The 144179-nt window shown below is 43.4% G+C and overlaps 2 protein-coding genes across 3 annotated transcripts in view; both read left to right on the plus strand.

Moving 5' to 3' along the window:
* The first annotated feature begins 27796 nt into the window (after positions 1-27796).
* Positions 27797-95923, plus strand: LOC139424002 (alpha-1,6-mannosylglycoprotein 6-beta-N-acetylglucosaminyltransferase B-like). Its single transcript, XM_071175676.1, has 17 exons — positions 27797-28227; positions 29917-30029; positions 46133-46280; positions 48781-48890; positions 51043-51116; positions 51439-51606; positions 52654-52818; positions 58904-59073; positions 72345-72476; positions 80309-80442; positions 83950-84080; positions 86170-86325; positions 86430-86576; positions 86758-86874; positions 91163-91237; positions 94560-94831; positions 95137-95923. Exons 1-17 carry the CDS (start codon positions 28160-28162, stop codon positions 95333-95335), a joined length of 2379 nt encoding a protein of 792 aa, XP_071031777.1. The 5' UTR covers positions 27797-28159; the 3' UTR covers positions 95336-95923.
* Positions 95924-126225: 30302 nt separating this feature from the next.
* LOC139364933 (SEC14-like protein 1) overlaps positions 126226-144179 on the plus strand; it is a 22787-nt gene continuing 4833 nt past the window's right edge. The window contains exons 1-8 of one of the 2 annotated variants that reach the window (XM_071102181.1): positions 126226-126397; positions 127261-127352; positions 137316-137465; positions 137669-137800; positions 139327-139455; positions 139841-139973; positions 140173-140282; positions 140444-140633. In XM_071102181.1, the coding sequence (XP_070958282.1) occupies positions 127290-127352; positions 137316-137465; positions 137669-137800; positions 139327-139455; positions 139841-139973; positions 140173-140282; positions 140444-140633 (907 nt within the window). In that variant the 5' untranslated portion in view covers positions 126226-126397; positions 127261-127289. The remainder of the gene's footprint in view (positions 126398-127260; positions 127353-137315; positions 137466-137668; positions 137801-139326; positions 139456-139840; positions 139974-140172; positions 140283-140443; positions 140634-144179) is intronic. The other variant, XM_071102182.1, reaches the window with a different exon arrangement.

Below are 144179 nucleotides of genomic sequence, written 5' to 3' on the forward strand. Positions count from 1 at the left end.
CCAATACAGTACCGCCGAGGAAGTTAATGTGTGTCTGTTAAATACGTTGCAGTCAATCAGTTGACGTTTGTCTGTGCCTGTTCAATTACAGAATAATAATGTAAATCAGTGTGCGCTGGGGAAAGACTGAATAGAGCATTATACAACAAAGGCAGACTTGATGAGGCCACTCCAGTCACGGAGTAATAAGGGATCATTTCAGCAGGACAATAAATCCATAGGGCACATCTCCTGCTTTTCTACCCCACTTGTCATTTTGCTCTGCAACAAACCACAAGTCTTCTTGTACTGTATATCTCTCTACCCAGGTACTGTCTCTGTTAGAGATTGCAAGATGGAGAAACATCAGCACACACGTAACTGATCCTGAGGAACATAATGTCTTTTTTTCCTCCATCGGCTAATTAGTGTGCATTTAGAGAGAAAGAAACACTCCTGCTAATCACCTGTAAAAAAAGAAAAACAGAGAGAGAGAGAGTCCAGCCTGCTGCCTCTTTGCAGTGTGAGGCATCGGCAGCTTCACTTCACCATGGCAACAGGCTTCCCATCCAACAGCTGCCTGTATCAAGGAGGGCAGAAAGCATCGCCCCAGTCCAGCTCTTATCTTGGGCCAAGATATCAGTGATCCAGACCTCACAGATAGACCATCCTCAGAGAAACCCACAAAACCCCAAGGTCCTCCATTCTAACCCACAAGAATTCCCTCTATTTACCTTATGTCAAGAGGTGGGGAACTTACAGTCAAGAGTCGTGAGTTGGGTCAAAAATGCACCCATATGTCAGATACTTTGCCTTCGTATTACAGAGATGCTGCCCAAGAGGTTTGATAGGCTAGTTTATTCTCTCATAGTACAATACGTTTTAAGGGTTTGGACTGGAACATTGTCTCCATACAGAAGACAGATTCAATACATAACTTACAGTGATGCTCTGTGCATGACTCTGTGTATGAAGTGTTGTGTAGCACTATGGATGCTATGGAGTACTATCATCAAACACAGACTTGTCTTTTAATGCTTTGGCTTTATTCAATTATTATGGAAAAGAGATACAACTTCCCCACATTAATTACCATAACTAAGAGAGCTATCTGATGAGAATCAGCAAATCCAAATGAACTTTCCCAAGCCCAGCTAGACTTAGATAATCCCTTAAAAACCAGTCCTATCAAAGCCTCTCTTTTTCCAGCCTTCAGCAGGACTGGTTTATTTGGATTTGCTGATTCTCATCAGATAGCTCTCTTAGTTATGGTAATTAATGTGGGGAAGTTTTATCTCTTCTATAATAATTGAATAAAGCCAAAGCATTAAAAGACAAGTCTGTGTAGCAAACAGATGTTGTTGTTGAAATGATGAGAGCTGAAGAACACAATAGTTTCCGTTAAATAGCAGAACACTGCAAGTCATTGAACCAATAAAAAATACACAACAGGAACTTTCCCTCATTAGCTAATTTAAAAGAAGAGAGTAAGGGCACAATGAAATGATCTACCATATTTTAATTCTAATCTTTTATTTTCACATGAACACTTATAAACTACATATAAAATACATTTGTAAATATACAGAGAAGCTTTGGTGTGTGCAGTGAATATTCTACATTATGTAGTGTGTGTGTTCTGCATTCTGTGTTCCTATACATGTGACAAATATGTACAAGGAAGCATATCATGTATCCCTCAACCACACACCAATTACTTGCAATTACTTCCATATTCCCAGCCAGTGACGCGCATTGGTTTGTAGCTAGCCATTGTCAATCATGCCAGCCCCAGCACATGGGAGCTGACTTCTGACCCATACGCCAGGCCAGAAATAGACTCTTGTCTTCCTTAGACTTGCAGTCTAACACCCCACTCCACCACCCCTCAACACACACATCTGTCCTTACACTCATGCTTAGTGACCCAGAGTCTTCGCTCCTCTCTCTCTTATTGATCCAGTGTCTGATTGGGTGGTGGCTCTGCTGGAGCGTGTTGTTTTTGGCCTATTGAGCCGACTCAATAGCCGTTCACTCACCATGCACCCGTATGTCTGTGTGTATTTTACAGTGAAACTCTATGAACTACATCACAAACAGGAATTTGTCTCCCAGTCAAGTCAAGTTAAACAGAGATGTGGTTCTCTTAACCGCTGTGTTGCGTTAAATCTATACAGACTAGGCTACAACTAAAGCCCCTTGTGGACCTTTGTACACCTTGGAGCAGGTTTGCCAAAAGGCGGCCAATGACCATCATCTCCTTTCTAGGTAATGTTTGATCTGATTGAAACAAACTGTCAGTAGATTGAAAACACTAACTATATTTCTGATCATGCCCCGTTTGGGACAACAGGACTCATCATATTGATGAGTGTTTGATAATGACGACAGGACTCATCATAGTGTTTGATAATGACATCCCACTTTGCAGGAATCCTCACAATTGTCGGGGAAATGTATCTATTTATCCGAAAAAATGCAGCATCTGTTGTTATACTGTGTACTCAACAGGTACTTTTACCATCTCTCACAGCAGCCCACACAACATGTGCAACAAGGTCAGTCCATCTAAAACACTTTACATATCCTCACACCTGGATAATGCATTAGAGATGTGAGTTTGACACCACAGAAGTCATGTGGATTGATTTGAGTGTTTTATAATGACAGACATTGGACCCTCCACTCCTTCACTTTGCAGGAGACCCCACATTGGCGTAGAGGAAATTGATAGGAAATGTGTCACATCAAAGTGTTGATTTATACAGAACAGTTGGATTGGAATTCACACAGCATGAGTGTGTGTGTTTGTATGCAGAGGGAGAAGAGTTGTGTATGATTGGTTTGACAGTCCTCTCTGGTGGGATGACTCTGCCCCCTTGTGGTACACTGAGATGGAACTAGAAATGCAATTTGAATGACCATGAGTCCTCATTCTTTTACTGTCAATGTCATGAGTACCCTCAGTGGTCTGGTTCGTTTTTACATTGAGAAATAGTACAGAAAACAACAAGGGTGACTATATTTGCTATGGCATAATACAACTTATATTTTAGAATCCAGAACACACAGTAACATGTCCTTCTAGCCATGTTTTGACATTGCATTGATCAGTCTAATCAGTACTGACTGGAAACAGTATAATCAGTCTAATCAGTACTGACACAGCAACAAGATATGACAGACTTAATAAGCAAGATCAGTCAATTCAACAATACAATTTAGAACAGCTTTATTACTCATCTAACAGCAATACTATTTCCATCAGTAAACACTTTCACCACCAGGAAGCAGTATTCTACTACTGTAATAAGCAATGCAATTTAAGCAAGTGTATAACGTTGAAGACAAACGATGAACAAGATGAGAACAGATGAATAGTTCTTACAGTATTCTCAAATCCCAATGTACAATGATTTTCAGTTTAAAATTCAATTGTAATTTCTTTGATATTTTGCTTCCCAGTATAAAAAGTGAAAACATATATCCACTTGGACATGGCAGTCCAGGTTTGCTTTCTCTTCACTCAGTAAGAGAAAGGCCCTGATCCATCCTGTGTAGATGGGCTTTCCTGGTCAGGGCACTTTTCCCTACTGTAGCATTTCTAGCATTTCAATCGGTGACGTCACTTGCTCTGAGACCTTGAAGTAGTGGTTCCCCTTGCTCTGCAAGGGCAGCGGCTTTTGTGGAGCGATGGATAACGATGCTTCGTGGGTGACTGTTGTTGATGTGTGCAGAGGGTCCCTGGTTCGCGCCCGGGCATGGGCGAGGGGACGGTCTAAAGTTATACTGTTACACGCTCAACACAATTTTAAAAAAGGAGCGCAAGCCTTTATCGTTCTTTGGCTTTTCTACAGAAATATTTGTTGATCGACTAGGAATGCCTTGAAGATCGACCAGTTGGCGACCACTGATACAGAGCATCCCAAACATGCTCAATGGGTGACATGTCTGGTAAGTATGCAGGCCATGGAAGAACAGGGGCATTTTCAGCTTCCAGGAATTGTGTACAGATCCTTGTGACATGGGGCTGTGCATTATCATGCTGAAACATGAGGTGATAGCGGCGGATTAATGGCACGACAATGGGCCTCAGGATCTCGTCACGGTATCTCTGGGGATTCAAATTGCCATTGATTAAATGCAATTGTGTTCATTGTAAGTAGCTTATGCCTTCCCATACCATAACCCCACCGTGAGGCACTCTGTTCACAATGTTGGCATCAGCAAACTGCTCGCCCAAACAACCACATTCTGCTGTCTGCCCGATCAGCAGTTGAAACCGGATTAATCCGTGGAGAGCCCACTTCTCCAGCGTGCCAGTGGTTATCAAAGGTGGGCATTTGCCCACTGAAGTTGGTTACGACGCCGAACTGCAGTCAGGTCAAGACCCTGGTGAAGACGACAAGCACGCAGATGAGCTTCCCTGACATGGTTTCTGACAGTTTGTGCAAAAATTATTTGGTTATGCAAACCCGCAGTTTCATCAGCCGTCCGAGTGGCTGGTCTCAGACAATCCCACAGGTGAAGAAGCCAGATGTGGAGGTCCTGGTCTGGCGTGTTTACACATGGTCTGCGGTTGTGAGGCCGGTTGGACTTACTGCCAAAATCTCTAAAACAACATTGCACTCGATTTGGTAGAGAAATTAACATTAAATTATCTGGCAACAGCTATGGTGGACATTCCTGCAGTCAGCATGCCAATTGCACACTCCCTCAAAACTTGGCTTGAGGTGTGGTACAAAACTGCACATTTTAGAGTGGCATTTGATTGTCCCCAGCACAAGGTGCACCTGTGTAATGATCATGCTGTTTAATCAGCTTCTTGATATGACACACCTGTCAGATGGATGGATTATCTTGGCAAAGGAGAAATGCTCACTAACAGGGATGTAAACTAATTTGTGCACAGATTTTGAGAGAAATAAGCTATTTGTGCGTATGGAACATTTCTGGGATCTTTAATTTCGTCTCTTGAAACATGGGATCAACACACATGTTGTGTTTATATTTTTGTTAAGTGCATATTGTGGCCATAGCCAGTTAAGATAGGAAAGAAGGAGTTGTGAGAACTTGAAGAAAGTTTGTTTCTGTAGAAAGCAGATCATTTTTACTCAGGTCTTCTCAAGTTAATACTACAGATGCCATCTTTCTCTTTATCAAGGTCCTAGCCAGACAACATGGATCCTTTGAACCAAAAATGTTTTGTACTTTTATAGCAGAATCTTACCCCAAATGATTTGAAATATGCCTGTACTTTCTATATTTGCTGGATGTGACACATCCTTACTAAAAGACAAAAGATTGTTACCTCAAGCAGCTTTTTTTGCCTGGTAAAAAACAGCCAAAATATGTTTTTGTGCAATGTCTCACAATGTTAATCATTTACTTTCACTGTTGACAACTGAAGAGAGCCAGATGGCTAAGACCCAGACAAAAATTACCTCTGTTTTTCTCTGTTTCATCTGCATTTAAATTGACATGAGTTACTTTTGACGGCACGGATCACAGCTCAAACACGTCTCTAAAGAGAGAGCATCCAATCCAAAGCAGTGTTACTTTCTGATATGTATTATAGCAGTACTACTCACCATCTTGTTAAAGCTCTTAAAATCACAGTCTTCTCTGTTTATGTCTGTTTACAGTCTTCCTGCCTCTCTTTTCCTGTGAGTCGTTTACTCATACAGATTTAAAGCACTTGAACTAACCTCAAGTTGTGTTTAGGTCTTGCACATTTCTAAGCCAGAGGAGTGTCTCACATCTCAATTGTGAGACTCCTGACCCCTCCTGTCTCAGCCTCCAGTATTTATGCTGCAGTAGTTTATGTGTCGGGGGGCTAGGGTCAGTTTGTTATATCTGGAGTACTTCTCCTGTCCTATTCGGTGTCCTGTGTGAATCTAAGTGTGCGTTCTCTAATTCTCTCCTTCTCTCTTTCTCTCTCTCGGAGGACCTGAGCCCTAGGACCATGCCCCAGGACTACCTGACATGATGACTCCTTGCTGTCCCCAGTCCACCTGGCTGTGCTGCTGCTCCAGTTTCAACTGACCTGAGCCATAGGACCATGCCCCAGGAATACCTGACATGATGACTCCTTGCTGTCCCCAGTCCACCTGACTGTGCTGCTGCTCCAGTTTCAACTATTCTGCCTTATTATAATTCGACCATGCTGGTCATTTATGAACATTTGAACATCTTGACCATGTTTTGTTATAATCTCCACCCGGCACAGCCAGAAGAAGACTGGCCACCCCACATAGCCTGGTTCCTCTCTAGGTTTCTTCCTAGGTTTTGGCCTTTCTAGGGAGTTTTTCCTAGCCACCGTGCTTCTACACCTGCATTGCTTGCTGTTTGGGGTTTTAGGCTGGGTTTCTGTACAGCACTTTGAGATATCAGCTGATGTACGAAGGGCTATATAAATAAATTTGATTTGATTTGATTTGATTTGATTATGATAACATGAACATTCCTCTGGGTTTGTTTTCATGCTTAACGTCATGTAGTGTCAGGTTTGCACTAGAACATGTGCAGACGGGCCTTTTTGCTCTGGTTCGAGTGAGGAACTATGCTGATGGTTCGGGCAAATGCAAGCAGCTTCAGATGACTTTTCAGTTTCACTTTTGTCAGTCATCTGGAAAGGCCTCTAGTTATTTTTTATAAACTCCATGTTTGATTTATTCCCTTATATGGAAATTATGTTCTATTTCTTGTTTATTTCAGTTAACAGGGACAATAATTAGTACTGCATTCCCCCCTTCTTCTCAAACTAATCATGACATAAAGGGAAGCTTATTGTAAAATGTTGCCCTTGAATTCCATACATTTCATACTTTTGTGTGTTTTATGACCTTGCTTCCACTATCTTCCATCTCTTGAATATTTCTTGAGACTTTCCTTTCGTCCAAGAATAACATCTGGAGTGAGATGCAAGAACACCCACGTATCCTCAAGCTTGCCTTTTATTTCCCTGTAAACATTTTCCTCAAATTCACCTTGAATCCTCATATAGAATGATAGGATACTGAGTTTGGACCAGACAAAAACAATGTTAGTTGAAGTCTTGAAGGTCAAAGTTGCTTAACGCTCACTTATCCATCATTTCTTCTTGTCTCTGGCTTTTCTGTCACTATGCAATACACCCCTTCTCAGAGAAATAGACTCTATAGCATCTGTCCACCCACTTGTATTGAAAATAGATTGAAATGTAGTTCCTCCGACACATCTTGACAAACTAAGGGTATTTTAATTGTCCTTGACTCACTGAAAGACATGCTATTGTCTGAGGGAAGAGCGATTGAGTAACAATCTATTCCTACAGTTGAATTACATACTGTATCCCTCTCAGATTGAGAGTTTTACGTCTTCTGGAGTCTCAAGTTTGCCTTCACATTGAATTATTTCACAGCTATTATTCACCTATCACACTTCCTTTTGATTCATGAAACTCGAAAAAAAAATCTGAAAGAAAACCCAACAGCCATATTTATTTGATTTTCAAGCACTTTGCTGTTTAATGACACAGATATAATCTAATGTCTCCTGGGTCTTGCCAGAGAACGCATCGACCTCCAACACTCATAGGCTTTCAGCGGTAATTATAGACTATGTCAAATCCTCGCAGCATTACAATTGGCCTGCTGGTGTATGAAAGGCAGAAAGTCAACTTCCACTTGGTGGTTGCATTCAAATCTTTAACTTCATTGATAGCAGCACCAATACAAGTATTACCCTTCAAAAAAGATGGGCCAAAATCGTCATGATGGCCCTTTAGTGATTTGGGAGGGAATTAGAACATGGCCTTCCTCATAAATGTTATTGACTGTGGTAGTGACTCTGTCAATCAGAATCCCTATGGGGAAGATAATCATTAATGTGCTCAGATTTCATAGTGATCATCACAGGTCAGGGTTGTGAAACACTGTCCTCTTTCCTACCTGTGTGAGGAGGGAACTAGGGCCTTAATCGTAATAAGGAGGGCTTGTAGAGCCTTGTCAGTGCCCTGGGGGAGATTCACATGGCCCACCCCTTAATTACCCACTCCCTGACTCATTCATATGGGAGTTACACATGACACCTTGACCATGCGACATCAGTGGTAGTAGTTATCCGTTGTTATCCGTCAAAATGAGTGGACATCAATATGGAGAAATGTATACATTAAATTAAAACTCACTTATATGTAATTGCAACAGGAGTCTACCAGTAAACCGTCTGCAGTGTCATAACTTGCCCAAGACTGTACTACGATTGTCAAATAAAATTCTAGTACTGATGATTGCTTAAGACCACAGCTACCTGGGCATATTCTCATACTTGCCAACTGGATACAGATGGGATATTATATAACACATCTGTCAACATCTGAATGAACATAATGGGCAGTGGGTTGCAGCATGTCTTGGATTTTGGAGTTTTAACACCACAGCAACCTTTAACAAATATATTTTGGCAGTGTCTGTACACAGCCAGCATATCTCATCTGCCTTTTAAGTTGTCTTGTGAAACAGACAATGTTTGTCAGTCAGGGTACTGTGAAGTTGGTTCTGAATTCTAGCTAAGATAACAGACAAACAGAATCTGTCCTAACCCTTGTTGTCTTAAGGGTCAAAAATAACCCACCACTATGTTTAACAGCAGAGAAAACCCCATAAATTATATTTTTTCAACTTGAAATTTTAAATTTCCTAGAGTGACCTCAACATTAGAAAAAGTGAAACATTGCCTTTGTTCATATTTCCATGAAAGCTGTACACCACCAGGATACAAAGATTATCTTAGGGTCATTTTTGACGCGGCAGTTATAAAATCATTTTCACACCACACAAACCACAGACATACACACACAATGAGAAATTGAGATGATATGTGTTACTGGTTGAACTCAGCCAGCAGCTCCTGAAGAGGAATATCACCATGGTTGGCACAATTAGTAAGAACAAGCCTGAGCTCCCCCCTGCACTCCTCGCAACAAGGGGGAGACAGGCCTTCTCATCAACGTTTGCCTTCACCCCCACCACCACTCTAGTTTCTTACCTCCCAAAGAGGAACAAGAATGTGGTCCTCCTGAGCACACTGCACAAAACAGCTGAGATCAGTGATCGTGAGGACAGGAAGCCAGCCACCATCCTGGACTACAACCCCAACAAAGGAGGTGTGGACAACCTGGACAAGGTGATTGGAACTTACAGCTGCAGAAAGATGACTGCCCGCTGGCCCCTGGTCATCTTCCATAACATCATTGATGTGTCCTCATACAATGCCTTCGTGATATAGAACAAGACCAACCCTACCTGGATTCCTGATAAGCAGAACAAGAGGAGGGTGTTCCTGGAGCAGCTGGGAAAGGCATTTGTAACCCCACACCCCACACATTCAAAGAAGGGAGCGCCTTCCCCGCACAGCAGCCTCTACAGCACTTGTGAAAGCTGTTCAGGGGGCTGAATCTTGTCCTGATCCACCTGAGACTCCAGCTGGGGCAGGCAAGAGGAGGATATGTCAATTCTGCCCCCCAAAGGAGGACAAATACTATGTGCTGCACGTGTGAGAAAGACATTTGCCAAGTCCATGCACACACACTTGCATATTGTTCTACATGTGCTAATTAGAGTTGATTGATTAATGTTCTTCATGTTTTTGTTTTGTATCTATTATCTTATTTTATTTGTATTTGTTGTTGTTTATACACCTTGTGGGTGGGGGCAATGGTTTAAAAAAAGAGGAGAAGACTAGTCTTTTGTAGTTGAATTCCTAATTGTACAGTATATAAGAATATATATATATATATCAATGACTGTTATTGTTTCCCTTCAATAAAATGCATTCAAAACTACTATCTTCACATTTCTGCTACTTTCTTAGGCTATACAAGTGCTATCTCTTGCTAAAAAAATGTATGTTTACACCTATGCAGTATCTTTAGCAATAATAATAATAAACCTCTACTTTAAAAGAAAACAGTTATGACAGGTGTGTTATAATAAAAAACGAGTGGGGTCCACTGATTAAATGCAATATTTCTGCATTGTGAAGAGGGAAAACCCACATATTCGCAAAGTTTGAGATGAATGACAGGTTGTTTCTTCATGCAAAATAGATTTAGGGTTTAAAATTAAATTGAGCTTCTTTATTTTAGGGGTTTAGTGAAGGCGGGTCATTTTTTTACCCTTAGGACAAAGGGAGTATACAGCATGTTAAGACTAGACTAGACTAGGGTTAACATCTTGGTCCTGGCACAGGCTCTATCACAGCATGTTAAGACTAGACTAGACTAGACTAGGGTTAACAGCTTGGTCCTGGCACAGGCTCTATCACAGCATGTTAAGACTAGACTAGGGTTAACAGCTTGGTCCTGGCACAGGCTCTATCACAGCATGTTAAGACTAGACTAGGGTTAACAGCTTGGTCCTGGCACAGGCTCTATCACAGCATGTTAAGACTAGACTAGACTAGACTAGGGTTAACAGCTTGGTCCTGGCACAGGCTCTATCACAGCATGTTAAGACTAGACTAGGGTTAACAGCTTGGTCCTGGCACAGGCTCTATCACAGCATGTTAAGACTAGACTAGGGTTAACAGCTTGGTCCTGGCACAGGCTCTATCACAGCATGTTAAGACTAGACTAGGGTTAACAGCTTGGTCCTGGCACAGGCTCTATCACAGCATGTTAAGACTAGACTAGGGTTAACAGCTTGGTCCTGGCACAGGCTCTATCACAGCATGTTAAGACTAGACTAGACTAGACTAGGGTTAACAGCTTGGTCCTGGCACAGGCTCTATCACAGCATGTTAAGACTAGACTAGGGTTAACAGCTTGGTCCTGGCACAGGCTCTATCACAGCATGTTAAGACTAGACTAGGGTTAACAGCTTGGTCCTGGCACAGGCTCTATCACAGCAAACTGACATCTCTAGACTGGTGTGAATCAATGCAACATAGCCACACCAGAGGAACCAGAACCAGGTGCAAATGAGGACAAGTGCGTATTGGTTGAATATTGAGGAAGCTTACACTTGGAGGAGTGTTTTTGGTGAGGAGGAGGGGAGAGGTTCAGATAGCGATGTCACATTTCCATCCAGTCGTACACTCTCTTGAGAGACAAGTTGGTGTGAATAAAGAAGATCGCTTGTGTTAAAGTAATGCTGTCAGATCTCAGAAATTTCTGTTTTTCAATATACGTGACAGAGTTACAGCACAGCGCTTTTTATTCAGTGTAGTCTATACAGACGCCAGCACCGCATTCAGCAGGTATTCTTCTGGGGTATAAACCAGCCTGTTCCTCACAGGTGGAATACAAAGGAAAAAGAGGAAGGAAAGAGACTCCAAACCTTCAGAGCCATTTCCCTTTCATGTGTCACTGTGCCGAGCAGTGTACAGATGTAGGATCTTCATTTGATCACTTTTTTGTTGCTGAGAATTTGTAAACTTGTAGTGTGTTTGAGTTTTAAAAATGTTTCTAAATTTCATATTTCCACTTTAAAATGTCAGACTTGATTTGCCCTAATGAACAATGTATCAACCCCTACAAAAATGTCCATATAATCCACATAACAATTCACATAACTGTTGCTGCAGGATTATTTTCCTTCTCTAGCTAACTGGCTCAAATTAAGATCCGACATCTGTACCTGAGTAGTGAACAAATCCCCATCCACCAGCCATAGTCCAAAGCATGACAGATGAAGCAGAAGCCTGGCTGATTGATCTGCATTACCTTTATACAGGAATTCCTATATAGCACAGTACAATATATTCTAGGAAGGCAGAAGTATGATACTTACAGTATGACCTAGGAATAACATGATCATTATGTTTTGGTCAGAAATGTATTGTAATGCCAATAACCATTGAGTAATTTGATCAACAACATAAAGAATACTCATACCATATTGCATGCTAATATTTTTGGTGCAGTAAATCACAGCACCATCATACTATTACGGAATGAAGAAGCAACCTTTCCTCCTTGGTTTGAATTATGATTCATAACTATAGAATTGAGATCAAACTTGTAAATGAGGGTTGGCATTTTGAGTACACAGTTCAGTGAGTTTCTTCTCTCCCTGCCTGCAGGTATTATCGCGGATGGGTAGAAGTGTTCCCGGGTCCCCTTAACCTGGTCTAAGGGGAGGAAGAGCATTCCATCTCTGGAAACGGCTTTGTTCATCTTCCCCTCACCGCCTGGAGCGGCAAACAGTGCTGAGGTGCAGAAAGATGCCCTTTTCTTATCAGTGGGGAGGCTTGACAAAAGAAACCCTCAGGCCAAACGTGTGTATATATATATATATATATATATATATATATATACACACAGTTGAAGTCGGAAGTTTACATACACCTTAGTCAAATACATTTAAACTCAGTTTTTCACATTTCATGACATTTATTCAGAGTAAAAATTCCCTGTCTTAGGTCAGTTAGGATCACCACTTTATTTTAACAATGTGAAATGTCAGAATAATGGTAGAGAGTGATTTATTTCAGCTTTTATTTATTTCATCACATTCCCAGTGGGTCAGACATTTACATACACTCAATTAGTATTTGGTAGCATTGCCTTGAAATTATTTAACTTGGGTCAAATGTTTCGGGTAGCCTTCCACAAGCTTCCCACAATAAGTTGGGTAAATTTTGGTCCATTCCTCCTGACAGAGCTGGTGAAACTGAGTCAGGTTTGTAGGCCTCCTTGCTCGCACACACTTTTTCAGCTGTGCTCACACATTTTCTATAGGATTGAGGTCAGGGCTTTGTGATGGCCACTCCAATACCTTGACTTTGTTGTCCTTAAGCCATTTTGCCACCACTTTTGAAGTATGCTTGGGGTCATTGTCAATTTGGAAGACCCATTTGCGACCAAGCTTTAACTTCCTGACTGATGTCTTGAGATGTTGCTTCAATATATCCACATAATTTTACTACCTCATGATGCCATCTATTTTGTGAAGTGCACCAGTCCCTCCTGCAGCAAAACACCCCCACAACATGATGCTGCCACCCCGGTGCTTCACTGTTGGGATGGTGTTCTTCGGCTTGCAATCCTCCCCCTTTTTCCTCCAAACATAACGATGGTCATTATGCCCAAACAGTTATATTTTTGTTTCATCAGACCAGAGGACATTTCTCCCAAAAAAGTATGATCTTTGTCCCCACGTGCAGTTGCAAACCGTAGTCTGGCTTTTTTATGCCAGTTTTGGAGCAGTGGCTTCTTCCTTGCTGAGCGGCTTTTTAGGTTATGTCGATATAGGACTCGTTTTTACTGTGGATATAGATACATTTGTACCTGTTTCCTCCAGCATCTTCACAAGGTCTTTTGCTGTTGTTCTGGGATTGATTTGCACTTTTCGCATCAAAGTACATTCATATCTAGGAGACATAACGCATCTCCTTCCTGAGTGGTATGAAGGCTGTGTGGTCCCGTGGTGTTTATACTTGCGTACTATTGTTTGTACAGATGAACGTGGTACTTTCAGGCGTTTGGAAATTGTTCCCAAGGATGAACCAGACTTGTGGTGGTCTACAATTTTCTTTCTGAGATCTTGGCTGATTTCTTTTGATTTTCCCATGATGTCAAGTAAAGAATCACTGGGTTTGAAGGTAGGCTTTGAAATACATCCACAGGTACATCTCCAACTGACTCAAATGATGTCAATTAGCCTATCAGAAGCTTGTAAAGCCATGAAATCATTTTCTGGAATTTTCCAAGCTGTTTAAAGGCACAGTCAACTTAGTGTATGTAAACATCTGACCCACTGGAATTGTGATACAGTGAATTATAAGTGAAATAGTCTGTCTGTAAACAATTGTAGGAAAAATTACTTGTGTCATGCACAAAGTAGATGTCCTAACCGACTTGCCAAAACTATAATTTGTTAACAAGAAATGTGTGGAGTGGTTGAAAAACAAGTTTTAATGATTCCAACCTAAGTGTATGTAAACTTCTGACTTCATCTCTCTCTCTCTCTCTCTCTCTCTCTCTCTCTCTCTCTCTCTCTCTCTCTCTCTCTCTCTCTCTCTCTCTCTCTCTCTCTCTCTCTCTCTCTCTCTCTCTCTCTCTCTCTCTCTCTCTCTCTCTCTCTCTCTCTCTCTCTCTCTCTCTCTCTCTCTCTCTCTCTCTCTCTCTCTCTCTCTCTCTCTCTCTCTCTCTCTCTCTCTCTCTCTCTCTCTCTCTCTCTCTCTCTCTCTGAGGCGGCGCTTCTAGTGGCCAGGGACCTTAATGCAGGGAAACTTAAATCTGTTTTAGCAAATTTCTATCAGCATGTTAAATGTGCAACCAGAGGAACAACAAAATCTGGACCACCTTTACTCAACACACAGAAACGCATTCAAAGCTCTTCCTCGCACTCCATTTGGCAAATCTGACCATAACTCTATCCTCCTGATTCCTGCTTACAAGCTAAAATTCAACCAGGATGCACCAGTGACTAGATAAATATGAAGCAGATGCTAACCGACAGGACTGTTTTGCATACTGGAATATGTTCCTGGATTCCTCCGATGGCATTGAGGACTACACCACATCAGTCAGTGACTTCATCAATAAGTGCATCGATGACATCATCCCCACAGTGACTGTACGTACATACCTCAACCAGAAGCCATGGATTACAGGCAGCATCCGCACTGAGCTAAAGGATAGAGCTGCCGCTTTCAAGGAGCAGGACTCTAACCCGGAAGCTTATAAGAAATCCTGCTATGCCCTCAGACAAACCATTAAACAGGCAAAGAATCAATACAGGACTAAGATCGAACTGTACTACACCGGCTCTGACGCTCGTCGGATGTGGCAAGGCTTGCAAACTGGATCCTGGACTTCCTAACGGGCCGCCCCCAGGTGGCAAGGGCAGGTAGCAACACATCGGCCACACTGATCCTCAACACGGGGGTCCCTCAGGGGTGCATGCTCAGTCCCCTCCTGTACTCCCTGTTCACTCATGACTACAGGGCCAGGCACGACTTCAACACCATCATTAAGTTTGCCGTTGACACAACAGTGGTATGCCTGATCACTGACAACAACGAGACAGCCTATAGGGAGGAGGTCAGAGACCTGGCCGTGTGGTTCCAGAACAACAACCTCTCCCTCAACGTTATCAAGACAAAGGAGATGATTGTGGACTACAGGAAAAAGAGGACCGAGCACGCTCCCATTCTCATCGATGGGGCTGCAGTGGAGCAGGTTGAGAGCTTCAAGTTCCTTGGTGCCCACATCACCAACCAACTAACATGGTCCAAGCACACCAAGACAGTCGTGAAGAGGGCACAACAAAACCTATTCCCCCTCAGGAGACTGAAAATATTTGGCATGGGTCTTCAGATCCTCAAAAGGTTCTACAGCTGTACCATCGAGGGCATCACTGCCTGGGATGGCAACTGCTCGGCCTCTGACCGCAAGGCACTACAGAGGGTAGTGTGAACATTCCAGTACATCACTGGGGCCAAGCCTCCTGCCATCCAGGACCTCTATACCAGGCGGTGTCAGAGGAAGGCCCTAAAAATTGTCAACGACTTCAGCCACACTAGTCATAGACTGTTCTCTCTGCTACTACACGGCACACTGTACCAGAGTGCCAAGTCTAGTTCCAAGAGGCTTCTAAACAGCTTCTACCCCCAAGCCATAAGACTCCTGAACACCTCATCAAATGGCTACCCAGACTATTTGCATTGCCCCCCCCCCCTTTTACACCGCTGCTACTCTCTGTTGTCATCTATGCATAGTCACTTTAATAACTCTACCTACTGCACATGTACATATTACCTCAACTAACCGGTGCCCCCGCACATTGACTCTGTACCGGTACCCCCCTGTGTATAGTCTCGCTATTGTTATTTTATTGCTACTCTTGAATTACTTGTTACTTTTATTTCCTATCCGTATCTTTTTAAACTACGTTCTTGGTTAGGGGCTTGTAAGTAAGCATTTCACTGTAAGGTTTACACCTGTTGTATTCGGCGCATGTGACTAATACAATTTGATTTGATTATTTCAACAAATTTGTCGGTGGGGTGTAATGTGGAATCTATGTGGAAAATACGTTGGATGAATTTTTTTAAATCAACGTAAACTGTTTTGAGGGTGAAATTTCAACCACAGGATTATGTTATCATGGTAACCAAATTTAAACAAACATACCATGTATAAAAAAAAATTGAATTTGTACCTGGGCAGGTAGGCTGGGCAGCACCTCCTGCTGGAGAATGAATGTATCTACAGCTACCTTTAGGTCTACCATCCAAGGTTATACCCAAGCCCAGCTATGATATGTTTCACAGACTATTATCAATGAGCTACCGTGAGAATGATTATTAAGAGATCTCTACTTAAAAACTAAATAGATTCACTATTGTTGCTATTGAAGTTATTCCACAGGGAAGGTTTAACAGAGAAAATGAAACGTGACCATACTCAATCAATCATCAAGGATGCTATTTACGCCTATATTGCATTTGCAAAGTCATCAAAAACAATTGTTTGAATTCAACCCAGAATTCAACTAAAAATAGACAATACAATAAGCCTAGGGTTTCAAGCTCTGGTTGATTTGAAATGTAATGATAGTGATATTGAAATGTGTTTTGTTGTCAATGCAACCAAATATCAACATTTGAAGGAGATGTATCTTCTGCTTGGATAGTTCCATCTCTGCCACTGGCTTTAATTCCAGTTTGTCTACAAATAAAAAATATATATTTTCAACCAAAAGTCAGAGTTAAAGAATATGACTAAATCAAATGAATCTTGACATAAAATGCATTTAATGTTTCATTTAATTTGATTTAGTCCTATTCTATAACTTTGATTGTTGGTTGAAATGCAGACGTGAAAACAACATATCAATGATTATTTTGTAGACAAAGTGGAATTAAATAACTTTAGAAATACAATGAAATGCATATTAACTAGTTGACAAGTTAAAACCTTGGGGGTCTAAGCTGACATATGGAATTGTTCTGTACTACAGCCCATAGAAACACATTGAATAAATGGAAAAGACTTGGCAAAGACAGTCAAAAAATAAATCATAAAGAATAAGGTTTTGAAATGTCTGTCCTACTTGTATATCTAGGTGATATAAGGAAACTCAGGAAATATATATATTTATTGTTTATTTTTTGTTTATATATATATATACCTCCTTACTTGCATTAATGTTTTTAACCGCTACTGGTTACCTACAGATGAGTCCTGTGACACTTGTGGATGTCATAGAGCAAAACCGAGAACACCATCATGTTCGTGGGAATCTCCCTTTTCCACAGTGGGGTCACATTAGTTTGTTGCCCAAATGGTTCGGACGCTACAAACAGAAGTTGGCACATTGACGGTATCGACTTTGTAGAGAAAAACAAAGACCACCATCGTGAGAGTCTCATCTTTCCATATTAGCTCTTAGGCCAGACCGTTCGGATGCTACAGACGTTTTCGCGAGAAGACCACCATCGTGAGAGTCTCATCTTTCCATATTAGCTTGTAGGCCGGACCGTTCGGATGCTACAGACGTTTTCGCGAGAAGACCACCATCGTGAGAGTCTCATCTTTCCATATTAGCTTGTATGCCGGACCGTTTGGATGCTACAGACGTTTTCGCGAGAAGACCACCATCGTGAGAGTCTCATCTTTCCATATTAGCTTGTAGGCCGGACCGTTCGGATGCTACAGACGTTTTCGCGAGAAGACCACCATCGTGAGAGTCTCATCTTTCCATATTAGCTTGTATGCCGGACCGTTCGGATGCTACAGACGTTTTCGCGAGAAGACCACCATCGTGAGAGTCTCATCTTTCCATATTAGCTTGTAGGCCGGACCGTTCGGATGCTACAGACGTTTTCGCGAGAAGACCACCATCGTGAGAGTCTCATCTTTCCATATTAGCTTGTAGGCCGGACCGTTCGGATGCTACAGACGTTTTCGCGAGAAGACCACCATCGTGAGAGTCTCATCTTTCCATATTAGCTTGTATGCCGGACCGTTCGGATGCTACAGACGTTTTCGCGAGAAGACCACCATCGTGAGAGTCTCATCTTTCCATATTAGCTTGTAGGCCGGACCGTTCGGATGCTACAGACGTTTTCGCGAGAAGACCACCATCGTGAGAGTCTCATCTTTCCATATTAGCTTGTAGGCCGGACCGTTCGGATGCTACAGACGTTTTCGCGAGAAGACCACCATCGTGAGAGTCTCATCTTTCCATATTAGCTTGTATGCCGGACCGTTCGGATGCTACAGACGTTTTCGCGAGAAGACCACCATCGTGAGAGTCTCATCTTTCCATATTAGCTTGTAGGCCGGACCGTTCGGATGCTACAGACGTTTTCGCGAGAAGACCACCATCGTGAGAGTCTTGCAATGAATCTCTACCTTAAATTTGACGTATTTTGATGGGGATTTTTTTATTATGTTACTTAGATGGACGCACTGGTGCGTCAATAAACTCTAGGGGGTTAACAAATGATATGTTGGATTCATGTCTCCAACTCAACCAAAAATAAAAAAGTGACAAGAATGGGATTAAGCCAGTGGCTCACTCTCGAAGCAGTAGATAAATCTACTGTAAATGTTGATATTTGGGTGAATTGTCAACCAAATAAAATATTACTTTCGTATTACAGCAAATAGCCTAAAGTTAAGGCTATTTTAGAAACTAATTTAACATTCACCCTTAAAATTAGTAACACATCCATGGCCACATTTTGAATTTACTGTAACTGTTCATTTCTTATGTAATCACATAAAGCGTGCATGTTCAAGATAGGTCATTGCAGGTATGTGGAGATCTTCACAGTTGCTGTAATAATCTGTAAAGAATCTCAACCGGCATTGATCACTTGTACCATGTACTTTTAATGTAATCTCAACTGCAATCCAGGGCCTGGTTTCCCGATAGCGATGGAATTTAGGCTTACGAGTGTTTTAACTATACATATTTCTTACAATGGCCGAAGATGTACACTGAAAAAAATATGGGGTTGAGGTCAGGGCTCTGTGCAGGCCAGTCAAGTTCTTCCACAACAATCTTGACAAACCATTTGTATGGACCACGCTTTGTGCGCAGGGGCATTGTCATGCTGAAACAGGAAAGGGCCATCCCTGAACCGTTGCCACAAAGTTGGAAGCACAAAATCGTCTAGAATGTCATTGTATCCTGTTGAGTTGTGATTTCCCTTCACTGGAACAAAGGGGCCTAGCCCAAACCATTAACAGCCCCAGACCATTATTTCTCCTCCACCAAACTTGGCATTTGGCACTATGCATTGGGGCAGGTAACGTTCCCAGATTTGTTTGTCTGATTGCCAGATGCTGAAATGTGATTCATCACTCCAGAGAACCCATTTCCACTGCTCCAGAGTCCAATGGCAGTGAGCTTTACACCACTCCAGCTCATGCTTGGCTTTGCGCATGGTGAGCTTAGGCTTGTGTGCGGCTGCTCGGTCATAGAAGCTCCTGACGCATAGTTATTGTGCTGATGTTGCTTCCAGAGGCATTTTGGAACTCTTTAGTGAGTGTTGCATCCAAGGAGGGGTGATTTTTTTTACGAGCTACATGCTTCAGCGGTCCCATTCTGTGCGCTTGTGTGTCCTACCACTTCGCGGCTGAGCCGTTGTTGCTCCTAGACTTTTCCACTTCACAATAACAGCACTTAAAGCTGACCGGGGCAGCTCTAGCAGGGCAGACATTTTATGAATTGACTTGTTGGAAAGATGGCACGCTGAAAGTCACTGAGCTCTTCAGTAATGTTACGTGGAGTGGAACAGGGAAACCCAAAAGCAGACTCAGACGAGGAGACTGGGATGAAGTAACCAAGGTATTTATTGAAACACGGGGAAGATGGAGTGCAGGCCAGGGGAAGCTCAGGCGGGTTGCAGGAAACCAGGTGCGGCGGCTGAGGCTGGAGTGAGAGGGGTTGGGATAAGCAGGTCCGGAGGGGAGGAGGGGTTGGGATAAGCAGGGTAAGCAGGTCCAGAGGGGAATCCAAGGGAGCAGTAGAGTGGGGAATCCAGGACAGAGTACCAGGATGAGGAGACAGGAACCAGAGTCCGAGCAGGCAGAACTGTAGCGCAGAGGAAAAACCAGGTCAGGCAAGGAAACCAGGCACAACAGGATCTAACTACAAACATCTAGAACCGTAGACAGACCGAGCAGAGATTAAGATCTAGCAGTGTGGAAGTGGCAGGACTGAGTATTTGTAGAGGTCTTGATTATGGAACAGGTTGCAGCTGGTGGGGATCTGCTCTGATTCCAGCACACCTGTCTCCGCACACACAATCACACGCACACACAGAGGGAGAGGGAGAGAGAGGGCACTGGGGGAGTGGTGGCAGGTCAAGGAGACACAGGATGAGCAATAGAGGGTGTGGCAGGAGCAGATGTAACAAGTAAGGCCATTGTACTGCCAATGTTAGTGTATAGAGATTGCATGGCTGTGTACTTCATTTTATGCACCTGTCAGCAACATGTGTGGCTGAAATAGCTGAATCCACTCATTTGAAGGGGTGTACTTATGTATGCAACTCTACTTGCTTGCTAGCCTAACTTCCTTTCATGGGCAGTGATACACCATGCCTGCTTGTTAACACTAGCAATCTACATCTAGCTTCATATTGAACTTCCATCCTCTCAGGCCAGGGGCACAAGGTTTAAATTTAAGGTTAGATCAGAATCGCCGTTCTAATCATTGGTCAGTACGGATAATTAAATAAAACCACAAGTCCATATCTCCATCGATGGCTAATTTAGGAAAGGGACGATTTTAGCTAGCAAGCTAGCTAGCCACCAGAGGAAAACAACACAACCATACGTTTTTTTTCTGTCAATAATGAAGTTTGGATTGGGCAAATCCAAACTGGCTTCCCTTGACACGCCAGCACCACACACAGCTGAGCTCACTCAGTTTAGCTCAATGCTGATTGGTTATTATTTTATTTGTTTTTTATCAAGGGATGACAAATGCTCGCTGGCTTCCCTTGCATTCAATGCTACTGGCGGCAACAATGTCATACCCTTTTTGACCAGACAGCAGATAGATACCCTACACATACTGAGACAGAGGGGTGCTGTTTTGTTCGTTTGGATGCTTTCTCCAGTGAAATATGTACAGCCTCTTGCGAATTGAAGGAAATGTATGAATTATAGATAGACAAAATACGTTTTTGTGTTGTTGTAAATGTTTGGGGGAAGCCTGGCTTTCCTTGGCATCCATGAATACACGTCCCTGGGTCTATGTAGCCTACAGTAAGTAGGCTGTTTTTATTTTAATGCAGTCATCTCGGCTTTCATTTTAAGCTGATTTTTATCCTTCCCTTGTTTGTAACAAACAAGCGTTTTCAATTGAAACTTTAGTAACGATGGTATTGGGACGATGCTCCTACGAAAGGTTCTAACTATGAACTTAGCCTTAAGATGCTTTTGGGAAACTGGGCCCAGGTCATTTGGTTCTGCTATTAGATAAATAAACAAAATATCCGACATTGTATTCCCATTTGAACTTTGCTGTGCTTTAAGATGGTTGAAAGCATAGTGATAACACATTGGAAATTCAAATAACTTTTGTTTGTCTTTTTTTAGTTGGTGAAAATAGTTTGTAATCTCATTTATCAACGTCTCAACCAAATAGGACCCAATTAGTTATCCACGTTGAAATGACGTAGTGTGCTCAGTGGGATGTTACTACACTGAAACATATTGTCTTCATTGAGCCACTGCAGACAGAGTGCTGTCTGTCCAGTTGCGTATGGCCATATCGACCACTGTGTACATGATGAATCAGCCCATAGAGGTGATGGAGGCGATAGAGCCCCTGAGAATAAAGGCCTCCCTCTGACTGTCAGCATGAGTCATCATGCCACTGGCAGCACATCACTGTGTTGGCTGTCTATCAGTGTCATTAGCCTGTATGAGTAACTTCACCTAATAAGCAATCAACCCCAGAATGAATTACAGTAGATCAATGTGTTGACTCTTCATTTCATCTCATAATTTCTACTTATTTTCCCACTTTAATGGAAGTACGTCACAACCATTCGCTGTGATGGTCTTTCTATAGCCTAATTGATATTGGTGAAATTGTATATTTGGTGTTGACTATTTGTTGACAGGAGATGTAATTTTCATCATATGCCCTCACCAGCTAGGTTAGTCATCATTATGAAGCCATTAGGACATCAGAGGTATTTTTCTTCCAATCTGTCTGTCAGTTGAATTAGCTTCAGCCTATCCCAGGGTGTTTATACCATATTCAAATGTCTGACTGCCACTTCTGTTGTCATCGCACCTAGAACATCATAGTTCCTTGTCACGCTCTGTTACTCTCAACTCTCCCACTGAGGATATTTAATTGTCTGAGACATCAAGTCAGGGGGTGTAATTTGACTTTAAAAGTATAGAATCGCCAGGAAATGGAAAACCCTGAGGATGGCACTTGAGAACCAGAGTGATGATTTGCAGGCCCATTTCAGAAGTGCTTCAGCAGTTTTGTCATTTCAATCAATTGGTTTTAGTGTAGGTCACAAAGAAAGTTAAGTTGAATAGCTTTTGAGACAAGTGGAAATATGTAAGTGTTTGGAAAATGATTATTGAATGATGTCTCATACCATACCAGACATTTATCCGAGAATTATTCACAGCGGATGGTTGAAATGAACTAGACTCCAGTCAAACAACAAATCTTGTATAAAAGATCCAGCCTTTCTCAATAAGAAATTCTACTCATAATAAGGCTGAGTCTGTTGAGGTTTGGTTCCCTCTTGTGTCACAGTGGTTAGTCACAACTTTTGTTTCCCTATAGGATCGGATGCCCTGCAACTCTCCAATCTTGCTCCCCTCTTCTCCCAGATGTCTGACAGAAGAGCTGTGGGGGAAAATGCTGGATGGAGGCCAGATAATGTGTATCTAGGCCACCACTAAACTGTGTTTTATTCCATTCTGATCAGAACTACAGTCTGTATGTAGGCCACTCACCACTAAACAGTGTTTTATTCCATTCTGATCAGAGCTGCAGTCTGTATGTAGGCCACTCACCACTAAACTGTGTTTTATTCCATTCTGATCAGAGCTACAGTCTGTATGTAGGCCACTCACCACTAAACTGTGTTTTATTCCATTCTGATCAGAGCTACAGTCTGTATGTAGGCCACTCACCACTAAACTGTGTTTAATCCATTCTGATCAGAGCTACAGTCTGTATGTAGGCCACTCACCACTAAACAGTGTTTTATTCCATTCTGATCAGAGCTACAGTCTGTATGTAGGCCACTCACCACTAAACTGTGTTTTATTCCATTCTGATCAGAGCTACAGTCTGTATGTAGGCCACTCACCACTAAACTGTGTTTTATTCCATTCTGATCAGAGCTACAGTCTGTATGTAGGCCACTCACCACTAAACTGTGTTTTATTCCATTCTGATCAGAGCTACAGTCTGTATGTAGGCCACTCACCACTAAACTGTGTTTATTCCATTCTGATCAGAGCTACAGTCTGTATGTAGGCCACTCACCACTAAACTATGTTTTATTCCATTCTGATCAGAGCTACAGTCTGTATGTAGGCCACTCACCACTAAACTGTGTTTTATTCCATTCTGATCAGAGCTACAGTCTGTATGTAGGCCACTCACCACTAAACTGTGTTTTAATCCATTCTGATCAGAGCTACAGTCTGTATGTAGGCCACTCACCACTAAACTGTGTTTTATTCCATTCTGATCAGAACTACAGTCTGTATGTAGGCCACTCACAACTAAACTGTGTTTTATTCCATTCTGATCAGAGCTACAGTCTGTATGTAGGCCACTCACCACTAAACTGTGTTTAATCCATTCTGATCAGAGCTACAGTGTGTATGTAGGCCACTCACCACTAAACTGTGTTTTATTCCATTCTGATCAGAGCTACAGTCTGTATGTAGGCCACTCACCACTAAACTGTGTTTAATCCATTCTGATCAGAGCTACAGTCTGTATGTAGGCCACTCACCACTAAACTGTGTTTATTCCATTCTGATCAGAGCTACAGTCTGTATGTAGGCCACTCACCACTAAACTGTGTTTTATTCCATTCTGATCAGAGCTACAGTCTGTATGTAGGCCACTCACCACTAAACTGTGTTTTATTCCATTCTGATCAGAGCTACAGTCTGTATGTAGGCCACTCACCACTAAACTGTGTTTAATCCATTCTGATCAGAGCTACAGTCTGTATGTAGGCCACTCACCACTAAACTGTGTTTTATTCCATTCTGATCAGAGCTACAGTCTGTATGTAGGCCACTCACCACTAAACTTTGTTTTATTCCATTCTGATCAGAGCTACAGTCTGTATGTAGGCCACTCACCACTAAACTGTGTTTAATTCCATTCTGATCAGAGCTAGAAAGTCTCAGTAAAATAGAGCTATTGATTTTTCATCTTTGTTAATGACAGTGAAACTAAGGAGTTTGATGATACATGATCGGGGAGTGTGAAACAACACAAACATAGGGGGTATCTTTTCTAGTTAACACAGTCACAGCTCAACATAAAGTCATCACTTTTAAGGGTTCTATTGCCCTTCCAGAGGGGTTTTGAACTCGCATGAAAAGCAGACTGAGATAAAACTAGCGACAGCAGCAGATAGAACAAAGAGAGTAGCTAGGGCTCTATTGTTTCTACTATATGGTTTGTGCTGAGCGCTGTGACTGAGCACACCAGGTCCTGAAGGTTGTGCAGTACTAACATGTTATGCCTTAAAGCCAATTTTGATGCATGCACACATGCACACACACACCACATACACACACACACACACACACACAAACACAGCATCTCGTCCTGACATATCTTGCTACAAATGTGTGTCTGCTCTGCAATGAGTTTCCTTCCTGTCCAAACAACTAATGTGAAGGTCATCAAAAAGAAAGGAGGACCAAGGCACTGCTCATGGAATGAATTAAAATGCCTATATTTGTATGGCATGTTCAATGAAAACAAAGATGAAAAACTCTGACATGTTTTGGCTGCCTGGCCTTCGTCAGGGAGTTCAAAAATATGATAATGCAATATCCTCTTTTGAACAGCTTTTTCCAATAAACCCTTATTTGAAGAGGGAGTGGTTACAGAATTCATGGGACAACACCTAGTAAGCAATACTATACACATTAAAAAGTGAAGTACTGTAGTACTGTAGGTATGTTATCAAAATGCAAATCACAGCTAGAAGCATTACAACCTCTAGAAAAGTAGTTCTAACCTTGAATTTGACTGGGCAGAGTGGTAAGAATAGGAGAGACATCTATTTTATAGTACACTAGATCACAGCAGACATGGACCACCGCAATCTAAACATAGCCGAGGGAAATAGAGCAATATGTCCACTAGATGACAGCAAAGGGACCTCCTACGACCCTACCGGAAAGGTGAGAAATCCATATCTTAATTTAAACCAGGGTACTTAATGGCCTGTAGTTGTAAATCCAAAGACTTTCCCTTTGGTTTAGCTGTTTAAGATGGTCCCATTTTCTAATTGAGGCCGGAACAGGATCAATACCTGTAGCTTGTAAGGAGGCAGGGTTGTCATGGTGTAGGGACTTGTAGTGCCTTGCCATGGGGTAGTCTTCATTACCTACCCGTATGGCGCACTTGTGTTCCGCTAGGTGGTTTTGAAGGCGTCTCTTTGTTCATCCAATGTAGAATACCTTGTGATGGACATTCAAATCTGTAGATGACACGAGTAGTATTGCAGTTAATGAAATGCTTGACTTGATACTCTGTTTTAGAAGCTGTGTCATCAAAATTATTTTTCTGTGCATTATTTCTGCGATGTTTGCAGTGGTTGCGTTTAAAAGAGCTGCCGGGTTTGTGGTCTAGACAAGTCTTTTGAGAGTTACCAGGAAGACTAATTTGTCATTTAGTGTAGGACATCTCTTAAAGCTTATGACTGGTGGCTCCTAGAAGACTTTGCATAGTAGCGTATCGCTTTGGATGATTCCCCAATTATTTTTTATGTTTCTTTTAATGTTCTCTGCTTCAGTGCTGTATGTACTTTGTACCAAAGTACACTCTCTCTGATGTATCACGAGGCACTCCCCTTCGCAACAAGTTCTCTCTATCAAGTCGTCCGGCCATTAAACCTGGATCTTTCAGGACCTGAGCGCTGTAGCCCTGGTTCAAGAAGCAATTCTCCAATTCAGCTGTAGTCTTTTTCCTGATTCTGCGGACTCTTTGGAATTGGCCATATGGAATGTTCTCTTTTAGCCTTTTGGGGTGGTAGCTGTCTCCGCTCAGAATGTTATTTCCATCGGTAGGCTTCCTTAAGATTGATGTGTGCAAACAAACATTGTCATTTTTACTGATGTCAAGGTCGAGAAAATGAATGTTATCCTTCTGTCTACCTATTGTGTACCTTAGCAGCTTCTGTCTACCCAAACCTACTATTGTGTACCTTAGCAGCGCTTCCTCCTTGTTTCTACAAAATAATGTGAAGGGTTGAACTTGTCATCTTAAATGTATGTGAGCTGACTGTCAATGCCTTTGAAGCCAGAGCTTGGGTATAATGCCAATCTCCACACCATGACCGTACCAGGCCTGCCAGTTGTGTCAGTCTGATTCGGGGCTCATAGGGCTGCATGAAAATGGTTGCCATAGCAGCAGGGATGTAGATTGCTCTCTGTCATAGTAGGGATGGCCCTGGGTGACCTCAAGAATGGCCGCCTCCTCTCTGTCTTTCTGTCTCTTCTCTGTGATTTATTGCCTTAACCCAATGACATACTCCTCTCCCTCTCCTCTCTGACTAGTCCTGCAGGTGCAGGAGCACAAGTGGTCAGGCTGGTCACAGACATGTTGATTTTCATGGGTGTCTGAATGAAATCTAGGGATTGTGACAATCGGTTTCATCTATCTCTCCTCCAGTTTTCAGGTCTCATATCATTAGTTATCATATTATATATAAAACATTTTCACTAGGTTACAAAACGCCAGAGGGAGGATAGAGGATACATTGTGGAAAGGTGAGATCATTCAACTTTGTGAGTAACTTCTGCCCATTGTTACCTAGCTATATATTAGAATAGTAGAGTAGATTATTAGCAATTGGATTCATAGAATGGGCCAAAGCAGGCTAGTCTAACAGGTGCAAACTCTTCACTGATGCAAACTCGTCAGGTCCTAGTCCTACCAGTCACACTGCAGCTGTCATAAGACACTTTCTTTGAGTGTCCTCACATTCAGACCATTGAGTGCTGCTGTTGATACACTCACCAAAAAAAGAAATGTCCTCTCACTGTCAGCTGCGTTATTTACAATGAAGATCTGTGAAGTTATTTGGATATATATATATTTTACGAATTATCTTTGAAAGACAGGGTCCTGAAAAAGGGACGTTTCTTTTTTTGCTGAGTTTATGTCTGCTCAGCTGCTGACGGCAAAGGGAACTGGCCATGGTGCTGAAAGTAAAAAAGTAGGCCAAGGCGTCAACGGATGTGAAAAAATCTGGTATGTAAATTTAAAGTAAATTATACTGTCCAAAGACTAAACATGTATTTTGTTATTGAATAGCTTGTGTGCCTTTAAATGAAAACTGTAAGAACTAGGCTATCTATGATGTTGGCTTTCTATTCTAGAGACTAATTTACTGCTATTTTGATTTAGGCTTCTGTGCAGGGCTGACTGGGACATTTTTATGAAAACAGGAGTCATTTGTCCTGCAATACTGAAACTTTTGATTGTATGTATCACTCGTTAGATGGCGCTGCACTGAAGACAGTTCTAGGCTACTTGCACAATCTGAAAATACACCGCCAGAAAGCGACACGTTGTGTGCTCACTGGTGAGCAATGGACTTTTACGCTCGATAACTCTGCTACCCTTTTCCCAACTTGAAACACATACACGTTTACCATGTTAACATGGAGAGGAGTGAACAATATTACTTGTGTTTTTCCAACAGAACGACTAGGACTCCGGAGTCAGGGTTAATTTACGGACTAATTTAAACTCAGCGGAAGCAAACTATTCTATGCAGCTGGGTAAGCGGAGTGTATTCCTGCCGAACTTTACTAAACCAAGCACGTGCAGTATTGGTTATCCGATTCCGAAGTCGATGTATCGATATTTTTAAAGCTCTATTAATTCACAATGACTATATTTATGTTTGCGCTTAGGACACTTTGTGAAATATACACAATGTTTGGGGCTCTTTGCGTTTTCTCCTTCTCCGGAAAATGAGTGCTGTGAACACAGACTATTCAACTATGGTGAGAAGATGTCTTCTGACGTTCAAACCATTCAGGTAAGCATTTACATGTAGGCTACTGTTCTAGTGGTCTCGATGTACAGGCAGTGTTCTCTCTCTGTGTAGCCTAAGTCTGAAATTGAGTTGAAAAAAAAAATGTGTTACCCTTATGAAAATGAGAACGTCATGAGTAGACTACAACAAACTCACAGTGGTCAGGTTGCCTTGACAGGAGTACACACCTGTGATGTCATAGAGGTGTGAAAATGGATCTGTCATGTCAGAAACATGTTATGACAACCTCATAAATGCAAGGAGTAGGCTAATGGCATAACAGGTCAAGGTGCATTGCAGATAGTGCACAACAAGACTGAATATGAACTACATATTTCTACAGTAGTTTGCCTGTATTTTCCCCTGTACACAGAATGACATGCATGTACCTACCTATACAGTAGGCCTATGCACTTGACACTTGAATCAATATAGATCAGTGCATTGTTTCAGAGCTCTTGGGCATACTCTGATCACTATGGTAAACCTGAACTCTGCCAGCACTCTAAAGGCAGTTAGGCTTGTGTCTACTGTGAATGAATTCATGTGTGTAGAATGTTGTTCATTGACATGCAAGCACACAAAGGAACAGATCAGCTGACAGTAGGTGATATCAACTAGTTATGTGTATTTCTGAATACACTGGTTTTAGCTTTCATGAGCACAAAACTCAGCTCTTCACCATTAGCCCAAATATTGGACAGTGATGAAGTGTGACATCGCTCTTAGGCAGTAAGAGTATAATATTTCCTCTGAATTAAATGAAGCTCTCTTTTTAAGGGCTACCCTTAGGATGAGAAGAAAGAAAGCATATCATACCCCGTGTTAAATGAGCAGCAAGTGATGTGAGCTGTGGTGTGTGATATGTAAATCTAGCTCTCCATCCAGCAGCTCTCCTCTGGAGGAATGGACCGGAATGGTTTCAAATATTTCAACATTTGCATGAGCATTTCTCAGTGGATCACTTTTTTTCACGCAAGGGTGTCATCTACAGTTTGAAAGGCATCTGTTATGAGCATTCATTTCCACCCACCATTCTGAACATTTGAACATGTCTACAGGGATTGTGGTTGCAGTCACACATATGCAACTGTAATCCTTAATGTTATACTTTTTCAGTTGACTTTTCATACATTGTGTAGTACACAAGACCCATGTACTGTATGTAATATGCCATTATCCTTTGTCCACAACCAGATGACATAGGTAGATTAGTTAAGTATGATGATTGATTGATAATTAATCCATCTCTAGTCTCGACAATTGGATTCTCTGCACTCTGTTAAATGGCAGGAAATGCAGTGATGGGATCAAAACACTAAGTGAAACCTAAGTGGACTCAAAAAAACTAAGTAAAATCATTTGTTTTCATGATGCCGTCAGCTCCCATTTGCCGAGCTATACGAGGTGCACCTGACTACCCCCATGAAAAGAATTGCAACGCATTAGACCAATGGCCATCGAATTCAAACTTGTCATCTTTAAGTTTCTTTGTTATTTTGCATCATCTTCTTGTGCCCCATTCTTTTTGTACTGTACAGCTCTTTTGCTTTCATTTTGACAGTTGACCCCCCCCCCCTCTTCTCTTCTCCCCTGCCTTAACTCCCTCGTTTTTCTCTTATTGTTCCCCCTGAGTTCTAACCCTGAGTCTTGCTCTCTGTCTCCTGGCTGCCCTGGTCCCTGTCCCTGCAGGATCTTTGTGGCGGGGATCGGCTTCTTCAGCCTGTGCTTCCTAATGACCTCCCTGGGGGGGCAGTTCTCGGCCAAGCGACCCGGAGACACTCCCTTCACCATGCGGGCCGAAGGTAAGCTCCAGAAAACAAGACATTACAGCATCTCTCTCTCTCTCGGTAAAGCCTGGCAGCCTCTGACTACATACGTTCTCTGCACACAATAAACACGGATGAACATGCCGAGTGCAGCAGAAGCCCTTGATTGCAGGCAGCCGGCTGACAGACCTCATCAGTCTGCTGCTCACCAGGTGGGGGTTAGGGGGGCTGGGGAGATGATGTGGGTCTTGTTACCCTCCCCTCACCTCCCTGTAGTCTTGCTAAGATGTCACCCCCTCCAGGTCTTTAGTATTCACCCTAGTCAGTGTTCCGTGCTCTGGGAAAGCAGGCTCTTAAATTTCGAAGCAGGTTATCTGTGTTTGTGCTATGTGCCCCTGCATTTATATCACAGTGCACAGATTATTTAGAAGAGTCAATGTTAGCTTGGGTACTGTTGCCTCTCAGCTTTATTACAGCCTGACACTCTGCCCTATGAGGATGAGACAGTGTCAATGTGGGCATTATCAGGTGACATAACCACCCAACAGAACAATAGAAAGTCAAGAGAACTCTATTCCTGTGCCTTGTTGTTTTACAGATGATTTGCTTTATGGTTTGTTCAGCAGTGATGCATGCTTGTAGACTAAAATGCTGCTGCAGTGCAGTGATAATACACAGTACAGTAGGAATCTCTAGTGACAGCTTATTTGTCTGTGTGAAAGCCTGATCTAAAGCAGAATCCCTCTCTGTCCTCCAAACTGTGGATAAAATCCATAAGTGATGGATAATCTTCATATAATGTAATCCTCCGTGCTGCACGCCAAACCCAGCAGAGAGAGAGAGAGGGAGAGGGACGTGGGCACGCAGGCAGGCAGAGGAAGGCTGGAACGCAGCCTGATAAATTAACCACTCACAGGCTGCAGTCTGGGGAAGGCATTTGGCCCTCAGCTCATTAAACACTGCCTGCTACCCAACCAGGGAAAGCCTTGCTAAGTAAACTCTGAGCTTCTGTGTGTGTGTGTATTGAATGGGAAGGATGGAGGTCAGTGTTCATTGGAGCAGCACCAGGATAGTAGACATCAAGTCAGCTACTTCTGGCCCCAGGGGTGACACAGAGAGCCTGTTGACTGTGCGATCTGCTTTAGTGATGAGGATCTTTTAGTGCACCCGCGCACACACACAATTTGTGTTTTGCAAGAGGGAGGAAAAAGGCTAGGGGCCAAGTAAATGGGGGATATTTTTACATATTAGACCAACTGAGCATAGAAATATATCCCAGATTGACTGTGACGGTAATAATTTAGTAGAGCTCATGAACGGACCCATAGTTGATAGAGGAGGAGTTTAGATGTAGATGGAGAGGAAGTATAGAAATGAGGAAACCCAACAGACTGGTTTCTAACGTAGGGAAGAGAAGGTTGCTTGATGAAAGGCGTTCCCCAGTGAACAGTTCACTCTCCCCCAGCAGTTTGTTTTTATAATGGAACACACTTGCAATGCAACCACAGGATAAAGCCTAAAAAAAACAGTGTTAGGACAGTCTACTGTCTACTGTTTTCTGTTCATTATAGACAATACAGTCATTAGAGGCAGCCGGAGCCTATCATAACATGTTGTCCATAATGTTCTTTCAGAGAAGACTAAATAAAATTTGAGTAGATACAGTATACTACTATACAATAAATGATGCTGCTGTAGGCTAGTGGGAGGACTACAAATCAATGAATCGTTTGTAGATTCTGCCCAGATCCTGTCTGTATAGTATCCAACTATGCAAGCTTTGATGCTATTTACATTGGATGATCTGTTTGTCTAGGGCTTTATGGGCTTGTTGTGTGGACAGGGAGAGAATTAGCAGGCATACCGGCTCTGTTGTAGGATTCTCCCTGGTCGGATTAGTGACCACACCGGGGATATACACAAAGTTATACAGAATTGATACCCAACAATGAAATAGAAAAGATTCCTAAGGTTTCATACAGACAGTTTGAATTTGCATTTCAGTTACCTCCACTTATTGATATGTATCAATTCAGACTTGTCTGAGTCAACATCAATACCAATCAATATATTGTAGCCTATTCTCAGTGACTGCTGTTGCTCTATTCTTATTAATAGTACAATATTGTACTATTTGCTTTTTCTGTCCCGTTGCTTCACCTGGCTACACCCAGTAGGCCACTGAAATAATGTCTGTATAAACGTTTACCCCATTATTGGTGCAGGTTAACATTTTTGGGGGTGAGTCTTGTCCGTGATGCAGAACTGAGTGATATCCACTAGATGTGCCAGCTGCAAAGTCAACATGAGCTATATTGTAAAAATGAATGAAAACAAAATGTAGGTTAGTGTTAGGCATTAGGCTTAGCAGTGTGGTTGGGGTTGTATGACTTTGTGGCTGGGCCAGCTAGTGACCACTGAGCAGAGCTGCCTCCAGCACATGAGTCATCCCAATAAATGCTCTCCTGCATTATGCAGGTGGTCTTTCATGGAATGCGAAACTAATGATGTGGTGGGGGACTATTTCCTGGAAAGGACGAAGGCATGAAATTGGGAAACGCTTGATCCTCTCTATCTTAAAGGCTGCAGAGGTGTTCCAGGGGCTTCTAATAATGTCTTTGAAGCCCTCCCTCACGGATACCCCTTTTTCCATAGGGGCTATTAACGTGGCCCTGCCTGGCTGTTGGGTAGATGGAGAAAGGGTAAAGTTAATGAGCTCCAAGATTTGCCCTTGGCAGGCTGATGCTGTTTAAATGGTTGATATACAGTAGTTTGGATGTAAACATATTTTGTCTGTCCCCCCTGTACTGCTGAGAGATGAGAGGCAGAAGTTCCATTGTGCTGTTCTACAGACTCAATCTGAGTAGCTATTCTATCAGACTAGCAATACACACTCAATCAGAGCTAGGTTACAGTACTGTAGCATCCTTTAAGGAACCACCCATTATGAAGCTTCTGTGTGTCTATTCACTCAGTCACTGTAATAGTGTGTTTGTGTACTAGGCCTAAGGTGTTCTCTCAGCAAAATGCCACTGATGGATGTTGGTACACATCTAATTAACAGAAGGAGTCTGGCGCTAATATGGGGCCATGGGAGTAGACTGGCTCACACACGTATTAGGCCCGGAGGCCAAGTGAGGGGTAATAACTCATGAACTCTCACCCCATATGTTGTTTTCCCCTACATCTTGTAACCCATAGTAGGTCATGTATTGAGTCAGAAAACATAGTGGTTGGGCAGGAGCCACTAAGGTGAGGATGAAACAGAGAGAGCTGATGAACTATTTTGCAGGATGTACACGAGTGAAAATGACATCTAATTTGACCTCCATTCAATGTCATGGCTATCTTGTCACAATGTGTTCACATGTTCATTGAAATGCTAATAATGCAGTTAAATCCATCCTCGTGTTAAGACTTTCACTGCAGCTGTGTTCAGTGACGCGTTCATGACAACGATAGACCATGTATTGTGCCGCTCAGCAGTCGTCACTACCTAAAGTAGAGCAATTAACTGAATTCTCAAAGTGAAGACTTGGCTTTTTACTGTACAGGTCTCTAAAAAAACATAGATTGCCTCGGTGAAAGAAAAATGGCACGCTTGAAACAGAGGGCGGTCTTCTCAGAAGTGGTTTTGAAAAAAAGGGAAGAATTGGCCTTTGTTACAGCATGCATGTGTAGTCCCCACGGACAGAGAGACACTGCAGGAGGTCCAGCAGGCTGTACTGAGGTGAGCTGCTGTGACTAAAGAAGACATGAGCTTCCATCAGGGTGGCCAGACAAAGAGACAGATTGGATTTTGTTGGATTTTGATAAGCTCACGACAGCCATGTTGTACAGATCTTTCTCACTCTATTTTCCATGATAGGCAGTGACATTTTGCTGAAGGAAAATACCATGTTTCTACGGGTAGGGAGGCTGCACAAATGTTTTTGATACTTAGCAGATCTGATGGCATCCACCAGGGTAAGAAGGCATGGGGTTCTGCAGAGGAGAGAGGAGAGAGGAGAGAAACCTCAAAGATTTCTCATCTTGAGCAGCTGAAAAGATTTTCAGTCATCTTAATTCTGTGTTGATTGATCAAACCTTCATCAGTCATTAAGGGATTGTCCTTGCGTTCTCACAAACATTATTTCTAGAAGAGAAACGAATATGTAAAATTATAGTGCAAACCTTTTTAAAGTTGTATAACTAACTGGAAGTCAATCTGGATAAGAGCGCCTGCTAAATTACTAAAATGTCAAATTGAAACGTTATGATTAGTTCTCTGGAGTGTTCAAGTGTACAAAACATTAGGAACACCTTCCTAATATTGAGTTGCATCCCTTTTGCCCTCTGAACAGCCTCAATTCGTCAGGGCATGGACTCTACAAGGTGTCAAAATGGTTCCACAGGGATGCTGGCCAATGTTGACTCCAATGCTTCCCACAGTTGTGTCAAGTTGGCTGGATGTCCTTTGGGTGGTGGACCATTGTTGCTACACACAGGGAAAAGTGTGAAAACCCAGCAGCGTTGCAGTTCTTGGCACACTCAAACCAGTGTGCCTGGCACCTACTACCATATCCCGTTCAAAGGCACTTAAATATTTAGTTTTGCCCATTCACCCACTGAATGGCAAACATGAATGCCTAATGCTGAACATAGTAGTCAGTATGTATTGTTTGAAGGAGTGTGTGTGTGAGAGAACTGGATGTGTGTGTGCATTACATTGACTCAGAAGCCTTGTGCAGAGTCCCCGACTCAGCGGTTCCCCTCTTTGTGTTGTTGGTGGGGTCCGATTTCTTATTTACCCTGAAAATACCGGGCCACACGTTCAATCAGAACATAAGAATGGTGGAGGTGGTGGGAGGTCAAATGTGAACTGAATGCTGAATGTAAACATTGTTAGTATCTACATAGAAGCTCCCCATCTAGTTCCACCTTATGTCTGCCATTCATACCAATGAAGAAGACTGGCCTCCAACTTGCTTGTGGTTCTCCTAAAATGTGTTTTGGGTTTGTTTGTGTCTGTGTATATTGTCTGTAGGGGGGGAGGGTTAATAGGAGGAAGAGGCAGGTTTTTAATTGAAGCTGTGGAGAAGCATAGACAGATACATTAGTGCAGATAGTTTCCTCTTTCTGGGCTGTCAGGTGCAATGAGGAGAGAGAGGATAAGTGACAGAGGTTGTCGGCTCTAATAGGTTCTGGTTCTGTCAGCTCCCCCATGGCTGCCGGGTACACTAGAGCAACTCATTCTCAATCAGTCCTCCTGTTAATGAATATTCGTATGAGGAGTGAGAGCAGCAGGGCTAGGGGGAGTGTGAATCTACCAATCTACCAGGTGAGAGGGGGGAGGGACTGACACCCCAAGGGTCCTCAACCAGGAAAACCGCACACACACACACACACACACAGTACTCTTGAGTTTTATGTACCAACATTTCTCAGTTGTACACAACCCTTTGAAAAACTGAAGGCTAATTGTCAATAGGGATATGCATAAATGTAATGTTTTATGCGGAAACCACCAACAATTCAATACAGGGTCAGGTATGTGTGTCTGTCTGTGCATGTTATAGATTTTATTGATATTTGTCACTTTTTTGCTACTTTAGGTAGCATTAGTCGGCTGTACCTGTGCTAAAACCTGTATTTTTCATCTTATAGCTTGTTCTCCATCTTCTTTTAAACAGTGAGCCACCATGTCTTCAGCACTTTTATTTCCCTGACTGATCACAACTCATTTTCTCATGATCTCTCTCTCTCTGCAGTAGACCAGAGGAGGCTGGTGGGAGGAGCTATAGGAGGACAGGCTCATTGTAAAGACTAGGATGGAATTATTGGAATGGTATCAAACATAAAACATCTGGAAACAACGTTGGACTCTGTACCCTTTGTTCCATTCCAGCCATTAAAATGAGTCTGTCCTCCTAAAGCTACTCCCACCAGCCTCCTCTGCAGCAGACATGTAATGGGCATTATGTTTGGAACATCAAATCACAATAAAATCGCAAGTATCAAATCACAATTGTGGTGGTTATTTCTTTATTATCAAATGAGGAGAGAGAAACTTATCACACAAGTCAGAGTTCTACTTAGTCTTTATTCACTTATTAATAAGGAAAGCAGGTCAGACACACACAAGTGAATGATGTGAGTGATCTGCAATAACGATGGCTGGTCGACGAACCACCCCTAGATGATTTTTCGAGAGCCCAGACACAAAGGATACAACTATCTTCTATAGTAAAGATACTCCCCCTTAGTCTACACTACAAAAGATGTGTGGAATGGGTCACAAGGTTAGGATTCGTATGAAATAAATGAATAATTCACAGCAGACAGTATCTGCTGTAAAGACTGTTCTCATTGTGTGGAAACCAGGATCTTGCCCCCAAAACAAGGTTCACCTCATCATTATCCATACCGGAGCCATCTCTCTCTCTCTCTCTCTCCAGTCAGACCAGTGCATTCTCCCTCACATGAGTGGAATGTGGCTTGTTTATCACCTAAGGCATCGTAAATCTACTGTCAGCACTAAGCCCCAGAGGTCCACTTTCAGTTCACAGACACAATAGAGTTCTAACAACTCTATTCTGTTGCATAAAACAACCATTTGATGCAATAACAGTATTATAACATAATCTTGTAATTTTGCTCTCACACAGTACATATACTGTAGAATCGTGAGATTTACAATACATATCGTATCGGGACCTAAGTATGGTGATAATATCATACCATGAAGTCCCTGGCAGTTCCCAACCCTAAACTATCACTTTCTTTTTCTCATCCTACTCTCTCTCTCCTCAACAGCAGTCCTTTTCCCTCTACTCCCCCCTCACCTGGATCTCATCACACACACCAAACAGGCACACAGACACACACACACCAGACAGATACACACACACACACACACACACACACACCAGACAGACACACACACACACACACACACACACACACCAGACAGACACACACACACACACACCAGACACACACACACACCAGACAGACACACACACACACACTTTACACACACACACACACCAGACACACACACACACACACACACACACACACACACACACACACACACACACACACACTTTACACACACACACACACCAGACAGACACACACACACACCAGACAGACAGACAGACACACACACACCAGACAGACACACACCAGACAGACACACACCAGACAGACACACAGACATACACACACACACTTAGCCATCTAGTACACATACTTGGCAGGTATTGATTTCGTCTCACGATTAAGTCATGAATTTACTTAATCAGTCCAAACAAATACCCGCGGTTTAAAGAACAAATGAGTGATTTTCACAAGGCTAATAAAACCATCATCTGGATGTTGGAGCGAGTGTGTCTGCAGGATTAGCGCAGTGTGATGAGACACAATACAGAGCCATCCCTCTGTGATGCTGCTGGAGTGTCAGCCCAAGTCCACACCCACCACAGGAGGCTGAGGAAAGGATGCCCACAGACAGCCACAGTAGCAAAGGCAACACAGAGGTTGACATTAGGCAAAACATGGCATGGCAAACACAAGCATTAAACTGTATCATGTATGTGAAGCCTTACTGGATTACAGTGTACTGTATGCACACACAGGGCATGGATGATGCTTTACTGTTGTGTTTTCTATCTTTTGCCAAATGTCCGTTGATAGATTTTGTTTAAATTGACTAGATTTCATGATCCACGCCACAAACATTTTGATGTGCATTACTGCCCAAAAACTAGGAGAATGACTGCTCACAATTATGTTAGCTCGCAATGACGCATAGCATGTCTCGTGCTCTTGTAGTTTCCTGCAGTCAAATGACCAAATCGCCCTCTAGTGGCTTCACAAGTGGAATGTTATTCATATTTGCCAGAATTCTATAATTAATAAACAAAAACTGTTGCTCTATTTCAGTCTTCTGTGATATCAAGTGTAATATTGGGATGCAAACTCAAAATGTTGTCACGGCCGTCGTTGGAAGTGGACCAAAGTGCAGCGTGGTGAGCGGACCTTTTTCTTTTTATTAGAATGACGCCAGCAAGAAACAAAATGAACAACCGTGAAGCTTACCGGGCTATAGTGCCACTAACAAAAGTCAACTACCCACACTGAAAGGAGGGTAAGAAGGGCTGCCTAAGGATGATTCCCAATCAGAGACAACGATAGACAGCTGTCAGTGATTGAGAACCATACCCGACCAAAACATAAAAATAAAGAAAGAATGCCCACCCTACATCACACCCTGACCTAACCAAATAGAGAAATAAAAGGTCAGGGCGTGACAATGTTATACATTTCAACTCTATATCTGTGACATGGTACATACAGGTGTCTTCTTTTTTTAAGCCCATAACCATCTGTGTGAGGTGTATACTTTTTGTTTCAAAGTAGATTTGTTTTAAGACTACCAAGAAACACTCTGTGTGACCCTGATTTAGCCCACTGCAGTAAAAGGTTAATATTATTTTCAGAAAGAAGTACACAGGCTCTTACAGTGCTTCGCAGAGAGGGACATGTTCTTTTCTGAAAAGGTCTGGATGAAACGCAAAATAATAACTTATGTGGGAGTGCCCTTTGGCAAGGCTTTCATCTATCTGAACACTTGTATTTCAATCTAAATTACATGCGGCTCAGATTCAGATCTAACAGTGTCCAGGCAGTAAGAGCTCTCAGCTAAATTAATCTTAGCTGGAGTGATCAATAAACCAATTTGGAATTTGATTAGTACTATGGCATTATATTGCCAACCAGGGCAATATTCACTTCACACCATTGAGTCATACATGCCTTATTAACCCACTGGGAGCCCTTCTGGTTCCTGAACTTATTATCTGTCCTCACCTCAGAGGCTCTGATGACGGGCTGCAGGAACCCGTTGTAGTTCAGACGCCAGACTCTCAGGACCTATAACGTTAATATGTGTCCCTACTAAAAGTCAACGAGAGAGCAGACAATTAGTAACTGTTCATGCAAAGCTGCTCGGAAAAGTACCACACTTTTTAATTCTTCCTATGAACAGATGTTTCTCATCCTAGCTGGCAAGAAACATAACACAGTGTTATGAACAGTGTTCTTTTTCCCATAGTTCAGCGAGCCATAAAAAAATAAAAAATAGAGTGGAAGTCTGTTTGCTGTCCATCTATGTGACCAGTTCAAACCAGTGGTGGAGGCACAATGACTGTGAAATGAGACTAGCCGACCAGTGCTCTGCTCTCAGCTTGCTACGGTATGGCTATCTAATTTGAATTTGTTCATAAAATCGATTGTGTTGTGGCACTTACAAAATAGAGTTGTTAAAGGAGATTAGTTCTTGTTAAATGGGCCCTTTATTAACCAGTAGATGAGGAATGACATGGCAACGGCCCACATTAGCACACAGATACTATCGGCAAACCGGCTGCTGAAACCACTAACAGCGCAGGACTTGGTGAAAACACATTAGCCCGTTCACCTCCAGGGGATAGGCTAGTCGCTGGAGCAATACATAGAGGTAGCTGATGAACAATAGATTGCGAACATATATCAAATAATTTTTAAAATGTACTGCGTGGGAGGGGTGTTAGTTTCCATAATGATGATTTATGGGCGAGACGTGTGAGAAACGTCATTATTGTGAAGCTACGTTCCAGTTCCACCTAGACTCATATCCCAGGGGCAGTGTTTAGCCTCCATGCGGCAGGGAGAGCCTCCGTGGAACGTGGCACCTGCTTTATAGCCTCAACTCTGGTTGAGAGACCGTCTCTGTAAGCCTCATGCTCCCCTGTTGAACAAATGCATCAATAGAATTGCTCTTGATGTTGAAAATTATGAATGACTTCTACATCATTTTTTGCTATTGTTGAATTATTTCAATCCCTAGCATTTCTGTAGGGCGAGGATATGCTGTATTTCAGCATTCTATAACAGTTATTACCAGGAAAATAAGGGAGATGTTCTTTTGAAGTGTTTCTGTACATTACAGATCTCCCTCTCTCTCCTTTGAGTCATGATTTTGCCAAACTGGTCCAGTCTGGGGATTTCATTTAAATGGACGTACAGTTGAAGTCGGAAGTTTACATACACTTAGGTTGGAGTCATTACTCGTTTTTCAACCACTCCACAAATTTCTTGTTAACAAACTATAGTTTTGTCAAGTCGGTTAGGACATCTACTTTGTGCATGACACAAGTAATTTTTCCAACAATTGTTTACAGACAGATTATTTCACTAAAAATTCACTGTATCACAATTCCAGTGGGTCAGAAGTTTACATACACTAAGTTGACTGTGCCTTTTAAACAGCTTGGAAAAGTCCAGAAAATTATGTCATGGCTTTGGAAGCTTCTGATAGGCTAATTGACATCATTTGAGTCAATTGGAGGTGGACCTGTGGATGTATTTCAAGGCCTACCTTCAAACTCAGTGCCTCTTTGCTTGACATCAAGGGACAAATCAAAAGAAATCAGCCAAGACCTCCACAATTTTGGTTCATCCTTGGGAGCAAATTCCAAATGCTTGAAGGTACCACGTTCATCTGTACAAACAATAGTACGCAAGTATAAACACCATGGGACCATGCAGCCGTCATACTGCTCAGGAAGGAGACGCGTTCTGTCTCCTAGAGATGAATGTACTTTGGTGCGAAAAGTGCAAATCAATCCCAGAACAACAGCAAAGGACCTTGTGAAGATGCTGGAGGAAACAGATACAAAGTATCGATATCTACACTAAAACGAGTCCTATATTTACATAACCTGAAAGGCCACTCAGCAAGGAAGAAGCCACTGCTCCAAAACCGCCATTAAAAAGCCAGACTACAGTTTGCAACTGCACGTGGGGACAAAGATCATACTTTTTTGGGAGAAATGTCCTCTGACCTGATGAAACAAAAATAGAACTATTTGGCCATAATGACCATCGTTATGTTTGGAGGGAAAAGGGGGAGGCTTGCAAAATGAAGAACATCATCCTAACCATGAAGCACGGGGGTGGCAGCATCATGTTGTGGGCGTGCTTTGCTGCAGGAGGGGCTGGTGCACTTCACGAAATAGATGGCATCATGAGGTAGTAAAATTATGTGGATATATTGAAGCAACATCTCAAGACATCAGTCAGGAAGTTTAAAGCTTGGTCGCAAGTGGGTCTTCCAAATGGACAATGACCCCAAGCATACTTTCAAAGTTGTAGCAAAATGGCTTAAGGACAACAACGTCAAGGTATTGGAGTGGCTATCACAAAGCCCTGACCTCAATCCTATAGAAAATGTGTGGGCAGAACTGAAAAAGCGTGTCCGAGCAAGGAGGCCTACAAACCTGACTCAGTCACACCAGCTCTGTCAGGAGGAATGGGCCAAAATTCACCCAACTTATTGCGGGAAGCTTGTGGAAGGCTACCTGAAACGTTTGATCCAAGTTAAACAATTTAAAGGCAATGCTACCAAATACTAATTGAATGTATGTAAACTTCTGACCCACTGGGAATATGATGAAATAAATAAAAGCTGAAATAAATCATTCTCTCTACTATAATTCTGACATTTCACATTGTTAAAATAAAGTGGTGATCCTAACTGACCTAAGACAGGGCATTTTTACTAGGATTAAACGTCAGAAATTGTGAAAATGTTTAAATGCATTTGGCTAAGGTGTATGTGAACTTCCGAATTCAACTGTATGAACAGCCCCTGCTGTCAGCCTTCGTGAATGAAGAGAAGCCTATCTAGCCTGTTTTATTTATTCACTCTAGACAGGTATGGAAGATGTAACCATGACAGAATGAAAGGAAAACATTTTAGATAAAAGCGTGTCTGTATATTTACACACATGTCACAGGGGCACACTTGTACACACACACACCACACACACACACACCACACACCACACACACACACCGTGAATCTCCAGTGCAGGAAGATCAATTCCATTCTAATCAGTTTCTCCCCTGATTAAGTACTTACTCCTGAGTTTGTTTTGTTGTGTGGTTTAATTTAAAACTGTTTCTTTTTTTCTGACAAAGGTGACTTTCTCTTAGACGGTGACAAATGAAGTCTGACAGTGAAAGCAAGTGAGTCTGCACACAATGCATTTTTAAGAGCCTAATACGCTTGATAAATGACCACATAAAGGTTAAGCTCTATTTCATTCACACCACAGTCACATCATTTTGGGGCTGTTGTCGATCAGTGTCAGTGTTCTTAACGACTCAGACTGTCAGACATAGGTAAGGATAAGGCTATTGTTTATTTTTGCATCTAGACTTTTGGTACAATAACCTAAAAGGAACACTCCTCTTTTAACAGCTTGTTAACCAGAAGCTGTACTATTCTCATTTAACTGCAGAGCTGGTTATATTGATTCAACATTCTGTTTGACTTGGGTGTGCTCTTTAGTTAATAAATTCTCCATTGTGGAGTTCGAGCAGAGTAATTAGGTAAACATAAGGGAGAGCATGGCTGTGACATGTGAGTGTGGTGTGGTGGAGAACTGAGTTGGCCCTGGTCTAATAGCTACGGGCTCTTTCATTGACCAGGTGAGTGCTAACAGCATCATTCTGGTTCCCTTGCTCTCTCTGGGTCATGGGTAATTGGAGCCGCGAGAGAAGGAAAAAACAAAAACGTCAGCCTAATTTGTTCCCTTCCTGTTTGTCCCTGTGTTCTCTGCCTCAGTAATGAAGGTCAAATGAAGGTGTTTTTGACTTTTTCTAATCCCAGCCCCCGTCCCCGCAGGAGGCCTTTTGCCTTTTAGTAGGCCTTCATCGTAAATACGAATTTGTTCTTAGTGACTTGCCTAATTAAATAAAGGTTAAATAAATAAAATAGAGAAACTCCTGGATGTTGTTTTGTCAATGTGCACCGAAAATACCACAGGGATATTCATGCAACATCTGTCTGCAATGCATTGCATTTCAAATGCAATCTTGAGTGAATCTGTATTGTGACGCAGCCTTTGAAAAGGCATTAAGCTTCATTTTTTAAATGTTTTTATTTCACCTTTATTTAACCAGGTAGGCTAGTTGAGAACAAGTTCTCATTTACAACTGCGACCTGGCCATGATAAAGCAAAGCAGTTCGACACGTACAACAACACAGAGTTACACATGAAATAAACAAACATACAGTAGAAAAAGTCTCTAAAGTGTGTGCAAATGAGGAAAGATAAGGGAGGTAAGGCAATAATAGGCCATACTTACAAAGTAATTACATTATAGCAACTAAACACTGGAGTGATAGATTTGCAGAAGATGAATTTGCAAGTAGAGATACTGGGGTGCAAAGGAGCAAAATGAATAAATAAATACAGTATGGGGATGAGGTAGTTTGATGGGCTATTTACAGATGGGTTATGTACAGGTGTTGTGTTCTGTGGGGTGCACTGACAGCTGGTGCTTAAAGTTAGTGAGGGAGATACGAGTCTTCAGCTTCAGTGATTTTTGCAGTTCGTTCCAGTCATTGGCAGCAGAGAACTGGAAGGAAAGGTGGCCAAAGGAGGAATTGGTTTTGGGGGTGACCAGTGAAATATACCTGCTGGAGCGCGTGGAACGGGTGGGTGCTGCTATGGTGACCAGTGAGCTGAGTTCACCTAGCAAAGACTTGTAGATGACCTGGAGCCAGTGAGTTTGGCGACGAGTATGAAGCGAGGGCTAGCAAACGATAGTGTACAGGTCGCAGTGGTGGGTTGTATATGGGGCTTTGGTGACAAAAAGGATGGCACTGCATCCAATTCGTTGAGTAGAGTGTTGGAGGCTATTTTGTAAATGACATTGCCGAAGTCAAGGATCGGTAGGATAGTCAGTTTTACGAGGGTATGTTTGGCAGCACGAGTGAAGGATGCTTTGTTGAGAAATAGGAAGCCGATTCTAGATTTCATTTATTCTTCATATTGTAGAATGGATAGGCCATGGGAGTGGGGAAGCAGGAGGATTGTCCCCTAGGTTCTGTGTTGTACTTAGCCCAGGGATAGATTGTTTAGTTAGATTAAGTCATTTTGGATGATGCTGATATGCTGACAGTATGGATCAGAGAGGCAATGGTGCTTGTACTTCCAACATGTCTGATTTAATTGGCAGTTCTCTTTGTCAATATAGCAGTTAACCACACAACAGATCTCTATCACCTGTCTGCCTGCCCACCTGCCCGCCCGCTCGCTTGCTCATATAATTCACATCACTATCTCACTCATCAGCATAGCCCAGGGCAACTCCAGTCCTCGGGGGCCTGATTGGTGTCACATTTTTGCCCCAGCTAACACACCTGACTCCAATAATCAACTAAACATGATCTTCAGTTAAAAATGCAATTAGTTTAAATCAGGTGTGTTTGCTAGAGATGGGGGAAAACTGTGACACCAATCAGGCCCCCGAGGACTGGATAACCGGTATTTATAGGGTAGTGCCTATAACATTAACTCATCACTATAGCCGGTATTTATAGGGTAGTGCCTGTAACATTACCTCATCAGTATAGCCGGTATTTATAGGGTAGTGCCTGTAACATTACCTCATCAGTATAGCCGGTATTTATAGGGTAGTGCCTGTAACATTACCTCATCAGTATAGCCGGTATTTATAGGGTAGTGCCTGTAACATTACCTCATCAGTATAGCCGGTATTTATAGGGTAGTGCCTGTAACATTACCTCATCAGTATAGCCGGTATTTATAGGGTAGTGCCTGTAACATTACCTCATCAGTATAGCCGGTATTTATAGGGTAGTGCCTGTAACATTACCTCATCAGTATAGCCGGTATTTATAGGGTAGTGCCTGTAACATTACCTCATCAGTATAGCCGGTATTTATAGGGTAGTGCCTGTAACATTACCTCATCAGTATAGCCGGTATTTATAGGGTAGTGTCATCATTTTACCTCATCAGCATAGCGTCAGGTCTCTCCTCCTCCTTTACTATTAGCAAGCGTGTGGAATGTCATTCACCTATTAACTTCACCCTATGATCATGGCACACTAAGGCAATTCCACCACGGTTGCGGATTAACCTATGGACTCACTCGTGTAATAATTACTTTAATCTCTTTCAACCAGAAGACCCCTTTCTGTGTTTGCAAACGTTGCCGCACGAGGGCGATGTGCGCAAGTTGGTTGCAGAACACGGGTTTCTTAGAGAAAGCCAGCAAAAAAAAAGCCTCTATTTACATGTTGCTTATGAGTGCATTTCACACTACTTTTGGATTATAATTGGATTTTCAGGCTTGTATGAATGTCCTGTTTAATATAATGTTTGTGTCATCATCGCAAATCAACTGTATTATACTTAGAAAACACTTCAACCTTAACCAGTACAATTGGTTAGCTTTTGCTACAGACTATATCAATGAGCGTTAGCATTCTAGCTAACAAGTGCTGCATCCAAAATAGTTATTTTGCAAAGATCACAAACAAATACAATCTTAGCGGCTGTTCAAGCAAGAATCAAAACATCATTGAAGGCGTATGAGAACCCCAAAATGTTTTTTTGTTGTTCAGAAGTAATAAAAACAAATCTAGGCTATGTTGAATAGGCGCAGATGGCGATGGCTTTCTTACTGCAGCCAAGCGTCTCGTGTATCTGTGCGTGAAGTCGGTGTGTCGTGTACTGGAAAAGGGTCTATGGGCATGAATCTCAAACCTTGCGTCTCCCACTTGCTGTTTTGCAGCAACAGTCTTCCAACGACCTCCCCACCACCACCAACTGAAGGCCCGTCATCGGATCCCCGTTCTCCCAGTGGGTGGAGGGGTTTGATGCCAGCTGCCCAGCATAGGGCAACCTGTCATCAGCATCTGGTTCTGAGGAACATTCCTCTGAGACGAGGCCTACCCCACACTATCCTACCCAAAAATATTCAATAAAATTCCATATTGTATTCTGTCTCTGTCATTCAGTTACGCCTGTATTCTATTTTAACAGTATTTTGCTCTTCATGGATGAATTCAGAAAGTGGTTTTTAATAAAAATAAATAAAAAAAACATTAACATTTAAAAGAAAAGTAGCTCTACTCCTCAGTTTGAGAAGTCATTAAAAATAGATGCAGTTTTTCCACATTTTGAATTGTTATTTAAGTTTACTTCCTGAATTGACAGCCTTCAAATTGAATTGACCCCTGCCCTTGTGCTCTTATAATCTGACCTACTGTATGTGTCTGTGTGTTGGCAGTGCTGGGAGGTCCAGAGTCTCGCGGGGTGCTGAGGAAGATCAGTGATATGCTGGAGGTCATCATGAAGAGGATGGACACTTTGTCCAAACTGGGCAACACCACCACAGACTCCCACAGACTGGATGAGCTCAGCTCAGCACTGGACAGGTAGGGTTCTGGGGTTTGGTAGCAGGCCTGCCATTACATAATGTATGGTGTATGCATGTGTTTGTCTGCATATAACCAAATAATTGGAGAATATTTAAACTAGAAGTTGTCTCGTTAGTCTCAACATTTTCCTATCTATTTGCCCTGTTATTGGGTGGACATGGACAGTCAGACAAGGATGATGCGCTACCAGACATGCAGAGGCTAACAACCTGGAGTTTGCTCTTCCGTCTCCATGGCAACAGACCTCTCTCATACAGGGGGTTGAGAGGCTCCCTCCTGCTGGGGTTTGCCCATGTCTGACACTCTGGCCATCCCTTCTGGACGTCCCTGCTCCTACACTCACCGTCTCACACCAGGAAAATAATCCCTGCTCAAACTATGTCTGAGAGTTGCGCTAACTGCCAGGATGCAGAGTTGTGGATGTTTGATATGAATTCTAACCACCAGAGTAGACAGTATTATTAGAACATAAATAACTCCCACTATTCACATTCTATCATGTACAGTACAGGCATCTAATTGGCTTCTTTGGGAGGTACTATAGAAATGATGAGGATTTTCTTCCTAAATGTTGCCGGAAAGAGGCCATTCATTGCTGTTTAAGTCAGCCTAACTGTAAGCGATTATGAAAAAGGGGGAGCATTTCTAGGCTTCAGCAGTTTGCCTTTGGTAATGAAGTCTAGTCTGCTTGGTGACCTGCTCAAAATTCAGCCAAGGTGCAGTTTAACAGATACAAACAAAGAACCCAGAGCCATTGAGTCCACAGTTAGGTCTTTAAAAAGGAATCAGCCATCTCTCTCTCTTTCATGCTGTATATGGTTCTCCAGGGCCAGACACCCATTGTAAATGTATTAGTGGTGTTCTATAGAGGGAGGACAGGATTCTGTCTGTCCACAGGAATGTTTCCTATACTGATCAGTCTGTGCTGCAGTCTGGTGCTGTGCAGAGGACCGCTCTGTCTGTGTCTGGCTCTCATCTGTTCTGACATGCTGCCTCATAGGAGGGAATAGGTAGGGATGTCTAACACTTGCCCGTAGGGCAGTACATGGTCAAGTGATATTAGAGGGGGATTTTACGCAAAGTAATGCAGCATTTTAGACACACATACCACACCCATGCTCATACACTTATACCAGAAGCACTGGTCTAAACCATTGCCCATTTCTTCCAACAACAAAAAAAACTCTCAACCATGAATTTAAATGCATATGTTAGATAAAGCTGTACAGTTTGAACAAAAGCCAAAGGCCAGTGTTGACCACTGTGTACAGTCAGCGTCTCATTGATATGACAGGGCTGTTAGACCCCAGCTATTGATTTGGCTCTGGTTGATACTCCCTGATAAACAGTGTCTTCAGCTCTGCAGAGTCCATCTGTAGTACAGTAGTACTCCTTAAGACCAGCATCCTTCCTATTGGAGGGTCCTCAGCTTCCCTGACCAGGTCACAGCAGCCTTGGGAAGACCCAGTGTAGAAGTAACAGATAGAGGCTGAATGGACTGGTGATGATTCTGTCTCGGAGGCCTTGCTTAACCATGGCTATGCCCGTGAGAACGTTTAGTCCTCAGTTCTCTACAGCACACACAGGAGCACTGTTCTTTTATCCTGTGGGGCCCAGGCGGCTGACTGACTGCATTGAGATTATACACAATCATCATGGCAATCATTTGGACCTTTATGCTACATCAGCGAGGGCTGAGATTTCTGTCTTTATCGGAAGGGAGCCAAAGCAAGTTCAAAATGTTCACACTGCCATAATGCTTCAGCTTGGAGTTCCTGGGCACCTTCCAGTTTTCACTGCTAGTGCCTGAGATAGGGTTCAGGGCTATCTCCCTCTTTTTATTGCTGTCTCCTTTTCTCTTTCTTTCTCACTCTCCTTTTTTCTGCTTGTTTTGCCAACACTAACATGGCAACAACAAGCCATGGCAGTCAGCTGCCATAAAAGGCATTTGCTAACAACCTAATTGCGCTCTGTTCTCAGTCTCCCAGGGACTGGCTTTAATGTGCTGAGTCACTTTTTCACTCTCCAACCAAGTTCCACACAATTATCATTTCCTCTACTTGTTGAAGCTCTTCTCTTTTGGGAGGAAACAATAAGCGTATACTGTAGGAGGGTGGACTTCGATGAAAGAAGTAGCCTTCTACGTTTATTTTTCTAGATGTTTCCAGGGAGTTTAAGGATTGAGATAAAGGATAAAGATTGAATGTGCATTCCCACTGGGCACAGACATCAATTCAACATCTATTCCACATTGGCTCAACATAATTTCATTGAAATGACTAGGAAAACAACAATCCATTCAACCAGTGTGTGTCCGGTGGGTTGTCACGGGGAAAGAGATGGCACAAATGATCAGGTCAGTAAGAAAGAGAAGACATGCCTAACACTTCATTCACCTGTGCCTAATTGATAGTCATTCCCCTGTGTGTGTGTGTGTGTGTGTGTGTGTGTGTGTGTGTGTGTGTGTGTGTGTGTGTGTGTGTGTGTGGGTTGGCAGGATCCAGCCGATTGGTCTGGTGGAGAGGATCCAGGCTATCGCCCAGAACATGTCTGACATGGCTGTGAGGGTGGAGCAGATCCTACAGCGCAGCATGGCCACCAACAAAGGTACAAGAGACACACACAAATCTGACCACTCTTCACATTTGAAAGGTAGTTGTGTATGTCTGACACACTGTAAGACCCTATTGAACATGACAGGCAACATTTATGACAGTACTTCAGATGATGAGTCTCCATTCCTGTCTTTGTGAAGAGAGCTACGCTGCAGGAGGGCTCTATCTCCCTGTCTCAGCATAATTATAAATAACGCTACATGATGTTCAGTGTATGCTGATGAATTCCCCTCTAGTTAAGAAGATCTGAGACTGTCAGCTTTCTTCAATTAGCTGTCCTCTGCTCAGTTCATTGTGCTCCTGTTCTGTTTGAGCAAGAGATACAGTAGGCTACTTACATGCAAAGCGAGACTAACTCCACTAGCCGACAAATTAGAAAGCCAATTATAGACTTTGCATATTGTCATTATTTGCCTTGTCATTGAGTAAAGCAGACATGTCCTATTCTGTAGAGACTGTTTTTGCTACCAGAACCTAATCCCCTGGCTAATTTAGTGACACCGCTAGTGTTAGCGCTCCACACTGTGACTGCTGTAGTTATAATGGTAATCAAACAGAATGGCTGCTAATCCATTGTCTGTGATTGCGCTCATCCAGGCTTGGCGGCACGCTGGTAGAGGAACAGCTTCCACTCTCTTTAATTAGGCTAATTGGAGCTGGCTGCCGACGAGGGAGGGAGGCCGGGTAGAGAGGGAATGAAGGAGTGAGACTGGGGAGAGAGGGAATGAAGGAGTGAGACTAGGGAGAGATTGAATGAAGGAGTGAGACTAGGGAGAGAGGGAATGAAGGAGTGAGACTAGGGAGAGAGGGAATGAAGGAGTGAGACTGGGGAGAGGGAATGAAGGAGTGAGACTGGGGAGAGAGGGAATGAAGGAGTGAGACTAGGGAGAGAGGGAATGAAGGAGTGAGACTAGGGAGAGAGGGAATGAAGGAGTGAGACTGGGGAGAGGGAATGAAGGAGTGAGACTGGGGAGAGGGAATGAAGGAGTGAGACTGGGGAGAGGGAATGAAGGAGTGAGACTGGGGAGAGAGGGAATGAAGGAGTGAGACTAGGGAGAGAGGGAATGAAGGAGTGAGACTAGGGAGAGAGGGAATGAAGGAGTGAGACTGGGGAGAGAGGGAATGAAGGAGTGAGACTGGGGAGAGAGGGAATGAAGGAGTGAGACTGGGGAGAGAGGGAATGAAGGAGTGAGACTGGGGAGAGAGGGAATGAAGGAGTGAGACTGGGGAGAGAGGGAACGAAGGAGTGAGACTGGGGAGAAAGGAACGTGGGGGAGCGAGGGGATTTTATTAATCAAGCCCACGCAGTGTTGTCTATCCACTGTTCTCAGTAGGCATCAGATATCAGCAAGGGAAGCCAGGCTTTCAGAAGTGGCTGATAATTAACCCAACAGCCTGTCTAACACTCTGTTCTATCCCCATGGCCAGTAGAGTTAACTATCCCAACAGTCTGTCAACACTCTATTCTATCCCCATGGCCAGTAGAGTTAACTAACCCAACAGCCTGTCTAACTCTCTGTTCTATCCCCATGGCCAGTAGAGTTAACTAACCCAACAGTCTAACACACTGTTCTATCCCCATGGCTAGTAGAGTTAACTAACCCAACAGTCGAACACTCTGTTCTATCCCCATGGCCACTAGACTTAACTAACCCAACAGTCTGTCTAACACTCGGTTCTATCCCCATGGCCACTAGAGTTAACTAACCCAACAGCCTGTCTAACACTCTGTTCTATCCTCATGGCCAGTAGAGTTAACTAACCCAACTGTCTGTCTAACACTCTGTTCTATCCCTATGGCCTGTCTAACACTCTGTTCTATCCCCATGGCCAGTAGAGTTAACTAACCCAACAGTCTAACACTCTGTTCTATCCCCATGGCCAGTAGAGTTAACTAACCCAACAGTCTAACACTCTGTTCTATCCCCATGGCCAGGAGAGTTCTGCTCTAATACAAGAGACTAGTGCTAAAGTCAATATATGCTCCCTTTTAGGTATGACCTGTTGAAAAGCTTGTCTGGTTTCTGCCTCAACTGCTCCACACTGTCCTCATAGGGCTGAATAGCAAAGTTATGAGCAGGTATTTTAAGGATTCTGCCCATAGGGAGGTGTTTGTTGTTAATACATGTGTTTTTGTCCCACAGTTAAGGATGGCGCAACAGGACAGTGTGAGGTGCCCAAAGACCCTCACTACCCAGACTGCCCCAGCAAGGTGGATGTAAGTCTGCATGTCATGCAATTTCACAGTGGTTTTCCTGATCCCATGGTCCCTATGTCCTTTTGCTCTTGGACTGTTTATTACACTGCAACTCCAGCTTTACGATCAGTTTCAATCAACCCTGCCTTGTTTCACAAGGATCAACGTCTAGTGCCGTGTTCAGATCAATGAAAGGACCTTGTCCAAGTCAGATTTCATGGGTTCCTTAGCTATAATACATTCATTTCTACACTGACATTTGACCTCCTTTGACCTCATTTGATCCATAGAGATACTGTATATATTTATCATTACTTGAGTCTCCCTTGACCTTTTCCCTCAGTGGATGCGTGCCCGCTGGACCTCAGACCCCTGCTATGCCTTCTATGGGGTGGACGGCTCCGACTGCTCCTTCCTCATCTACCTGAGTGAGGTGGAGTGGTTCTGCCCCCCTCTGACCTGGAGGAACCAGACCACCACACCCACGCACATACCTTTCCCCAAGAGACAGGTGGGATAGCTGGGTTGGCATGGGCTGTTTACAGGGCTGCTATAGTGTGTATGTGTGTGTGTACAGAGTTTGTGTCTATGATACTAGTCTTTGTATTTCATCTCCACTCTAATTTTCCTGTATCCGACTGGCACACAGTCTCCTGGGAGGGGAGTGTGGATATACAGTCACTCACAGAGTCTATTCTCCCTCTGCCTTGAATCATGGCTGTTGCTGTTTTTCTTGTGAGGGCAGCATTCCAGTTATTTCTGGGTCCACCAGGGCCAGGTGTTCTAGTTAGTTGCTGCTCCCCGGAGCGCTGTACACTACACACCAATGGGTCGGCTGCTCAGTTCAATTATCTGTGCAGCTTAATCATGGATTCTAATTACCTGCCTGGATCCAGCTGGACTAATCCTGTGACTTCTCTCAGGTGTTCCTCTGCGTTCACAGAAGCACCTACAAGTTGCTTTCCAAACAATAATTAACTTGTAGTGCGAAAGTAATGCATCTCATATAGATTTTGTATGTGTGCATAAGCAAGCGAATGTGTGTGGAAGGAAAGATGGATTGTGTGTCCCCACTGTGTGTGTGTGTGTGTGAGAGAGAGACGGAGAGGTTTGTGTGACTGTCTATGTGCCATTTATAAGTCCTCTGTGCTCCCTTATGCAGTTACAACATTGATTAGCACTTGGCTGCTCAGATTGCACTGTGATCCAGCGATTAAAAAGGGCTGGGAAACACGCGGAGTGAAATGAAGGCAGCCTGTTTATGAGCATGAGGCAGGAGTCCCTCAGGCAACACTATCTGAGAGCCTTGCCTCCAGGGGGAATGGGTATGACAGGGAGAGCTGTACTCGTATAACACCCATCTCCACTCAACTCCAAGTAGAGCTGCTGGATTTTGGTGGTTACCATGTGGCTGTTTTGTACAGGTTTGGGGAGGTGTTAATGTATTAATTAAGTGTTTAATGTATTGGACTTATATATAGCTTTTTCTAGGTGCTCAAAGTGATTAACATAGTAAGGGGAGGAAAAAAATGTAGACGTTCCTTTTCCTGTCCTCCAGGCGGCATTCCGGTCAGACATCGGGGCCCTCCTGGAGCAGGTGGGTACGGGGAAGGAGTCTCTGAGTTTCATGAAGAGAAGGATGCGCAGGCTGGCTGCACAGTGGGCCTCGGCTGCACGCAGGCTAAATGACCGTTTGAGGAGTCAATGGAGGGAGCAGAAGAGGGTGAGTGTGTGGTGACTGTGGAGGGAGAGAGAGTTTCTGTGTGTCTGCTATGAGTCAAAAGGTTGACAGTTCACTCATCTCTTCCCATGACAGTGCAGGCCAGTAATATGTTGTGCAGGTAGGTGCCCATTTTGGTTTGCTATATTTGATTCCCGAAAGAATAGGCCGAGACACTGACAAAAAGATGGAAGGTTGACAAAAGACGGATCAAGACGAGGTGGCCTTCATGAACATTACAGTGGTGACGTTTTTCTCCACTAGCGATTACGGACCCATTTGCTGTGAGTGGTGTTACTGTGAATGGCTGAGAGGAGTACATTTGTAAGGAGGAGACTGACCAGCCGTTATCAGGAGAGCAGGCCTGGGATTTATTGTCTTTAGTGCTCTTTAACCAGCCTAACCTTTTACAGGGACATTCTCAGAGTGGTGGAGGAGCCTGAATACAGGAACACTGCTTTACCATCACTGATGAAATGACAATGACTGTAGAATCTCCCCAAGCCTGCCCTTTGTGTCAAAAACCTTTTCGTAATGTCATAAACGGTTATAAATCAACCTCAGAATAATATTGGCATGTGTGTGTGCACATGCCTGTGCTTGTCTGCAGTGCACTAGATGGATTAAACAGTACCTGTGCTGATTTTCCTTTCACAGTGAAGTGAATAACATTAGATTGACAAGCTAACCTCCTCCGTCACCGGCTTCATAAGGAAATGCATCGGCGACGTTGTCCCCGTAGTGAAGGGTCGCTGCTTCCCCAAACAAAAGCCCTGGATTAACACGGAGGTTGGCGCTAAGAGAAAGAATGGGGGACAAAGGATACCGCACACAGGGCTATCGCAGAGGCTACGGCTACAACCCTGAGGCTACGGCTACAACCCTGAGGCTACGGCTACAACCCTGAGGCTACGGCTACAACCCTGAGGCTACGGCTACAACCCTGAGGCTACGGCTACAACCCTGAGGCTACTGCTACAACCCTGAGGCTACTGCTACAACCCTGAGGCTACGGCTACAACCCTGAGGCTACGGCTGAGGAAAGGAACAAGTACAAGAAGTCCCTCTATGCAAAATATCAAAAGGACGATAAGGTATAAGGTGGAATAATACTATACAGGCTCCGACCTACAGTCCATTACGGATTACAAAGGAAGACGCTCTCTGTCCAACCATGCCTCTCTTCCAGACGAACTCATTGCATTTTATGCACGCTTCGACCATAACATCGTTTCATGCACGAGGGCCCCCACCAACCCAGAGAACTGGGTTTTCTCGCTCTCCGAGGCCAACGTGAGTAAGATCTTTAATCAGGTCAACACTCTCAAGGACGCGGGGCCAGACAGTACTCAAGAGCATGTTCTCAGAGCATGCGCAGATCAGCTGGCAGGCATTTTCACTATCCTCGTTCCTGTTCCCAAGAACTCTAAAGCTTCAAGCCATAGTGACTACCACCCTGAAGTGGTTTGAAAGGCTAATTATGGCACACATCAACTCCATCATCCCAGACACCATAAATCCACCCCAATTTGCATACTGCCCCAACAGATCCAAAGACAACTTAATCTCAATTGCACTCCACACTGCCCTCACCCACCGAGATAAGAGGAATGCCTACGTGAGAATGCTGTTCACTGACTACAGCTCAGCGTTCAACACTGTCCACTAAAAGATTGTCACCAAGCTAAGGACGCTGGGACTGAACACTTCCCTCTGCAACTGGATCCTGGGCTTCCTGACGGGCCGCCCCCAGATGTTGAGGGTAGGCAACATCACCTCTGCTATGCTGACCGTCAACATGGGGCCCCACACTGGTATGTGCTTAGTCCCTTCCTGTACTACCTGTTCACCCACGACTGCGTGGCCGTGCACTACTCCAACACAATCATCAAGTTTGCTGACGACACAACGCTGGTAGGCCTGATCACTGGCGACGATGAGACAGCCTACAGTGAGGAGGTCAGTGACCTGGCAGTGTGTTGCCGGGACAACAATCTCTGCCTCAACGACAGTAAGACCAAGGAGCTGATCAACACATCGATGGGGCTGCAGTGTAGCGGGTCGAGAGCTTCAGATTCCTCTGTGTCCAACTCACTAAGGACTTTAAAATGGTCCATTCACACATGCACAGCCGTGAAGAAGGCACAACATTGCCTCTTCCAACTTTTATTTACATATTTTTATTGAATCTTTATTTAACTAGGCAAGTCAATTAAGAACAAATTCTTATTTACAATGATGGATTACCAAGAGGCAAAAGGCCTCCTGCGGGGACAAAACACACATCACGACAAGAGAGACACCACAACACTACATAAAGAGAGACCTAAGACAACACAACATGGCAGCAACAGAACATGACAACACAACATGGTAGCAACACAACATGGTAGCAACACAACATGGTAGCAACACAACATGACAACACAACATGGTAACACAACATGGTAGCAACACAACATGACAACACAACATGGTAACAACAACATGGTAACAACACAACATGACAACACAACATGGTAACACAACATGGTAGCAACACAACATGACAACACAACATGGTAGCAACACAACATGACAACACAACATGGTAACAACAACATGGTAACAACACAACATGACAACACAACATGGTAAAAATGCAACATGACAACATGGAAACAACACAACATGACAACACAACATGGTAACAATACCACAACACATGGTAACAACACAACAACACAACATGGTGACAACACAACATGGTAGCAACACGACATGACAACACAACATGATAGCAACACAACATGGTGACAACATGACAACACAACATGGTAATACAACAACAACACAGCAGGGGTGGCAGGTAGCCTAGTGGTTAGAGCGTTGGGCCAGTACCCAAAAGGTTGCTGGATCAAATCCCCGAGCTGACAATGTAAAAAATATGTTGTTCTGCTCCTGAACAAGGCAGTTAACCCACTGTTCCCTGGTAGACTGTCATTGTAAATAAGAATATTTTCTTAACTGACTTGCCTAGTTAAATAAAGGTACAAAAAAACATGACAACACAACATAGCAACAACATTGCAGCAGCACAACATAGTAGCAGCACAACATAGTAGCAGCACAACATAGTAGCAGCACAACATAGTAGCAGCACAACATAGTAGCAGCACAACATAGTAGCAGCACAACATAGTAGCAGCACAAACTTTGTTAGGCAAAGAAGACGATGCAGCCACAAGTGTCAGAGTGTCCATGATTTAGTCTTTGAATGTAGAGATTGAGATAAAACCTTCCAGTTTGAGTGCTTGTTGCAGCTCTTTCCAGTCACTAGCTGCAGCGACCTGAAAAGAGGAGCAACCCAGGGATGTGTGTGCTTTGGGGACCTTTAACAGAATGTGACTGGCAGAACGGTGTTGTATGTGGAGGATGAGGGCTGCAGTAGGTATCTCAGATAGGGGGGAGTGAGGCCTAACAGGGTTTTATAAATAAGCTTCAACCAGTGGGTCTTGTGACAGGTATACAGAGATGACCAGTTTACAGAGGAGAATAGAGTGCAGTGATGTGTCCTATAAGGAGCATTGGTGGCAAATCTGATGGCCGAAGAACATCTAGCTGCTCGAGAACACCCTTACCTGCCAATCTATAAATTACATCTCCGTAATCTATCATGGGCAGCATGGTCATCTGAATCAGGGTTAGTTTGGCAGCTGGGGTGAACGAGGAGCGATAACGATAGAGGAAACCAAGTCTAGATTTAACCTTAGCCTGCAGCTTGGATATGTGCTGAGAGAAGGGAGGAGGTTGAAAAGGTTTGGCATGGGCCCTCATGAAAGATCCTCAAAACGTTCTACAGCTGCACCATTGAGAGCATCTTGACTAGCTGCATCAGAGGTAAGGTGGTATGGAAACAGCACCGCCCTCTATGCCATGGCGCTACAGAGGGTGATTCGGATAGCCCAGTACATCACTGGGGCCGAGCTCCCTGCCATCCAGAACCTCTATATCAGGCAGTATGAAAAGAAGGCTCGGAATATCATTAAAGACTCCAGCCAACCAAGCCATAGACTGTTCTCTCTGCTTCTGCACGGCAAGCGGTACCGGGGCATCAAGACTGACACCTATGCACACTCACAGGACTCTACACACTCACGCACACTGATACTCCAACACACACACACACACAACAAGCACACACACTCACATACAATCATAATTTGCGCTGCTGCTACTCTGTCTATCATCCTGATGTCTAGTCACCGTACCTCTATATCTACCAGTATCCCTGCACATCGGAAATATGGAACTGACCCTTTATAAACTGTGTTCTTCCTATTTTTATTTCTCATGGGTGGTTCTACCTTGTTATTTTTAGTGCTACATTGATGTTGATTACTACATTGTTGTATTTGGAGCTTGCAAGAAAGGCATTTCACTGTACAAAAACTTGAAGCTTGAATTATGCACAAAATCATGGCTGGAAAATGTATAGATTGACTGCAGTATTCTTTGAGTTTACCACTCCGAGCATTCTATTTGTGCAAACCCCACTCCTTTTAATCCTTCTCTAGTTAAAAAGAGGCTCATAACTTCAAACACCTGAGTGAACATGAGACGCTGTGATTGATAGGTGTTTGCTTTGCTTTGGGAAAGCAGGCCAGTCTGGTCTTTGGCCAAGAGATGCTTTCAGAACGTATATAAATAGGATTCTTCTTTTCATCAGTCTCTCTTTAGAGAACTATTAGCTTGGATAAGCCAGCACCAGCGTTGTCAACACACAGCATCCTTCCCAAGCCTGTTCCTTGATCAGCCTCCAAAAAGAAGAGTCTCTTTGTTCTTTTTTTAACGGTGTGTTCAACAGTAATAGTTTCTGTCCATTAACTGGCCCCTCTGGGCTTGGCTGCAGCGTCTCTGACAGAACAGAACAGTGTTTAGAAAACAGACGAGGAGGAACTGCTGTGCTGCTGTGAAAACGCAGATGAGAGAACGATAATCTGCCGATGGAAATAGACTCGTTGAAGGGAGACTTCACGGAGGAGTGGAACTAGACAGCAGCCGTCTACCCCACCAGTCTCTCTCTTCTCTGTCTGCAACCTTGATTTTTCTGTCTTTTTCTCTCTACACTGAACTGTGCTTTCACAAAGGCAAAATTGCTGTAGACAACTTTTTAAACTTCCAATTCCTTTTGTAGTCATTTGAAAATGAATTATTTCATGTAGTTATGGTGATGTGACAAGTATTGTGTGGCTGGCATGAGTACCCTGGCACTACAGTGACATGAGGATTCACTGGCATCATAGATGCAGGGGGCCTGTTGAGGTACTTCTGTCTGGTCATGGCGAGACATTTGTGTTGCGTCCACTCTTAACAAAAGCAGAGCAATAAATCGCAATTGATTGTCATCGATTTCCCTCTTTGTATTGAGTATGCACTGTGCAGTCATCTTGTCCTCTAGCAATTTCTCTGCATTGTGCAATATTCAATGGGTCTGTGTTGGCTGCCTTCACTGTGTCCTTCGTTTTCTCCCGTCTTTAGTGAAAATGGTTAAACTAGTTTGGAGCACGAACCCCAGAGTGGTTAGCTACTTTACTCTTTAGAAGTAAGATGAGAAAGTTTTGCGAGTCAAAAGTAACTGGGGAAGAATTAAAGGCTGCCATCTGTTGAGAAATCACACAGTCTGATTTCATTACACAGTTAACAGGCTGGAAGTCCCATCCTCTCCCATCAGCAATTAAAACAGTCTTGTACCATTAGGCATATTAATTATCTTCAGCAGGTCAATCACTATTCAGATTCAAAAAATGGTGTTTTCCAAGATTTGCTTGGGGACGAATGTTTCATGGCTTGCATTACTACTCTTCCTGTCTTTTTAGCATAAATATTCAGTTTGTTGCAATTCATCTCTCTTATCTCCATTCATCTCTATTCCAAGACCAGTGGTTTGTGGGGGACCTGAGATGTACAGACATGAATGAAGCTAATAGAGATTGCTATGGATAAGAACCATGGATCAGTCCTATTAGTTGGGAGCTCATCAGAATGAGACTGGAAACTCTTCAATCCTATGGTTGCAACCCCTCAAACTTATTTTTTTTCTTCTCAGATCCTGGTGCACGTAGGCTTCCTCACAGAGGAGTCAGGGGACGTGTTCAGCCCCAAGGTCCTGAAGGGAGGTCCTCTGGGGGAGATGGTCCAGTGGGCCGACATCCTCACAGCCCTGCACATCCTGGGACACAACCTCAAGATCTCTGTCTCGCTCAAGGAGCTGCAGGGGTGAGTCAGATGATGTCATGTTCTATCTATGTCTATATCTATATGTAAGGATGGGACCTATCACAGTATTCAGACTGAGTCTAGTGGTTCAGAACTTCTTCCTCTGGCTCAGAGTATATAAAGTCATGCATGAGAGAGGACTTTTTCAGCACCATGGATAGCTCCAGGGAGAACCTTACTGTGGCAATTCGAACTGTTCTGTCAATTCTTAATCCCCTCACGAATGCTCTAGTCCTGTGACATATATTTATTGAGAGTCATGTGACTTGTTGTGACATCATATTTTTCCCACTTTGAGATGTTTTTTTGCACACACATTTGGATGAACAAACGAGCTTAATTCTCTGGCACTCATGTCATACATATCTTATAAACACATCTCTATTTATACCGTCTTACCTTTTTAGGTGATGTGTAACCATGTATAAGGCAGCCCATCTTAGGGTTCATTCCCACACAGTGTGTTTGGTCTCACCCTGATAAGCCTCCTGCCTCCCTGTGGACTGGCGTTCCAGCCAGACAGACAGCGTTTATGTGTCCCTCTCCCAGCTCACTGACCACAGACAGACAGCGTTTATGTGTCCCTCTCCCAGCTCACTGACCCCAGACAGACGGTGTTGATGTGTTCCTCTCCCAGCTCACTGACCCCAGACAGACAGCGTTTATGTGTCCCTCTCCCAGCTCACTGACCCCAGACGGACAGCGTTTATATGTCCCTCTCCCAGCTCACTGACCCCAGACAGACAGCGTTTATGTGTTCCTCTCCCAGCTCACTGACCCCAGACAGACGGCGTTTATGTGTTCTTCTCCCAGCTCACTGACCCCAGACAGACAGCGTTTATGTGTTCCTCTCCCAGCTCACTGACCCGGATAGACAGCGTTTATGTGTTCCTCTCCCAGCTCACTGACCCCAGACTGACAGCGTTTATGTGTTCCTCTCCTAGCTCACTGACCCCAGACTGACAGCGTTTATGTGTTCCTCTCCCAGCTCACTGACCCCAGACTGATAGCAGTGGCTGGCTGGGCCACAGAGCAACATCCGGTCTAACCAAGGCTTTATTTATCCATCTGAAAAGATAACGCTATTGATTTTCAAGTCGGCCAGGTGTGACTGCTGGAGTTAAGAGAGCAGATGGTTCAATCTGGGAGTAAATGCCATAAACGTCTTGGAGGACCCAGTCCCTGCCTCTCCTTTTATCTTTTACCCTTTCCCAGTTTCACCCGGCCTGGTCTAAATTGCAGAGTTTAAGTCGGACTGGAGATATTGGATATTGTCGATTCCTGCCAGTGCAGACGTGAGGCTGAGAGAAATTGGACAGGCAGCAGCATATGGTGTGGCTTCTGTTATTGAACACATATTCCTCACTGTGGGGAAGCGTCCGAGTTAGAGCTGCACTGAAGACTTAGAGCTTCCCTGTGATCTCAAATTGGAGTTTTGAAGAAAGCGGCTTTGATAAGAGTAGACTGGAGATCAGTGAGAGCGGATGGGATTCTGCCTCTTCTGCCCACGCTATTATTTACCTCACTAATTGGTGTCATGGAGTATTGAATTACTGCATTCAGTCACCACAGGGAATGTGTCTTGTGAATGTTGATGAAACCGCATGAGACTGACAGTAATTGTCAATCAGAAACAAATTGGAGCTGTGCTAAAGCCAAGTTAGGCTCTGTTTCCAAAGGTTGAAATGCTGTGTGTGTGTGTGTGTGTGTGTGTGTGTGTGTGTGTGTGTGTGTGTGTGTGTGTGTGTGTGTGTGTGTGTGTGTGTGTTCATGTGTTCTAGTGTGTTTGTTTATTGGTATATGTGAATGTGATGGTCTACTGTAAGGCCCATGCAGCTCTCTATTTGTCAGGAAATGGAATGTGCAGCCTTAGAGAAAATATAATAGAAGGTTGAAATTGGAGCCTATTGGATTTATCAGACAGACCATTTCCCCCTTTTTCTCACAGAGAAAAGAGACGCAGTACATTTCCCACTCTTTTTATGAACCTATCTTCTCAAATTGGCCAATAAAAGAGATGCTGAATGTCCAATAAATTCCTTTCCAGGACCATTAATGAATAGGAAAATCTGACATTTCTCTCCATCTCTACCTTCCCCCCCTTTTCTCTCTCTCTCTCTCAAGTTGACAGATTGCTATATGGGGTGCATTCCCACAGATTCCCCCAGGGTTGTATCTATTTAAATTTCATCCTCCTATCTCTCCCACTCAGCCTGGGAAACATGTCATCCTAATATCCCATGGTCTGCATCGGCTGTTATGAGAGGACGATGGTTGGTATTGATGTTTTGCAGATCATGAAGTGCTTGGTTTCATCCAAACCACCAGATACTGTAGCTACTACTACTCTAAGTTAGATATAGATTAGTAGTAGCTACAGTACCTGGTGGTTTAGATGAAACCAAGCAGTTTGCTTGAGTGGTTGTAATTATTTCTCATTTGTCACTTCCCCTGCCAGCTTTATGGACTAGTCCTCTGGCTCTCTTTTTTTCATACAATCTTTTTTATTCAGACGTCTCCGTTCCACTCGCTACTTCAGCTGAGGGTCTTTTTTCTCGGTATAAGCTTCTGGCTCACGTCGCTTGCAGATGCTTAACTAAGCTGCTTTGGTATATTTTGAGTGATATTTTGGACAGAGAGGAGGACGCTCCTCTGCATGCAGCCAGATTCATCAAGTCCGCCTTCGCACAGAAAAACAGCTGGAAAAGTCATTCTCCAAGGTCTGTTCCATCTGTAAATTTTCATGATTAATGTAAGCCCATTTTTCTGTTGCGGTTGGTCACGTTGTGGTAGTAGTTGGGGATGGTGCAGTGTGTTTTTCTATGTCACAGTATGAAAAAAAAAAGTATGAAAATATACTGTATGCCCTCACCACTGTAAGTCACTCTGGATAAGAGTGTCTGCTAAATGACTAACATTTAAAACATGGAAACATCCCATTATTGGTCACCCTCTTCCTCTGCTGTGTTGCCTTGACGGGCAGATGAGTCACTAGGCTGAGAGTGGGGATGGGAGGAAGTGATGAGGCTCCAGTCTCTGTCAAGGGAGGTGAGGTTAATTGAAGGGGGAGCCTCAGTGGTTGTGACATCATATTTGTCGGGAACAGCATCACATGACCTAAAAGGTGCCCGGTGGCGGTTAGCCAAGCAGTGCAGACAGCTGTCACTTCCTCTAGGGGATCTCCCCCCTGTTCCTCCCAGTGCGACGTGAGTAATTAGCCAGCACCAGAGCATGGTTTATCAACACCTGAGGAGGAGAGAGGGAGGGGATAACAGCCTGACAGAGCTGGATGGCTGGCTCTGCAGTGACGACAGGGCCAGGAGAATACTGAGAACCCCCCTCATACAGCAGCTCTGTATGTCTCCACCCACACAGACTCTGTCCTCCACCCTCTGAGACCACTAGGAGAGAGAGGGAAAGGGAGGGGGTGATTCCACAATATGAGGAACATGCATCATTTGAACCCTCAGCACGAGTCCAATCAGAAGCATCATAGAACCGTGCAATAAATGACGTGTGGGGTCAAACTGATCTGGAATCAGAGATAGCATTGATAAGAGCACAGCCACTATGTGTATGGGAAGGAGGCACTAAGAAACATAACTCTCCCTGTCGTTTTACCCCTATCAAATCACCCGTTGAGGCTGATTTAGGCTGATTTAGGCCCCCATTAGGCTTCCAGAATGGGGGCTGCTGTGTGTGCCTGCAAGTGCTACTGCGCTCTCTCACCCTCCAGCCTTTCAAACGATGTGCTTTTGTTTCTCGGCTTTGAAAAGCCAATCTAAAGCAGCCCTGTTAAAAATAGACTGCTGTGTGTTTACAATATGTTGCAGTGCGCAGCACTTTTACAGAATCAGAGTTGAGGGCAGATTTTTATCGTTCGCAGTGATCAAAGCATTTGGGTCACGGCACGATAACATGATAGAATCATGTGACTTGATTTAGCTGCAGCGAGAGGGATTCGACTTCATCCAAGAGTTGTAGCGTGATGCCTAAATGAGATTGAGACCAAAGGACTACATGGTGTGTTTTTGACAGTGTTGCATGTCAGTTTTCATCCAGTTTGAATCGCTACATGAAACAACATATGGATGCAAGATATTGCAATCGCTGCTAGTTTCCTCTACTATATGCTGTATTGTAAACTCGGCAAAAAAGAAACGGCCCTTTTTTAGGACCCTGTCTTTCAAAGAGAATTCGTATAAATCCAAATAACTTCACAGATATTAATTGTAAAGGGTTTAAACACTGTTTCCCATGCTTGTTCAATGAACCATAAAGAATTAATCAACATGCACCTGTGGAACGGTCGTTAAGACAGACAGCTTACAGACGGTAGGCAATTAAGGTCACAGTTATGAAAACATAGGACACTAAAGAGGCCTTTCTACTGACTCTGAAAAACACCAAAATAAATATGTCCAGGGTCCCTGCTCATCTGCGTGAACGTGCCTTAGGCATGCTGCAAGGAGGCATTACACTGAGGCCTGTACTCTGGAGTGGGATTGATTTGGAGGTGGAGGGTCCGTCATGGTCTGGGGTTGTGTGTCACAGCATCATCGGACTGAGCTTGTTGTCATTTCAGGCAATCTCAACGATGTGCGTTACAGGGAAGATATCCTCCTCCCTCATGTGGTACCCTTCCTGCAGGCTCATCCTGACATGACCCTCCAGCATGACAATGCCACCAGCCATACTGCTCGTTCTGTGTGTGATTTCCTGCAAGACAGGAATGTCAGTGTTCTGCCATGGCCAGAGAAGAGCCCGGATCTCTGGCAAATACATTGTTTACATTGTAACATTGCTCTTTGAAAATATTTACATTGTAACATTTCTCTTTGATTTGTTCCACTTGAACATTGTGACATTTAATTGGACACACCCTGTATTTTGAAAATAGGACCAAATATGAACAGCCGTTGTATACTGTATATATCCTGCAGTAGACATGGAGCAGGAGAGCTCAAACACAGTTCACAGTAGCTGCAGTAGTGTCTGCTAGCTCCAGTCAATCTTCTCCACATTGAGATTTTTACTCACAGGGCTGACTGTACAGAGCCAAAAAGTGGGCGGTCGACATTCAACACTAACAATAAGCAATCAGTGAATAAAAGTGTGGAAATAGCATAACAAGTGGGTGTTCCACATTAAGAGGAAGCTGTGCTTTTGTTGTTGACGGAGGCAGCGTCTCAGTCTCTTATGCCCAACTCTCTCAACTGGCTCATTACTATGCCTGGCTCTGCTCTGCCAAGCAGGTCTCCACACTGCCACTACCCTCTCTCTGCCTGTTTCTTTTCTTCCACACTGAGCCCTCTGCACCCCATGGCCCCACCCCGGCCTCCTTCCTGTGAATGTGGCACGGCATCTGCCACGGCCAATTCTCCTCACCGCCTGACTTCTGCTCAGCTACAGTATAAGGTTCTCTCTCTGATATCTGGCAGCACGGTGCAGGTGGCCAGTCCACTCAGTGGGATACACCAAGATGGCCTGGTGCATGTAGCTGGTTCTTTTCTCATGGGGTGCCAGTCCATCCTCCCCTCCTCTTCTTCCGCTCCTTCTCCCTCCCTCCCTGCCCCTTTCTTCACCTACTCTCTCCCACTCCTGCCGAACTCACAGCAGGACAGTCAGCCCCAGATGTCTTTCTTCTAGTGTGTGCGTCAGACTCAGTGTGTGTGTGTGTGTTTGTTTGTGTGCACGTGTGTGCATGTGTTGCTTCTTATTCAACTGCTGCTAATTTTCAGCTCCATAACTGCAAATGTAATCCCCCTGTTCTCTCCAAGTTTGCAGGGATTTGCATATATCCAAGTAAAGCCCTGAACACAGCAGATTTAGTGCATTTGTGTGCAATACTGCCTCATGGGGTCACATAAGGCACTTTGTAATTATTAAACATTTGTTCTCACATTATCACACCACATCTTTTATCTGATCTATCCCTTAAATATTTTTTTATATGTTCTAATAAATACCGTAACTCAGTTTTATTGGCGGACGTACAATCGCTGGAGAACAAACTGGATGAGTTCTATTTCAGACTATACTTTCAACGGGACCTGAAGAACTGTAATATTCTGTCTTTCTCTGAGTTGTGGTTGAACTAGGACATGGACAATATACATCTAGCTGTTTTCTATGCATCGGCAGGACAGAACGGCAGTGTCGGGTAAGCTCAAAGGGGGAGGTGCGTGTCTCTTCGTTAGTTGGCGCGCGATCTGTAATATTAAGGAATCTGCTCGCCTGAGTAAGAATACCTCATGATAAGCTATAAACTCTATCTCAAGAGAGTTTTCACCTATATTTTTTGTAGCTGTCTATTTACCACATCAAACCAATGCTGGCATTAACCTGTTGCGACGACCAAACCCGGATCCGGGATTCTATTTATAGACCTAAGCTCATTACCATAACGCAACGTTAACTATTCATGAAAATCGCAAATGAAATGAAATAAATATGCTATCTCTCAAGCTTAGCCTTTTGTTAACAACACTGTCATCTCAGATTTTCAAAATATGCTTTTCAACCATAGGAAAACAATAATTTGTGTAACAGTAGCTAGCTAGCGTAGCATTTAGCGTTAGCATTAACGTTAGCATTTAGCAGGCAACTATCACAAAAACAAGTAAAGCCTTCAAATAAAATAACTTACCTTTGAAGAACTTCTGATGTTTTCAATGAGGAGACTCTCAGTTAGATAGCAGATGCTCAGTTTTTCCAAAAAGATTATTTGTGTATTAGAAATAGCTCCGTTTTGTACATCACATTTGGCTACCAAAAAAAAACAAAAAAAAAACGAAAATTCAGCCCTCAAAACGCGAACTTTTTTCCAAATTAACTCCATAATATCGACTGAAACATGGCAAACGTGGTTTAGAATCAATCCTCAAGGTGTTTTTCCACATATCTCTTCGATGATATATCCTTCGTGGAAGCCTGGTTTCTCCTTGCTCTCAAATGGAAAAATAATTGCACCTGGCTTTGCACTCCAATTTCGACGCAGGGACACCAGGCGGACACTTGGAAAATGTAGTCTCTTATGGTCAATCTTCCAATGATATGCCTACAAATACGTCACAATGCTGCAAACACCTTGGGGAAACGACAGAAAGTGTAGGCTCATTCCTTGCGCAATCACAGCCATATAAGGAGACAATGGAAAACAGAGCTTCAGAGATTCTGCTCATTTCCTGGTTGACGTATCATCTTGGTTTCGCCTGTAGAATGAGTTCTGGGGCACTTACAGACAATATCTTTGCAGATTCTGAAACTTCAGAGTGTTTTCTTTCCAAAACGGTCAATAATATGCATAGTCGAGCATCTTTTCGTGACAAAATATTGCGCTTAAAACGGGAACGTTTTTTATCCAAAAATGAAATAGCGCCCCTAGAGATCCAAGAGGTTAAGACCACACTTCACAAGCTGTATACGGCTATAAGCAAACAAGAAAATGCTAATCCAGAAGCAGTGCTCCTAGTAGCCAGTGCTTTTAATGCAGGAAAACTGAAATCCCTCTTACCTAATTTCTACCAGCATGTCACTTGTGCAACTAGAAGCAAAAAAACTCTAGATCACCTTTACTCCACACACAGAAACACATACAAAGCTCTCCCTCACCCTCCATTTGGCTAATCTGACCACAACTCAATCCTCCGTATTCATGCTTTAAATAAAAACTCAAACAGTAAGTACCAGTGATGCGCTCAATACGGAAGTGGTCGGTGAAGCTGCTGCTAAGCTACAGGACTGTTTTGCTAGCACAGACTGGAGTATGTTCCGGGATTTATCCGATGGCATTGAGAAGTTTACCACATCAGTCACCGACTTCATTAATAAGTGCACAACGACGTCCCCACAGTGACCGTATGTACGTAGACATATCCCAACCAGAAGAGGGACACTAATCCGGACGCAAGAAATTCCGCTACGCCCGCCGATGAACCATCAAACAGGAAATGCGTCAATACAACAGATCGAATAAGATCGAATAGGCTCTGATGCTTGTCGGATGTGGCAGGGCTTGCAAACTATAATGGAGTACAAAGGGAAACCCAGCCACGAGCTGCTCTGTGACATGAGTCTACCAGACGAGCTAAATGCCTTCTATGCTTGCTTCGAGGCAAGCAACACTGAACCATGCATGAGAGCACCAGCTGTTCCGGACGACAGTGTGATCACTCTCTCTGTAGCCAACGTGAGTAAGACCTTTAAATAGGTTAACATTCACAAGGCCGCAGGGCCAAAAGGATTACCAGGATGCATACTCAGAGCATGTGCTGACCAGTTGGCAAGTGTCTTCACTGACATTTTCAGCCACTCTCTGACCCAGTCTGTAATACATACATGTTTCAATCAGACCACCATATCTGTGCCCAAGAACCCCAAGGTAACCTGTCTAAATGACTATCGCCCTTAGCACTCACATCTGTAGCCATGAAATGCTTGGCTGGTCATGGCTCACATCAACACCATCATCCCAGACACCTTGGATCTACTCTAATTTGGATAACGCACCAACAGATCCACAGATGACAGAATCTCTATTGCACTCCACACTGCCCTTTCCCACCTGTGCAATAGGAACACCTATGTGAGAATGCTGTTCATTGACTACAGCTTAGCATTCAAGACCATAGTGCCCTCCAAGCTCATTGCTAAGAACCCTGGGATTGAACAATTACCCCCCCCCCCCCCCCCCCCCCCCCCAGGAGGCTGAAAAGATTTGGCATGGGTCCTCAGATCCTTAGAAAGTTCTAGAGCTGCACCATTGAGAGCATCTTGACTGGCTGCTTCACCACTTGGTATTGCAACTGCTTGGCACCCGACTATAAGGAGCTACAGAGGGTAGTGCTTACAGGCCAGTACATCACTGGACCTGAGCTAGCTGCCATCCAGGACCACTATACCAGGCGGTGTCCTTGGAAAGCCCTAAACATTGCCAAAGACTCAAGACATCCAAGTCATAGACTGTTCTCTCTGCTACCGCACTGCAAGCTGTGCTGATGCACCAAGTTTGGAAACAACAGGACCCTGAATAGCTTCTACCCACAAGCCATAAGACTGCTAAATAGTTAGTCTGGGTAGGAATCTGGTTAACTATTTAACTATCTACATTGAACTTTGACTTATCACATATGCTTCTGCTACTGTTTATCTGTTTTTTATTCCTAGTTCTATTAAATATCTACCTCAATTACTTCGCACCCCTGCACATCGACTCGGTACAGCGTATATAGCCAAGTTGTCACTTATGTATTTATTATTACTTTTATTATTACGTGTTTAACTTTTCTATTATTTCACTATTTTCTTTCTCTCTGCGTTGTTGGGAAGGTAAGCATTTCACTGTTGTCCACACCTGTTGTTTACGAAGCACTAATACAATTAAATGAAATGTGATATTCAAGGTTATAAATGCCTCTTTTCAGTGGGTTAGATGAGTTCCACCTGTCTGAACTGCTGCAAGGTGTCATGGGTGTCTTAGGGAGACATCCGAACGAGCTCAGCCTTTTAATTCTTAAACTGGGAACATTTTCACGCTGTATGGAATTTTACAACATGATGTCACAATCAGAACGATTGGGAAGTTTTTCACGCAGGGAAGATTTTTACACGACACAAGGCACAAGGCACAGGTGAAGCCACAGTATTTAGAACAGTGTGTTGCTGTCAGATACACTACATGTGTAATAAAATAGAATAGAAAGCTGTATATTGTTAAATCTACTGTTGCCCCCAGGGAAGGTAGGTATGCCACTGCTTGAGCCATGGTGAGGTTAAATGACTTCTCTAGCTTTTCAAGGTGAGAGAATGTCTCGCGGCTCCTTCACTTCCCTTGTGGGGGTGTATTACATTGACCATTCTGACTTTGCTACAGTGTATCTGTCCTTAATAAAATACAGAACACACACACACACACACACACACACACAGAAAGGTGAGGCAGCCAATGCCATTTTGGGAGTGAAAGTTTGCCACAGTAGGGGCAAATCACCCCATTTAGGAGCAGTCATGCTTGAAATTAAGCCTGACGTGTTCATTTCCAATAGTAAAACATGACACTACCCGACAAAAATGCAAACTGTCCAAGTTGAGTTATTTGAATTCCAGACACAGGGTATGATTTTACTGTAGGTCTTCGGGTTACTATGCAGGCCCACACTGCAATCAGATTAATTTCAGTCAGGTGAAGTGTACAAGGCTTGTGTTTGGATGCACACACAGGCATACGTCCATACAAGTGGCTTGACTAGTGCAATCTATTTTTGAGTGAGGTGCAGGCAAAGAGAATTGAATCCACTCTTGAGTGAAGACCCCTTTTTTGTTTTTGTAAGCCTTTATACAATTGACTGATGAAGCTCTAGTCTAAAGCAGTGACGGCTGACAAAGACTCTCTGCTCATTATCAAATCTACTGCAGAGGAACATTCTACCGTGCCTGTTTCCACCCGTTTGCAATTCCAACTAAATCAGTTGAGCAAACAAAAGCAAAATCGATAGCTTTTATTTGCAGGTGTGTGTGTGTGTTGACTGTTTGTCTGTTTATTCACACTATTTATACAGTAGCAGTCTAAGGCTTTCTGCTGTTATCGCAAAGCCCCGTTAGAACAGCTGTGAGCACAAACACATTCAGAAGACCACAGGGCAAAGCATCTAAATCAACCACACAAACACTGTCATCCTTCATCTACATAGATCTATACAACTTAGCCTGGAAACTGTGCAATCAGGTTAATATGTTAACAAGATTTTGTGTGCAGAATGCACATTATGGACAAACGTGTTGTGCTGAATGGACCAGATCTGGGTCAAATTCAACTATTCAACACACTCAACTAGTTTGGTAGTATAAAAATAAGTTACATTGAATTTTGAGGTGGATAACATCTCATCTTTTAGCTACCATTATCTCTACCTCTGCTTATACCATGTCATTTACAGTACTGCTCTCCCTGTCTCCCCCGGCAATTACATTTCCTCTCCCACAGAGGCTGTCCATCTCCCTTTAAAAAGGCAATGTGTTGACAATAGTCCCGTCTGCTGTGCAATCGCAAAAAAATCGTATAATTTAGAGGCAGACATAATTCAGCTGAAAACCGTTTGATTGCAGGGGCCATTTTGTGTCTGACAGCCTCCTGAAACTTCGGCTCTAGCAAAGGGAAGCAATTACTCTGGCTGCTGACTAGGGCAATCTCCCTGCATCTGAAGAACACTCCAACATTAGAAACCTAGCCACTGTGTAAAGTGGAATCCGGAGGAATTAATCAAGACCTGCAATTTACATGTTTACCTTGTATGCCTGACTAATGTCAGTGTGTGTGGGGTTTGATTTGTGTCTCCTTCGCTGAATAGCAAAACTTCAGTCAGTCACCAGCTATTTCTGGAAATTGTAACGAGTGGCCAATTTCCTGGACTCCAATTCTTGGTGTTACGGTCATTAGCATAAGTGGTAGCTGCAGAATTGTGTTAATTTCCGACAGCTCGAGAGATAAAAGTCTGGATAAGAGGCAGATAGCTGTCATTTTCATTCCAATGCCTCACTACCTCTTCCACAGGGTGCCATTTGGAAGCTTCTCCCTACTCAGCCATGCATTATGGACAGCAATGATATGGTAAATCAAGTGTTTAGATATCCCTGTACATACTGCCTGCCTATCTGTAATCTCTCTGGGGTGATTGTGGGTCACTGATATGGCTAAATAATCAACAACATCGATGGTTATTGAGAGAGAGTCACTCCTATGAGAGAGTCAGGTAATATTGTGGTGACAGACATCAGAATATGTGAATAACAGGCAGGGTCCACCCTCTGTTTTGAAACATTTATTTAAAATTCCTTTGGCCCTTTTACAAAGACTGCAGGTGTTTTTCAGAGCCAGGTGGCTGGTGTAGAGAATTGTTTACAAAGGGAAATAAATTAAAATGTGTTTGTTTGCATTTTGGCAAGCAAATGATTGTTTTCATGACAATACAGTTTTTAGTGCGGAAAGTCTAAAGAGCTTAGGCTTCTTGAGGTGAGCTGAGATGCATTGCTTGTTTTATTGCTCACGGCAACACATACACCTTTTCTTTAATTTCTCTACTAATTGCACATAGAGCGAGTGGCAATATCAATGGCTGAATTATGGAACATTCTCTGACCCATTTCTGCACCTCCACCTATCAGACTTCTGATATCATTCCCCTTAAACCAGACACATCTAGTTGATGTGACTAGAGCTGGGAGCTCTGACGGCTGGTGCTCCCCATCGCTCTCTCACACACACCACATGGGAGATGGCACACAACATTTATGGAAGCGTCCAGGCCATTTCAGAGCATTAGAATTACCCCCTTAAGGCATTTCAGCTTTTTACAGCAAAATAGTATGTCTGCTTCTTCTTACAGGAGCAGAGTATGTCAGCTGCTTTTTACAGGAACAGAGTATGTCAGCTGCTTTTTACAGCAACATAGTATTTCAGCTGCTTTTTACAGCAACATAGTATTTCCGCTGCTTTTTACAGCAACAGAGTATTTCCGCTGCTTTTTACAGCAACATAGTATTTCCGCTGCTTTTTACAGCAACATAGTATTTCAGCTGCTTTTTACAGCAACATAGTATTTCCGCTGCTTTTTACAGCAACAGAGTATTTCCGCTGCTTTTTACAGCAACATAGTATTTCCGCTGCTTTTTACAGCAACATAGTATTTCCGCTGCTTTTTACAGCAACATAGTATTTCCGCTGCTTTTTATTGTGTCTTTTTGTGTGGATATACAGTTTTACTACACATTGTCCAGTTCCCTATAATGTATTTATTTTCCAAGTCTGTTGTTATTCTCCGTGTAGATTGTTAATATACATTCCTCTCATATTGACAGTGGATATACATTACCAGTCAAAAGTTTGGACACACCTACTCATTCAAGGGTTTTTCTTTCTTTTTACTATTTTCTACATTGTAGAATAAATGTGAAGACATCAAACCTATGAAGTAACACATGCCAAGAGTGTGCAAAGCTGTCATCAAGGCCAAGGGTGGCTACTTTGAAGAACCTCAAATATAAAATATATTTTGATTTGTTTAACAATTTTTTTGGTTACTACATGATTCCATATGTGCTATTTCATAGTTGTGATGTCTTTACTATTATACTACAATGTAGAAAATAGTAAAAATATAGAAAAACCCTTGAATGAGTAGGTGTGTCCAAACTTTTGACTGGTACAATTAAGTTGTGTTGTGACGTGTTTGCTGTATCTAAGCCGAGCTTCTGTGTGTGCCCTGTGTGTGCAGGTTTCTTGGGGTCCCCCCTGGAAGAGGAAGCTGCCCCCTGACAGGACCTCTGCCCTTTGACCTCATCTACACGGACTACCATGGCCTGCAGCAGATGAGGCAGCACATGGGTCTCTCTCTGAGGAAGCACAAGTCAGTGGGTTTTTTGTTGTTCTGTTTTTCTATACAGTTGCGGTCAAATATATTGGCACCCTTACAATGCAGTGCAATGGAGCAGAATGTTCTGATTTCTCTTTTCAAAACTGGTTGAATGGCAATGTTTACCCTGTAGGCACCTGCAACATACCACAGGTGAGATAGATTACACAAAAACGAGAATCACTCGCCTCCAACAAAATTAATTAGAATATTTTATAATTTAGTCTAGGCCATTTAATTTTTTACTCAAAGAGAAAAATTTCAATTTCAGTTTAGATTTTTTTCCTTCTTGGTCCTGTGCAGTTATAAATCAAATAAATACATGTGTGAACACCAAAGGTTTTTTAAGTGTCTACTTATTTTAGACACTTTAGAAGACCGCAGCTGTATGTGTGTTTGTGGGTGTGTGCTTACTGTGAGTGTAGGCATGGAATGTACTATGCACCATATCACTGCCAAATATGAATGTATCTCTTCTGGAGGAGGAACAGACTTGTCCATGTGATGCCTAAGTTGAACTCTGTGTGTTTCTTTGTTGCTGGTTACTCATTGGTTTATTGGCCTGATGCCCTTATTGGCTGGTATTTGGTCAGCTGGTTGGTCCCCTGTGAGTCACCATAGGCTTCCAGGGGGAATCTGCATGAGGGCAGCCCACACAGCGATCAATTGGGTAAATAATGAGTCCCAGATTGACTGATAGAAATGCTAAGTAGCACAGTGGAGAAATGGCAGGTACAGGGGGCAGCATTTTCACTTTTGGATAAATAGCCTGCCCAATTTCAACTTCCTGCTACTCATGCCAAGAATATAAGATATGCATATTATTAGTAGATTTGGATAGAAAACACTCTGAAGTTTCTAAAACTGTTTGAATCATGTCTGTGAGTATAACATAACTTATGTAGCAGGCAAAACCCAGAGGACTAACCATTCAGAATGTATTTTTTTGAGGTCTCTGTCTGTTCAGTGAGTTCTCATTGGGAAACAATATTTCTTAGGCACTTGTTTGCAGTTCCTACCGCTTCCACTGGATGTCACCAGTCTTTGGAATTTGGTTGAGGTTTGAGGTTATTCCTTTGTGCAATGAAGAAGTACGGCCATCTAGGAACTGGGTAACACTGTTGAGAGTTGCGCAACACTTGAAAAGTAGCGTTGGTTTGTTGTCTTCCTGTATTGAACACAGATAGACCCGTCTTCAATTTGATCGATTATTAACGTTTAAAAATACCTAAAGTTGTATTACAAAAGTAGTTTGTAGTTTTGGCAAAATTTACAGGTAACTTTTGAAATATTTTGTAGTGACGTTGCGCAAATTGGAAGCTGTTTTTTTTCTGGATCAAAAGCGCCAAATAAATGGACATTTTGGATATATATGGACGGAATTAATCGAACAAAAGGACCATTTATGATGTTTATGGGACATATTGGAGTGCCAACAAAAGAATCTCGTCAAAGGTAAGGCATGATTTATATTTTATTTCTGCGTTTTGTGTAGCGCCTACAGGGTTGAAATATGCTACTCTCTTTGTTTACTGTTGTGCTATCATCAGATAATAGCTTCTTATGCTTTCGCCGAAAAGCCTTTTTAAAATCTAACATGTTGTCTGGGTTCACAACGAGAGTAGCTTTAATTTAGTATCTTACATGTGTGATTTAATGAAAGTTAGATTTTTGTATAATTTTATTTGAATTTGCCGCGCTGCATTATCCCTGGTTTTTGGCCAAGTGGGACGCTTGCGTACCCTGTCCTAGTGAGATTTTAAAGTCCCTGAGTTATCTGTATATATTTTGAACTTTGCAATGTACAGGAAGTTGCCAGAGGCCCGCAAAGTGTCGACTAAGCAAATAAAACATGTAATTATTGGTCCTAGTTATTGCAGGACAATTTTAAGTGATAGGATTGTGAAAATGATAATGTTTCCATTTCTTGGTTGGAGAGAAACTAATATGTCTGGGGTGTGATAAATCTGTTCTGTTATATTACATTATACTGTGTAGTAGTGTTCCAGTCTGTTTTGTCCCTAGCTGCATATTCAATTTCCTGTTCCACAATCTCCATTTAGCTCATTATACACATGCATGCACTCAAACATCAGCACACTTGCATGTGCACCCTAAAGTTCGGGGGGGGGGGGGGGTGCTACCCCACTGCTTAACTATAAGTTAAAGGTAGACATTAATATGTCATAGATGCAGAAAGAATACAGCATAGTGGTCAATTTCCACGACAACTAAGAGCTTTGAAGCGTGAGTCTCAACTTCTCCTCTGTTTTTGTCCCGTGGCTACCACATGATAAAAGTGTGAGGCGAACCTGTGCACATGCACAGATGCTTTGTGTGACTGTGTGAAAGCGAAGTTGTGCATCTCACTCATCGCAATATCTGCGATGCTGCTCTTGGCAACATCATTTCACTCAGTCTACGTTTAACTAGCTAAGATGAGCCAAATACATTTTCTACAGCTCAGGGCTCTAGCTATGCATTTGGTTGGCTAACTAAGTGGCTAGCCTGCCAGATCAAACTTTGTGGTACAGAGCAAATCGAAACAGAGCAAATCCCTCTACACGCACGCATGCACGCGCACATACACACACGCGCACACACACACTAATATTATTATAGAGACCACATGTGGTTCGTAGCACCTTAACTGTGGAGGACGGGCTCGTGGTAATGACTGGAGCCCAATGAGTGAATGGTATCAAATACATCAAACACATGGTTAGCAGGTGTATGATGCCATTCCATCTGCTCCTTTTCCCGGCCATTATTATGAGCTGTTCTCGCCTCAGCAGCCTCCTGTGACAGACATGCAAACACAGCACAATATTTGTAGTGCACACACTATTGTTTGCGATCACACAATGAAGCTCCTAATGAAGATGACTGACCAGATGCCAATATGATTGTTTTCCTCATGGATCATTTTGCATTACAGGCAGATATCTATGCAGCAGTGGAATTATGTTTGAATAGATGGCACAGGAGAAATCCAACAGTGCGATTATTTTGAGGTCCTAGAAGACTCTTTTACGAGGCCCTCAGTCCCGGCCCAGGCAGTACATGCTGCTGAAATAATTCACCATGGATTCCCATCTGTGTCAATCCAAGGTCACTTGATTAGCCGATGTGTATCAACTGTCCCAGTCTAGCAGGCTAATACTTTAATTTCCTCTGCAGGTCCCCAGACTGCTTAGAGATGCAGGACACTGATAAATCAACCAGTCTGGATATGCAGAGCTGATGAAGCTGGGAGATAAAACAATGCTTTGTGCTCGACTCACCCTCTCAGTATTCTCAAATGGCTTCCATTCCCTATCCTTCCTCTTCCTTTCCATATCCTTCCTCTTCTTTCCCTATCCTTCCTCTTCCTTTCCCTATCCTTCCTCAACCTTTCCTTATCCTTCCCCTTCCTTTCCCTATCCTTCCTCTTCCTTTCCTTATCCTTCCTCTTCCTTTCCATATCCTTCCTCTTCTTTCCCTATCCTTCCTCTTCCTTTCCCTATCCTTCCCCTTCCTTTCCCTATCCTTCCTCTTCCTTTCCCTCTCCTTTCTTTCCCTATCCTTCCTCTTCCTTTCCCTATCCGTCCTCTTCCTTTCCCTATCCTTCCTTTCCCTATCCTTCCTTTCCCTATCCTTCCTTTCCCTATCCTTCCTTTCCCTATCCTTCCTCTTCCTTTCCCTTTCCTTCCTTTCCCTATCCTTCCTCTTCCTTTCCCTATCCTTCCTTTCCCTATCCATCCTCTTCCTTTCCCTATCCTTCCTCTTCCTTTCCCTATCCTTCCGTTCCCTATCCTTCCTCTTCCTTTCCCTATCCTTCCTCTTCCTTTCCCTATCCTTCCTTTCCCTATCCTTCCTCTTCCTTTCCCTATCCTTCCTTTCCCTATCCTTCCTCTTCCTTTCCCTATCCTTCCTTTCCCTATCCTTCCTCTTCCTTTCCCTATCCTTCCTTTCCCTATCCTTCCTATTTTCTTCCTTTTCATCTAATCTAAAGTAGGGAAGCGCATGCCCCACCCATCTGAGGATCTGTTTTTTTCAGCCATCTATTTCCTGTGTTTGATGGGTGCAAAATCCACTTTTCACTTAAATCTCCGTGGACTGATTGTTTTTTGTGACTCTTCATGCTCTTGCCTGCACATGATGTTTTTCCCCCGTTAACGTTACAACAACGGAAATGTTTGTAAAGACATGTCAAACACACCCCGGTAATGGCTGAAATGGGCTCAATGGGATACATTGGCTGTTAGTTGAATCGAGAAGAACACCAAAGCTTTTTCTGGAATTGAACGTATCGTCTCGACACTTACATCACAAGAAAGAGACGATAACTTTATTTTGATGGGTGTACATTTTTTTGTGGTATTGACAAAAGTTATAATTTAATACAGTTTAATGTTTACAAATGAGATAAGCTGAAAGGAAAGCAATTTCCGAAAATGAACTCTGATTATGCCTGATCTCGCAAACAATGTAAAGTATGTTTAGATAGGTGTAATTGTGTTGATACCCTTTTATCCAAGGGTATCCTGCTATTTTGACACACTTGTTGAATTATGCAAGATAAACAACCGTTTTTAATGAGACAGTCTAGACAGAGCAGGTAGGGTAGACAGAGCAGGTAGGGTAGACAGAGCAGGTAGGGTAGACAGAGCAGGTAGGGCAGACAGAGCAGGTAGGGTAGGCAGAGCAGGCAGGGTAGACAGAGCAGGTAGGGTACACAGAGCAGGTGAGTGCAGGTAGCTTAGACAGAGCAGGTAGGGTAGACAGAGCAGGTGAGTGCAGGTAGGGTAGACAGAGCAGGTGAGTGCAGGTAGCGTAGACAGAGCAGGTAGGGTAGACAGAGCAGGTGAGTGAGGGTAGGGTAGACAGAGCAGGTGAGTCCAGGTAGGGTAGACCGAGCAGGTAGGGTAGACAGAGCAGGTGAGTGCAGGTAGGGTAGACCGAGCAGGTAGGGTAGACAGAGCAGGTGAGTGCAGGTAGCGTAGACAGAGCAGGTAGGGTAGACAGGGCAGGTGAGTGAGGGTAGGGTAGACAGAGCAGGTGAGTTCAGGTAGGGTAGACCGAGCAGGTAGGGTAGACAGAGCAGGTGAGTGCAGGTAGGGTAGACAGAGCAGGTGAGTGCAGGTAGCGTAGACGGAGCAGGTAGCGTAGACAGAGCAGGTGAGTGAGGGTAGGGTAAACAGAGCAGGTGAGTGAGGGTAGGGTAGACAGAGCAGGTGAGTGAGGGTAGGGTAGACAGAGCAGGTGAGTGAGGGTAGGGTAGACAGAGCAGGTGAGTCCAGGTAGGGTAGACAGAGCAGGTGAGTCCAGGTAGGGTAGACAGAGCAGGTAGGGTAGGGTAGACAGAGCTGGTGAGTGAGGGTAGGGTAGACAGAGCAGGTGAGTGTAGGGTAGACAGAGCTGGTGAGTGCAGGTAGGGTAGACAGAGCAGGTGAGAGCAGGTAGGGTAGACAGAGCAGGTGAGTGAGGGTAGGGTAGGCAGAGCAGGTGAGTGCAGGTAGGGTAGACCGAGCAGGTAGGGTAGACAGAGCAGGTAGGGTAGACAGAGCAGGTGAGTGAGGGTAGGGTAGACAGAGCAGGTGAGTGTAGGGTAGACAGAGCTGGTGAGTGCAGGTAGGGTAGACCGAGCAGGTAGGGTAGACAGAGCAGGTGAGAGCAGGTAGGGTAGACAGAGCAGGTGAGAGCAGGTAGGGTAGACAGAGCAGGTGAGTGAGGGTAGGGTAGGCAGAGCAGGTGAGTGCAGGTAGGGTAGACCGAGCAGGTAGGGTAGACAGAGCAGGTAGGGTAGACATCCCATACGCACAAAAAGCTTATTTCTCTGAAATGTTTTGCACAAATTTGTTTAAATCCCTGTTAACATTTCTCCTTTGCAAATATACTCCATCCACCTGACAGGTATGGTATATCAAGAAGCTGATTAAATATCATGATCATTACACAGGCGCACCTTGTGCTAGGGACAATAAAAGGCCACTCTAAAATGTGCAGTTTTGTCACACAACACAATGCCATAGGTGTTGCAAGTTTTGACGGACCGTGTAATTGGCATGCTGACTGCAGGACTATCCACCAGAGCTGTTGCTAGATACATTTTTATGTTAATTTATCTACCATAAGCCACCTCCAACGCCATTTTTGAGAATTTGGCAATACATACAACTGGCCTCACAACCGCAGACCATGTGTATGGCGTTATGAGTGCGAGCAGTTTGTTGATGTTAACATTGTGAACAGAGGGGCCCATGGTGGCGGTGGGGTTATGGTATTGGCAGGCATAAGCTACGGACAAAGAACACAATTGCGTTTTATTGATAGCAATTTGAATGGACAGAGATACCGTGACGAGATCCTGAGGCCCATTGTCATGCCATTCATCCACCTCTCATGTTTCAGCATGATAATGCACAGCCTCATGTCATAAGGATCTTTACACATTTCCTGGAAAATGTCCCAGTCCTTCAATGGTCTGCATACTCCCCAGACATGTCACCCATTGAGCATGTTTGGGATGCTCTGGATCAACATATACAACAGCGTGTTCCAGTTCCCGCCGATATCCAACAACTTCCCCCAACCGTTGAAGAGGAGTGGGACAACATTCCACAGGCCACAATCAACAGCCTGATCAACTCTATGTGAAGTAGATGTGTCACGCTGCATGAGGCAAATGGTGGTTTTCTGATCCACACCCCTACCTTTTTTTTTAAGGTATATGTGACCAACAGATGCATATCTGTATTCCCAGTCATGTGAAATCCATAGATTAGGGCCTAATGAATGTATTTCTATTGACTGATTTCTTTATATGAACTGTAACTCAGAAAAATCTTTGAAATTGGATTTATATTTTTGTTCAGTGTGTGTATATATACAAATAGGCACATATGTTTCTTTATTTAACTCAAAATATGAGTACATTGTAAAAAATGTATAGAAGTAAATTGAAAACCTGAATTCCCACCAAAATCACTGAACTCGATTCATTATTTGTCCGTAAAATGTTTTATGTGCTATAATTCAGTCAATATCTGATGGATTATAAAAATGTTACGTTTGGAGTATCTTCATCCATTGTCCAACACAGGAAGTTGGTGGCACCTTAATAGGGGAGGATGACCACGTGGTAATTGCTGGAGCGGTTTCCAAAGTGTTTGATGCCATTCCATTTGCTCTGATCCAGCCATTATTATGAGCCCTCCTCTCCCCAGCAGCTTCCACTGTAAATGTCTAACTGTTGCATTTTATTAGAATTCTTTTTAAAACCCTTTAACAATTTCGATGAACGTTGCTACTAAAAGGATACAATCAAAGTAGTATATGTTAGTAGTGCTCCTGTCAAAATGTCTCTCTTATTCAATCCTGTCAGGTACAGTAAGTGGTCATACACAAGGAAAGGAAGCCTTTTTCGACTATTAGGAAGCAGCCCCTCACACATTATGCCCCAGGAATGTCAGAGACCCATCAAAGAAGGGAGGTATCCTTGCGGTGTCTGGACATGGTTATATTGCTGTGAGTAAGAGCTCTCCATTTATCTCCCCTGTGGTGTGTAGTGGCCTAGCAGCGTGTGATTTAAAGTCAATTTCCCCCCATCTGGAGGGCAGGCTGAGCCCAGCACACTGAGGGAGAGGAGAGGCACGGTGACATCCATCACCTTTGACTGCTTTACGGTTCAAGTCTCCTGGGCTTGATTCCCATACCACTGCTTGTTAGACATGGGCTTTTACCAGATAAATATTCTATCATCGCAACAGGAGGCAATGTCTATCTATGTTCTGCTATTTTGACATACAGAACCCATTCTCCGATCTCTTTCCTCTGTTTCTCAGGTGCCACATCCGTGTGATTGACACATTTGGCACAGAGCCGGCATACAACCATGAGGACTACGCCACCCTGCACGGCTACAGGACCAACTGGGGCTACTGGAATCTCAACTGCAGGCAGTACATGACCATGTTCCGTGAGTGAACTCTGAGCATAATCTCTCTTCTGACACTGGATGTGAGGGGAATGGGGTTACGCTTGTTTATCAGGTATCAACCACAGAAAGAGAGAAAGTGGGAAAGGGTAATATGGATTTTAGTGGAGGTTTGGCTTTTGGAGTGTGTGTGTGGGCACAGATGTTGTGGGGCACTTGTGTGGGCCTCTGGCCTCTCATAGTGGAAGCTCAGGGTCAGAGAGACGAGAAGGAGCCTGGGAGGGTAACAGCAGTTGTGGCCAAACAGATGCCTAGAGCTAGACAATAGAACTTAGCACCATAGGCTCTCACTGGCACACACACAGAGCTCAAACATCCAGCTGGGATCAGTGGAAGGAGAGGAGACTTCAGCTGTGTTTGTGCTCTTCCAATTAACTCAGTGAGCATAGCTTCTGTGGAAATACTGCTGTTTTGAATACACATTGTAATTGCAAGCCACACTCATATTGGGTTTGAAATAGGAACACGTTATGAATAAATATATACAGTATAGATATATACAGTGGGGCAAAAAAATATTTAGTCAGCCACCAATTGTGCAAGTTCTCCCACTCCCATCATCATAGGTACATTTCAACTGTGACAGACAAAATGAGAAAAAAAATCCTCAAAATCACATTGTAGGATTTTTAATGAATTTATTTGCAAATTATGGTGGAAAATAAGTATTTGGTCACCTACAAACAAGCAAGATTTCTGGCTCTCACAGACCTGTAACTTCTTCTTTAAGAGGCTCTTCTGTCCTCCACTCGTTATCAGTATAAAAGACACCTGTCCACAACCTCAAACAGTCACACTCCAAACTCCACTATGGCCAAGACCAAAGAGCTGTCAAAGGACAGCATAAACAAAATTGTAGACCTGCTGTACCAGGCTGGGAAGACTGAATCTGCAATAGGTAAGCAGCTTGGTTTGAAGAAATCAACTGTGGGAGCAATTATTAGAAAATGGAAGACATACAAGACCACTGATAATCTCCCTCGATCTGGGGCTCCACACAAGATCTCACCCCGTGGGGTCAAAATGACCACAAGAACGGTGATCAAAAATCCCAGAACCACACAGGGGGGACCTAGTGAATGACCTGCAGAGAGCTGGGACAAAAGTAACAAAGCCTACCATCAGTAACACACTACGCCGCCAGGGACTCAAATCCTGCAGTGCCAGACGTGTCCCCCTGCTTAAGCCAGTACTTGTCCAGGCCCGTCTGAAGTTTGCTAGAGAGCATTTGGATGATCCAGAAGAAGATTGGGAGAATGTCATATGGTCCGATGAAACCAAAATATAACTTTTTGGTAAAAACTCAACTCGTCGTGTTTGGACGACAAAGAATGCTGACTTGCATCCAAAGAACACCATACCTACTGTGAAGCATGGGGGTGGAAACATCATGCTTTGGGGCTATTTTTCTGCAAAGAGACCAGGACGACTGTTCCGTGTAAAGAAAAGAATGAATGGGGCCATGTATCATGAGATTTTGAGTGAAAACCTCCTTCCATCAGCAAGGGCATTGAAGATGAAACGTGGCTGGGTCTTTCAGCATGACAACGATCCCAAACACACCGCTCGGGCAACGAAGGAGTGGCTTCGTAAGAAGCATTTCAAGGTCCTGTAGTGGCCTAGCCAGTCTCCAGAACTCAACCCCATAGAAAATCTTTGGAGGGAGTTGAAAGTCCATGTTGCCCAGCAACAGCCCCAAAACATCACTGCTCTAGAGGAGATCTGCATGGAGGAATGGGCCAAAATACCAGCAACAGTGTGTGAAAACCTTGTGAAGACTTACAGAAAACATTTGACCTCTGTCATTGCCAACAAAGGGTATATAACAAAGTATTGAGAAACTTTTGTTATTGACCAAATACTTATTTTCACATCACATTCCCAGTGGGTCAGAAGTTTACATACACTCAATTAGTATTTTGTAGCATTGCCTTTAAATTGTTTAACTTGGATCAAACGTTTCAGGTAGCCTTCCACAAGCTTTCCGCAATAAGTTGGGTGAATTTTGGCCCATTCCTCCTGACAGAGGTGGTGTGACTGAGGTTTGTAGGCCTCCTTGCTTTCACACGCTTTTTCAGTTCTGTCCACACATTTTCTATAGGATTGAGGTCAGGGCTTTGTGATGGCCACTCCAATACCTTGACTTTGTTGTCCTTAAGCCATTTTGCCACAACTTTGGAAGTATGCTTGGGGTCATTGTCCATTTGGAAGACACATTTGCGACCAAGCTTTAACTTCCTGACTGATGTCTGGAGATGTTGCTTCAATATATCCACATAATTTTACTACCTCATGATTCCATCTATTTTGTGAAGTGCACCAGTCACTCCTGCAGAAAAACACCCCCACAACATGATGCTGCCGTCCCCGTGCTTCACGGTTGTGATGATGTTCTTCAGCTTGCAAGCATCACCCTTTTCCCTCCAAACATAACGATGGTCATTATGGCCAAACAGTTCTATTTTTGTTTCATCAGACCAGAGGACATTTCTCCAAAAAGTATGATGTTTGTCCCCATGTGCAGTTGCAAACTGTAGTCTGGCTTTTTAATGGCGGTTTTGGAGCAGTGGCTTCTTCCTTGCTGAGCGCCTTTCAGGTTATGTCGATATAGGACTCGTTTTAGTGTAGATATAGATACTTTTGTACCTGTTTCCTCCAGCATCTTCACAAGGTCCTTTGTTGTTGTTCTGGGATTGATTTGCACTTTTCACACCAAAGTACGTTCATCTCTAGGAGACAGAACACGTCTCCTTCCTAAGTGGTGTGACGGCTGAGTGGTCCCATGGTGTTTATACTTGCGTATAATTGTTTGCACAGATGAACGTGGTACCTTCAGGCTTTTGGAAATTGCTCCCAAGGATGAACCAGACTTGTGGAGGTCTACAATTTTTTGGGGCTGATTTCTTTTGATTTTCCCATGATGTCAAGCAAAGAGGCACTGAGTTTGAAGGTAGGCCTTGAAATACATCCACAGATACACCCCCAATTGACTCAAATAATGTCAATTAGCCTATCAGAAGCTTCTAAAGGCATGACATCATTTTCTGGAATTTTCCAAGCTGTTTAAAGGCACAGTCAACTTAGTGTATGTAAACTTCTGACCCACTGGAATTGTGGTACAGTGAATTTTTAGTGAAATAATCTGGCTGTAAACAATTGTTGGAAAAATGACTTGTGGTTATGTGCAAAGTAGATGTCCAAAACTATAGTTTCTTAACAAGAATTTTGTGGAGTGGTTGAAAAACAAATTTGAATGACTCCAACCTAAGTTTATGTAGACTTCCGACTTCAACTGTATGTCACTCCCCTTGGTTACTTCCCCAGGCGTCATTGTTTCTGTTTCATGTCTGTGTGCTGTTAGTTTTTCTTGTTTTGTTTATTTTATTAAAACACTCACTTCCTGAACTTGCTTCCTGACTCTCAGAGCACGTCGTTACATTGAGCTTGAGCTTGACTTATTGAGCACTTTGCTATGTTTGTCCCTCACAGCACACACTCCAGACAACTCCTTCATGGGTTTTGTGGCTGAGGAGCTGAACGACACAGAGAGGCTGAGCATCCAGAGGAACAAGGTGGACAGCATGGCAGTGGTGTACGGCAAAGAGGCCAGCATGTGGAAGGTGATCATATGGATATTAATTTTCAATTTCTACACCACTAATGTCACAACTCAAGCAAAGAAAGCCATATTGTTGAGAGTGCATTTGACTGACACCCCAATGGGCGCATCACATGCTCCTGTTTACAAGATATCAACAAACAAATGACTTTTTCCCTACTATGATGTGCAGTCCAGTTGAGGTGGCGTCTCAACATATTTACACAACAGTCAGCAGTCTGTTATACACTGCAGTGTATTCTGTCATGATGTGATAAATGGAGTGCACCCCACTTCCAGAGACAAGCTGAAACGTGCCTAAGTTATTCTCTCCTATCTGCCAAGCATGACACTTCAATCTGCTAGGTATATGTATGTACGCCCAGAGAGGTGTGAGTGTTGTGGAAGTGGCAATTGTTTTTGTTTAGCGTAAATTCTCCCTCCAAGCTACAGGAAAAAGGCATCACTTATTGATGTGTCTGGCCGCCTCCCCGTGGTCGAATCAGCTGCATTTGTTCTCTCCCTCTACGCTTATTGAATTCCCCCTCACTCTGAACAGTTTAAGGTATAATATTTCTGAGTGTGAATGCCATCTGTGTCTGGCTCTCCCTCGACACTGACTACCCCTCACTGCTTCTGGCATCATCCTCAGCTCTCCGGTTCACATGCTTGTCAGCTATGTGTTGTACTACAGCTGTATGTCCACAAGGAGACAAAATGACTATCATTTTATCTCTCCCACTCACTCTCTCTTGTCTTTCTTCCTTCCCACGTGGTTTCCTCCTATTCTGCTCTCATGCCATGTTGATGGATCATCTCCAGCTCCAAGTAAGGATACCTGCACTTCCTGTCAATGATTGATGTTTTGAACACCCTCTGAAACTTTGTTTTACATTGAGCCGTAGTACAGACTGTCCCTGGTGTTTGGTTTCTCTGCAGATTCCTTTTATAGAGATTGATCCTGTTCATGCACAATGAATGCATTAATGTTCCATTAAATGTGCCAGACAGTTAACTACAATTATTTTGGAATGAGTCAGCAGCTTTAGCTTATCAGACACAGAAAGATGTTTCAGGTGAATCATCTTTATCTACCATAAAGATACTGGAGTTTTTATAAAAAGGCCTGAGGGTTGCGTTCATCCTGGTCTATCTGCATCTTCTGTCACCCCCTGTCAGATCAATAAACTGCTGCCCTATAACAGGTTTAGGAAAATACAAAAGGTGGAGTTTTAATCAATACTCAGAATGTCAGCTCTCCACTAATGATAGTTTTACTTTGTGTGCTCTTTTATATGGAGCATCTGCAATGACATCAGTGGTTCTATTTACAACTGTTGGTAGAAGGGTTCTTAGTCTACAGAGGGACAGCTCATGCATATTTATTTCTATTGTGTTCAGTACAAATGTTCTATGTTAGGCTAAGTATGCCACTGAAGATTTGAAGCATACAACATTCTCACCACTATATGTAAATAATGCTCACCCAATACATCTCTATGATCAGTGACCAGTGTGCTGCTGTAGCCAAGGTGAAACCCATGCTTTCTCTTCACACTCTATGGCCATTCTCGTGTCATTTGCCCCTGGTGCTGCTGTTGCTTGGTGTAGGAAATAAAATCACCCCTCTAATTGGCTATGCCAGTCTGTATGCACCAGAGGCCCCAGTAGCCACCCCACTAATCCTAGTAACAGTCAGTCATACAAGCTTCTGTCCACACTGCCCTGCACCAATCAGAAGCTCTCCAGAGTGAGAGGCCTATCAGTCAACTCTTCTCTTAACTCTTCTGAGAGATGACCCTCATGCTACTGTAGTCTTCACAGGTTGAGCACATTCTCCCTTGCTCTTCAGTCCCAGGAGGGTGACACAGATAATATGGAAGAATCTCTAAGTGGAAGAGGCTGACAGCCAATGACATGAATAACATGTTTGCCCCTGTCTTGGTTATGCCTGCAACCAACACACTGAACATAACTTTATGTTTGAGAAGAACTTTGAACTCATACAGAATTGGTTCAAAAAAGGAGTTACATTCTGCATATTTGGGGTGGATATATAGATTATACTGTGTTGCCAGTCCGTCCTAACCATTTGTTCCATTGACTCATAGGGTAAGGAAAGGTTCCTGGCCATTCTGCACCGCTACATGGATATCCATGGGACTGTCTATTATGAGACACAGCGCCCTCCAGAGGTGCCTGCTTTTGTCAAAAACCACGGCCTGCTGCCCCAACAAGAGCTGCAGCAGCTGCTCAGAAAGGCCAAGGTATGGAGGGTTTCAATACCTTTTTATATAATATACTTCAAGTACAAGTTGCCAGTAAACAGCAGCAGTTTAGTTCATCTTTTTCTTTTCCTCTCTCAAACAAGCTCTTCATTGGGTTTGGCTTCCCATACGAAGGGCCAGCCCCTTTAGAGGCCATAGCCAACGGCTGCATCTTCCTGCAGCCCAAGTTTAAGCCGTCCCACAGTTCCCTCAACCATGAGTTCTTCAGAGGGAAGCCCACTTCCAGACAGGTGAGCGGGTTGTCTCTGTGGTGTCAGAGACAACTGTCGAGAAAATGAATGTTAGTCAGTGAATTAGTGCAAGGTAGGCCTCAACCTGACTCGTGTGCTTCTCTGCTCGTGGCTGTGTCCATGTATTGTCTGGATGGAGACTGTATTGACTGATATAGTATGGTGTTAATTCCTCCATCAGGTTTCCTCACAGCATCCCTATGCTGAGCAGTATATAGGCAGGCCACATGTCATCACGGTGGATTTCAACAACTCCCAAGAGTTTGAGTCTGCCATACAGGACATCATGAAGACCAAGGTTAGTATGTTCACTTGAGATGATAATATAATATATGCCATTTAGCAGACACTTTTATCCAAAGCGACGTACAGTCAGTCATGTGTGCATACATTTTAAGTATGGATGGTCCCGGTAATCAAACCCACTATCCTGGCTACAGAGGACCACATGATTTCAAATGACCTTTCAGATGTATTATCTTCACTGCATCTCATGTTAAAGAAAGTCTTGAGTATTAACATTACCTACGTATATGATTAATGGTGCCGTGGAGGTATATAATCTCCTCTCCCACAGACTGTATTTCCAGTTGTGACCCACTTCTCTCTCACATTGCTAATTGAGCTGTTAATCACAGGATCCAGTGTAACTGCAAACTGCATAGCTGGCTCCTTCCAAGGACTTAAGTCCTAATTGCCTCAGAGATGGAGTTGCTTAGTAGGTAAACTGGGCAGCAGACACCTGGGTTAGCATGGCAGTCTTCCAGAGGGCCCATACTGTCTTCTCCAGGCACTAACCATTGTCTACTGGAGATGATATTAATCTATCATGCTGTGCTCAATCTGTCACCAGGCCAACATGCAAGGTACGTCCAATCGATCCCCCACCACGCGGGGAATAATGGCAGGTTAAATATAGCCCAGACTTGCTACTGAGGGAACCAAAACGGAGCATCTACTTGACGTAATGCTGTGGTAGAACACGTGCATGTAATGGGTTAGGAGTGGAGGAGAGGGGCAGGAGGAAAACAAAACAACTAAATAATACAGGACACAAGCACTTCTCATTATGTTGATATACAGTGCATTCAGAAAGTATTTAGACCCCTTTACATGTATGTAATATTTATTTTTTTACCCCACTTTTTTTGTCATATCCCATTACGATCTTGTCTCATCGCTGCAACTCCTCAACGAGCTCAGGAGAGGCGAATCATGACCCACCAAACCACACTCCTTAACACCCGCCCACTTAACCCGGACGCCATCCACACCAATGTGTTGGAGGAAACACCGTTCAACTGATGACCGAGGTCAGGCTGTAGGTACCTGGCCCGCCACAAGAAGTCAGTAGAGTGCAATGAGCAAAGTAAAGCACCCCCTGGCCAAACCCTCCCCTAACCTGGACGACGCTGGGCCAATTGTGCGCCGCCCTATGGGACTCCCGTTCACGGCTGGTTTTGATACAGCCTAGGATCGAACCTGGGTCTGTAGTGACGCCTCAAGTGCTGCGATGCAGTGCTTTAGACCTTTGCACCACTCGGGAGGCCCCAGACCCCTTGACTTTTTCCACTTTTTGTTACATTACAGCCTTATTCTAAAATGTATGGAGGGTTGTATTAAATAAATTAGTTTCCTCATCAATGTACACACAATACCCCATAATGACAAAGTGAAAACAGGTTTTTATGTTAGCAAGTTAATTACAAATAAAAACATATCACATTTTACATAAGTATTCAGACCCTTTGCTATGAGACTCGAAATTGAGCTCAGGTGCATCCTGTTTCCATTGATCATACTTGAGATGTTTCTACAACTTGATTGGAGTCCACCTGTGGTAAATGCAATTGATTGGACATGATTTGGAAAGGCACAAACCTGTTTATATACAGTAAGGTCCCACAGTTAACAGTGCATGTCAGAGCAAAGATCAAGCCATGAGGTCGAAGGAATTGTCCGTAGAGCTCCGAGACAGGATTGTGTTGAGGCACAGATCTGGGGAAGGATACCAAAAAATTATGTAGCATTGAAGGTCCCCAAGAACACAGTGGCCAACCATCTCTGGAGCGTTCCACCAATCAGGCCTTTGTGGTAGAGTGGCCAGACGGAAGCCACTCCTCAGTAAAAGGCACATGACAGCCCACTTAGAGTTTGCCAAAAGGCACCCAAAGGACTCTCAGACCATGAGAAACAAGATTCTCTGGTCTGATGAAACCAATATAGAACTCTTTGGCCTGAATTCCAAGCGTCACGTCTGGAGGAAACCTGGCACCATCCCTACGGTGAAGCATGGTGGTGGCAGCATCATGCTGTGGGGATGTTTTTCAGCAGCAGGGACTGGGAGACTAGTCAGGATCGAGGGAAAGATGAATGGAGCAAAGTACAGAGCGATCCTTGATGAAAACCTGCTCCAAAGCCCTCAGGACCTTCAGACTGGGGACGAAGGTTCACCATCCAACAGGACAATGACCCAAAGCACACAGCCAAGACAACGCAGGAGTGGCTTCGGGACACATCTCTGAATGTCCTTGAGTGGCCCAGCCAGAGCCTGGACATGAACCCGATCAAACATATCTGGAGAGACCTGAAAATAGCTGTGCAGCGACGCTCCCCATCCATCCTGACAGAGCTTGAGAGGATCTGCAGAGAAGAGTGGTAGGAACTCCCCAAATACTTGTGTGCCAAGCTTATATCATCATACCCAAAAAAACTGAAGGCTGTAATCACTGCCAAAGGTGCTTAAACAAATGACTAGGTAAAAAAGGGTCTGAATACTTATGTAAATGTGATATTTCCCCCCAAAAGTGTATACATTTGCAAAAATGTCTAAAAATCTGTTTTTGATTTGTCATTATGTGGTATTGTGTTTAGATAGATTAGGGGAAATCAATGTAATACATTTTAGAATAAGGCTGTAACACAATGAGGAAAAAGTCAAGGGGTCTGAATACTTTCCAAATGCACCGTACTATACAGTACACACTGAAGGTGAAGAAAAACATGTCCCCTCTTTGATCCAATGTGGGTGAACAACAATACTAATCCCTGTGGTATTCACTGGTGTAAAAAGTACCCAATTGTCATACTTGAGTAAAAATAAAGATACTTTAATAGAAAATGACTCTAGTAAAAGTGAAAGTCACCCAGTAAAAGTATGAATTATACTTATAAATAATTTCACATTCCTTATGTTAAGCAAACCAGATGGCATAATTTTCTTGTTTTATTATTTTACAGATAGCCAGGGGCACACCTCAACACTTAGAAATAATTAATTAACAAAGAATTTGTGTTTAGTGAGGCAGAAGCAGTAGGGATAACCAGGGTTGTTCTCATGATGTGTGTGAATTGGCAAATCTTTCTGACCTGCTAAGCATTCGAAATGTAACTCGTACTTCTGGGTGTCAGGGAAAATGTATGGAGTAAAAAGTACATTATTTTCTTTAGGAAAGTAGTGAAGTAAAAGTTGTCAAAAATATAAATAGTCAATTAAAGTACAGATACCCCACAAAAAACGACTTAAGTAGTACTTTCTAGTATTTTTACTTAAGTACTTTACACCACTGGTGATATTGTAATCCGGTATACTGGTCAGATATGATGAGTATGTATGCAGTAAATGCGGTCGGTTTAAAGATGTTCATGTATTCTAAAGCTGAATTCAATTCAGACTCCATGGAGAGCTGTTTTTTCCTGTTCCTTTCTTTCCATTATATAAAGATGCCCAAAAGGCAAATTGCATTCTGGAATAGCTGATGACGTGCCAGATACATTTCATTAAACTCAGATGAAATAAACGAGTAAGTGAGAGCTAAAAGGAAGTGAATGCTAAAAAGGAACCATTTATCAGTTTAAAAGCCCAAGTGCCTCTGAGAGGCCTGATGGTAAACAATGAGATCTCTTTTAAATGGCACAGACATCTTAGGTTAGGTGATGTGGAATGGGACTACAGTACCATCACACTGATTGAACATTTCCTACTCCTCCATGTATCATACTTATTTATGTAATCTAACCCAAATAGGCTTTGGCTAACAGCAAAAATAGAAAGCATTGACCTGCAGACTTCATCCTTTGACACTGATGACTAACGTGTGTTTGCTGCTGCATTGAAAAGAGATGCCTTCTCTGTGCTGTTTTCACTGCAGTGTCACAGCACCTGTCGTGTATGTAACATACGTTCTCACCTGTAACTCTATGAAATGTGCCAGCTCTGGAGAAAGTTTTCACATCATCTGGTAATTTTCAAAAGTGGGATGGTCATCACATCCTCCCAGTGAGTTGTTAAAAAGATTCAGACATTCGGTTTAGCAGCTCGTACATAACCTGTGGTCGATTGTCAGCTTAATCCATTGTTTGTCATATTGATGTAGTCCATGTTAATAGAGTAATGAAATCAAGTCAAAGGCTGTCACCTGTGATGTATGAGGTCATTGGTTATAATATGAAGCATCTCATAATGAAGCCGTTCACAGGGACCTTAATGAATACGTCAGCTTTGATTAACGGTAAACCGTTGCAGTACTATTATGGCTGTGGTGTTGGAGGTCTAAAGCCGATGGTGTGTGATTCCCTTTCTGCAGGTGGAGCCATATCTGCCCTATGAGTACACCTGTGAGGGGATGCTGGAGAGAGTGCATGCTTACATCCAGAACCAGGTGGGTTTGTGTTGCATACACCGGCCAACCTCATCCACATTTATTTATACACAGGCAAGATGAAGTCACACTGTACTGTATACAAATAAAAGAGCTACTTTAAACACACACACAGTGCTGTTTAACTAACCATGTGGGGGACACACAATTCAGTCCATTAAAAATCTTATTTTCCCTAACCCTGAACCTAATTCTAACACTAGTTCTAAACATAACCCTAAACCACATAGAAATAGCATTTGACCCTGTGGGCTTAAACAAAATGTCCCCATTTGGTCAAATGTTTGTTTGTTTACTATTCTTGTGGTTAAACACGTCCACAACCACACACACACACACTATATTTCTTTGCACAATTATACACATTGTCATGCTCCAGTACGTTCATCATGCCGAGATACCGAGGGGCCTGTCTGCCAGTCTGGTTAAGGCCGTGGCAGTGGGAGAAAAGGGGAAATAGGGTGGCCTATGCCCAGCTCTGATCCACTCCCCCATCTGCCCATCACACACAGAGTAGTGTGCTCAGTGGGCTGTGACTGACTGAGACTGCCCGCCTGGCATGTACGAGACCAGACTCCCAATCAGCAACAACCCTTCTATCCTCCTCCGTGGGCAGCACTGACCCCTATGATCCTCACGGATTCTTTATTTCGAATTTGTATACTGCTTTCTCATGACACACACACACACACACACACACACAGACTTCGGATGAGGTGGGTGACAGCTCGCCCTGTTTTCCTGTTGAGCAGTAGCCCAGGGCTGGGGGGCTGTGGTGAGGAGGAGGCCTGGTTATTGCAGTAGGGCGCTGGGAGCCTGTTTAATAAACCGGACTGGGGGTCAGAGGAAGATGTCGCAGAAATATTATTACCTGTTCCTTATGAATAGGACCGACTGGGGGAGGTGCTCTCCCAGGGTTGATTCCTGCCTGAAACTCATTTGATTATTGGTGGCATAACTCTATTATAGACATTGTGTTAAATTCATATCTTCCTACCATCATATCTAAGCCAATATGACACCAATCTCAATGAAAATTCGCAAATCAACTTGATTGGAGGTACTCAACACAACTGTCGCGCTGTCGCGCACACCTGTGTGAGGCTAGCCACAATAGTGGAATTTGCGGTTCATCTTCAAAATAAAAGCCCCCATTGAAAATGATTCAAACTGATACAAATAGTGGTTGAGATGTTGAACAGCCCATGAGCACCACATTGCCTATTTCACCCATGCTCTACCTAGGGTTTCCAGCACACAGCTTCTACCTACTACAGTAGCTATGTTGTTCTTCAAACTATGTGTAGGCAGGTTGCTTCGGATTCATACTCTTCAGAGGGATAATGGACTTTACAGTGTCCTGCTATCAAAATTATGTATACCGGTATGTGTGTATATACAGTACCAGTCAAAAGTTCTGACACACCTACTCATTCATGGGTTTTTCTTAGTTTTTACAATGTAGAAAATAATGAAATAACATATAGGATCACGTTGCAAACCAAAAAGTGTTAATCAAATCAAAATATATTTTAGATTCTTGATGACAGCTTTGCATACTCTTGGCATTCTCTCAACCAGCTTCACCTGGAATGCTTTTCCAACAGTCTTGGAGTTCTCACATATGCTGAGCACTTGTTGGCTACTTTTCTTTCACATTTTGGTCTAACTCATCCCAATTGGGTGGAAGTTGGGTGATTGTGGAAGCCAGGTCATCTGATGCAGCACTCCATCACTCACCTTCTTAGTCAAACAGCCCTTACACAGCCTGGAGGTGTCTTGGGTCATTGTCCTGTTGAAAAACAAATGATAGTCCCCCTCAACGCAAACCAAATGGGATGGCATATCGCTGCAGAATGCTGTGGTAGCCATGCTGGTTAAGTGTGCCTTGAATTCCAAATAAATCACAGACCGTGTCACCAGCAAAGCACCCCCACACAATCACACCTCCTCTTCCATGCTTCACGGGGGAAACCACACATGCAGAGATCATCCGTTCACCTACTCTGTGTCTCACAAAGACATGGCGGCTGGAAACAAAAATCGCAAATTTAGACTCATCAGACCAAATGCCAGATTTGCACCAGTCTAATGTCCATTGATCGTGTTTCTTGGCCAAAGCAAGCCGCTTTTTCTTATTGGTGTCCTTTAGTAGTGTTTTCTTTGCAGCAATTCGACAATGGCCTGATTCACCCAGTCTCCTCTGAACAGTTGATGTTGATGTGTCTGTTACTTGAATGCTGAAGCATTTATTTGGGCTGCAATCTGAGGTGCAGTTAACTCTAATGAACTTATCCTCTGCAGCAAAGGTAACTCTGGGTCTTCCTTTCCTGTGGCAGTCCTCATGAGAGCCAGTTTCCTCATAGCGCTTGATGTTTTTTGTGACTGCACTTGAAGAAACTTTAAAAGTAATTATTTTTACGTATTGACTGACCTTCATGTCTTAAAGTAATGATGAACTGTCATTTCTCTTTGCTTATTTGAGCTGTTCTTGCACCAAATAGGGCTATCTTCTGTATACCACTCCTACCTTGTCACAACACAACTGATTGACTCAAACGCATTAAGAAGGAAAGAAATTCCACAAATTAACAACGCACACCTGTTAATTGAAATGTATTCCAGGTGACTACCTCATGAGCTGGTTTGAGAGAATGCCAATAGTGTTCAAAGCTGTCAAGGTGGCTACTTTGAAGAATCAAATATAAAATATATTTTGATTTGTTTACTGCATGATTCCATGTGTGTTATTTCCTGGTTTTGATGTCTTCACTATTATTTTACTTGTGTAGAAAATAGTAAAAATAAAGAAACCCTTGAATGAGTAGTTGTGTCCAAACTTTGACTCGTACTGTATTATATTATTCCAGGAGGCTGGAAGGCAATGTGTATGTCATAAGAGCTATGGTGATGCCGCTTTTATTATTCTGTCTAAATCAGAACCCATCAGAATGTATAACTAATGAATGACAGTATAGTTCACAGCTGAATTAATAAAATAAAAAATGTATACTGTCACACACAGGTGCAGTGAAATGTGTTGTTTTACAGGGTCAGCCATATTAGTACAGCCCACCTGGAGCAAATTAGGGTTAAGCCTTGCTCAACGGCGCCGACAGATTTTTCACCTTGTCGGCTTGGGTATTTTTGTTCCGACCTTTTTGTTACTGGCTCAACGCTCTAACCACGAGGCTAACTGCCACTTCAATGCTGAATGTAGGCTACAGTAGAATTGACCGATGAAGGTAATGCTGAATAGCCAGATTAACTAACTACACAATAGCCAGATTGTGTAGTTATTCTGTTGTATTGTACTCGGCAGGAATTCTGTGCACCCGAAGCTCCATTTCCCTCAGCGAATAGCTCCAGCAGTTGGCCAGGCAGCCCCCCCAGCCCCTTTGTCCTGCTGCCCAACTCCAGTGCCCTGGCCTGGGCCTCCAACATCAGCACTCCCCCCTCCTGGCCCCCACTTAGCGCCCTGAGGCTGCTGGCCTCCCTGGAGGGCCAGTCATGTATAGATGCGTGCCAGAGCACAGGCCTGATCTGTGAGCCCGCCTTCTACCGCTTCATCAATATCAAAGAGGCCTTCAGCGGGTGAGCTGCTGCTGCTGCCTCCCTCCTCCACCACCATGTGATGGCATCACCATCTGTTACACAACATTACATCTTGTAATTTAGCAGATTCTGTTATATACGGCACGATCACTGAGGAAACAAACATCTTAAATTCTTCTGAATATCCTCCCTCATTCTAATGCACTACCCAATGTGCTTTGGTGTAATGATATTGATAGCCATTTATGAAGCCTTTTTTTTAAAGTATTGATTATAATGTAAATCACATGACTTAATATGAATAATGATATATAAAGAAATGTTTCTCTGGTGTCTCCACCCAGGCTGGAGGTGCAGTGTGATGGGGTGGAGGCTGAGATCAACCACATCTTCCCAGCCTTCTCAGTGGAGAGTAGTGAGTGTGGCCTCCAGAAAGACCCTCTGCTGTTCAGCTGTGCCGGGGCCAACAACAAGTACCACCGCCTCTGTCCCTGCAGGGACTACCGTAAAGGCCAGGTGGCGCTGTGCAGGGACTGCTTATGACTGTGACCAGCACCTGGGGGAAGATGACCTGCCACCCTTCCCTCAGCTTTGGCCATCCCAGGGGCCATTTCTATAGGTGGGAGGGACACTGAGGAGGATGGCCCTGCTGGAGGTCACTGTGGGTGACACAGAGGTACCAGTAGGGTCGGTCGCCATGGGGTAGAGGAGCAGCTGTACAAAAGATCACTGCTGGTATCATTATAGCACATGGCGGAATGCTTCACGGAACTGGACAATGTTAAAGTGAGAAAAATGAGACTCCCTACCTGCTGCTCTGACCAGAGGCTCAGTGCATTGGCAATTCTGAAATTATTAGAATACCCGGTCGCCAAACCCACAAAATGGCTGACATAATGCATCTCAGGGAAATGCATGATTGTACTGTTCCCTGATAGTGATGACGCTGCTATAAGGTGAACGTTTTACAATAGTCTTTATGGACTACATTGGGTCCAACAACAGGAATGTTAGGGGGGTGGAGTTATCAGGAACACAGAAATGAGGGGATTCAAAATGAAATCCCTAATAATTGTATTGCAATGCTATAGTTGCTCATATCTGCATTGCTTCAAGTGACATGCAGATACTGTATGGAATGTAATGTTCTGTGAAATACTTTGATCATAATGCAGTTGGGATATTTGTACAGTAGATGCACTACTAGATGTAATATTTTCCATGTCTCATACATTAGTATATTTGTACATACAAGTGTTGATTAATAAAAAAGACAATTGAAACATTCTGGTACAACTCTAAAACAAGTTTAAGAGTCAGGTTACGTCTTGAGACATGCACAAGTCTGTAGATTTAGAAAAGCAATTGAGTGTAAAGCTGTCATCTATCTTTTTTGGTCAATTTCACAAAGCCAAATGGAAGAGAATGTTCTAATGACTTCTTTCAGAGTTGGTGATTTCTCTGCAGGCACTGTTGGCTTGGACTCATTTAGTTCATGGAGTGGTGCCTAAATACCCACAGACAATTCGTGAGTAGGTTGCCAGAGTGGGTGTAAGGCTGCATTTAGATGGTGCAGATCTCAGAGTGAGTTCTGTTGGGACGGAGAGTAGTGTTGCCTTCTCCATGGCTCTAGGTGCAATAGATCCCACCTCTCACTCATCTCACCACAACCAGCAGCTCTACAGTTCTTTGCTATCTTGGTCTGTCCTACTTCAGGATTTTGTCTTGTAGACACCAATGATTTACTGAAGTAACCATCAAACACAAACTTATACACTCCAGTTGCCATACCCCAATACCATGATGAGACCCAGTAAAGTGAGTTTGCAGGGGAGCCGATCCATGAGGGAGATTGAACTGGAGGTAGATGTTGAGAAAGCCCATATACCGTAGACAATTATCCCTTTGCAACCAACAGGGTTGATAGCCCTCATCAGCATTTCCCATTCCCTGACCTTGGTGTAAAATTAACGTCATCATTTACTTGTTGAGGCTGCCAATAATGTACTCGTATTCATTTACATAGATTTTGATAGAGGCACCAATATGGATTTAGTGAAGGAAACTGACAGACATTTCTATAACATCTGATGTGAATTTTACAAATCTTTCACTGGTATAGACAAGTAGATCACTCTTTCATAAACACATGGAAGACACTCAAACACATGACTGAATCTATCATTTCAGAGAATGACATTAACCGACACAGACAATCTGCTCTGATGACTAAACAAAGTTTTAGTTCCAAACTCCTGTTTGTCCTCCCACGGTCTTCTCCCTCCTGTGGTTGTCCTGATTAAGATGCCATTGCCAGGTTGTGTATCACTCCTCTCTGGAGGTAAGAGAGCCTCGCAAACTCTGCAGAGGGAAAATAAAGATGGTAGAAATGAGAGATGAACCTACCTTCAGGCCTGAAGAGAGAGAGAGGGAGGATGTCTACAGGCAAACCTGCAAGCTCCAACTTCAAACAGCCGTCTACCATACAGGGTTCCTATGGGAACCAGGCCATTCATAGTCCTGAGAGCTATATCAAACTTACCTCCAACGGTCTGTGCACAAGTTTTTTGTGGTAGTCCGTCCAGATATTAAAAAGGAAAATGTATCATTCTGTCCAACAGTGTAAATTGTATTAATGGAATGGTGAGTGAGACGTGCATTTCAATCTGCAATGAGAAACTTTTTCCAATTAGGTCTTTCTTTCTTCCTTGAATGTTTTGTCCAGTAGATATATACTACTGACTCGAATCACAACTACAGTACACTGCTTTGTTGAGTATTGATGTGGCATATTGTACATTATGTTTTTGTTACATGATTTAGGCAAGGTGATTTGGGATTTTACAGTGCCAGAATTAATCCGCCAACTTTTTCTACCACACTAGCCTGACATGAACAAAATGGCTGAGGTGACGTGAAAGACATTCTCATCATACCTGCTCCAGAAATGCTGAACACTCTTAGCCAAGATAAGATAAGTTTTAATGAGATATGTTGAGAGAAGATGATTGGAATTTGCCAGCTTAATGAAGGTGCTTATACTCCATTGTCACCGGAGTTTAATGGAGAGACACATTTAAGATCATTCTAATGATCATTTTCCTGTCTGTGAACTCAAGTTGAACTTTAGCTGGAAAAAGCACAGGCACAGGAGTGAGAACTGAAGGATGGCGAGGAGGAGAGAGATGGGAACGGGGCGAGGGAGGCGATGAGCTTTTCCTGTTCCAACTAACTTTGAACCTAAATCCAATGACATGGTGATATTTTCTGTTCGAGTTCACGTTGAATTCATGTTAGTTGACAATTCAACCAAATGTAAATCCAAACTAGACTGACTGACCTCTGTGCCCAGTGGGAAGGCACTCCCTTCGCTCAACCGTCCTTTTGATTGAGATGTTAATCTGAGATCCTGACTCTGTAGTCACTAAAGGTCCCATGGCATTTACTGAAAGAAAAACCCCATCCCCTCACACTACCTTTGCCAATGACATAACTATATTACAGACCATAGATATTTCTCTAATGCTGCAGGTAATAGCCAGTTCACATTCCCCAGCTGGTGTAACTCCACCATGCGTTAAGCAGCGGTCTAACTGACTTTGCCAGGTGAAAGTGGACTGAAGAAGCAGAGGTCTATAATGTATTATTACCTCATAAGCTACAGTGCATCTCCGCTGGGCAGGAGATAAGAGGATTAGACTGTAGAGCGCCAACAGCACAGGTTGGAGCATCTTGACTCTCGAGGCTGTCTTTGATTTTATAAGTGTGTTTTCTGGAGAGTGTTCAACTATCATGGTTAAGAACCAAACGTAGAAAGGGTAATTTAAATGCCATGCAGTAGTTCTGGCTCACCTAACTCCCGTCAGCTTACTGTACTGTACAGGTCTTATCAAATTGTATTCGTCACATGCGCTACAACAGATAGACCTCACAGTGAAATGCTTAGAAGCTCTTCCTCAACAATACAGAAAATAAAAACACATGAGAAATTAAACACACAAGAATGAAGCTTCATACAGTGGCAAGAAAAAGTATGTGAGCCCTTTGGAAATACCTGGATTTCTGCATAAATTGGTCTTAAATGTATCTGATCTTCATTTAGGTTGCAACAATAGACAGTCTGCTTAAACTAATAACACACAAAAACATACTGTGTAAACATTCATAGTGCAGGGTGGAAAAAGTATGTGATCCCTTGGATTTAATAACTGGTTGACCCTCGTTTGGCAGCAATAATCTCAACCAAACATTTTCTGTAGTTGCAGATCAGACCTGCACAACGGTCAGGAGGAATTTTGGATCATTCTTCTTCACAGAGAATAATTTTCTGGGCCTTCCTCAGACATGCCTGGTATAAAGGTCCTGGATGGCACAGAGCTCAGCCTCAGTGATAAACTGGGCCGTCCGCGCCACTCTCTATAGAGCCTTGCGATGGTGCAGCTGTAAATCCTCTTGGGGATCTGATGGCCGATGACAAATCTTTTCAGCCTCCAGAGGGAGAAAAGGTGCTGTAGTGCCCTCTTCACGACAGTGTGGGTGGGGAGGGACCATGTTAACTAAGATATGTCTACAGCCCTGTCGATGTGGATGGAGGCGTGAATGCTCTGAGCACATGCCCTGGAATTGCGTCTGGTCCCTGGCCTTGCAAATGTTAACCCTTTTAAAAGTCTTACTCACCTGAGCCATAGAGCGCTAGATGGCATAGTCGCCAGGAACAGTGGGAACCCTCATGCATGGCTCATGTTGTTCACCTCTAAACGAGCATAGAAGGCATTTAGTTCGTCTGTGAGGGAGGCATCACTGGGCAACTCACGGGTGGGTCTTCCTTTGTAATCTGTAATAGTCTGCAAGCCTTGCTACATCTGACGACCGTCGGATGACGTTGTAGTAGGATTCCATTTTGTTCCAGTATTGTCCTTTTGCTGTGTTTTTCAAGTTTCAATGTCACATGCTGTCAGAGTTGTGTGTATAGGTGGCAGGGATGTCAGGCGCAGGAGAATCAAACTGAGTGCAATGGAGTATTTAATAACAAATAAACTAAGCATACCCCAAACACTAAATGTAACAATAAATAAAGTGGGTATGAGAACCCGCCGCGCACCAATACAAAAACCAACACAACACTGAAATAACAAACCATCTCTGACAAAGACATGAGGGGAAACAGAGGTTTAAATACACAACAGGTAATGAATGGGATTGAAACCAGGTGTGTAGGAAAACAAGCCAAAACCAATGGAAAATGAAAAATGGATCAATGATGGCTAGAAGACCGGTGATGTCGACCGCCGAGCACCGCCCGAACAAGGAGAGGCTTCGACTTCGGCAGAAGTCGTGACATATGCACAAGTCAAATGCCTTTCTTGCAAGCTCTAACCCCAACAATACAGTAATCAATAACAATGTAATACTAAAAATAACAAGGTAGAACAAGAACACACAAAATAAAAATAAGAAATAAAAACAACACAATAAAGTATGTAAGCATACCATATACAGGGTCAGTTCCAGTACCTTATTTACAATGTGCAGGGATACTGGAGTGATAGAGGTATATACACTACATGACCAAAATGATGTGGACACCTGCTCGTCGAATGTCTCATTCCAAAATAATGGACATTAATATGGAGTTGGTCCCATCTTTGCTGACACAACTGTCTCCACTCTTCTGGGAAGGCTTTCCACAAGATGTTGGAACATTGCAGTGGGGACTTGCTTCCATTCATCCACAAGAGCATTCGTGAAGTCGGCTACTGATGTTGGGCGATTAGGCCCGCAGTCGGCGTTCCAGTTCATCCCAAAGGTGTTCGATGGGATTGAGGTCAGGGCTCTGTGCAGGCCAGTCAAGTTCTTCCACACACCAATCTCGACAAACCATTTCTGTATGGTCCTCGCTTTGTGCGCGGGGGCATTGTGATGCTGAAACAGGAAAGTTCCGAGGGGATGGTAGGGGACGCCATGTGTGACTGACGTGTTCTCCGTTTGCTCCCCTGGTATTCTTAAAGTTTATGTGAATTCTGCAGCTGAACCGTATTTATTTTCAAATATTAATTTGGTGATCCCTTTCCGTAAAAACCAAGACTACTTTGCTTCCGAATGTCAGCATGTCGACCAAACATAAGGCCAAGAGCATAACTTTGAGAAAACCCGGCCTACAAGACCCGCTCTCATCACCGCCCTCTCCTGAGTCTGAGGGCCCGGGGACGCACACTTTACCCGGGGGCGCGGCTTGGCCTGGCTGCGCTGAAATGAACATTCTCGAGGCCATCAAACTACTACGCTCTGAGATAGTTGAAATGAAAACACAGGTGGTTGCTACGATTGAGGCCAGAATACAGGAGGTTTCTGATACTTTAAAAGCAGATTTAACCATCCTGCGTAACGAGACTGTTCCGGCAATTACATTACTCAAAACAACAACTGCGTCACACACTACAACGATTACAGCACTGGAGGCCTCCGCTACTAATGTCTCCGATTTAACTACATCCCTGGAGACTGAAGTTAAACGCCTAGCTGCGGATTTGAAAAAGGTGAGGGAGAGCTGTGTGAGTTTAGAGGGATTCTCTCGCCGTAATAATCTGAGACTTGTATCAGTCCCAGAGTCCGCGGAAATGCATCGCGCCACGGATTTCGTTTCAGGGCTGCTGAAGGATGTTCTTGCCTTAGATGAAAAGCCCCTGATTGATCGAGCCCACCGGTCGCTGCGCCCAAAGTCCCGGGATGGGGAGAGGCCCCGTGACATAATTCTTCGAGTGCACTTTTTTCATGAGAAGATGGAGATCCTCCGAAGAGCCCGCAATACCACTCTGAGCTTTCAAGGACAGAGCTTTTCCATTTACCAGGACTACTCCCCCACTGTTTCCAGGCAGCGCGCAGCTTTCGGACAGGCCAAACGAGTACTTCGCGACCATCGAAGTGTGAAGTATGGACTGCGATTCCCGGCCCGTTTATGGATATCTCATGAGGGTAAAGACCACACATTTGAATCTCCGGATGAGGCTATGGCTCACATTCAACGTCACATCAAGAAGTCTTGAATATGCTCACAGTGTGGATTGTAAGTACCCCACTTGTGGTACAATTATGTTTAGATATAACAGGCTAGTCTTGTATAGTTGGTGAAACTATTCAGGCTTATTTGATGTGATCTAATGTTTTGATTATCTAGTGTGCGTGCCTTATCTCGCTCACCTAATTAGTTTGTTTACACATTGTCTCAGTGACTCAAAATAGTTTTGGTTATTTGTTTACTGCATCCGTTTGCATTGACCCAGTAAACAGTAAATGTCTCCCGAGGCTACACGGTTTCTGGGGCCTCACTTTAATTTTAAAAGTTTTGAGCGTCATTTATGCCCAGCAAACGTTCAACGTTGCGCACACGTAGTTTTTTGGTATTGGTTGTAAGCTGTCTCAGCTTCAACTAGACTACTATTATAATTACTATTATTTTTGATTGTCTAACTACGATTTCCTTACTTCAAATTAGATTTTTGGCTGAGAGCCTTTATACATTTTATTTATTTTCTCTCTCAATGCCTGTTATAAGACGGGGAATAAAATTATATACATCTACAAGTGGTGCTTTTGTCATTCCGTTTGCACAAGGGATTCGCCTTTTTTTTTGTTTGTTTTTTTTGTTGAAAAAAATACATACAAATCTTTCTTTTTGCAGCTTGATCCACTAACAAAACGCGACTTTAAAGAGCGGGACTGTGGGTTTAGGTTTAAGACCGCACTCTCACAGACATACTGTGCGAAGAGAACATGTTCTATTTAGGCTTGTACCTCATTTGGGGAGGTATTGTCTGGGATGGGGGGAGGGGGTGGGGGGGCAGGTTGAATTGTTCAGTTCTAATGTTGTCATTCTGTCTTTTTAGTTTTTTTTCTGATTTTTTTTTTCTGTACTTTTTCCAAACATTTACCACCGTACATTATTACTCTGAGACAAGTTATTCTGGGGGTTTTGGGCGCTCATTGCTTTTCCATTCTATGCTCTAATGACAGGGTTGAATAACGGGAATGCCCAGAGGTGCCGAAATAATACGATCAAGTACATTTCTTGGAATACCAAAGGGGTTAACAACCCGGTGAAGCGTAAGAGGGTGTTGACACACTTAAAGGGTTTGAATGCAAATATTGCATTTCTACAAGAGACTCACTTGAGGACTGGTGAGCATTTTAGGATGCGTAAGGACTGGGTTGGTCAAGTGTTCCACTCAAACTTTCATAGTAAATCAAGAGGTACTGCTATTCTGGTTGATAAAGCTACTCCCTTTGTAGCTTCTGAGGTTATTGCTGATCCTAATGGACGATACGTCATAGTAACTGGTGAACTGTTTTCTACCCCTCTTGTTTTGGCTAGTGTTTATGCTCCCAATTGGGATGACACAAGTTTCATTTCTTCCTTTCTGTCTGCTATTCCCAATTTAGATTTTCATTTGTTGATTTTAGGGGGGGATTTCAACTGTAAAATGTCCCCAGTTCTGGACAATTCCTCACAAACAAATACAGGCCCATCTAAATGTGCCCTACTTATTCAATCCTTTCTTCAGAAATATGCTATGTTTGAGGCCTGGCGTTTCCTACATCCTACAGATAGACAGTATTCCTTTTATTCTCATGTTCATCAAACATACTCCCGGATTGATTACTTCTTTTTAGACAAAAAACTTCTGCCTAACCTTCGGCAGTGTACTTACGAGAGTATTGTTATCTCTGACCATTCACCATTAGTGCTTGAACTAGAGTTTCCCCAGCGACCTCCTAGGTGTTATCAATGGCGTCTCAACCCCATTTTACTCTCAGATAAGGAGTTTGTCAATTTCATTTCTTCTGAAATTACCTTATTCCTAGTAACGAATTCAACACCAGGTATGTCCTGCTCTACCATATGGGAGTCTCTCAAAGCATACCTACGTGGCCAAATTATTTCTTATACAGCCAACCAAAACAGAGTTCGCTCCCAGCGACTTCGGGACCTGAGCGAGTCCATAGCCACATTGGATGAGAAGTATGCTGCGGATCCTTCCTCTGATCTGCATAAAGAGCGCCAACTACTCCAATCTGAATTTGATGAGCTTTCTACCAGGCAAGCTGAACAGTTACTCTTGCGAGCTCGATACAAAGTCTATGAACAACGCCACAAGGTAAGTAAACTCCTTGCACATCAGATCCGTAAATCTGAGGCCTCACGGCTAATCCCACAAATAAGGACCCCGTCTGGTGCCACCACAGTTATACATAAAGAGATCAATGATCAATTTAAACAATTTTACTCTGCACTATACACCTCTGAATCCCCTCAAGACCCTTTGCTGATTGACTCCTTCTTTAATGGCTTGAATATGCCTTCAATTGATACAGACTCCCATGACTGTCTAGAAGAAGAATTTACGCTTGAGGAGATTGCAACAGCAGTGTCCGCAATGAAAAGTGGTAAATCACCGGGTCCGGACGGTTTTCCAACTGAATTTTACAGGACGTTTTCTGGTCTGCTTTGCCCATTCTTGTCCCGACTATTTGCAGAGTGCCTCAATACTTCAAAGCTGCCGCCTAGTCTTTATCAGGCTTCAATTTCATTACTACTAAAGAAAAACAAAGACCCCCTGGATTGTGGATCCTATCGCCCAATCTCGCTTTTAAACTGTGATTACAAAATCCTAGCTAAGCTTTTAGCCATCCGTATGGAAGGCTCGCTACACCAAGTAATACACTCTGACCAGACTGGCTTTGTGAGAAATAGGCATTTATTTTTCAATATTAGGCGCCTTATGAATATACTGTACTCCCCAGCGTCGGGGGACCCGGAGGTGGTGGTCTCACTTGATGCCGAAAAAGCGTTTGACCGCGTTGAGTGGGATTACCTAACAGCTGCCCTTTATAGATTTGGCTTTGGCCCCAAATTCATTGCGTGGATAAAGATTCTTTATTTTTCCCCCATGGCTTCGGTACGGACTAATAACTTGTCCTCTGACTATTTTCCCTTGCACCGCGGATCCAGACAGGGTTGCCCACTCTCCCCCTTGTTGTTTGCTTTGGCAATCGAGCCTCTCGCCATTGCACTACGCTCTGATGATGCCATTCAAGGCATAATCAGGGCGGGCTGGGAACAGAAAGTCTCGCTATATGCTGACGACCTCCTTTTGTTTATCTCCAATCCCGATACCTCATTGCCACGTGCCCTATCTGTTCTTAAAAAGTTTGGATCAATCTCAGGGTACAAGCTGAATCTAGGCAAGAGTGAGCTTTTTCCGGTAAACAAGGCTGCTTTAAAGTGCTCTTTCACAAGTTCTCAGTTTAGGATTGTCCAGGATCAATTCACTTACTTGGGAGTAAAAGTGACAAGGAAATATTCAAATTTGTTTCAGGAAAACTTTGTTGCTCTAGCAGACAGATTGAAACAATCTTTTACTTTTTGGAATTCGCTACCCCTTTCTCTTATCGGAAGGATTAATGTCATTAAAATTAATGTGTTGCCCAAATTTTTATATTTATTTCAATGTTTACCCATTTTTATTCCAAAATCTTTTTTTATTTCACTGGATCAAACATTCATGCATTTTATTTGGGATGGCAAGGTACCACGGATTGGTAGAAAACATCTACAGAAGCCTAGGTCATTGGGGGGTTTAGCTCTACCAAATTTTCAGACATACTACTGGGCTGCAAATTTTAGAGCCGTTCTGTACTGGCTGCAGACTGATCCTACTGGCCCTAGACCACTCTGGGTCCAGATGGAGTCTGAATCGTGTAAACCTGCAGCACTTTCCTCTGTGTTGTGCTCGTCTCTCCCAGTGTCCCTAGGCAAAAGGTGTGCCAACCCAATTGTAAAGCAGTCTCTTAAAATTTGGAATCAGTTCCGTTTAGCCTTTAGCCTCCGAGGCTTTTCTCCATCAGGCCCAATCAATCAGAATATTTTATTTTCTCCATCTTTGAATGATGGGGCTTTTGGCATTTGGCACTCACTAGGCCTTTCCTCGCTAGCCCAATTATTCTTTGATGGTACATTTGCCTCTTTTTCTCAGCTGCAGGAAAAGTTAAATCTCCCCCAATCCCACTTTTTCCGCTATCTCCAGACTAGAAACTTTGTCAGGGCTAACACACCTGGATTTCCCAATAGGCCTGCGAATACAGCTATAGAGAGCATCTTGGAGCTGAACAAGCTTCCTAGGGGCGCAATTTCAGATGTATATGCAATCATTCATGACTTACAGAACCCTTCTTTGGTGCCTTTAAAGACTCGATGGGAAAAGTATTTGGGGGAGGAACTTGGGGAAGACGTCTGGGAATCTGTACTGCACAGGGTGCACTCGTCCTCTTTTAGCACTAGACACAGCCTCATTCAATTCAAGGTGGTTCACCGTATCCACTGGTCGGGGGCCAAACTTGGAAGAATATTCTCTGATTTTGATCCTACCTGTGTCAGATGTAAGGTGGAACCAGCCACACTGTTGCATATATTTTGGGGCTGTCATAAACTGTCAGGTTTCTGGGAATTAATATTTAAATGTTTCTCTGATATATATGACACTGTTATAGAGCCGTCTCCCCTTACAGCCCTTTTTGGAGTACTGCCCATGGGCACCCCCCTATCAAGAATCCAGTCGGACACTGTTGCTTATACAACTCTTTTAGCTAGACGGCTAATACTACAGAACTGGAAGATGGCAGCTCCCCCATCTTATAAATATTGGGTGAGGGATGTGTTGTGCTCTCTGAAACTAGAAAAAATTCAATTCAATTCACGTGGGAACCCCAAACTGTTTGATGAGGCTTGGGCTCCATTCCGGTCTTACTTTAAACAGTCCATCCTCTGATGGCATTCCAATTAATACTAAAATAAGTCTGTGACTTAAGGGTTGGAGTTTCTCTCTGTGTTTTTTGCTGGGGGGGGGGGCATTAAGATCCATGTGCTTATTGATTGTGGTCCGCAGATGCCTTGTTCATCTTGCCCAGGCAGAGACTGAAGTGTGAGCTTGTTTTTCCCAGTTATTTTTACATTTTGTTCACGCCTACATGAATAATCATTTTTTATTTTAAAGCATTGTAAACTTTTTTTTTGTCCAGTGGATGGTCGGTCTGTGGCCATGACTCTCTGTGAGTGGTTGCATTTCTCCACCCTTATCCCTTGAACAATGGTGAGATGTTTGCCCTGTCCCTGTACTATAGATTGCCCCTTTAACCTCTGTAGCCTTCTGCCCGGTGTGTTTAACTTGTCTAAAGTATGGTATCTTTAAAGCTATTTTTTTTCTTTGTATTTTTCTTTGTATTTTTTATTTTATTTTTATTATTTTTTCTAGTTGAGTATATTATTTATATTGCTTTGTCTTGTCTGTGTGTGCGTATGTTCAAAACTTAATAAACAGAGTTAAAAAAAAAAAAAAAGAAACAGGAAAGTTCCTTCACCAAACTGTTGCCACAAAGTTAAAAGTACAGAATCGTATAGAATGTCATTGTATGCTGTAGCGTTAAGATTTCCCTTCAATAGAAGTAAGGAACCTAGCCCGAACCATGAAAAACAGCCCCAGACCATTATTCCGGACTAGATTAGTCCATTGGACTGCCAGATGGTGAAGCCTGATTCATCACTCCAGAGAATATGTTTCCACTGCTCCAGAGTCCAATTTTTTTTCGACCTTTATTAAAACAGGCAAGTTGAGAACAAGTTCTGGCCAAGATAAAGCAAAGCAGTTTGACACATACAACAACACAGAGTTACACATGGAGTAAAACAAACATACAGTCAATAATACAGTAGAAAAATAAGTCTATATACAATGTGAGCAAGTGAGGTGAGATAAGGGAGGTAATGGCAAAAAAGGCCATGGTGGTGAAGTAAATAGCAAGTAAAACACTGGAATGGTTGATTTGCAGTGGAAGAATGTGCAAAGTAGAGAGAAATAATGGGGTGCAAAGGAGCAAAATAAATAAATAAATACAATAGGGAAAGAGGTAGTTGTTTGGGCTAAATTATAGATGGGTTGTGTACAGGTGCAGTAATCTGTGAGCTGCTCTGACAGCTGGTTCTTAAAGCTAGTGAGGGAGATAAGTGTTTCCAGTTTCAGAGATTTTTGTAGTTCGTTCCAGTCATTGGCAGCAGAGAACTGGAAGGAGAGGCGGCCAAAGGAAGAATTGGTTTTGGGGGTGACCAGAGAGATATACCTGCTGGAGCGCGTGCTTCAGGTGGGTGCTGCTATGGTGACCAGCGAGCTGAGATAAGGGGGGACTTTACCTAGCAGGGTCTTGTAGATTACCTGGAGCCAGTGGGTTTGGCCACGAGTATGAAGCGAGGGCCAGCCAACGAGAGCGTACATGTCGCAGTGGTGGGTAGTATATGGGGCTTTGGTGACAAAACGGATGGCACTGTGATAGACTGCATCCATTTTATTGAGTAGGGTATTGGAGGCTATTTTATAAATTACATCGCCGAAGTCTAGGATTGGTAGGATGGTCAGTTTTACAAGGGTATGTTTGGCAGCATGAGTGAAGGATGCTTTGTTGCGAAAAAGGAAGCTAATTCTAGATTTAACTTTGGATTGGATATGTTTGATGTGAGTCTGGAAGGAGAGTGAGTCTGGAAGGAGAGTTTACAGTCTAACCAGACACCTAGGTATTTGTAGTTGTCCACATATTCTAAGTCAGAGCTGTCCAGAGTAGTGATGTTGGACAGGCGGGTAGGTGCAGGCAGCGATCGGTTGAAAAGCATGCATTTAGTTTTACTTGTATTTAAGAGCAATTGGAGGCCACGGAAGGAGAGTTGTATGGCATTGAAGCTCGCCTGGAGGGTTGTTAACACAGTGTCCAAAGAAGGGCCAGAAGTATACAGAATGGTGTTGTCTGCGTAGAGGTGGATCAGAGACTCACCAGCAGCAAGAGCGACATCATTGATGTATACAGAGAAGAGAGTCGGTCCAAGAATTGAACCCTGTGGCACCCCCATAGAGACTGCCAGAGGCCCGGACAACAGACCCTCTGATTTGACACATTGAACTCTATCAGAGAAGTAGTTGGTGAACCAGGCGAGGCAATCATTTGAGAAACCAAGGCTATCGAGTCTGCCAATGAGGATGTGGTGATTGACAGAGTCGAAAGCCTTGGCCATGTCAATGAATACGGCTGCACAGTATTGTTTCTTATCGATGGCGGTTAAGATATCGTTTAGGACCTTGAGCGTGGCTGAGGTGCACCCATGACCAGCTCTGAAACCAGATTGCATAGCGGAGAAGGTATGGTGGGATTCGTAATGGTCAGTAATCTGTTTGTTGACTTAGCTTTCGAAGACCTTAGAAAGGCAGGGTAGGATAGATATAGGTCTGTAGCAGTTTGGGTCAAGAGTGTCCCCCCCTTTGAAGATGGGGATGACCGCAGCTGCTTTCCAATCTTTGGGAATCTTAGAAGACACGAAAGAGAGGTTGAACAGGCTCGTAATAGGGGGGCAGCAATTTCTGCAGATAATTTTAGAAAGAAAGGGTCCAGATTGTCTAGCCCGGCTGATTTGTAGGGGTCCAGATTTTGCAGCTCTTTCAGAACATCAGCTGACTGGATTTGGGAGAAGGAGAAATGGGAAAGGCTTGGGCGAGTTGCTGTGGGGGGTAACGTGCTGTTGATCGGGGTAGGGGTAGCCAGGTAGAAAGCATGGCCAGCCGTGGAAAAATGCTTATTGAAATTCTCAATTATAGTGGATTTATCGGTGGTGACAGTGTTTCCTATCTTCAGTGCAGTGGGCAGATGGTAGGAGGTGTTCTTATTCAATAACGGCTAGCTTTACGCCACTACAGCCGACGCTTGACATTGCGCATGGTGATTTCAGGCTTGTGTGCGGCTGCTCGGCCATGGAAACCCATTGGAGGAAGTTCCCAACTAATAGTTATTTTGCTGATGTTGAATCCAGAGGCAGTTTGGAACTCGGTAGTGAGTGTTACAACCGAGGACAAACCATTTTTACTTGCTACTCGCTTCAGCACTTGGCTGTCCCATTCTGTGAGCTTACAGTTGTCACCTAGCTCCACCTAGCTCACCTAGCTCCACTAGTTGACTAGGCATCAGGATATATGATAAAACAGAGTAGTTGCAGCGTATATGATGATTGTATGTGAGTGGGCGTGTGTAAAGTCGGTGTAAATGTATGTGCATATTATGTGTGTGAGAGCACAGAGCTCATTAAAAGGGGGCAGAGCTCATTAAAAGTCTGTGTAGAAAAATACCCAAAATGCAAATATTGCATATTCATGCACACCCAGATATGTACATAACGTATAAAGTAATGTGATTCTCACCAAAAGATTTATAGCATGTATAAAAGTGCAGGACCCAGAGCATGCAGACACAATCCCTGTCTACGTCTGTACTTCCTGACTCAAACCTTCCTGCACCTCCCTTAGACACACAGAGGGTGCTGTGCATGCATGATAAGCCTGCCCTGTCTCTCTGAGGGAAGCTAGTCCAATTTGAATTGGGCCAGAGGCAAGACACATGGCAGGCAGGTAGGTAGAGAGAGAGCAGTCTAAACAGGGGGGAACCAGCTCTAGACTACACCCAGCTAGCATGTAACGTTCTGAGAACCATATGTTTCTTAGAGCTTGGTGAGAGCGTGGTTGTCCTATGGTTATATTGTATACAACCTTCCCACAACTTTCTGGGAATGGTGCAGGATAGTTGCTTGGTTTTGGAACATTCTCAGCACATTTAAGGAACTTGACAAAATTATATTATTTTCTTGGTATTTCATTAATTTAACAGAACGTTTCCTAAAGGTTCAAACATGGTTACATTTCAATTCTGGTAATGTTCTAGAAACATTCTCCAACTGGTTTGACATTGGGAATGTTTTCAAATAGTTTAGAGAACGTTAAGGAACAACGGAATTTCAGTATATTATAACGCTTCCTACCGGTTGCCTAATGGTTCTACTTAAAGTCATGTTCTCAAATTGTTCCAAGAATGTTAAGAAAACTTTCCATAAAAACCACTAGAACATTTTAGTAACGTTCAGAGAACGTTCTATGATTGGAATGTATATATTTGTAAATAACATTTTCAGCATCAACAAAACTCTCTCTAGCCTCTTGTTGTGTGTTCAGGTTTGTTGGCCTCGCCCAGTAATTGGCCAGACTTGATCTTAATGAATGCTTGTTTCCCTTTGAAATGGGGTCTGTTTTAATGACTAAAAGGAACAGCTTTGTATGCAACAAAAAAATGGCATTCTAGCTCTATCCTGGTGGTGCAGTGGACTAATTCCATGGATAGAGGACAGATGATTATCGGTTTGAATTTCACTGATGCCGTGTCACAAAAAATAAATGTTTGCATTATTAATGCCTAAGGAAATAAGTAGTCGGTTCATGAATAACTTTCAATAACACTTAAAATAATCTATAATTTCCGTTCTCAGAGCGTTAATAAACCTCCCAGAAAAAAATTAAGAAACCAGAGTAAAACATTCTCAGAACCTCCCAGCAACTTAAAAATAAATGTTCCTAGAACAGCCGAAATGATCACTTCCGTTCTCAGAATATAAAAAAAAAACGTTCCGTTTTACTGGACAGAAACGTATGGCTTTGTTCCCAGAACCAACATGAAACCAACACATACTTTCACACAACTCTCAAGGAACCAAATGTGCTAGCTGGGTAGTATCATCCAGATCTGGGCCACTGGTGCTGAGTCTGCCCAGAGGCATCCGAAAAGAGGAAGGTTAGGTTTGGTACCGACCGTGTCTCTGCCTCTTCACCTCATTAGCAATCTGTCAGTCACCCCGCTGGACACTCGGGCAGTTCACCTCTACGGATGGGAGTTATTTTCATATGTAAGGTGGTAATCACATTGGCTAATGCAGTCTCCATCCTGGCTGACTTAATTGCTTCCCTGCTCAGGGTCATATCCAAGGCGTTTGACTCGGTAGCGAGTGCAGAGATTTTCAAATCACAACTACTGTTAAAGTTCATTTGGCCTGAAATGATGGGCTAAAACAAATCTGGAAGGGGATATTCACCAATCATTCTCATTTTGGACACCTCTCTCTGGGCTTTATGTATTATATTTACACATTTATATTTTCCAAAGTCAGAGAGGCAGCAAAGTCTTCCACAGATCTGAGGAAATAGGCTCTCCAGGAAAATGCCCTCAAATATCAGCCCACTCACTCAAAATGCCCATTCACTCCGCTTCTGTTGTCATCTATGATTGATGTCACTCATCCTGGTCACTGACGCATACTATGGTACATGCTATCCGATCAAGCAAGCTCAGTGGTGCATGCCATCCTGCACGCATGCTACCCACCCAAAGTAGTTGTGTGTGGAACTATAGCTAGAGCTCAAGCCATGAAAGGTGTGTGGAATGATAGCTAGAGCTCAAGCCATAAAGGTGTGTGAAATGATAGCTAGAGCTCAAGCCGTAAAGGTGTGTGAAATGATAGCTAGAGCTCAAGCCGTAAAGGTGTGTGGAATGATAGCTAGAGCTCAAGCCGTAAAGGTGTGTGAAATGATAGCTAGAGCTCAAGCCGTAAAGGTGTGTGCTAACCGACAGTGGAGAGGAGCTGTGGACAGAAGACATACCCATCAGCACGTGAGTCTGTGCAGCTCAGGCCAGCTGGCAGATCCAGGACCAGTCTATTCACGCTGAATCTGTCACTGTTCTAACAGGCAAAGGTCACATAATTACAGAGTTTATAGACTGGGATCTAGCAGCATGACACACAGACGGTATAGCCACTCTCAGTGGTAAATCAGGTGCTGCTGAAAGACTGAAGAGCATCTGTGGTCTGGCTTTTAGGAAAGGTGAGTGGCAGGGTGACTGTTGGCTGTCTGGAGAGGTGGGGCAGAGAGAGAGAAAGAGATCGAGAAGACACAGGTAGATAGAGAAGAGGTTTCTAATCCCCCAGACATTCCCTTCACATGACCCTGATGTCTGAGTGGCCTGCCAAACTGTCTGAGCCCACTTGTATTGATGGAGAAAGGAGATGAGAAGGAGAGCGCTAAGGGAAAACAAGCAGAGAAAGAATGAGGGAACACAGTAAGAGGGACACGTGAGGCTGAGTGAAAATAATGGCATATAATGGGACAGAAATCCAGAGTGAGGGATTAAAATAGTAAAATAGTCACTTAGATGGGGAAAATAAACTCAGAAAAAAGAAATGTCTCTTTTCAGGACCCTGTCTTTCAAAGATAATTTGCAAAAATCCAAATAACTTCACAGATCTTCATTGTAAAGGGTTTAAACACAGTTTCCCATGCTTGTTCAATGAACCATAAACAATTAATGAACATGCACCTGTGGAACGGTCGTTAAGACACTAACAGCTTACAGATGGTAGGCAATTAAGGTCACAGTTATGAAAACTTCTACTGACTCTAAAAAACAGCAGAAGAAAGATGCCCAGGTTCCCTGCTCATCTGCGTGAACGTGCCTTAGGCATGCTGCAAGGAGGCATGAGGACTGCAGATGTGGCCAGGGCAATAAATTGCAATGTCCGTACTGTGAGACGCCTAAGACAGCGCTACAGGGGGACAGGACGGACAGCTGATTGTCCTCACAGTGGCAGACCACGTGTAACAACACCTGCACAGGATCGGTACATCCGAACATCACACCTGCGGGACAGGTACAGGATGGCAACAACAACTGCCCGAGTTACACCAGGAATGCACAATCCCTCCATCAGTTCTCAGACTGTCCGCAATAGGCTGATAGAGGCTGGACTGAGGGCTTGTAGGCTTGTTGTAAGGCAGATCCTCACCAGACATCACCGGCAACAATGTCGCCTATGGGCACAAACCCACCGTTGCTGGACCAGACAGGACTGGCAAAAAGTGCTCTTCACTGACGAGTTGCGGTTTTGTCTCACCGGGGGTGATGGTCGGATTTGAACGCAGTTGACAGTGAGAGGACGTTTCTTTTTTAGCTGGGTTTAGAATAGTGGAAGAAGAGAGGTAGATTGAATAAGTGAAGGAGAGAACAGCAGAGAGGTAAACTGAAGACACTCCTACCCACTGGGTACACACTGGTTGAATCAATGTTGTTTCCACATCATTTCAATTAAATTATGTTGAACCAACGTGGAATAGATATTGAATTGACATCTGTGCCCAGTGGGTATTTGCTATTGCTCTGGACTTATTCACAGTCTCAGCACCACTGATCCATTGGCAGCACACCAGGTTGTCTTGAACTGACCGTTCAGAAATACACTCAATACCCAACAATGATATCATGAAACTCTTTCAAGCAATATAACTTTCACATTCAAAGGAAAACAGCACAGGGTGAGTGATCTTTTCTGATCCAAATCCAGAATATATGAAGGAAATAAGCCTCAAACAAGATTCACAGGATGGCATAATTCTGAAATCCGTCCAATTAGATCCTTGATGTAAAAGTCTTGGTAGAGATCAAAGCCTGTGTGAATTTCAGAGCCAGCTTGTTTCCAGCCCACTTGTTCTCATGAGTTATTTAGCATGCTGTGGATTGATGGAGTGAGAGGGGGAGTCAGTGTGTGTGAGAGAGAGAGAAGGGATATGCTGTACTACATACTGGCAGGCATATCCCAAGAGCCATCCTCAGACACAGCAACGCAGCAGAAGAGAACTCTAGTATCTCCCACTTTACATGGTGCAGCCACAGGGAACAGGGCACAGCTGTGGGTCCAATTCAGAGAAAGGGAAGAGAGAGAGGAGAGAGAGAGTGAAACAAAAAAGTCCCACTCAGTCTCCGTGCTGCCCCTGAACTATGAGAGTTAAAGGAAGCTAGCTAGGAGTGGGGGAAGGTTTTTTACTGCTCTTACCTTAATAAATGATTAATTAAATGCTCGGTATATATTTATCCTTGATTTTCAGCATGTAGTGGATTGATCCAGAACTCGATAGAACCTCAGTACAATGATAGTGTTCCTATAGACTATGAAGCCGCAGCAAAGATGATCAGTAGTCACCAGTCGTCTGCTCTGATTGTGGAGATGCTTCCGCCAGCCTCTGATACTGTCTGATCCCCTTTGATCTCACCAAATGAGATGGCCAAGCGTTAGAAGTGACTGCAGCAATCTCACTAAGGATGGATCTCCCGGGGAGGCATAGTGAACCGTGTGATTATGGATTGTCTCTCTCCTCATTGCAACACACCTGTCTTTCTCTCTATTCAATTCACCTTTTCGCCCCAAGAAAATGTATATTGCCGCTTGGTATCACACAATTATTCCCAGTGGTTGGTTTTTGATCTGCTATTGTCACTTAAGCAAGCCAAGCAAAGCCCCAGAAATAACCAACAAATAAAATATATAAAACCACACCACCAAGTTTGTAAATAAGGATACTCTAAAAAACTATTCCCAAAGGGAATAAGTGCACAATAACTTGAAAAACAAACAAAACGGTTAATGTTATGCTTCACCTGTTCCCTGTCTGCGCTGACGTAGAGGGCCTGAATGATGGGCGTCTGTGCCTGGGTGGCAGAGCAGAGGCAGGCTGAATAATAAATCAGGATGGCATGACTCAGGCCCGTCTCACAAACAGCTGTAATCTCCTGCTTTGATCAGGCCTAATTGATCTCATTTGCGCTGGTTAAGGCTGTCTCAGCTGCAGCAGAAACAGCTGTCACCCAGCTTGTCAGGGCCTGCTAATTAGAGCCAACACAGATAAACACTTGATACTTGATAAACACATCTGAAAGCTTATCTACCTATGGTCAATGCCTGTTTCTTTGTGACTACCTGTGGTCCGGCATGTTACATTGGGTTACTATGCAGACTAAAATATTGAATGGAACAATATGGTGAGTAGGGCTAACTCTTCTAGGCTCTCCATTACTGTAGATATCTAGGTGAGCAGACTAGAGTGGCCAAAAGGCACTGAGGTCTTTGAGCCACTGTTTGAGAAAAGGTCACAATGCGTGACTCTTCTGACTCCTCTCAGGTGCCCAGTGTATTAATGTCCTGGTGATGAGATAAAGCCCGAGCTGACAGACACAGAGCGAGCTCATCTCTCTCTCTCTGGTCTTTTGGAAGACTTCGCTTACTATGGCCGGGCAGCCCTGTGAAGGCTACACCATTCTCGTTTCAATGTGGACGGACTTGTGAATTCCTCATCATGATTGATCCGGAAGAGATTGAAGGAAGTTCCATTTTAATTTTGAGTTTAACAAATTCGAATCATCTCGATATTTGAAAACCAACACATTATGGATTTACTATTAATATATTCTGAGGCTATCAATGACATTTAAACAGGCCATAGGCCTCTTATCAATATTGTTAAACTATTCTAAAATACTACTTACGACTGGAATTTAGAATGGTCGTACGCATATGTAACGGATCTCGTCCTCCTCTTTTGAGGAGGAGTAGCGAGAAGGATTGGAGGACCAATGCGCAGCGTGGCAAGTGTCCATAATGTTTAATCAAAATGAACACTGAAATACAAAAGTGAACGAACGAAACAGTCCTGTCTGGCGACATACACAAAGACAGAAAATAAACACCCACGAAACACAGGTGGAAAAAGGCTACCTAAGTATGATTCTCAATCAGAGACAACTAACGACGCCTGCCTCTGATTGAGAACCATACTAGGCCGAACACAGAAACCAACATAGAAACACAAACATAGACTGCCCACCCCAACTCACGCCCTGACCATACTAAAACAAAGACAAAACAAAGGAACTAAGGTCAGAACGTGACAGCAAGGAAAGTTATTTATCAAACAATCCTACATTCGTCATACACACACTGGTAGGCGATGACCATTGATAAATATCAATTGTTCTCAGCCTCAGTGGTCGTACATGACCTTGGCTGTTTGCATTTTGAAACTCCCCTAATTGAACATATGGTCAAATCATCCATTTAAAGCCTGTGTGGAATATACAACACCATACCATGAAATACAACGGCACACGCAAAAAAAGCAAATATCTTTTTTACTTTTCTGAGACTGAAATGGAGGTGCTATTGTAATGTAATTTACTCATCGCACCACCTGCACATAAAAAATGGAAGCCTTTTCTGTTCACATAGTTGAAACCGTTTTGGGATGTTTTTGTTTTGGGTGTGGGTGCCGTCTATCGCTCTGTTCGTATTTGGCAACCCATGGCATCATGGCAAAGAAACCCCTCTTGAACAACCTGATGTGCGATGGTGTATGGAAATTGTGTGTTACTGTTCCCTTTGCTGATGTTTGCATCCAAAACAATGGCTCATCGAGGGCTGTGAGATGCCTGTCGGCAAGTTCCTACTGAAAAGGGCCGTTGCCAAAAAACAAAAACCTGGGGGTGGATAGCGCTTGGATGTGCACCGGAATGGCATGTGTTTGCCTTTTTAGTGTTTGTCTGAAATCTCTGCAAAAATCCTAAAGATTGGTTTTTGGAAACAATATTTGCTGAGACAATCTGTACTTTTTTGCAGAAAAAGTCCCACCTCTCTCTAAAAATGCACTCTCTGCTAAATGTAGAGTGTGTCAAATCTTAAAACAGAGCAAGATCAGCTATCTCTTGTTCAATTTCTTCTTTAGGAATTGGTTGGTGGATCGCATCCAACTTTTAGGTGCATATACGGCCACCTACTGTACTGGTGTGTGAGGCCATTCACAGCCTACCTACATTCAATTCTTGATTCGGTAATACAAAATTGGGGGAAAGGAAAATTGCCCTGCCAACTACCAGCCCTATCTAAAAAAAAACACTGCCCTATTCCACTTTTTAACCCTATCTAATCCTACTTGAGACCAACGGTCTGAGAGGACAGAACACTACCATTCAAACCCCCCTGCAACTATTCTGCAGTAAATCCTCACAATTCCAAGTACTTCTCTTCCGCCACAACCTCTATTTTCTGTGTTCTGATCCATTTCTGCATTACAATTGACCACCATGGCTATGAATGCTAAAAAGCCCACCTTACTGAAGCACATATTCTTCCCATCTCTCTTGCTTGGTCTCTGCCTACTCACAGGAATCCTCTCAGGATCCCTCACCCTGTCCCCATCTTCTTCTACCACTCTCTTCAGCATATGACACTTTCTGTACAACTCTAACTATGGCAAACTCAGCCTGCCTTTCTCTCACCAAGTACCTCCAATCTCCAGCCCCATGGGCACCCCCACAGCTAACACACACAACTTTCTCCACCGGAACTACATATTCCTTCGTCTCATGGCCTCCTGCACACTTCTCACATCCAGGAATCTCCCTCCTACACACTGCTGCAACATGCCCATGAACTTGACACCTAAAACACTGTAGTATTTTTTTTGAACAAGGCTCTCAAGAGATAATGTACATTACATTGTTGGGCAAGGACTCTACATCAAAACTCAGCAGGACAGACAATGTCTTCTTCGTACACTCTCCATCGGATCTGTGTCACACCAAACGGCCGGTATCACAAATACCAAGAATTTCTTACATTTCAACTGATCCTCCTCAACACTTAATGCCACCCCAATATTACTCCTTTCAATGGCGCCGTGCTCCAAAGAGCAAACCAAGACACATTTATTTTCCCTAATCACGTGATCCGGAGCACCCGCACCCTCTGGACTGAAGAAACACAATAAATCATCACTAGTCCACTCCCGAGTTACACTCACCACTCAACAGTCCCCAACCTCTTCACCACCCAATATGGATCAGCCAAAACGCAAGGACCCACAAATCTCACTCCCACTGGGCCAGAATCATCCTTTTCATCTTCGGAATGAGTCTCAAACTCGGCAGGCCTCAACGCATATACTACCTCCATACTCTCTTCAGGTTCCATCTCTGAGCTACTAGAGCTGGTATACTTTTTTGCACTTGAAGCCAACCTTCCCTTCAGCCCACTTCCCTTCTCGGAGGTCATCACTGCACCTGCCACTACAATTAATTCACCCTCACTCGTCAAGTTCACTTTCCTTCTCTAGCTTTTCTAAAAGTTCTGTGCGATCCTCCATTCCATATTCCCTCAAAACATATTCCACTTTTTTCCTTATCCGCTATCTTCTCCTTTACCAGATCTTCCAGAAGGCTTGTGCAATCCCCACTCCATATTTATTCATAATATGTTCCACTTTCATCCTTTTTTCCTTGTCCGCCATATTCTCCACCAAGCAGGCCTCCCTTGAGTTCCCAACTCATTCGATTTTCCATTATTTCAGTCTTTTATTGTATTTCAACAATGGTTTCACTTTAACACATACTTGTCATTTAACAAATGACTGTACTTTATATTAATTTATCGTAAAAAATGCACTGATGTAGTCAAATTACATACTAGAGCTTGTCAAGATATGTTGCATGAATTCACAATGGGAATACAATGAAATGGAAAAATTAGTTATTTACTACTCCCACAATTTTTCACACATTTTCACCATATATTTGACCCTTGACAAGCAGTTCCATATTCCACCAATTTGTACGCATGATCATGGCGGTGAGTAAATTTACGCAAACTCTCAAGCAAACGTTCATATTGATAAATCTTACACTTTACGTTGGAATGATCCCACACGTGGTTTACGCACATATTTGTCCCTTTGAATGATAAATGAGGCTCCAGAAATTTACACCCAATGTACCATTACTGTAAATATGTAGGGACATTTCACATCACATCCATTATTTCCTAAACAGTGTAAATGTATTGGTACTTTGGACTCCATCTTGTTTGGCTAATGTCACCCTAAGTCTCTTCCTGTACCCACACACATACAGTAAATTCCCCCCCCCTCCCAGGCCACTTATCCACCCTGACCTTTTTTAAAGTGGGTATCAGTCTTAATGTAGGCTTATACACATCAATAACTTAATTACATCTGTCAAGCAATTAAAATGTATGTAAGTGTTCATTCTTGGCCTCTTTCTCCTTGTGTAGAAATGACTTTCCCATCAGACGTCACTTCAGATTAGACTCCTGACTGCTGTTGGAACATCATGGCACTGACTGAGGGAAGAAATAATCCCGCTGAAAAGCAGAGTATTCGTACTGCAGCCATAAATTAATAATATTAATGAATCATCCATGGAGGAATTATAATATATGATTATTTCTGTAAGTGCTTTCTGGCCTCTTCAATATACAAGTAATGATAATAGATCATTAAAACTATTCCTTGAGAGATTGAACCTCCTGCACCCAGTCAACATAATTCTTAGGCTACAATCTGCCTCTGTCTTTGGCATCGTGCATTATTTTGAACACTGCTGCTGCAAGTCTGAAAGAATCATAGTTCTGTTTACCAGCTTGCTGGGAGTGTGTGAGTGTGAGTTTGTGTGTGTGGCTGAGCAAATCTCCCAGATGGTAACTATGCAGTTTTTTTTGTCATTGACAAAGTACCTGTCTGGGAGTCCTAAATTGACTATGGTGTGAGGACCTCTAGTGGACTGTAGATTAACTACAGTCACTGTACAATAAACTAACCCTGAGTCATTCACCCAGTTGATCACCGATGGTGTGCTGTCTGTCTCACAGGGGACATGGAGGACGGACAGGGGGACAGCCATGCTATTGGTGTTTGGTCAGGCTGCTTTCACTGCCCCCCCCCCCCCCCCCCCCAATCAAACCAGCTGCTGAATGGAGAGATTAGCCCCTTCTCTCACTCCTCTCACTCATAGAAAAAGGCTGACCAGGTTTAAGGGACTGATAAATTGCTTCTGCTCATTCCTTCATATATCTTGACCTTTACTGCACACACACTGAAGTGTAATTTTCATGACGCGCTAGCGTCTGTATATTGTTCATTATTACGGCTGAAATTGCTTTCATTAGAATCTCGCTCTTCTTCATGGGTATTTGCATTGGGTGTAACCTTTACCTACTATGATCAGATAGCCTTTCCTCAATTATGAGTTCATCAGTGCGCACTACTGTAAAAATATTCTTCTAAATGCTCTTGGACATAGCTTTAACCTACAGTACTTTCTTCAATAAATCACTGCCTATTGGCACTAAATAGTAATTCCCTCATATTTGAACTCAAAAAGACCTCAGATAAGAAATCACATCTATGTAGAAGAAGCTGTTTCTGCAGAACAAAGAAGGGCAGGGCGGCACTAGTTAATTACCAGATTGAAGACTGAACATAATTTAAAAGCAAGGCAAGCAATCAAACCAGAACCCCCAATCTCTCCGAAGTAATTACTAGATCCGTGCCTTCTACACCGAGCTGTCAATCACTCCACACAAACAGGCTCCAGCTTCATACTGAGACAAAGCGCTCTCTACAATTAAAGGGATTGTAATGAGACAAAAATATTTGAGACTTTGTGTTTGTGTGTCTGTCTATCGGGAATTGTTTTAATTAGCTATTGATACAGATCAACTGGCTATCATCCTGAGTCAGTTCAGCCTCGGGCACACTTCTCTCACTCTGATGCCAATAGTACTTTTCATCTTGGACACACACACACACACACACACATTCTCTTTCTATGAGGGGATTTCCTGGGCTGTTTGTTGAGAGTGAGTGAGGGGGTATTTTAATTGGATTTTGAATGATCCATTCCACAGTGAGGCTTTTGGAACAAGTTTACTGTTGGTTCTGAAGTGAGTTAAATTCCTTCAAAGCCTTTTGTATTTTTCATTTTCTGAGAGGGCTTTAGTTATAATTTAAACTGACTTCCCTTAGGGTATCTTCCCCAAAACTACTATAGGAGAAACAGAGAACTATACTGAGCTAAAAGAAAGCACAATGGTGACACTGAATCACCAGGGGAAAGCCTTATCTACCACACTGACTCACTGCTGCTAATTAAAAAGAGGGAACTTAAAGACTAGAATAAGGAGATGAAACAGGATGGTGTCACCCAGGACATGAACATCATGAACATCACATTAAGGTTGCTATTGCCTAGATGTGCATGATCTCTCTGTTGACAATGGTAAAAATGAGGGAGAATTCTAGAAACAGACAAAGATGGTGACAACAGAAACTACACAATCCCTGTGTTTGTGTGTGTCTGTGAGAGAGACGTGAAGCTCTGGATGTGTGTGAGATCTGGAGGCGGCGTACAGGGGAGGACAACATTCAATTAGAGCCAATTGCAGAATTACAGCTAATCAGACAGGAGAGATAATGTGTCTGTGATGAGGATGATAAGGTCAGGTTGGAGGGGAGAGAGGAGCTGAGTGTATTCCTGCAGGTCTGGAACCACCCTTTGGACAGGACTGTCTACAGAGATGCTCACTGAGCTGCTTTCAAAATGGGGATAGGAAACAGTAACCCCGACATGAAAGAGAACAAGGGATGGAGGCTATACCCATATGTGAAGAAGCCACTGCTGTCCAAAAAAAACCATTGCTGCACGTCTGAAGGTTGCAAAAGTGCACCCGGATGTTCGACAGTGCTACTGGCACTGTGGACAGATGAAACTACAGTTGAGTTGTTTGGAAGGAACACAAATCAAATCAAATCAAATTTCAAATCAAATCAAATCAAATGTTATTTGTCACATACACATGGTTAGCAGATGTTAATGCGAGTGTAGCGAAATGCTTGTGCTTCTAGTTCCGACAATGCAGTAATAACCAACAAGTAATCTAGCTAACAATTCCAAAACTACTACCTTATCCACACAAGTGTAAAGGGATAAAGAATATGTACATAAAGATATATGAATGAGTGATGGTACAGAGCGGCATAGGCAAGATGCAGTAGATGGTATTGAGTACAGTATATACATATGAGATGAGTATGTAAACAAAGTGGCATAGTTTAAAGTGGCTAGTGATACATGTATTACATAAAGATGCAGTAGATGATATAGAGTACAGTATATACGTATACATATGAGATAAATAATGTAGGGTATGTAAACATTATATTAAGTAGCATTGTTTAAAGTGGCTAGTGATATATTTTACATCAATTCCCATCAATTCCCATTATTAAAGTGGCTGGAGTTGAGTCAGTGTGTTGGCAGCAGCCACTCAATGTTAGTGGTGGCTGTTTAACAGTCTGATGGCCTTGAGATAGAAGCTGTTTTTCAGTCTCTCGGTCCCAGCTTTGATGCACCTGTACTGACCTCGCCTTCTGGATGATAGCGGGGTGAACAGGCAGTGGCTCGGGTGGTTGTTGTCCTTGATGATCTTTATGGCCTTCCTGTGACATCGGGTGGTGTAGGTGTCCTGGAGGGCAGGTAGTTTGCCCCCCGGTGATGCGTTGTGCAGACCTCACTACCCTCTGGAGAGCCTTACGGTTGTGGGCGGAGCAGTTTCCGTACCAACTGCTCCACACTATGTGTGGAGAAAAAAAGGCACAGCACATCAACCTCCTCCCAACATCATGGTTTGGGGCTGCTTTGCTGCCCCAGGGCCTGGACAGCTTGCTATTATTGATGGGGAAATTATTTCCCAAGTTAATCAAGACATTTTGCAGGAGAATGTTAGGCTATCTGTCCACAAATTGAAGCTCAGCAGAAGTTGGGTGATGCAACAGGACAATGACCCAAAACACAGAGGTAAATCAACAACAGATTGGCTTCAACAGAAGAAAATATGCCTTCTGGAGTGGTCCAGTCAGAGTCCTGACCTCAACCCGATTGAGATGCTTTGGCATGACCTCAAGAGAGCAGTTCACACCAGACATCCCAAAAATTGTGCTGAACTAAAACATTTTTGTGAAGATGAATGATCCAAAATTCCTCCTGACCATTGTGACGGTCTGATCTGCAACTACAGAAAACGTTTGGTTGAGGTTATTGCTGCCAAACGATGGTCAACCAGTTAATAAATCCAAGGTTTCACATACTTTTTCCACCTTGCACTGTGAATGTTTACACGGTGTGTTCAATAAATAATGGCAGATAGCCTAGTGGTGAGAGCGTTGGACTTGTAACCGAAAGATTGCAAGATCGAATCCCTGAACTGACAAGGTAAAAAATCTGTCATTCTGCCGCTGAACAAGGCAGTTAACCCACTGTTCCTAGACCTGCATTGAAAATAAGAATATGTCCTTAACTGACTTACCTAGTAAACTAAAGAAGACATATAGTTCTTAGTTTAAGCAGACTGTGTTTGTCTATTGTTGTGACCTAGATGAAGATCAGATCAAATTTTAGGACCAATTTATGCAGAAATCAAGGTATTTCCAAAGGGTTCACATACTTTTTCTTGCCACTGTAGCTGATATGGCTGACTTGCTTAAACAAATGTGGTTTCTACTGACAATTGAGATGTACAAACTATGGAATGAGTGGTTAAGAGGCAATCCGTAATTTCGATTAAGACATGAGCAAGCTAGGACGGACGTAGTCAATAACTATTTGTTCAGCACTTTTGAAATGTACAGCGACTGAATTCAGAACATGGGTCGTTCTTACAGTAATCTCCCTGTACACCAAATCAGAACCGTGGGATAAATAAAGGGGGCATATAAGCAGACAATGAAAGTTCTTCCAATGTTCAATGATTACATTTCTCTAAAACAGTCCACATGTGCAACATCAAGTCAGAACAGCAGGGTAGGTTATGAGGGAGGGAAGGGATCAAATTATTAGGGTGGGCTACTAACAGCTTACTACACAACATACACTTAGCATTACTTTCTCCTTGGCATATTCCTTAATTTATGCAGCAGCATACAATTTATTTTGGACTCACTTTGTTGTGCTGTGCTCACCTGAACAGGAAGATGGCGTGGCGGTCCTTCTTGTGGGCTCTAGAAAGAGGCCAGAAATTCCGACTTGGAATTTCCGCCAGATCAGAGGCAGTAGGGATGACCAGGGATGTTCTCTTGATAAGTGTGTGAATTGAACGATTTTCTGTCCTTCTGAGCATTCAAAATGTTATGAGTACCTTAGGGTGTCAGGAAAATGTATGGAGTAAAAAATACATTATTTTCTTTAGTAAAGTAAAAGTTGTCAAAAATATAAATAGTAAAGTACAGATACGCAAAAAAATGACTTACGTAGTACTTTATAATATTTTTACTTAAGTACTTTACACCACTGTCAGTAGATTGCCAACATGATGCATGAGTATGACTGCTTGTCTAGCTTGATAGCTTTTGAAAGTATGACATGATCAACCCAATCAAAGCTACGTTAGATATAACTTGATTTAATGTAATTTTATCTATGGCCAATGACCTTGAGCCTTCTTGGATGGGCACTTCTAATGTAAGTCTATGGCAGCACCCAATGGGCTTGAATTTTTAAGCTCTACCTGTAGATTTTGTGGTGACGTAGTGTCCCCATGAGTGCCAGAACACGGAGCCATTCACAGCGCAACTAGAGAACATTACCAACCGTACCCTCCATATATTCTGCTGGCTGCCCCTCCATCACAGAAAGCACTGAGCTAGGCTGAAACACCTGCATTTTGGAGCTGCCTTACTCAAGAAAGCAAAAAATATATATATTTGTATGCGGCTTTGGAAACTCAATTTGTTTTGTTTTTTACATTGTTTGCAAACTGATATGTGACGTGTATTAATGCCAAAATAACTGCCCCATCTGCTCTGAATTACGCAACGTCACTGTACATCCTGTACCGCCTCGGGATCTTGTCAGGGTATCTCTGTGCATTGAAATTGCCATTGATAAAGTGCAATTGTGTTTGTTGTCCGTAGCTTATTCCTGCCAATACCATAGCCCCACCGTCACCCTGTGGCACTGTGTTCACAACGTTGACATCAGCAAACCGCTTGCCAACACAACGCCATACACGTGGTCTGCGGTTGTGAGGCCCGTTGGATGTCCTGCCAAATTCTCTAAAACGTCGTTGGAGGTGGATTATGGTATAGAGATGAACATTCAATCCTCTGGCATGGCAACAGCTCTGGTGGACATTTCTGAAGTCAGCATGCAAATTACACGGTTCCTCAAAACTTGAGACATCTGTGGCATTGTGTTGTGTGCCAAAACTGCACATTTTATTATTATTTTCCCCAGCACAAGGTGCCCCTGTATAATGATCATGCTGTTTAATCAGCTTCTTGATATGCCACACGTAAGGTGGATGGATTATGGCAAATGAGAAATGCTCACTAACAGGGATGTAAACACATTTGTTCACAAAATTGGAGAGAAATCATATTTTTGTTTGTATGGAACATTTCTGGGAACTTTTATATCAGCTCATGAAACATGGAAAAAACTCTTTACACGTCGCTGTTCATGTTTTTGTTCAGTGTATTTTCTATGCAAACTTTTTAAATGTTGACAAAAAAAATCACTTGTCAAGTTCATGGAAACAGCTATACTGTCTTGATGCAGTGTTAATAGTGAATCTCTAGCGCCATCTACAGACCGTTTTCTTAAAATGTAACCAGTTCACACAGTATATTTCCTTCGGCTACTATGATGGTTTCATTCATTCATGACATCATATACAATGTTGCAACCTTTTATTTTTCTGTCAATAGTTTCAACAATGTTACCTTAGCTTATTCCCAGTAATGCCTATCCTCACTTGAAAAACACACTGCTCCATGACAATATGTTACACAAGTATGTGACGTAGTCAAAAGAGGCGGCGTTAGCTACGCCGGCCGCTTGCTTTGGATTCAACATCAAACCCGTCTCAGAAAGTCGCTTTATTTACGTATTTGTTGGAGCGTACCATGGATTTAATATAAGTAGATCGTCTACTGACAAACATCACGTGACTTATCTCCGAAAGTCATCGATCTGGTAAGTTTTAGGTACATTTTTCGCCGTGTAAGGCCTAGTCATTTCGCAAATGTCTGAGGGAGTAGAATTCGTTCTGAAAATGTCGACCATCTAAATATATTTTTTTGCCGATTTGATTGTCATCAAAATGAAGTTGTCAAGAGACATACATAACTTACGCTTACGTATCGAGAAACAGGCAAGCTAGTGTTGTGGATTGTAATAGTTATGATCTATAATACAATTATTCATATACTCAATTAGTGGAAATAAGTGTCATTGCACAAGCGTGATAATGTAGCTAATGTACTCTTGTGCATTTTTTGTTTTTATAACTAGAAATCTATGCCATCAAAACCACTCTTTATTTTGAAGTCCAAATTACAGCTAGTCTACTGTACTGTATCTGTGTCAGCTGTTCACTGTATACAATGGACTAAGAAAATAACACAATGCCACTGTGAGTTTGTAGGCTTAGCCTAGATGATGATAGATGCCACTTTTCTCAAATCCCAGCTAGGTAAATGATTTTGGTCTGGCTCAGTAGCTGATTGTATCATTATGGTCATCATCCTGTGATTACCGTTGATCTCAGCATGTTAACCAATCAAATCAGCTACTACAGTTTGTTTATGACCTAAAGAATAGTGCCTTTGCAATTGTGGACAATCAAGCGTTTTGCATCAAGCCAGCTGTCTAGTTGGTTTTAGAGCTGATGATACAGCATTTCTCTTTGTTGTCTTTACAAATCCCATTCCTCTGACCTTTGCTTCATGATGATGTGAACCTATGATGTGCAGATGATGTTTTGTTTGTTCCTGTTCTTCAGTTCTGTGTCAAGTGATCTCTAACTAACACTAGGGTTTGTCTATTGTGCATTTCAGGGCAGAGCGCCAGAGGTTGAGCTACAGCCATGGTGCAACAGTACCAGTCACCTGTAAGGGTCTACAAACACCCCTTTGAGCTGATAATGGCGGTAAGTTATGTACATTTGTGTGTTTAGGCTGATGCTTTGTCTATGCATATATGTGTGGGTGGGTAGTGTGGGATACTTGTGAGAGGTTGCAGTGCTCTTGTGCAAATTGGACCCAGGCAGTCAGACTGCCAGTGTTTTGTGCTGCAGGAACAAAGTGTGGTTTGGCTGCATAGAAACCTATCTCATCTCATACAATATATCTCTATACACTGTATTACAGTGTCCCTGGGCACTGTATTATGTCATGTTCTAGTGTTTTGTTGGTGAGATCATTGTTTATCCACCTTTTTGTTTTGAGAACACAGTCTGCAGAATTTCTGTTCACCCAACCTAATTAGTCGTGGCAGCAGATAACACTGTAAGAGTACGATTTAATTAGTAACTTTTTGCCTTTAGTATTTTTGCAGGCATCTTGACTAAAGCGATGCTCTCTGTTAAATGCAATACCATATATTAGCTTTTCCACTTGCCCTGCTGTAATATACATCATTCTTGATTTCAGTCACCGATCACCACTGCATAGATGTACTGGTACAGTAGTAGTTCTGCAGGTGGTTGCAAAAGTCATAGGAAATATACCAATCCACAATGTCATATACATACATGGGGCAAAAATGTATTTAGTCAGCCACCAATTGTGCAAGTTCTCCCACTTAAAAAGATGAGAGGCCTGTAATTTTCATCATAGGTACACTTCAACTATGACAGACAAAATGAGAAAAAAATCCAGAAAATCACATTGTAGGATTTTTAATGAATTTATTTGCAAATTATGGTGGAAAATAAGTATTTGGTCAATAACAAAAGTTTATCTCAATACTTTGTTATATACCCTTTGTTGGCAATGACAGAGGTCAAACGTTTTCTGTAAGTCTTCACAAGGTTTTCACACACTGTTGCTGGTATTTTGGCCCATTCCTCCATGCAGATCTCCTTTAGAGCAGTGATGTTTTGGGGATGTTGCTGGGCAACACGGACTTTCAACTCCCTCCAAAGATTTTCTATGGGGTTGAGATCTGGAGACTGGCTAGGCCACTCCAGGACCTTGAAATGCTTCTTACAAAGCCACTCCTTCGTTGCCCGGGAGGTGTGTTTGGGATCATTGTCATGCTGAAAGACCCAGCCAAGTTTCATCTTCAATGCCCTTGCTGATGGAAGGAGGTTTTCACTCAAAAGCTCACGAAACATGGCCCCATTCATTCTTTCCTTTACACGGATCAGTCGTCTTGTTCCCTTTGCAGAAAAACAGCCCCAAAGCATGATGTTTCCACCCCCATGCTTCACAGTAGGTATGGTGTTCTTTGGATGCAACTCAGCATTCGTTGTCCTCCAAACACGACGAGTTGAGTTTTTACCAAAAAGTTATATTTTGGTTTCATCGGACCATATGACATTCTCCCAATCTTCTTCTGGATCATCCAAATGCTCTCTAGCAAACTTCAGACGGGCCTGGACATGTACTGGCTTAAGCAGGGGGACACGTCTGGCACTGCAGGATTTGAGTCCCTGGTGGCATAGTGTGTTACTGATGGTAGGCTTTGTTACTTTTGTCCCAGCTCTCTGCAGGTCATTCACTAGGTCCCCCCGTGTGGTTCTGGGATTTTTGCTCACCGTTCTTGTGATCATTTTGACCCCACGGGGTGAGATCTTGTGTGAAGCCCCAGATCGAGGGAGATTATCAGTGGTCTTGTATCTCTTCCATTTCCTAATAATTGCTCCCACAGTTGATTTCTTGAAACCAAGCTGCTTACCTATTGCAGATTCAGTCTTCCCAGCCTGGTGCAGGTCTACAATTTTGTTTCTGTTGTCCTTTGACAGCTCTTTGGTCTTGGCCATAGTTTGGAGTGTGACTGTTTGAGGTTGTGGACAGGTGTCTTTTATACTGATAACAAGTTCAAACAGGTGCCATTAATACAGGTAACGAGTGGAGGACAGAGGAGCCTCTTAAAGAAGTTGTTACAGGTCTGTGAGAGCCAGAAATCCTGCTTGTTTGTAGGTGACAAAATACTTATTTTCCACCATAATTTGCAAATAAATTCATTAAAAATCCTACAATGTGATTTTTCTGGATTTTTTTTCTTCTCATTTTGTCTGTCATAGTTGAAGTGTACCTATGATGAAAATTACAGGCCTCTCTCATCTTTTTAAGTGGGGGAACATGCACAATTGGTGGCTGACTAAATACTTTTTTTGCCCCACTGTACATACATACATACACTACTGTTCAAAAGTTTGGGGTCACTTAGAAATGTCCTTGTTTTTGAAAGAAAAGCACTTTTTTTGTCCATTTTAAAATAACATCAAATTGATCAGAAATACAGTGTAGACATTGTTAATGTTGTAAATGACTATCGGAGCTGGAAATGGCTGATTTCATTTTTAATTAAAAAAATATATATCTACATAGGAGTGCGTACGTTGTGTTAGCTAAGTTTATCATTTTAAAAGGCTAATTGATCATTAGAAAACCCTTTTGCAATTATGTTAGCACAGCTGAAAACTGTTGTTCTGATTTAAAGAAGCAACACAACTGGCCTTCTTTAGACTAGTTAACTATCTGAAGCATCAGCATTTGTGGATTCGATTACAGGCTCAAAATGGCCAGAAACAAATAAACTTTCTTCTGAAACTCTTCAATCTATTCTTGTTCTGAGAAAGGATGCTATTCCATGCGAGAAATTGCCAAGAAACTGAAGATCTCGTACAACGCTGTGTACTACTCCCTTCACAGAACAGCGCAAACTGGCTCTAACCAGAATAGAAAGAGGAGTGGGAGGCCCCAGGGCACAACTGAGCAAGAGGACAAGTACATCAGAGTATCTAGTTTGAGAAACAGATGCCTCACAAGTCCTCAACTAGCAGCTTCATTAAATAGTTCCCGCAAAACACCACTCTCAGCGTCAACAGTGAAGAGGCGACTCCGCGCAGTGTGCGCTAACCAGGTCGCCAGGTGCACTGTTTCCTCCGACACATTGGTGCTGCTGGCTTCCGGGTTGGATGCGCCCTGTGTTAAGAAGCAGTGCGGCTTGGTTGGGTTGTGTTTCGGAGGACGCATGGCTTTCAACCTTTGTCTCTCCCGAGCCCGTACGCGCCCTGCTCGCCACAGGAGTCGCTAGTGTGCGATGAGACAAGGATATCCCCACCGGCCAAACTCTCCCTAACCCGGACGACGCTGGGCCAATTGTGCGTCGCCCCATGGACCTCCCGGTCGCGGCCGGCTGCGACAGAGCCTGGGCTCGAACCCAGGGTCCCTGGTGACACAGCTAGCACTGCGATGCAGTGTCCTAGACTAGAGGTCGACCGATTATGATTTTTCAACGCCGATACCAATTATTGGAGGACCAAAAAAAGCCGATACCGATTAATCGGACGATTTAAAAAAATACAAAAATTTACATTTTTTTTTATGACAATTACAACAATACTGAATGACCACTACTTTTAACTTAATATTATACATCAATAAAATGAATTTAGCCTCAAATAAATAATGAAACATGTTCAATTTGGATTAAATAACGCAAAAACAAAGCGTTGGAGAAGAAAGTAAAAGTGCAATATGTGCCATGTAAGAAAGCTAACGTTTAAGTTCCTTGCTCAGAACATGAGAACATATGAAAGCTGGTGGTTCCCTTTAACATGAGTCTTCAATATTTCCAGGTGAGAAGTTTTAGGTTGTAGTTATTATAGGAATTATAGGACTATTTCTCTCTATACCATTTGTATTTCATTAACCTTTGACTATTGGATGTTCTTATAGGCACTTTAGTATTGCCAGTGTAACAGTATAGCTTCCGTCCCTCTCCTCGCTCCTAACTGGGCTCGAACCAGGAACACATCGACAACAGCCACCCTCGAAACAGCGTTACCCATGCAGAGCAAGGGGAACAACTACTCCAAGTCTCAGAGCGAGTGATGTTTGAAACGCTATTAGCGCGCACCCGGCTAATTAGCTAGCTATTTCACATCGGTTACACCAGCCTAATCTCGGGAGTTGATAGGCTTGAAGTCATAAACAGTGCAATGCTTGAAGCACAGTGAAGAGCTGCTGGCAAAATGCATGAAAGTGCTGTTTGAATGAATGCTTACGAGCCTGCTGGTGCCTACCACCACTCAGACTGCTCTATCAAATATCAAATCATTAACTTAATTATAACATAATAACACACAGAAATACGAGCCTTAGGTCATTAATGAATCCAGAAACTATCATCTCGAAAACAAAACATTTATTCTTTCAGTGAAATATGGAACCGTTCCAAGTCTAAATATTCCTGTTACATTGCACAACCTTCAATGTTATGTCATAATTACGTAAAATTCTGGCAAATTAGTTTTAAAATTCTGGCAAATTAGTTTGCAACGAGCCAGGCAACCCAAACTGTTGCATATACCCTGACTCTGCGTGCAATGAACGCAAGAGAAGTGACACAATTTCACCTGGTTAATATTTCCTGCTAACCTGGATTTCTTTTAGCTAAATATGCAGGTTTAAAAATATATACTTCTGTGTATTGATTTTAAGAAAGGCATTGATGTTTATACTTAGGTACATGTTGGAGAAACGACGGTCCTTTTTCGCGAATGCGCACCGCATCGATCATATGCAACGCAGGACACGTTAGATAAACTAGTAATATCATCAACCATGTGTAGTTAACTAGTGATTATGATTGATAGGTTTAATGCTAGCTAGCAACTTACCTTGGCTTCTTACTGCATTCGAGTAACAGGCAGGCTCCTCATGAGGCAGGTGGTTAGATCGTTGGACTAGGTAACTGTAAGGTTGCAAGATTGAATCCCCGAGCTGACAAGGTAAAAATCTGTCATTCTGCCCCTGAACAAGGCAGTTAACCCACTGTACCTAGGCCGTCATTGAAAATAAGAATGTGTTCTTAACTGACTTGCCTAGTTAAATAATCGGCCAAATCGGCGTCTAAAATTACCGATTTCCGATTGTTATGAAAACTTGAAATCGGCCCTGATTAATCGGCCATTCCGATTAATCGTTCGACCACTACCCTTGACCACTGCGCCACCCAGATGGCCAATATGGGGTGCATTCTGGCTTGTGACACAGAACAAGCAGTACTCCAGTCGCCGCTCCTCCTCCATATAATTTCTTCTCTCATTTCTATCTTCTCTCGTCTCTCCCCTGGGCCTAGTTGTAGTAGACTGTCTGTGTCTGCTGTTCCCACTGTGACTTCCTGCTTAGCTGTGGTTGACTGGCTGCTCTCTGAACTAGGCCCTGGGTGTCATTAGGCCTCTCCTCGCTGTGCTTGGTCCCGTCTGCTGCCTGGCCTACCGCCACAGCTTGTCTGCCCTGTTAGGGCTGATAAGACTACTCCATCCGGGGGGGAAGTTGTGGCTTAGTACAATTTCACTCAGACAAAACACGCTGTGTTTATATCAAATCAACCCCCACATCTGTTCAGTGCACGGCCTAACTGTGTTTTAAGGTGAATAGCTTGGCCCAAAATCCATTAAAATGCAATCATTATATCTTAACATTTATATCCATTTTTATTTTCTAAACTCTTGAATTTAAGCTCTTGGCTCTGTCTTGGCATCTGTTTACCTTGTTTCTGCTCTGTTTGAGACGCTGTGCCACTTCCTGTTCTTTGGGGTTATCTATTAAGTCAGAAGCAAGTTACATTGTATAATAAGAAGGCCAGCGCTGGAAAAGGTCATTACTGAACAAAAGCTTAGTTCGTTAAAAACGCTGAAATTGTTTATTTTGTAAGTGTCCTGTGTTACGCAACCTGATTACAGTGGAAGTCAGGTGCTCTGTTCTTTCTCTAACTGCAGCCGTGGCTCTGCTTCACCAAATACCAAAAAACCCAACCTTTGACCCCCAGGAGTTCTTATCTCAGTTCTAGTCTCGGCAACATCTGTTAAATGTCTGGGAATGTTTTGTTCTACTTCCATTTACACACTGTCAGCGTGATTCAAAGGCACTTCAAAGATTGTCAGTTGATTTAAAGGTTGTGGGGCTGCCTGTCTGTAAAAAGGCTGTTCTAATGACAGCAGTTCAAACTAGATAGAGGGCCTAGCCAGACTAGAGGCTTCCTCTGTCCTCTGACTGACTGTCCCACTGACTGATCCTTGGTTTGGCCCACTGACAGCCATTACAGTATCACTCCTGTCCTGACACCATTATCACACCAAACCTGGCAAGTTGGTTTACCGCTTATCACTGATGACAACATTCCTCCGTCCTCGGGAACGTTTATGTAAACAGATTTGTTTTTCATATTCAAATCAAAATCAAATAACATTTTATTGGTCACCTTCACATGGTTAGTAGATGTTAATGCGAGTGTAGCGAAATGCTTGTGCTTCTAGTTTCGACCATGCAATAATATCTAACAAGCGATCTAACAATTTCACAACTACCTTTTACACACAAAGTGTAAAGGAATGAATAAGAATAAAACCCCAAAGATCAAGCAATGCAGATGTAGCACAGTGGCTAGGAAAAACTCCCAGGAAAGGCTGGAACCTAGGAAGAAACCTAGAGAGGAACCAGGCTCTGAGGGGTGGCCGGTGCTGGAGAGAGAGGGTGGAAACAGCAGGTCCGGTTCAAGGTAGCATGACAAGTGAATAAGTCAGGGTTCCATAGCCGCAGGCAGAGCAGCAGAAACTGGATCAGCAGCACGACAAGATAGCAACGTCTGGTGAACAGGTCAGGGTTCCATAGCCGCAGGCAGAGCAGCAGAAACTGGATCAGCAGCACGACAAGATAGCAACGTCTGGTGAACAGGTCAGGGTTCCATAGCCGCAGGCAGAGCAGCAGAAACTGGATCAGCAGCACGACAAGATAGCAACGTCTGGTGAACAGGTCAGGGTTCCATAGCCGCAGGCAGAGCAGCAGAAACTGGATCAGCAGCACGACAAGGTAGCAACGTCTGGTGAACAGGTCAGGGTTCCATAGCCGCAGGCAGAGCAGCAGAAACTGGATCAGCAGCACGACAAGGTATCAACGTCTGGTGAACAGGTCAGGGTTCCATAGCCGCAGGCAGAGCAGCAGAAACTGGATCAGCAGCACGACACGGTAGCAACGTCTGGTGAACAGGTCAGGGTTCCATAGCCGCAGGCAGAGCAGCAGAAACTGGATCAGCAGCACGACAAGGTAGCAACGTCTGGTGAACAGGTCAGGGTTCCATAGCCGCAGGCAGAGCAGCAGAAACTGGATCAGCAGCACGACACGGTAGCAACGTCTGGTGAACAGGTCAGGGTTCCATAGCCGCAGGCAGAGCAGCAGAAACTGGATCAGCAGCACGACAAGGTAGCAACGTCTGGTGAACAGGTCAGGGTTCCATAGCCGCAGGCAGAGCAGCAGAAACTGGATCAGCAGCACGACACGGTAGCAACGTCTGGTGAACAGGTCAGGGTTCCATAGCCGCAGGCAGAGCAGCAGAAACTGGATCAGCAGCACGACAAGGTAGCAACGTCTGGTGAACAGGTCAGGGTTCCATAGCCGCAGGCAGAGCAGCAGAAACTGGATCAGCAGCACGACAAGGTAGCAACGTCTGGTGAACAGGTCAGGGTTCCATAGCCGCAGGCAGAGCAGCAGAAACTGGATCAGCAGCACGACACGGTAGCAACGTCTGGTGAACAGGTCAGGGTTCCATAGATAGGTTAGCTGTCAACGTCACGAAAACGATGTGCGTGGGGCAGAAGTCAGCGTGTTGTTGTGATTCTGGATGGCCAGATTTGTTAGCAAGAATGACAAGCTGCCATGTGGGGAATTGTAAATGGCTCAGTTCAGCTTGCTGTTGATACCATATCTTGTTTTGAGGTGTGGCTGATTTTTTGGGGGGGGGGGCTTTAGCGGGATCATAGCTAAGATCACACAGTACACCAGTTAGGACAGACTGACCCTAGCTTCCTGGCATATAGACTATTACAGCATAGATACTGGAGACTGAGACAGGGGGGGTCAGAGGACACTGGCCCCATCCAAAGGTATTTATTTATTTTTGTGGTTGTTGAATTTTACCCCTTTTTCTCCCCAATTTTGTGGTATCCAATTGTTAGTAGCTACTATCTTGTCTCATCGCTACAACTCCCGTACGTGGTCGGGAGAGACGAAGGTTGAAAGTCATGCATCCTCCGATACACAACCCAACCAACCAAGCCGCACTGCTTCTTAACACAGCGCGCATCCAACCCGGAAGCCAGCCGCACCAATGTGTCGGAGGAAACACTGTGCACCTGGCAACCTTGGTTAGCGCACACTGCGCCCGGCCTACCACAGGAGTCGCTGGTGCACGATGAGACAAGGATATCCCTACCGGCCAAACCCTCCCTAACCCGGACGACGCAACAAGTCAGTTTGGTGGAAACACCACTGGTGGGAAATGTTCTATTCTAATAATTGCATGAAAATCTGTCGCCAATTGGACGGAAACCTAGATAGTGACTCTGAACAGGGTGGGTGTTTTATGTGTGTGTCAGCAGATTGATCTCTGTGTACTCTGCACCATTGTGCTAATTTGGGGTTTCACCCTATCAGATTCCAGCAAAAATCAGCTTTTTGTTTATCTGACTTTCATTTATCTGCATGTCCAGCCCTTATATTTAACCTCGCAGTCAAGTGTTTGACCATTTTCTTTTCAGGACAACCAGGGATACAAGTGGAACACTAAACAATTTTAAATAAACAGTTGCATTCATGAGTTTTATTGACAAATGTCAATAACAAAGCAACAGTAAACATTTTATTTTATTTGACCTTTATTTAACTAGGCAAGTCAGTTAAGAACAAATTCTTATTTTCAATGGCGGCCTAGTGGGTTAACTGCCTGTTCAGGGGCAGAACGACAGATCAAATCCCCTTGTCAGCTCGGTAACCTTTCGGTTACTAGTCCAACACTCTAACCACTAGGCTACCCTGCCGCCCCATGTTGTCCTCCACGAAAGATGCATTGTAAATGCCGCATCATTCACCCAAGTTTAGTCAACATCGGGCCAATGCTGTCGAGATCGCGTGTGTCTAACTTACGTACAGACGGCTGGACAGAGACCGATCCAAAGTCCCCAATTTCATCGTTGGTCCGCCAAAACAAACACCCGATCAAATGAATTTGATGTACGTACAGAATTTTTTTTGCGCACTTAAATGATTATCCAACAAGTCTCTGACAACTGTGTGGAGTCTGGAGTTGGACAGCAACACTGTGAGCTTATTACAGTTTTATAGACACTATGTAGACACTGGGCTGTCGGGTGGCGCAGCAGTCTAAGGCACTGATGGAGTGCTGGAGGCGTCACTACAGACCCTGGTTCGATTCCATGCTGTATCACATCTGGCGGTGATTGGGAGTCCCATAGGGCGGCGCACAATTGGCCCAGCGTTGGCCGGGTTAGGCCGGTGGAGGCCGTCATTGTAAATATGAATTTGTTCTTAACTGACTTGCCAAGTTAAATAAAGGTTAAATAAAATAAATAAATGTACTGGGATCTGCTATGTAGAAGAACCCTTTACCTTCTATTGACTCTAGTGCAGCTTGTGAGAGTCATAGGGCAAAACATGTTTGTGAGAGTCTCAGCTTTTCATATATAGCTTTTAATAGTTTGTAGCTCAAACCATTCAGACTCTACAGTCATTCTTGTATAAAAGACCCTGTCCTTGCCAGATGACTGCTTAATGGTGAAACTGCCATGTCCGTTTGCAATATCACAACAACGAAGACGTTTCTGCAAACAACGCAGGCTGTTTTTCTGTCAGACGTAATTGCAGGTGTGATAGAATAGCAGCTTGTAATGCAATTTATTTTACCTTGAAGCGCAACTCCCCCCACCTTCGCCATGGAAACAAAAACAGTAACGGTGGCCTTTTTTTTAATCAAAGTGATTATAACCCAGAAAATACTTTCACTGTATGTCATGGATTGCGTTTTGTTTTCATCATGTGAGTAATATTGTATATTTTCTTCCTCCTTCCCTCTCTCCCATTAGGCCTATGTGCGGAGGTTTCCAAACTGCCCCCTGATCCCCATCTTTGTGGACAGTGAGGTGGTGAAGGAGGAGCACAGTGATGACGGAGCCACTGTGTTCATTGAGAGGCGCTGTAAGGTGGAGGCAGACGCCCCCCGGCTGTTCAAAAGGGTATCTTACCTTTAACCTTTCTCTTGAGCAGTGAAGCTACTCAAGTTAGCAATGTATAATAGTGTCTGTTTGATTCTCTTATTTTCTAATGTGAAGGCTATTAGTGATTATTTCCCCTCAGACGTGAATATCCCGGTAGGGGTGTTGTTGTTGTGGTAGTGTTGTCCAGAGTTGATTGACCGTGGTCTACTGTGTGTGTCTAGATGGCTGGTGTGGACTACCTGTACTTCATCCATAAGAACACTCTGGACCGCAGGGAGAGGGCGCTGCACATCGAGGTCGTCAACGAGACCTTCTCCAACAGAGTCATCGTCCATGAGATCTGCAACTACACGGTGTGCCCCACAACTATAATAATCATCGGTTACATGGGCTGCGTTTTACACAGGCAGACTAATTCTGATCTTTTGTATACTCATTGGTCTTTTCACCAATCATATCAGGTCTTTGCACATGAGATCTTTTTCAGAGCTGATCTGATTGGTCAAAAGACTAGCAAAATATAGTAGTTGTGTGTGTTTGACGCTCTTTATTTTCTTAAATGTGTGAAGGCTATGAGTGATTATAATATATTAGATTTGAGCTGCCTGTGTAAATGCAGCCATACTCTCTTATCACTGCAACAGGGTTTGTAGGCCTTTCCACTTGTACCCATATATAGGTTGAAAAAGTCAGCTTTGGGGACTGATAAGCGCCTATTAATGACAGAGCTCAGGCTCTGAACTTCACAGCTCAGAATGGGTTTTGAACTTTAGCACAGCACGCGACAGGACGTTGCCCCCATCCCTCCTGATAATTGGACAACTTGTGTACATTTTTAGTTGCCTGAGTGAGGAAAATGCTGTAAATTAAGAGGACTCTGTGTATTTAAATTAAGAGGACTCTGTGTTTAAATTAAGAGGACTGTGTATTTTTAAGGATGAGACGTTGAAGATGGTAATAAATACCACTTTGATGTCATACAAGCCAAACACACGTGAGTCCGAATGTGCACATCACATTTCCACATCATAAAACTCATGTCATATACAGTGTCAGTGTTTATGATCCCTATGTTTGATGTACAGTTACCAGATGACATGGCATCATACCCTGGTTGTTCTGAACAGAAGGAGACGGTGTTTGTCTCAGTGGAACGTGTACGTTAATGCACGTGTGACTCCTTTCTATGCTCACCAAAATGACCCATCTGTTTCTTTGAGTTACCCTGTGAAAGCCTAACACTGTAAAATCCTATTTTATAACTTTGCTTGTCATGGTGGCAATAGAACAAGCTTTCAATCGATGCCCATCTGACCCAGATTGCGATTTATAATGGGACATTTTTGGATTGTGTAAGCAACAGCAGTCATTGTGATTGTAGGAATGCAGGGTTGTGTTCCTTACATAACAACTACAAGCGAGCCAAAGTAAAGCACCTCATAGTTGAGGACTGTTATTTGAGTCTTAAGTGCATGGAAGTTACGTAGGGACTGCACACTGGAGAGGTGTGTGGCTGCTTGGAGACGTCAGTTAGCCCTCTCACTCAAACCCTTGTCACTTTTTTCCTCTTATGTTGCACCTACCCACATTTTCCAGGAATAATCTCATCATGTTACTGAATGTATCCAGAGTATTTTCAGATTTGATCAACAAATGTGCCGAAAAATATAGTAAATGTGTAATGTTTGTGGCCTAACAATTTTCCCATATTCTCCAAACTGTTCCCTTTCAATTGCTACCATGCTTACGCGTATGCTTTTCATGTTTCTTCCAGTAGAAACATTTCAATTTAGCCCTATCCATATAGGCCAATTCCCACCAGTGTAAAGGGTTCATCCATTTGGTGTCTGTTTTGTGATGAGTTGTGCTTCTTCCACAGGTTCACCCGGAGAATGAGGAGTGGACGTGTTTCGAGCAGACAGCCAGTCTGGACATCAAGTCCTTCTTTGGCTTTGAGAACGCGGCCGAGAAGCTAGCCATGAAGCAATATGCCAACAGTATTAAAAAGGTGTGTTCATGTGTCTGTCTGTGAGCATGTGAGTACAGTATACATGTCAGTGTGGGGGATGGATGAGGCTATAGGATATACCATCATCATCCAGCATGCTGCTCCCCCATATAGACCCAGTGTTACATGAGCATGCTTGCGCAGTCTATTTCCAGGCCTTCTGTGATCCAGTTTGGCAGATTTGTGTAAACTGAGTGTGTTAACCAGGATCTTCTCACATTTACCTGTTGGGCCATATATCCTGCTCAGCTTTGTCACGCAATGGGCTGTGCTCGTATGCGGCCAGGCGCATGTCTAAACAAACCTGCAGTATTTGCTCACAGTGTTTGCTCATTACACTCGCTACCTGTACTGTCCTTATGCAGTCATGTGCTCTGTCCTCCAGGGCAAAGAGATCATAGAGTATTACCTGAAGGAGTTGGAGGATGAGGGGGTGACCCACGTCCCCCGCTGGAGCCCCCCTCAGGCCCCCCCACCCACTGCCAGCCCCACAGATCTACCGGCTGGCTCCACAGATGGTCAGTGTTCTGAGTCAGAATCAACACAATAATAAACACACACAATCTGAGGGATCTGTCACGGCTGAAGTCCCAATCCCATTCCACTGGCTCTGAAAGCAAACATTCTGGCCTTGCCTTGGGCTGCATTGGGCTGGTAGACTGTGGGTATGCATTTGGGTATGTGTGTGAATTGACTGTGTCTGTGTTTCGATTGCAGACAAGTTGGATGCAGACTACATCAGGCGTTACCTAGGAGACCTGACGCCGCTGCAGGAGAGCTGTCTTATAAGACTACGCCAGTGGCTGCAAGAGACCCACAAGGGCAAGGTTGGACACGTGTATGAACACACCTAACACTCAAACTCTGACTCAAATAGCTGCAAACGAGCAAAACTTGAATCCAAACAACATAGATGTAAGTAAAACTCACATCCGACTCACACACACCACAACATCTGAATAAACACAAACTCCTCTCCCTCCCTTAGATCCCTAAGGACCAGCACGTGCTGCGTTTCCTGCGGGCCCGGGACTTTAACCTGGAGAAGGCCCGGGAGATCCTGTGTCAGTCACTCTCCTGGAGGAAGCAGCACCAGGTGGACTTCCTGCTGGACTCCTGCGAGAGACCTCAGCTGCTACACGACTACTACACGGGGGGCTGGCACCACCACGACAGAGGTATGTACCTCTCAGAGCAGGATTGTGTTCAACGGGCACAGACAGAAGATGAAAATATATTTTGAAATGGGAAAGTAGTGTTCTTATTGCACAAATTCAGGAAGTACTGCACCACCAGTTTCACAGTGTTTTCTTCCGCTTGGTTTCTAGTGAATGTATCCCAGCTCTTATATGTATTGGTAATGACTAACTGTAATGTCTGGTTGCTTCTCTGGAAGTGACATCACTAGCTATGTTTCCATGAACATTGTTCCACTGTTTTGTGTTGATAAAAACAGCTGGATGTAATGACGTCACACCTAAAACATTTTTTTTTTTTTTTTGCAAAAACCAAGTGTTGAACACAAAGTTAAGTGATTGAAATGTTTTCATTATCCATTTTGGCAAATTGTGCATTAATAATAAGCCTGTATGCCCACTCCCACCGATCCGTTTCATGTCTCAGGTAGCTTGCAAAAGTCAGCATGGATAGAATGCAAGAAATGACAAACATTTCTCATGTGCCAATGTATGTCATGGACTGTGCCATGGGGGAACTTGTACTCCTCTAGCTCAGAAGTAGTTGGATGGTGAAACTTGCACTCCTCTAGCTCAGAAGTAGTTGGATGGTGAAACTTGTACTCCTCTAGCTCAGAAGTAGTTGGATGGTGAAACTTGCACTCCTCTAGCTCAGAAGTAGTTGGATGGTGAAACTTGTACTCCTCTAGCTCAGAAGTAGTTGGATGGTGAAACTTGCACTCCTCTAGCTCAGAAGTAGTTGGATGGTGAAACTTGTACTCCTCTAGCTCAGAAGTAGTTGGATGGTGAAACTTGTACTCATCTAGCTCAGAAGTAGTTGGATGGTGAAACTTGCACTCCTCTAGCTCAGAAGTAGTTGGATGGGGAAACTTGTACTCCTCTAGCTCAGAAGTAGTTGGATGGGGAAACTTGTACTCATCTAGCTCAGAAGTAGTTGGATGGGGAAACTTGCACTCCTCTAGCTCAGAAGTAGTTGGATGGTGAAACTTGTACTCCTCTAGCTCAGAAGTAGTTGGATGGTGAAACTTGCACTCCTCTAGCTCAGAAGTAGTTGGATGGTGGAACTTGCACTCCTCTAGCTCAGAAGTAGTTGGATGGGGGAACTTGCACTCCTCTAGCTCAGAAGTAGTTGGATGGGGGAACTTGCACTCCTCTAGCTCAGAAGTAGTTGGATGGTGAAACTTGCACTCCTCTAGCTCAGAAGTAGTTGGATGGTGAAACTTGCACTCCTCTAGCTCAGAAGTAGTTGGATGGTGAAACTTGCACTCCTCTAGCTCAGAAGTAGTTGGATGTGGAAACTTGCACTCCTCTAGCTCAGAAGTAGTTGGATGGTGAAACTTGCACTCCTCTAGCTCAGAAGTAGTTGGATGGTGAAACTTGCACTCCTCTAGCTCAGAAGTAGTTGGATGGGGGAACTTGCACTCATCTAGCTCAGAAGTAGTTGGATGGGGGAACTTGCACTCATCTAGCTCAGAAGTAGTTGGATGGGGAAACTTGTACTCCTCTAGCTCAGAAGTAGTTGGATGGTGAAACTTGCACTCATCTAGCTCAGAAGTAGTTGGATGGGGGAACTTGCACTCATCTAGCTCAGAAGTAGTTGGATGGGGAAACTTGTACTCCTCTAGCTCAGAAGTAGTTGGATGGTGAAACTTGCACTCCTCTAGCTCAGAAGTAGTTGGATGGTGGAACTTGCACTCCTCTAGCTCAGAAGTAGTTGGATGGGGGAACTTGCACTCCTCTAGCTCAGAAGTAGTTGGATGGGGGAACTTGCACTCCTCTAGCTCAGAAGTAGTTGGATGGGGAAACTTGCACTCCTCTAGCTCAGAAGTAGTTGGATGGTGAAACTTGCACTCCTCTAGCTCAGAAGTAGTTGGATGGTGAAACTTGCACTCCTCTAGCTCAGAAGTAGTTGGATGGGGGAACTTGCACTCCTCTAGCTCAGAAGTAGTTGGATGGGGAAACTTGCACTCCTCTAGCTCAGAAGTAGTTGGATGGTGAAACTTGCACTCCTCTAGCTCAGAAGTAGTTGGATGGTGAAACTTGCACTCCTCTAGCTCAGAAGTAGTTGGATGGGGGAACTTGCACTCATCTAGCTCAGAAGTAGTTGGATGGGGGAACTTGCACTCATCTAGCTCAGAAGTAGTTGGATGGTGAAACTTGCACTCATCTAGCTCAGAAGTAGTTGGATGGGGGAACTTGCACTCATCTAGCTCAGAAGTAGTTGGATGGGGGAACTTGCACTTCTCTAGCTCAGAAGTAGTTGGATGGTGAAACTTGCACTCCTCTAGCTCAGAAGTAGTTGGATGGTGAAACTTGCACTCCTCTAGCTCAGAAGTAGTTGGATGGGGGAACTTGCACTCATCTAGCTCAGAAGTAGTTGGATGGGGGAACTTGCACTCATCTAGCTCAGAAGTAGTTGGATGGGGAAACTTGCACTCATCTAGCTCAGAAGTAGTTGGATGGGGGAACTTGCACTCATCTAGCTCAGAAGTAGTTGGATGGATTTTTTTAAATATGATTTTTTTTTTACCCCTTTTTCTCCCCAATTTCGTGGTATCCAATTGTTGCAGTAGCTACTATCTTGTCTCATTGCTACAACTCCCGTACGGGCTCGGGAGAGACGAAGGTTGAATGTCACGCGTCCTCCGATACACAACCCAACCAGCCGTACTGCTTCTTAACACAGCGCGCATCCAACCCGGAAGCCAGCCGCACCAATGTGTCGGAGGCTACACTGTGCACCTGGCCACCTTGGCTAGCGCGCACTGCGCCCGGCCCGCCACAGGAGTCGCTGGTGCGCGATGAGACAAGGAGATCCCTACCGGCCAAGCCCTCCCTAACCCGGACGACACTAGGCCAATTGTGTGTCGCCCCACGGACCTCCCGGTCGCGGCCGGTTACGACAGAGCCTGGGCGCGAACCCAGGGACTCTGATGGCACAGCTGGCGCTGCAGTACAGCGCCCTTAACCACTGCGCCACCCGGGAGGCCCGGATGGGGAAACTTGTACTCCTCTAGCTCAGAAGTAGTTGGATGGGGAAACTTGCACTCCTCTAGCTCAGAAGTAGTTGGATGGTGAAACTTGTACTCCTCTAGCTCAGAAGTAGTTGGATGGTGAAACAACCAGAAAAGCAAGGCAAAGCAATTCAGGCATTCTTGAAAGTCAGGGCAATCCTTGTCCTGCAAAGAAACAGTATTTGTATAGTTGAACATTTTGATTTAGCAAGCAGTAGGCATTTAGAATTAAATGTGGAGTGGAGCTTTATAGTTACATGATAATGTCACATGACCTGCGAACTGTCAAAATGATTGGGCAATCATTTATTCGAAAGCACCGTTTCTATCATTTGTTACAATAAAGAATGTTGGACAAAATAAAAATCTGCCCCTGTCCAACAGATGGTACAATGTTGGTGATCTTTAGAGCGTTTCTCCTACAGCTGCTGTTTCCATTACACTGCCACAAGGTTTTTATATTTGTATAAACCTGGGTCAATGGAAACCTGCCTACTATGTGTCAACGGAAATC

Source organism: Oncorhynchus clarkii, chromosome 13 (assembly GCF_045791955.1).
Source record: "Oncorhynchus clarkii lewisi isolate Uvic-CL-2024 chromosome 13, UVic_Ocla_1.0, whole genome shotgun sequence".
NCBI classification, from domain to species: domain Eukaryota; kingdom Metazoa; phylum Chordata; class Actinopteri; order Salmoniformes; family Salmonidae; genus Oncorhynchus; species Oncorhynchus clarkii.

What these genes read in the sequence shown, in the direction of transcription:
- LOC139424002 (XM_071175676.1), top strand. Translation starts at nt 28,160, where the DNA reads ATGAGTGCTGTGAACACAGACTATTCAACTATGGTGAGAAGATGTCTT. An exon ending in CTGACGTTCAAACCATTCAG is followed by an intron (nt 28,228 to 29,916) that starts GTAAGCATTTAC and finishes CTGTCCCTGCAG; the next exon opens with GATCTTTGTGGCGGGGATCG. An exon ending in AAGAGGCCAGCATGTGGAAG is followed by an intron (nt 84,081 to 86,169) that starts GTGATCATATGG and finishes ATTGACTCATAG; the next exon opens with GGTAAGGAAAGGTTCCTGGC.